Source organism: Electrophorus electricus, chromosome 5 (genome assembly GCF_013358815.1).
Source record: "Electrophorus electricus isolate fEleEle1 chromosome 5, fEleEle1.pri, whole genome shotgun sequence".
Taxonomy (NCBI): Eukaryota; Metazoa; Chordata; class Actinopteri; order Gymnotiformes; family Gymnotidae; genus Electrophorus; species Electrophorus electricus.
The window spans coordinates 12,259,724-12,377,889 of NC_049539.1; the positions used below are offsets into that span (position 1 = coordinate 12,259,724).

At 41.4% G+C, this 118,166-nt stretch overlaps 3 protein-coding genes across 8 annotated transcripts; all 3 read right to left on the bottom strand.

Annotated features, from left to right (window-relative positions):
• Positions 1 to 4,310: 4,310 nt before the first annotated feature.
• On the bottom strand, positions 4,311 to 7,141 carry cd79a (CD79a molecule, immunoglobulin-associated alpha). The gene is made up of 5 exons (XM_027001164.2): positions 7,046 to 7,141; positions 5,632 to 5,985; positions 5,219 to 5,334; positions 5,010 to 5,066; positions 4,311 to 4,729 (listed from the first exon to the last, which is right to left on the bottom strand). Exons 1-5 carry the CDS (start codon positions 7,083 to 7,085, stop codon positions 4,610 to 4,612), a joined length of 687 nt encoding a protein of 228 aa, XP_026856965.2. The 5' UTR covers positions 7,086 to 7,141; the 3' UTR covers positions 4,311 to 4,609.
• Positions 7,142 to 7,326: 185 nt separating this feature from the next.
• On the bottom strand, positions 7,327 to 45,354 carry arhgef1b (Rho guanine nucleotide exchange factor (GEF) 1b). Of its 6 annotated transcripts, XM_027001100.2 has the most exons (34): positions 45,213 to 45,354; positions 45,034 to 45,114; positions 37,282 to 37,346; positions 32,484 to 32,561; positions 32,252 to 32,365; positions 30,199 to 30,297; positions 29,101 to 29,143; positions 27,956 to 28,061; positions 27,336 to 27,476; positions 23,955 to 23,984; positions 21,593 to 21,692; positions 21,069 to 21,150; positions 19,985 to 20,017; positions 19,194 to 19,400; positions 18,359 to 18,500; positions 17,412 to 17,423; positions 16,331 to 16,486; positions 15,500 to 15,690; positions 14,783 to 14,929; positions 14,616 to 14,698; positions 14,342 to 14,467; positions 13,926 to 14,040; positions 13,653 to 13,753; positions 13,212 to 13,286; positions 12,762 to 12,837; positions 12,260 to 12,427; positions 12,073 to 12,160; positions 11,609 to 11,725; positions 11,402 to 11,457; positions 11,173 to 11,316; positions 10,931 to 11,044; positions 10,561 to 10,715; positions 10,099 to 10,200; positions 7,327 to 9,939 (listed from the first exon to the last, which is right to left on the bottom strand). In XM_027001100.2, the coding sequence occupies exons 3-33, from the start codon at positions 37,306 to 37,308 to the stop codon at positions 10,126 to 10,128; spliced, it is 3,201 nt and encodes a 1,066-aa protein (XP_026856901.2). In that variant the 5' UTR covers positions 37,309 to 37,346; positions 45,034 to 45,114; positions 45,213 to 45,354; the 3' UTR covers positions 7,327 to 9,939; positions 10,099 to 10,125. The 6 variants fall into 6 exon arrangements, with proteins under 6 accessions (XP_026856901.2, XP_026856903.2, XP_026856902.2 ...); XM_027001102.2 differs by lacking the exon at positions 17,412 to 17,423; XM_027001101.2 differs by lacking the exons at positions 45,034 to 45,114; positions 45,213 to 45,354 and adding an exon at positions 39,162 to 39,258.
• Positions 45,355 to 52,505: 7,151 nt separating this feature from the next.
• Positions 52,506 to 113,137, bottom strand: erfl1 (Ets2 repressor factor like 1). The gene is made up of 8 exons (XM_035526481.1): positions 113,048 to 113,137; positions 98,227 to 98,310; positions 88,261 to 88,407; positions 60,769 to 60,845; positions 60,264 to 60,498; positions 56,086 to 56,272; positions 54,638 to 54,773; positions 52,506 to 53,329 (listed from the first exon to the last, which is right to left on the bottom strand). The coding sequence occupies exons 4-8, from the start codon at positions 60,830 to 60,832 to the stop codon at positions 52,506 to 52,508; spliced, it is 1,446 nt and encodes a 481-aa protein (XP_035382374.1). The 5' UTR covers positions 60,833 to 60,845; positions 88,261 to 88,407; positions 98,227 to 98,310; positions 113,048 to 113,137.
• Between the last annotated feature and the right edge of the window lie 5,029 nt (positions 113,138 to 118,166).

Sequence of the window (118,166 nt, forward strand, 5' to 3'; positions counted from 1 at the left end):
ATATATTTGGTATTGAATTTCTGCCTTACTTATGTAAGCGGCACATAATTTAAAAGGTCTACATATATACGGTAGCAAAAATCCTGAGCATCGGATTCGCTGGGATAAACAGAATATGCCCATGGCATTATTGAAAAACAGCTATTAGCTAGGAAAGAGTACAACCATTCTTTCCCATCTAGTGAAGAGTCCGACTACTCGCATAGCTTTTGGGGTTTACCCATGTGTATATAATTCCTCTCTCAATCTGCCTGGGGGTTTGAGGGTGCGGCACAGTATTTTTGCTGTTCCTAGGATTGCATTCTTCTAGAACGAGATTGATGCAATTTCCTTGAATCTGTTGGAGCCACTCCTCCATCTTACAAGTCACAGCTCCAAGTACCCCCATCACCACTGGGACAACTCTGGCATTAATCTTTCACATATATTTCTAGTTTCAGATCCTGGTATTTCCATATTCTTTTATATTTCTTCCTTTAGATGTTGGCATCACTTGGGACTCCAACATACATTACTTCTGTTTTCTGGATCTTATGCATCACGAGTGGTTGGGTCAACACTACTTGTTTATGTGTCTGAAGCTGGGGGTCCCAAAGGATCTTAGCCTAGTTGTTTTTCTCCATTCTCTGCAGTTCCTCCCATGTGGCCTTGGGTGTGTCCAGCTCATATGCCTTGTGCATGTTCCTGTATATGATCCCTGCCAGAGAGGGCACTGTTTCAAACAAGGTTCTTCTTGGTCATTTCAGAAATTGAGGTTATGGAATCACTGAGGAAAATGGGTAGAGTAGTAATAACCTATGAGACATGCAAGTCCAGAGTCACAGAATCCTACAGTACTACTCCCATGCACACTGTCACACACCCAAAACAAGAGCACCGCATGAGAGCCATGCAGTTGGGAACATTGTAGAGGTATGCAAATAAATGCAGTTCACAGGTAATGATTTATTTTGGGTGACTGACGACACCTCTAACGCAAGTGCGCCTAACGCTGCCCATCCCCAATATCACCCATGTCGAGAATGGGTGGAGCCATGGCACCACCACACCTGATGCTCCCCAGCTGGCAACTTTCGCGTGCAAGACGTCGGTTTTCACTCTTGCTGTAAAATCAAGATGGGCTGCCCAAGGGGTTTCTTGTTGTTGTTCAACTAAATGCAGATTTAAAAAAAAAAAAAAAAAAGACCTAAAATTCTTTTGGGAAGCAAAGGATCTCAGAATGATCTTTGGCAGGGTCATGTTTCAGCAAATGCACTCACTCCAATTCCATAATCCAGCCTGCATGTAAAGGCAGGTCATGATGATGATGACGATTATTATTATTATTATTATTATTATTATTATTATATAATAATAATAATAATAATGTCCTTATCAGTCTTAAAGTGAGTAATGCAATGTTCTTCTCAAATCACATTTGAAAAGGAATTCAAATTAAGACTTGGAGAAAAAGCAAGTAAATTCCAAGTGTTTTACATGATGGAGCACAATGATCACAGAGTAATAAAACATTCTATAAATCTGTTTTGTTTTTTTATATTTTATGTTGGAACTCTAATGGAAACCTAGTCATGAGATTCCTAGACCTACATAACCAACATGCCCAGTCTTAGATTAATACCTACAAATGTGGTTGGCTGCAAAGAGGATTTGGCAAAAAACATTATGCCCAAACCTTGGACCTCTATCCCTACCTCTGCAAAGTTTCAACCTGTGACCCTACCTCAGTACATTTTACACCCTTCACATGTGATGTTGCTAGGGTAGCTGGATCATGGCCATCCAGTTGCCCTGTCAGCGACATATTCAGAGCCCCTCCCACACACTTCAAGCTTTAAGACACATACATGTAAAATCACAATTCAGAGTGAATTCAGTGAGATCTGAAAAGCAAAAAGATGCTTGAGTTGTAAGCTACAAATGAATAGAATATTGAACGTTGGGCTTTCCATTCCATTTTCTTCTACTTGATAGGTTAAAGAGGCACAATTTTAACCGGCAAAGCTGAAAAGTTAAGGCTGGCGTTTCTCATGTTTACAAATGGAACCATTCATCTATCATGTATAAAACCATTAAGTCTATGGGAACTGTAAAAAGATTGCATTCCTGTCACATATTTGTGCCATGTCACATAAATCTAACTGATCTAGCATCTTATAAATGTTTTGGAGTTGGGATTTTTGATATAATTTGATCTTAAAATTCCTAAACTAAAATGCACAATTTATGTCTACAGTTTCATGACCTGATTCCCAAAAAGAAACACTGCAGACAATTTTTCCACTCAAGCTCAAGTATCTGCCGAGTAGGTGAAAGGGGATGGTGAGGCAGTTTATCAGTTTGTGGCCCCATACTAGTGCACACAATGGTAAAGAGGAAGCACAAAACAATGGACAGCAGCCCCCACGTCATCAGCCAGCTTCCTCTTACCACACTAAACATGCCTGACAGCCACAGCACCACAGACCAGATCAGTGTTGCTACAGTTCAGGTCACTTCACTGGAGGCACCTTTTCAGGGACATTTACATTTATAGCATTTAGCTGATGCTTTTATCCAAAGCAATTTACAATTATGACCAAGTACAACTTGAGTAATCAAGGGTTAAGGGCCTTGCTCAGTGGCAACTTGACAGTGCTTGAACTGGCAACCTTCTGATTACTAGTTAAGTACCTTAATCACTGAGCTACCACAGACCACATTCATGAGTGTATCCCTTTTCTGTGTGTGTGGTGGGTTGGAGGTGACGGCACTTGACTCCAACACGAAAACATACTGCAAAAAACTCCAGCCACAAAAACAAGGGTGCCACCACAAATGCTCCTGCCATCTCAAAAATGTGTGGGTTTTGCCCACAATGTTTCAGTCTGAGGTAAAACAGGACAGACTAAATTCAGTAAGCTGAAGCTCAACAGCCATTTTTGTGGGACCTGGGAGAACTAGGGGTTGGTTGATGTACAGAGAGAGGCATTTCCAACAGTATGCCACCAGTGTGAAAGCTCTTGTGCATGCCGTCTTGCTGGATCAGGACAAGGTTAGCTTGGTCTTTTATTGCAATTTACACAGTGTTTATGTCATTTTTTTTCTTATGAAATAATTACTATGTTCTACAAGGAAACTAAAGAATACCAAAGTTGTACAGCCTATTCTTTTCTATTCACATTTACACATGCAGGCTACTTGACCTTAGCCCAACTACAAGCATTATGAGGATTACAAAAACACATTCATTGTGGGTGACTAGGATTAGATTTCAAAAACACCATGCATTATGAGCCAGGTCCTCACACTAAATACTGTTACGAAAATGCCGAGAGTCTAGCTTTCTAAAATAGGAGTATGCTTCTGAAACACGAAACCCCTACTCACATTTTTCAGTTCAGGGGTTTCAGTGTGAAATTTTTGGTGATATCAACCAAATGTGTCTCGAAATGTGCATTGAAGTTAGCAGAGGAGTAACAAATGTCGATAACAGCGAGGAACCATGGTTGCTTATACATCTCCATACACTTCACGCTGTCGGTTGACAGTTGGTCTCGTGTCTAAAGAACGTAAAGCGAGGTTTGAAAAACGACTCCTGCATGCCTGAATGTACGGTAGCATAGCAACAAGCTCATAGCCATAAGTTGACTATGCACATATCAGATAGCTAGCAAGATACATTAGGTTAGATACATTAGAGTGATGCCTCACCACAAAGGCTTTCCCTCAGTTATTTAGTTTTGTCTAGACGTTAAATGCAAACACTTCGACACCTTTCCAAGTTGTGATATGCTACGTCAACTTCTGGTGCCTAATCTTAATTGAGAGTTCATAAACACTAAAGAACAGAACAACCATTTTACCTGGCAAGGTCAATCACCACACGTCATTCGTTGCAAAAAGGGAAAACTGGAAAATATACCTATAGGCTCGCTTTTATGTTTTGATGATCGCTTTCCATTTGCATCCTTTTCAAGAACACCGCTTCCAGACTTCTCCCACGACGCCATTTTTAAAGTGAATCATCACTGACCCCTCTGTTCCTGCCAGGTTATACCTGTTAGTGATTTTTTTTTTTTTTGCACACCTACGTTCAAAAATTCTGACCAATCACAGATTAATAAATTCGCCTATATATTTTTTTTCTCTTCTCCCCTCAAAGGGGAGTTCGTGCCCCCGAACTATGGTTGTAGACATGACGCTTTGACAGCTAACTAAACTTAGTTAATAAATAGTACTCTAGGTCCGCTTTGTGGTGATTTTAAGTATAGCGGGTTTTTGGTTTTGCGTATGTGTGTATGTTTAAGTACGTTCCTGGTTCCTGGTGCTGAAGAATACTGACAACAGATTTTTATTATATTCATCCAGCCTAATTTAAGCAATGATGTTTCCAGAGCATATCATAAATCATATCAATGCAACAAATGACACAAATGCAAAAACACTAAATTGTAGCTAACTAAGTCCCCTTCATGGTACTCCACAGAGACTAGCTATATTATTTGCATCTTTTGCTTTATACAGTTAAAATAGCATTCCACATTTCCACCCTTTGCTTGGTGGTAATTGTTTTTCAGAATGACCATCTTAAGAATCTTCCCCCATCCACTCCCCCCAAACTCTCCTGTCATGGTTTCTCCAGCTGGATATCCTCTCCCACAGTAGTGACCACATCTTGGTATGGTCCCTGCACCTGAGAACGCTGAATCTGATGGTATGTGGAATTGCAGTCGTCGAGGTTTAAACCCTGTAGATATAAAGGGTTATTCTTAATAAGCCTTATATTAAAATCACCAGCTATAGCAGTGGAATAGCGCCGCCTATTGTTCATGTAACCTGCTCTAATCCAGAGTATCTCAAAACATTGCATTGCAACCTCTGGGACCCGATATTACACTGCACATCACCTACAGAATGATGTTATGAACATGCAACAAAGCTGATAAAGCAAATGCAGTTTAAAAGTGAATAAAAGCCTAATGCACACAGGAGCACTCGGGATCAGGGTATGGAAAGATAAGTCACACCTCATAAATATTTTCTTCTTTGCCTTTCCTTTTCTCCAGCTCATCCAGACCCTTTGACTGTAAAAGTAGTGAAAGGTTAAAAGTTAAATAATTAATTAATTAATGCTTTATCATTAACAAATTACTGACTGTCACTCAGTGAATGTCAGAGTGCACTGTTCTCAGCTCAAGTGAGTTCAGTTTCTACATGTCTCGTGTAGCTGGCTGACCTTGCAGAGGAGCAGGGTTCCTGGGAGCAGCACACACAGCAGCAGCAGAACCCCTTCAGCCGTGATGATACTGTTCTTCGCCTGCTCACTGATGTTCAAGGTCTTACTCATAGGCTCTGATGAGGGACACATTAGATCAGGCTTTATCTCAGTGGACATGGTGGGACAAAGAACGTTCATGCTGATCACAGTTAATTGAAGGTCTTTTCATGTAATGAAGAGTTCCATAAGGGAAATTACAATTTATTATTTATAGTTATGATTATAATATGATATTATTTCTCTTCTATGGCATTATGCTTATTTGTAAAGTGTTAAGACCAACACTGTAGTGTTGTTTTTCATTTAAAAGATTTGTCAATTAGGCATTTATGTTGCAGAAAGCAGAGACCTTTAAACCACTTCCTACTCACTGAACACTTGCAGGTAGGTGCCGGGTGTATAGAGAAAAGTGTCTTTTGTGCCTGCTGTTTGATTTATGGCACACAAATACAGGCCAGTATCAGTCACCATAATGTTTTTTAGCTTCAAAGACATACAGTGGACATCCATTTTAGATGTAATTTCTGTAATTTCCACTCTTTCTGAAGTGTTGACCCGAATGACATAGCTGTGGTTGTGGGAGATCATAACGCAGAGGTTCCATGCCACAGTGAGCTTGACCGAATACTTGTAACAACATGTCAGATCGGCAGTATCAGAGACAGACACCTGTAAGGAGGGCTGGTCTGGCTGCAGGATTACTTCCTCGCTTGCTTCAGTAGAAGCTAAAAGAAAATGCAACATCCATAGGCCACAGTTACAGCTAACAGGGATTAAATGCAGTTAACAGTTCAACATGATAAGATATTGAACAAATTTGATCTATGATGCTGAGAACTGATTTATTTCATCTGTGATTATGTAATCTGACTTCATCTGTGATAATGTTCTGTTACATAGCTATCCAACTCAATAAGGTTTCTGTTGAAATGTGAAAAACAAATTAGCATAGCAGCTCTCCTATCACATTCAAAAAAGATCTTTAAGAAGCTCTACTGAAAGAACAGGCCAAAAAGCAAGAGAATAAGCCAAAGGTTTGGACAAACGCTTCGAAATAATAGTGAAGACATCAAAACTATTAAATAACAAACACTTGTGAAAAGACATAATCATATAAATGAGATACTTCTAAGTGACCTATTTAAATCAGTGGCTTTAATGGCATCTTTGCATTCCCCACATTCTCCCAGGCAGTTTCCTGATGTAGAGACCTAGGACATTTCTCCAACTCATTTTAGATAAAATCTCTTTTAAGATTTTGCTAAGTATTCATTCTGTCAGGTGTGTCCAACCCTTTGACTGGTGTTATATATAGAGGCTGAGATATGATAACAATTATATGAGACTATGTGCCATCTGCTGAAGGAAATGAGCTCCAGTGGAGCATGACGGCTCATACAGCCAACTCAAAACACATAACCTTCTTAAGATGCCACTGATCTGTGAGAATATAAACTATTCACTAGCTATGAATCAATTAGCCTTGGAAAAATAATCCTCCCTTTTATGACTCGTGTTGATTATTATAGCACTATATTCCTGTTTGTATTGGTAAAAAGCATCAGTGAAATTAAAGACATCATTGTAATGAACCCAACCAGCCTGTCTATTGGTCTGTTTTTCTATAGCACTCCATTCTTGTGTGTACTTTTAAGAAAAAAAGAAAAAAAAAAGAAAAAAAAAAAACTAAATTCAATTGAACACCATTGTAAACAAATCATTTTCCCCATGATTCTAAAGAACAGGAAATCTAATCAAAACATTTTAATGCATGGGCATACTTACCTACCAAGAGAAAAAGGAAAAATAAAATTCCGACCTCCATCTTCTATGATAGTTCTTATTCAGATGCAAAGAAAATGCCCACCTAATGGTCTTAACTCAATGCTCACAGCTTAGTAATAAAGCATTTATTTCCGGCCCCTCCCACCTCCCTTTTCCCCACCCACTGTTGCTCTTGGTCTTCCTCTCACCCAGAGATCTCCTCCTCCTCACTCTACTTTACACTTTTGTAGGAGGTAAGACTTCACTACATTAAATCAGTTTTGAAATTAAAGGCAAAATGCTTTATTTTAAAATCATTTATTTAAAAAGGAAAGGAGAAATAAGTCATAATAAAAACAGTACCACACTTCCTTTAAAATATCTTACATAAAATTGAAGCCAAAAAATACACAGAATAGTTCCTGCATAATCATTTCTAAAAGACTAACAGCAGAGGTGTTCCCTGTGTTACTGGCGTGACCGTAACCCCGGAAACGGCACAGCTGGGGCACCAAAAACAACACCAGCACTAATGGTGGTCATGGTAAGTTAAGTTTCTACGGGCCCCAAGCTACTTGTTCACAAATGCTTTGTAGGTACATTACAGAAGAATATAAGTTCATTTACGTCCAAGTTTGAGAAAGGAATGAAAGTGTGGTAGGGGAGTGTGGGCTGAACATCAACGCCAATAAGAAAGGCAGCGCAAAAATACCACCACGCCCTGTAAGATGAAGAACTGAAACGGCTCGCGATAAAGGAGAAGTGGCAGTAGATTGATTTGACAAACATTTCCATAAGCCGCCCTGCATTATAAACAGATTTATACATACAAAAATACCAATATGTGCATGTCTCGTTGTGCTAAACATCATAAAGCACATGGTGAAGTGAGAGAAAAAGCTGCACTAAAACCCATTTATCTCTGAAACATGCCATTCCTAGAGAGAAATACTGCACTTAAAAAGTGCAAAGCCAGAGATAGGGCTGTCGCCCTCTTTTCATGTTACCAGCCTGTACAAGTTCTTTCTCTCTCTTCCATCATTAGCAATGCATAGTACATAAGGAAACAAATATGAAAACAAAACAAATTGGAAAGGATCACTGCCCCCACTGCCATTTTCCCCCCCACAAAGGGTAAAATACTTGATAGTGGCGCATGAGTGGATGAAGGTGGAACCACTCTAAACCAGCAATAACACCTACTGTTTGGACTAAACAAGCAACATGATTACTACTCAGAGCATAATGTCACCTGCTGTTATAAATTTAAACATATTTGGTACTGGAATAATCATTTAAACGAATGCTTGATGCATGAAAGAGCTATAGGCCTGGCAACGCAATCACCCGCTCATAGGTGGTCATAAAGATAATAACAGTACTAGTGAAAATTCCTGCTCTCAAATTCTGATGTTTGCGTTACATACAGAAACAAATCCGATTCCTCTGTGTTCCTGTAAACGACTACAACCTGGAAGATAGCAGAGAAGGCATGATGGCCCATTTACAGGAAGAATACACAGAGGGAAGAACTTAAACAAGCCACATTATTTAGTTCAAGATGGCTCTAGGATACTTGATACTTGATCGTGCTCGTACAATCATATTATTTATTCATTTTTCACTGGCTAATGTAAAGACAGTAGCGATCAGGGTTTGAGAGCAGGTGGAAGAGGGATTTAAGGTCCTGTTGGTCTCAGCATGTACATGTACATATTCTCTATTACAGCCAGTGATCTGCATATAAAAAACAACAGCATGCTGAATATTTTCATACAGGATTATCTGATCTGCTGATATACACTTAGCTCTTTGGTTTTGCTTATAGATATAAATGCTGATTTTGCAGAATTGCTCTGTAAAATGAGACAACTTAAAAAACAAAATAACTACAACACATTCCTGAAATTAAGGAACATATGAGCTAAACAAATATTACTACAAATGAAAGACTATATATCCTTTAATCTGATAGAATATGTATAACCAGTAAAAGACATAAGAAATAAGCCCTCTGTTATCATTGTCTACCCAGAATATTCTCAAGGCGGCCAGGAAGCCACAGCTCTACTAATACTGTCTCAAACTCAATCACGTACACACCTGCTGGAGAAAAGACAGAACTTCAATGATCACCTGATCACTACCCACGGTGCACACATAACTGCCCTGATGGCAACTAAACACCATCTTGAAAACACCACATACACTTTCCATATTGTTTAAGAGATGAATCATGATGGTACTCATGTACAATATGGGGTCTACATCAAAGGAATCCAGCCACGTTGACTCTGCTTTCACTTACAGAACCCATCTCTCCCATCCATGTTCTTCCCTACAGCTCTTCTCAAATATGTCCTCTTCTTCTTCCACTTCTCCTTCCTCTTGCTCTTCTAGCACTTGGCCTTCAAAGTGAGACGAGCTCGCTGTTCAATCCACATGGCAGATGCATCACACTCACGTTCTTTCTGTCTAGGCTGCATTCAGTGAGGTATGAAATCGGCGTGAAATGCACACAACATGTTCTTCTCTGTGTGAACAGATAATCCTTTTGCCACTACACCACTTCAGACAATCTTAAAGGTGTCATGTTCATACACTGGGGCAGACACATGTCTATGACTGCGTGAATGAGCATCATATTAGCATAACTCTCATATCTGCGGCCTTTTTAAAATCACATTTTGACCACTTCATTCACCCCACTAAACTAACACACATGCAGAATTCTATACTTTAAGCCAGCCTTTTACCACAGGCATGTTTGAGGCTTACAGTCAGTATTAAGGCAAGGGTTGGGGGTGGGGAGTGGGGGTTTGGGGTGTAGCATAGACAGCAGAAAAATCAGGGAAGCCCAGGCAACATAAAGGAATTCGCCAAAACAAACTCCCACACCTCACTCCTGCAGTGACCTGCATAGACAAAAACACCTGATTTTCACACAGAATAGGTTATATAAATGAACGCATATACGGCATGTGAAGTAACCTGTCTTTTTGTAAACACACACTCCTGGTGTCACTGTAGCTTCAGTGCTGTAATGTGTCTTTGTGGTGCATTAGCTGTTATACCTGGTGATCAGCAGGTGGGGATATTGTTCAGTTGTATTTGCCACTTTGAATGATGAACTTGGCGAGTACTTCCTGCAGTCGATGATAGTCCTCCTCTATGTTCTACAGACAGTGCGCAACAATTATGCTTCCACAGAAATTCCCTCACCTACTCTTTCCTTTATTTCTTCATAGACAAAATGATCCAACTCCAATTTATTAGTGCTTAAAGGAGCTATAAGTCATCGTTACCACCAAAAAGTCTTTTTTTTCTATAAAGTGCAGATAAAGAATGACAAAGAATCAAATGAACCAGATTAAGCTCTGCAGAGCAGGTCCCCTGCTTGGAGGCAGCCGTGTTTAAGACAGATTTAGTACAGAATCTCTAAAACATCCAGGCCACTAGATGTCAGTATAATGACCATTTCATAATCTGAAAAATTATTGGAAAATTGACTTAAAATCTACAATAACTGTTCCCACCTGTAGTCTTTTTAGTTTGTCCTCCAGACTGTACAGTCTGTTACGAAGCTCGTCCATGCGCTCAAAGGAAAGCGCTAGAGGAGCTGCAATCCCTTGTTCTTCCTCTCCTCTCACCTCCTCACCATCCAGCCGCTCATGTGTGCTCTGCACTTCCACTGGGCACCGGGGGGAAAAAGCATCATCAGTAACAAAAACGTGTTAGAAAATACACCACACAATCTGATATTCGACAATACAGCACACAATATTATGTTCCAGAATATTTACACAACAGAGGTTGGAGATTCAAATGACATCTTTATATTCCCACTGTATTTTCAACTGATTTCCAAAGGATACATGCTTACAGTGTGCAAAGTGTTGGTGATACCTAGTGATTGACCATCAGTCTCCTGTGTCACCAAAGTTGCTCCATCCTCGCCGTCAGCCTGGGCATTGTCAGACGGACTAATTCCCCATACCAGGAGCCTCTTCATGGCCACCACTGTAAGAGCAGCATGACATAGTTGTGCAGGAGTCCTGGGTGTGGTACTGCTGTCCACACATGCTACACACATCACCTTCATGGGTGTGTGGTAGAGTTATGTGAAGAAAAAGATCAACCGCACTGACCTTCATCCAAAGCCTCATTGGCAAGTTTCTCTGGTGGGGCATTGCTGTGGCCAAGGGGATCAAATCTATTGGCTGCAAGGTAGTCAATCAGCACAGGCAGAGAGTGCCTCCCCTTTTCATCTGTAAGGCTGTCTTTGTCTCGAGCTGTAAAAACACACACACAACGGTTTAAACAAGAATTTGGATTCTTACCAGGCTTAAAAGCTTAAAGAAGAATGTGGATTCTTACAAGTGTTTTTTAGAGGGTCTGTTCCATTTTCAGTAGGACTGAGAGGGGGGTTCAGTCTGAAGAGATGAAGTGAGAGAGATGAACATATCAGTTGGCTGGACTTGTACACAGAAGTTGAAGAAGTTAATGGTAGGCTTATGAGAGGCTAAGTGACCATACTTTGGGACATGAGGGGCTAAATGACATCATACTCTGGAACAAACTTACGAGGCACTATATGACATCATGCTGCTTGCTGGTACGCTGCCATGCCTCTTCCTATCCAGGGTAGAGCCTCCATTCTTCTTCAGCTCATCCACTGCTGACTTTATCATGTCTGTCCAACTAGAAGGCACACAGTCATGATTTACAGCTCTTTTGACCAATTACAGTCTGAATGGTAATTAGTCCTTAGCAACTTCACTCCTCAGTATTAATCTCATTAAATGGAAATGTCCAGTTCTGGATTTTGCAGTCATTTGGAGTTAAATGTACAGTTAATGTAACTGATTGGCCTCTTTGATGTCATAAAGATAAAGGTGGGGTAAAAATCAGAGGCACCTGCACCTGCCACTGAATCCCAGTGTTCCATGACCTAAATAAACAACCAGCAATTACAAAAGGCAGGGATGCAGTTTGGATTTGAGGTTCGGAGTTGACTCCCTTTGAATGTTCGTTTTGCATAGACTTACATTTTCTTGTCTGCCACAGTCTGGGACACGAGCTCATAGATCTGCGCACCACTATCCCAGGTGAAGATTACATAGAAGGCCTTGCGATCTGACAGCGAGGGCAAAGAGGATCAATAATACTCTACAGAGCCAGAAAAACATATATACGTATGTGCACAGACACATGTGCCCATGCACAAACACTGACCTGTGGCCACATCTCGGAGGAAGGCGGAGTCCAGTTTGATGATGGGACTGAGCATCTGTTTGCTCTCCTGCGTAGTGATGAAGCTCTTACTCTGACACTTTAACAGCATCTTGTCATCCTGCTTCTGCAGCAGAACCAGCAAATCTCCCAGCAGCACACCTTGCACCTCTAGACAGACAGACAGACAGACACACACACACACACACACACACACACACACACACACACACACGCGCGCACATGCGTGTGCACACATTAAATAAATACACTCATATACATGAATGAAGGGTACCTCACACTCACACAAACCACAGACATAATGTGCTCTTGCAGATTAAAAACTTGGACATTAAACAATTGTTTTTTTCATTTAACATCTGTTTGCACAATGAATGCTGCAAAAAGTACAGAGTTGATGAGGGACACAAATCCCACATGTCTGAAAGTGGCGGGAGAAGAACAGAGCACCGGTGGACTATGAGGATGAGGAGAGTGCGCTTACCTATAGCTTTCTCCTTAGTTACTCTCCAGGTCAGTGGCCCCTCATAATTCATTTTCCTGGAAGTCATGTCAAAACTCTGAAACAGAGAGTCACAGGCCACTGGAGACCAATGCAATAATACTATGTGAGCAAACAAAGACATGCGACACAGCCGCTTACAGTGCCACACACTCTCTTAGTCAAATTCATTTCACATTTAACTGTATAATGCGTTTCACAATATGTGCTATTCACAAGACAGATTTACATCTCTACAGAGAATAAGGGTCCAGGCCTCTAATGCGCAAGCCAAAGTGGCAGTGGCAAGGAAAAACTCTCAGAGCAAGAGGAAGAAACCTTGAGAGGAACCAAGACTCAGAATGGGAACCCATATACTGATCGTCCTCTGATCAAAAGCAGATGGCAAACTAATAACGTAGAATGATCTTACAGCGAGGCGCAGCCTCGTACCTTGTACTCCATGTAAAGGTCATTGCTGGGTTTCAGTCCTGATGTGTCAAGCCTGCGCTGGTAGTCTTTTAAAGTCTGAAAACAAAGATGAGCATCATGGTGCCAGGCACAGACAGGAGACATGGGAGGTGCTAGTGTGTGTGTGTATGTATGTGCACAGGTATTAAAGCAGTGTGTGCATGTATGTGACAGGAATTACAGTAGTGGGTGAGTGAGTGTGTGTGTGTGTGTGTGTGTGTGTGTGTGTGTGTGTGTGAACACTTGTTTGTGGTATTACAGCATTGTGTAGAGTCAGCTGGTCAGTACCCATTTGCAGGCCAGATTAAGGGCTCTGACATTACTTCAGTTTCCATTTTTGTATTTTTTCTGGTTTTGATTCTGCTTTACTTTAAAACCTTTTTTTCACTGAAATTCATACATTTTGTAGAATATGCTCCTCACCAGTAAATTCTCCATGTGCTTCACCTCTTCATTGACATGGTTGAGGATTTTACGGCAGCATTCAGCTGCCTGCTGGATGTTCTCTCGCTCTGCATTGTCCTCTGGAATAAGAAGCAAACAGTAGGTCAGGCTCAGCATCACTGGGTCAGGCTCTGTACACACTCAAACGCAACCTTACATGCCCGCCCACACACAAACACACACACACACACACACACACACACACACACTCACACACACACACACACACACACACACACACGTGAAACAAACCTGTGCTCTTGGCAATGTTCTCCAGAAGCAGTGGGTACTTTGTGAGTCTTTGCATTTCGATTGGAATGATATCCTTCAACTGCAGTCTCCTGCACTGGGGCTTACTCTCTGCCTCCTACACGCGCGCGCGCACACACACACACACACACACACACACACTCATGATCGGCCTGAATAATTATACTGAATTGAATTTGTTATTCAGAATAATAATTTTGATTGCAAATTTCTGGTTAATTTTATTAAACTGTTTACTTTAATCTGATTGATTAAACTATTATACACAATTGTGAGGTCTGTTGAAGGAGTCCATGGAGGTTCTGGAATGCTCTGTGTGTGTGTGTGTGTGTGTGTGTGTGTGTGTGTGTGTGTGTGTGTGTGTGTGTGTGTGTCTCTGGAGGGGGTGGGGGGTATACCAATATAAACATGTTGAAGCGTGGGTCTTTCCTCTGCCTGCTCTTGATCTGGTCCAAGGCCCAGGACTGGTGACTGCAGAATCGAGCTGTGAGCTTCTGGAACCATTCACCCTCAGATCCATTAAACTGGAGAGAATGCAGCATGCTGTTACGCTTGCCAGCCCCAGACGAGTCTCCAGGTAAATAAACTACGATGCATATTACGTTAAACACTACACTGGAAATAACAGCTCAGCATGGTCCACAACCCATGTAAACATAACGCATTACTCACTATGTTGAGCAGGGGAGTGCTGATCATTTTGACCACGTAGCCATCATCCTGACGGAGCTTCTTCAGGTTCTCATAGAAAGCATCTGGGAGAAAAATTAACACAATGAACTCCAGACAACTATGACGTTGTTTCGGCCTGTCAACCTGAGAGTTGGGGAAGGACTCACAGTGCATCTCTATGATATCGTCCAGGTTGGGGAAGATGGCGGACACTTCGTTTGTGTTCATGATCTCCTCCCGCTCCAGTGGACGGGAGAAGACGGTCTGGAGCACGCTCAGCATGCGCACGTGGGCGTGCTCTGTGGCAAATAGCTCTGGACACAGTATCAATGGTAGAGAGTCGGAGACAGACGAGGAGGGGTAGAAAGGGAGAGAATGACAGACGAGGCATGGCAGTCAGCATTAGAACTAAAGCAATTGCTGTCCTAGCAACATGATTGTAGTTTTTGCCAAACTCACTAACCAGCTGAGATAAAACAAAAAAAATATCTCTAAAATGTCAGACAATGCTCACAAGCACAGTTTTCACTAAGATTTGAGCATTCTGAATTTACCTGCATGCACTTTGTGTAGTTAACTAAATTGTTTTAAAACGTTACAGCTAGAGAATCTAGTATTTACCAGTTTTCTGGTCTTACTGGTCTTCAACAATTACTATAGATTCTTTAAAAACAAAACAGCTTTATTGTCACTCTGTGAGAGCAATGAAATTTATCACCGTTTTCATTGTTTTTTCACAGTGAAACTAAAGCTGTTCTAAACATTCATTTAGAAAAGACTCATGAGGCTGGCAGACTTGTCATTAACGTAGGTTATCCAAAAGCACAAACCACAGGGCTTACGGAGATACAGATATGAACAACGCACATTGCTCCTGCACTTACCATTGATGACTTCCTGTCTCTTAGTCTCCTTCTTGCTGAGTTTATTTAGAACTTCGCTGGGCGCCAGCTCTCTCCAGTTGGGCGGGTCCTGCTCAAGTTCCAAGAGGCGGGGCTCCACCTCCTCCTGCTGAGGTAAGGGGCCGTAGTCGGGGCCTGTGGGACTGTCGGTTGGAGGCAGAGATGTATCCACACTGTAGACCGCAAAAGGAATAACAGAAGAGGAAAAAGTATTTAAAATAGCATGCTAAAATCCACTGAAATGGAAACGGAAGAATCAAGGCACCAAGTCATTTATGCCCTTTGGTCTTTGTGACCAATTAGCTTGTTTATGCTAATTTCTTCACCACCATTCAGTAAATGGTTGATAACTGTGAGATCTGAAAATTGATCAGTCCGATAAATGACTTATCAGGTCATTTGTGATCACTGAATCACAAATGACCTGATTAGTCACTGAATCCCTGCTGTGCTGCTTCCTCCCAGTGGCTGTTTTTAACGCAGATGTTTATGAAGGCGTGTGTGTATGTGTGCGTATACCGTTAATACTGAGTTAATGACCGATTACGAAAGGTAAGTATGGTGGCAGGTAAATTAGTAAATGTGTATTAGTACATGCGTATCCATTTGTTGTGTTAGTAAATGCATATTTGTTGTGTGTATGAGGCACGTGATTATTATAATAAGGCAGCTGAGTTTGAAATCTGTGCATGTGTTACAGTGTGATACAATGTTCATGCTTTAAGGTCAACGTTTGTGTGTAAATATGTTTGTAAATGAGTGGGTTACAGTGTTGATTATTTTAGGTCAGTGTGCGTTTTCATGCAGTCTTACAAGACGGAGTGATGGGGGGAGGGCGAAGGGGGATGGGAGGTGGCAGCTGGTTGTAGGTCCACGTCACTACGGGAACGAAACTGTTTGGCACGGGCAGAACCACCACGGTGAGAGTGACGGCGCTCCACACACAGACTCTCACTGCGTCGCACACTCCTGAACATACACCAGTGAGGAGAGAGATGGAGAGAGGAGGAGATGAAGAGAAGACCAGAAGAGTGGAGGGGTGGAAGGGTGGAGAGAGGGGTGGAGAGGATGAGAACAATAGAGAGGGATGGAGGAGAGGAAAGGGGTGGAGCGAGGAGGAGAGGAAAGGGGTGGAGAGGGGTGAAGAGGAGAAGAAAAAGAGGAGTGGAGGGAGAAAAGATGAGGTCAGACAGCAGGGGAGAACAGTAAACCGGAGAAGACGATGATGATGATGAAATCAGATATGAAAAACAGACATGAAGCATTGATACATGATGGAAAAATACAGAGAGGACAGCGAAATGATGAAGAGAGGGTGGAATGGGTTTGACAGAAAATGTGATCAGACCAGCAATTTCCCCAGAGTCTCTCCCAACTTCATAATTCTGCTCCCACTCCTTTGGGGAAGCCCTCTTAGCTAAAAACAATAAGCAGTTCTCTGTGTACAATCAGCAACTGAAGAATTAGCTTTAGCACTCTGGCTCCCATGTTATGAAATATTAAATGAGCTTCCAATCTTCCAACCGACATGACTCGTCGTCCTAGCTGAACATAGCTAAAGCCCGAGAACCAGGACTCATCCCAGAAGTGCTCGTGTTTACGAGGTCTAGTAAGTGCACTAATAATGGGACCTAAAGGGTCAGAAATGTCACGTGCTCAGAAACTTGCTTATCGAATCCACATAAAAGCTTCAAATTGGGCCAGAAGGATCTTATAACACAAAAAGTATAAAGTATAACATGTTTTAAAGGCATTTTAAAGTACATGTAAATGATGAATGTGATGAATGTGCAAGTTCTATTCAACCATAAGATATGTATATTAGTGGCAGTATGTGCAATCAGTGGCAGGGTGGAGCTGGTAGAATATCCATGTCTCGGTCGCGAAGACCCACCTTATCTTGCGTCTGTAAAATATGGGACAGTGTAGAATTACAGGACTAGCAAAAACAGCTCGCGTAGACAATATCACAACCAACACTTTACCAAACCCTGAATGACTACAGCGCAACCTCCCGAGACTCAGTAAAAATCCTGAAACCGAAGACAGCCAAGCCACACAAAGCAACAACAAAGTAACTAGACGCAAAAGGCCACAGAGAAGCAACTCACTGAACGAGTCACTCAAACGGTGCGCACACACACAAACACACAAGCATGTTGAGGGAGGACAACTCGCTGAACGAATCACACAAACACGTGTAGGCAGAGAAGGCACAGAGCGCCCAGCTTTCTGCACAATCCAAAGAGTTGTGCACTCACACGAGGAGAAAAGTCTTAAGCAGCAGTATAATGCTACTGATTTTTGCCTCGTCACGCCCCACACAGACTCAACGTAAGCATCGCTACTGTAAAGGAAAAGCACAGGATGAACAAATGGTCCAGATAACTGTTATAATAAACTGTTTATTTGTTGTTGTCCACAGGGAGGAGAGCTAGCAGCAGCAGAGACAGCACAGGGCAGGTATGCAGCACTGATGGAGTTTTACCACGCTCCCTCAGTCACGGCAGGTATGCGGCACTGATGGAGTTTTACCACGCTCCCTCAGTCATGACAGGTATGCAGCACTGATGGAGTTTTACCACGCTCCCTCAGTTACAACAGGTACACAGCACTGAAGGAGTTTTATCACACTCCTTCAGTCACGGCAGGTATGCAGCATTTAAGGAGTTTTACCAAGCTCCCTCAGTCACAGCATAGTCCAATACTTCAACCTCCTCTTAAACTGAACTAAACTCTAACAGCTTGTCTACTTAATATTTTCTTTATTCTTTAGTTTATATTCTACATACAACACATGCCAGGAGGCTTAGTTCTATTTGTCAAGTCTCCTGCCCTCACCTGTCTTTGTCATGGCTTTCCTCCAGAGGGGTGTCACTGGGAGAAGAGTTCTCCCAGACAGTGACACCCAAAGTGGGGCACGCTGGTGATACATCACCCCCGTCTGACACAGTCTGGGTGTCTGATCGACTGCTGGGCAACCCTGAAGGATTAAAGACATTTGTAAATATTCATAAATAAATATAACACAGTCTCTGTATTTTAGGCTCAGGAGTGTAAATTTAGACAAACGATTATCCTCTCCAGAAATGTGATAAACAATATTATCACACAGCCAATTCACACTGCATGTACCACCCCAAATGAACAATACAAGGCCCTTCATCATTTCAGCAACATGACTCTCTCCCCACCACAATTTTTCTCTCTATTTTAGTCATACCCAATTCCCAACCCTCACATGATAGCTGCCAATCAGGGAGAGCAAGAGAGCTGTCATGGGCCTCTGCTGAGGTACATTCAGCCAATCAACGCACCTTTACAAGCTGTGGCTCATGCATTGTCAGGGGTGTTCTGAGTGTAACACACTCAGAGGACAGCGCTGTCTGCCTCCTTCTGATGCATGACCCCACAGACACTCATGATTGGCTATTGTTGCTTTTTTGCTGCCTGAAAAACCTGGGTTCTGGTTTCTTCCCTAATTCTTCACTATAACCCATTCTATGTCTAACATTAACACTCATTTAAATTATCACAGTATTCGATAATATCGTTTACCGGACCACGGCTAGAGTGTCTACACACCATCCTTGCAGCATCCTAGATCGTCAGTTAGCCTTGTCCTCCTTTTCCAGTCCGAAGTATCAGATAGCCAGGCTGTGTATGTATCTCCTACCTGTGTCGGTGTGGGGGGTGTCTGGGGTGGATGTGGCTATGCTGCCATGGGCTGCCTCACTCGTCTCCGGAACCTGGGTGGGGCTGGGGCCAGGCGGCACCACCTTCCGGCTCTGGGAGGGCAGGGACATGCCCTCCGTGCCTGGGCCGCGGCCGGCAGCGGCAATGCCTGAGCCTTTGCGCTCGTGGTTGCTCTTATCCCTGTCACCTGAGACACAGACAGGGCCCGAACCACAGGAGGAGTGAGCTATACAGTTATTCCAAGTCCATTCTCAGAATAAATCACCACTCCGTTTTTGCATGCAGATCTCGTGCAAAAGGGGACAAATGGAGATGGAATGAGAGGGGGACCGAGAGACGGGTAGGATTTACCGGTGGAGGAAATAAGAAGAGATGTAATCAGGTGATTGTTCAGGAAGCATTAGTCATTTTCACGGGGGGGTTTAGTACTACAAATCTTAACTCCATCAAAATGTAGCCCCATAGGGACTGATGCAGTGTTATATCTATTTATGTCTAATGAGAGGGGTTTTTGAAGTTTTATTTATGTCCATTCCTTCTTGTTATGTGTTATTTAAAATATATAAACACGCACACACACACACAAATATGTATATGTAACCCACCACCCTTGGTGAGTCTGATGTGGGACATGCGGACATGCAACGATTGAGATTAGTAACAGGTAAGTCTATTGAAAAAAAGGGCCGACCATCTAAAACAGGAAGCTACAAAACAGAAGCAGACCATCTAAAACAGGGTAAACTACAGTATGAAAGCAGACCAGGATACCTTCACTCTCCATCTTATTCGGTTTGAGCTCATCTGCAAAAGGAAAAATATTCCTTAAAATCCAACATTCGCCATCATCACGTGATTAATGACAATCATGACAACAGCAAGCGGACACAACCATGATCATGACAGCTGAAGGAGGGACAATTAACGATGATCATGACAGCTTAGAGTTGGACCTTTTAATGATGAGCAGGACAGCTGGGAGCGGGATACGGTCCCGCTGGGACAAATGCTCCACCCAAATTTGATTTAATTTTCTTTTTTAAGGCCATGACCCTTCTGTGGTCAAAACTGGTGATCTCATTGCCGTGAGAAAACATTTTAGAACAAGGAACATTAGCAGCGGATATTGCTACTAAAAGTTCAGACTGTAATAAACTGAACATGAGACAAAAAAGAAAAATGGTGGAAGACTTCTCATGTAGCTCAGTGAGCTCTGGGACTCTAGAAGCACCCTGCCTGCCACCTTACTGGCAGAATACATCCTTGCCCATCCCCCTCTCCATACACAGCAATTCAAGCCATTCAGGGACAGTCTGAGAGTTAAATGTACTAAGCTGTGATAGGATATTGCATGGAGACTGGAGCTGTCTGCGTGGCACAGAGAAAGCGTGCTGGCCCCACCCTCCCAGACCCTCACTCGTTGGCCCCCACCCTCCAAGACCCTCACTCATTGGCCTTCATCCTCCCAGACCCTCACTCGTTGGCCCCCACCCTCCAAGACCCTCACTCATTGGCCTTCATCCTCCCAGACCCTCACTCGTTGGCCCTCACCCATTGGCCCCACCCTCCCAGACCCTCACTCATTGGCCCTCTCTCTCACAGACCCTCACACGTTGGCCCCCACCCACCTAGACTCTCAGTTGTTGGCCCTCACCTGTTGGCCCCACCCTCCCAGTCCCTCACAAGTTAGCCCTCACGTTCCCAGACCCCCACCATTATCAGCAGGAATATACTTCTCCCAGCTGAATATTTCAATACATGTTACTGTACGGGTCATGTGCAGTCTATGCTGACCATGTGCAGGCTGTCCTGCCTGTATATGAATGTATGTGAGATGTGAGTGGAGGTTACATACTGCCACTGCCCGTCAACCAGACCGTCGCCTCTGATAAAATATTGCGCACTTTAGTGTGTTTGGGCTCCTCTTTCTTGGGAGGCTAAAGAGCACACACAGAAAAGAGAATTACCCTCTCAGAGTTTATATAAAATACAAGACTGCATTTTCAGGACCGGCACAGTTACACTAATCTGGCACAGAGTGGAGCAATTGGACTGAATCAGACTGAATACATAATCAGCAGGTGTAGTCATGCGTGCTACCACAATATACAATCAGATTAACTCCTCTAAATCCCTTTACAAATCAAGCATGAGCAACATAATGCAGTGCCCATTCCTCATGGCAGCAAATGCATAGCAAACAAACATGTAGTCAGGGAAGTAGAGTCACAACAAAATGTCACTTATTATTATGGTTCACTATGATGTGAATAAAATTAATATTTACATAATTTAGCTATGATGAATTATTAAATTATTAAAAATTCTAGAATTTTCCAGAGAGTGCTATCTGCCAGCAGGCCTGTAGGCTGGTTGTACCCTTCTCCTGAAGAACCCTCTGGACTTCTTGCTGTCTGGAGCCCTGCTCTTCACCCCCAGCTGTTTCATGTAGAAAGCTACTGCACTGAAGATGGCAGAACTACAGAAAGAAAAGAACATTCTGTTAAGGCTTTCAGTGTATATTGTTAGCTTCAGGCTTCAGAGGAAGACCATATTCAGCTCAAATGTTTCCACTGTCCTCACTCATTCATTTATTACTGCATTAATTTTTTCATTGCAAAGAAATGAGTGTGGATTGTGTGGACTAATGGAATGACTGTGAACTTTGGATTAATGAAATGAGTGTGAAATGGGGACTAATGAAATGAGTGAACTATGGTCCACTTGAAATGAGAGTGAGGACTAATGAAATAAGTGTGAACTGTGCTTGTGTTGATTTGGTAGAAGTGATGAGGTAAAGATCTGCAAGGTCTCAGAGAAGACAGAAAAGCAAAGCAAAGCAAAGCAAAGCAAAGAGAGGTAGAGACAGAGTGAGGTGGAGAGAGAGAGCGAAGGACAGAGAGAGGGAGAGATTTCGAGAGAGGACAGACAGAGAAAGTGAATATGAGGCGGCGTTAGATGAGGTCATAAAGAGAAAAGAGGGGGAGACAGAGAGAAAGAGAGAGAGAGACAGAGAGAAGGGAGGAGACTATAAGAGAGAAGGGGGGACAGGGAGGGCAAAAAATGAGAAAGAAAATGAGAAAGTAAGAGATGGTGGGAGGGAATGGGAGGTCAGAGAGTGTATACGCACTAACTGAGAGGCAGAATTAAGACATGAGCGTGTATACGCACTAACTGAGAGGCAGAATTAAGACATGAGCGTGTATACGCACTAACTGAGAGGCAGAATTAAGACATGAGCGTGTATACGCACTAACTGAGAGGCAGAATTAAGACATGAGCGTGTATACGCACTAACTGAGAGGCAGAATTAAGAGATGAGCGTGTATACGCACTAACTGAGAGGCAGAATTAAGACATGAGCGTGTATACGCACTAACTGAGAGGCAGAATTAAGACATGAGCGTGTATACGCACTAACTGAGAGGCAGAATTAAGACATGAGCGTGTATACGCACTAACTGAGAGGCAGAATTAAGACATGAGCGTGTATACGCACTAACTGGGAGGCAGAATTAAGACATGAGCGTGTATACGCACTAACTGAGAGGCAGAATTAAGACATGAGCGTGTATACGCACTAACTGAGAGGCAGAATTAAGACATGAGCGTGTATACGCACTAACTGAGAGGCAGAATTAAGAGATGAGCGTGTATACGCACTAACTGAGAGGCAGAATTAAGAGATGAGCGTGTATACGCACTAACTGAGAGGCAGAATTAAGAGATGAGCGTGTATACGCACTAACTGAGAGGCAGAATTAAGACATGAGCGTGTATACGCACTAACTGAGAGGCAGAATTAAGACATGAGCGTGTATACGCACTAACTGAGAGGCAGAATTAAGACATGAGCGTGTATACGCACTAACTGAGAGGCAGAATTAAGACATGAGCGTGTATACGCACTAACTGAGAGGCAGAATTAAGACATGAGCGTGTATACGCACTAACTGAGAGGCAGAATTAAGACATGAGCGTGTATACGCACTAACTGAGAGGCAGAATTAAGACATGAGCGTGTATACGCACTAACTGAGAGGCAGAATTAAGACATGAGCGTGTATACGCACTAACTGAGAGGCAGAATTAAGACATGAGCGTGTATACGCACTAACTGAGAGGCAGAATTAAGACATGAGCGTGTATACGCACTAACTGAGAGGCAGAATTAAGACATGAGCGTGTATACGCACTAACTGAGAGGCAGAATTAAGACATGAGCGTGTATACGCACTAACTGAGAGGCAGAATTAAGACATGAGCGTGTATACGCACTAACTGAGAGGCAGAATTAAGACATGAGCGTGTATACGCACTAACTGAGAGGCAGAATTAAGACATGAGCGTGTATACGCACTAACTGAGAGGCAGAATGAAGTTTTTGAGCTCCAGAATCTGATGTGCAATCAATTGTTATGAATGCTGACTGCAAGGGCTCATTTAAAGCCAATATGCGCAATGAAACATTGACAACATGATATAGTTTCTTTCAGCTTTACTTCGGCTAATGCAGAAAAACAAAAGGGGTTTTCACTCTATCAACAAAGTTGAGACAGTTAAGAAGCAACTTAATTCACATTCATAAGGAGATCTAAAAAAAAAAAAGCATATGTTGTAAAATGTTGCAACATTCTCGCTTGACTGCAGCTAAGGACATAAGAACGTACATTTATGCATGAAGGAAAAGGACAAACAAAAGAAAATAACGGAAAAGGAACAGAAAGGCGACAGAACTCACCATTTATCGTCATCCGCAACGATGGAGGGGCTGCAAATGAAAACAAAAAAACGTTTCATTTAAAGGCATTGCGATAAAAGCTGGAACGCAAAACCACTGCCAACTCTGTCACATCTCTTACCGTTTAAGTAACATTGTTCCTCTCTCGCTCTCGGATGCTTAATGCTGCTTTAGGACGATGAAATCTGAAATGACTGCGCTCCTGATACAACCTCAAACTGACTGTAATGATATTGTGCTCAGAGCTGAAACTAATGAACATATTCTAAATTTGCAAACCAAATGAAAAAAACAAAACAAAACAAACCCTAAAAGATCTAGAGTTGCATCAAAAGGCCGATAAGCAACCAACACTTAGAAAAATCAACAACTCTGAAAGAATAAAAACAAATTTTTGAAAACTACATGCAAACTGTCTTGCTTTTCTGTCAAACGTGTCTGTAAAGTTGAATCTTTCTGCAGATGCACTGGTGCGATCTCCCAGCCGGATCCAAATGAGACAAACAAAGCCCTACATCAGCGGATGCGGCTATTTAACTGTGTTTTTGACTGATGCAACAAGCTTGCAAGAAAATGGAAATCAGATCCTTAGGCTTTTTCTATGAACATAAATGATTGGTGGGGCTTGATAGGGAATCCCCACAGCCTGGCCAATGAAAAGCATGTTCCTCTTCGAAGATTTTGGCTGTGGCCTTCACTCTGTGTGTGTGTGTGTGTGTGTGTGCGTGTGTGTGTGTGCGTGTGTGTGTGTGCGTGCGTGTGCGTGCGCGTATCTGTGTGGGTGGTGGGAGGCGGAGGCATGTGTGTGACAGTCGAAAGCACAGCTGAGAAAGAGTACAGTGTTTGTGAGAGCATGTGAGCAGGGTGCACTGAGAAACCGGCCACAGAAGTAAAAGGCTACATTGTTTTCTCTGAGCACCCAAGCGCACGTTTCAAAGGGCTTTTTAAGCTCCAGCCATCTGTCAGTTTTCATGGACCATACAGCAGAGGCCTGTTCGGACGGGGAGCGTATGCACTGACCTCTTCCCTTTAGATGCAACTGCAACATGCTGCGCACTAGATCTGAGTTCACTGCCCACTGAAGCACTCTGCCCAGACATTCTGCTCTTGCTTTTTTACCTCCCTCCCCTTCCCACTGCTGACTGGCACACAGCCAGAGAGGGGAGACTTCCTGCCAGCGTGGCACTGCTAGTGAACTCCTACTGACTGCTCTCTCTACTGCTTCCTCTCCTCCATGACTTCTTGCGTGCCTGCCAGGAGCTCTGCTCTCAGCTCTTTTGTTACATTTTTTTTTCCAATGAACTTTGCGGAAAACGCTCACACGAGTCGGGCTGGTGGATTTGGCTTTTAGTTTGGTTCTGGTGGGTAGGCTGTTTGGGTGATTGCAGTAGGGTTTTTCAGAGGAAAAGTCAGCATTTTGCATCGTAGTGCCATCAAATATGTGAAAATCCAAAAGGGTCTGACCTCTAAAATCCAAAAGGGTCGGATCCTTAAGTATGCTTTATTCTACAATCACGCAAAAAAGAAAAAAAAGAAAAAGAAAACTGATGTACCGATTAATACAACAGTCATGCTGCTTAACTGTTGTATTCTGCTGTTCAAGTAAAACCAGGACAAAACATGTGTGTTTTTGGATTTGGCCATGACCGAAGAAAAACAACAACAACAAACTTTTGTTTAGCCATTGTCTTCAGGTAATTATCCTTCAGATACAGAGTTGTAAAGTACAATGGCATTCAGATGATGTGATTAAGCCCAGAGGGACTCTCCGGAAGGAAGCTTTGCTTTTAGTCAAGGAGGAAGTCAGTACTGTACACACCACTATTGTACTGACTAGAGAAAAGGTAACTAGGCCAGCATTCAGGGCATCTAGTGCCCACAACATGTGTGGAAGACACTATAGTGATAGAGTACAGTCCCATGCAGCTGCCTTCAAGGACAGCAGTCATTTACTACTGGACTACAGAAAATCATGATTTCAGTGGTTGACTAAAACTTTAATAATAATTTTCTGTATTTTTTGAATCAGTTTAGATTTAGTTATTGTCATTTAAACGTTTATTATTGGGGATTTTTAAAGGAAGGTGTGGGACGTGCCAAAAGTGTATTCACAGGCAACATGCCACGCAGGACGCCTTAACTCATGCCACGCGGCACGCCTTAACTGTAAGAGTCTTACTCTGCCAGCCTGTAGATGGCAGAGTTGTGTCCATGCTCATTAAAACCGTGAGCTTCACTTCACACTCTCCCTCACTGTCACTTAGCAATGAAGATGGAGATGAAACAAAGGGGGTGAAGTGTGGCTGAAACAGGCCTGCCCACGAAAATGGTCAAGAAAAACAGTAACGCAAATTGCAAGCACTTTTTAGAAGGAAAACTAAACAGGCTCAAGTTGATTGTCTGCAGTGGAGCTTTGCATGCTTGGCTGCGAGTCCCATTCAGTGTTTTGTACACAGACGTCCTCGCCGCTCATTATATCTGAAATGTCCCGACATTTCACAATGTGTCACCGTTCCATCCTGAAAAGCACCAAGGTACATGGGCAGCGGGAATTTTGACCAGAAGAGGACACGGGACATTGACATAGGGCTGGAAGATGATTTACAATGCATGACACAGGGAAGCCCTGGCCTCGCGTTGTTTGAAGGAAGAGATGTATTCTGCATTACGCCAAAAAATGTAAAACCAGCTCGAGGTTGTTACTGTTTGAAGAAAAATGGGTGTCCAAGCATTAATCCAGAATGCTGCACAAAAAAAGTCAGCTGACATCCTTTTTTCCTAACAGTGTGCAAACTTTATTCCTCTACAGCTTGATGAATTTTCACTCTTCCAGTTCTTTAAAAAATGTAACCGTTTATGTAGCATGATAGGGCAGCAGTTACATGGTCAAAGGGGACACAGGAACGACGCTGCTTCAGAATCACTGGTCTACAAAACATCTTCGCAAAACTACAACAGGGTACTTAATGAGCAGTATGCTGAAAGGACTTCATGATATGGCTCAGTACTGGGGTTCTCTGTTCAAAAAGCACAGTGCAGTCAAGCCCATGTTCCATTCAGTTTGATTCATAATTCCTTCACAGTCTCTGACACGGACCTTGCCATGGGTGACATCACAGAAGTCCAAAGTCATGTCTGTATCCTATCAGTGCTCCCATCAGTAGACTGTGGTGAGATTGTTTCAGCAGGATTGCCTCATGACTGTCTATGGCTCAGATATACAACTGTCTAAAAGTTGGTTGTCTTTTGTACAACGCCTAAGAGTGCCTTTAAAATCACCCCAGAGAGTATTATGACATTAGGTTGTCTCCGTAATCGAGGCAGACGTCTTTGAGCCACAGCATTGGCAGAGTTGGGTAAGGAAGCAGGGAACAGACTCACTTGGTTTCAGACAGCTTCTCCAGAAGCATCTCAGCCACAGCCTTCTCCTTCATCTCCCTGGGGACGCGGTCGGTGGGGTAGTGATTCTCCACCTCGGTCAGCTCATGCTCGTTAGGGGTCATTCCCATCATCCTCTTCTGCCTAACAAGGTATACGATTGGACAAAAGGCAAGTGAAGCTATGCATACTGGTGAGCTTGTGCACATGCATGTCGATGAACTGCATCAAGCAGGAGGCGAGAGGGAACAGTAGGGTGAAATAAATTGTCACAGAGGTTCTGAACAAGCCTTGGTATCCTTCAACATGTCAAAAGATAATTACATTTATGGCATTTGGCACTCTTATCCCAAGCGACTTACAAAAGTGCTTTGTCATTTACTCATAGAATGTGCTCTAGCCAGTACAGCAGGTTCAAGATACCATTGAACTAGAATGCTCTTGATATACAGGGATCAATGCTGATGCCTAGAAGTGTAAAACACATAAGATCTATAATTAAAAGTTGTAATGCAATTTTCTGCATGTCTGCAGGCAGATGTGCGTGTGATTGTGTATGACTGAGTATGTGTATTTTTGGGTGTCCTTGTTGTGCTGAATGGAAGAAGGTGGCTATGTCGTACCTGAAGTCTATGAGTTGCCGGTGGACCTCTGGAGCCTGCATATTCTGGATGTCCTGAGCATAGCGCTTCTGGAGGTCCTCAGGGATCAGGTCCAGGCGAGTGCGATCTGGAACACATGGAGAATACCACTACAAACACATACTGTGGGAAGACTTTTACACACCATGCTCATTGCCCTGGGAGACAACTGCCAAGGTAGTGCCAAAAGAAATATGTTTGGTGTGTTAATCATTTAACTGGCAGTTGTAACTATAATTACATTTTTATCCAATTAAGCTCTAATGACAAACTCCAGAGACAGCAGTAGTTCCCCAGATATACAGCGTTCATGTATGACATCAGTCCCTTTGCCTCCCTCTAGATAAGAATGCAAGTCAGCTCCGCCCACAAAATGCTTGAACTCAAAATGAACAACAATAACCAGCACATCCTCAATTTAGTGTTCACACAAAGAAACCAAATCTCACATGCTCAGGGTCAGACTAGCATACCGTGCTACAGGACTAGGCAATTATATTGTGGATTGATTGAATGGCTGACTGGTACAGTTGTGGCATTCCAGGAATTCATTTTTTCAAGAATTTCTTAGTAATTTTGGACTCTTCTGACTGTATTGTATTGTCATTTCTGCAACGCGATTTGTTAATTGTCCTGACTGCATCATCCATGATGTTAAATGTTTAACCATTTAAAGCTTTTAGTACAAAGTTTGTAACTGATTATGAAATTTTTCAACACACAACAAAGTTCAAAAGCTCCTTCTGAGTATTAGTGCTGTGATCAGTGGCTGTAGAAGTTGGATCCGCAATGTGCAGTTTTCTTAGCTGGTGTTAAATGAAATGCAACCTTAACTACCTCCACCTATTTCCCACGGTGGCAACCCTAAAGGCCTAGAAATGTTTGAGGAAATAAACTGTACACCACTGGATGATTAGCAACTGTACGCCACTGTAACATCATTAGTAGCAAAAATCTGTTACACATTAACCATTTCAGATAATAGATGGAAATTAACATGTAAACTATAACAGCTCTACAACATAATATTAATAACTTCAGTAATTCATATAAATATGAGAGAAGTGTGTGATATGTTTTGTTATAGTAATAGTAAAAGATGAAAATGAAAGATGGAGACAGCTTACCTAACTCGTATGATACATTGGCTGGTACAGAGACTCGGAGGATCTAAAAGAGAAAAGACAAATGCACAAAAGCAAAATACAATCACCAAGGTTCCCCCAATTTCTGTGATGTACCAGGTTGCAGTACCATGATTTCATCACTAGATGGACCACCAACTTCAAGATTATCACTCCAGTCAATAACATAAATCAGATTTGTTGTAGCTAAATTCCCTGAGTCACAAAAATCACTTCCTAACACAGCTTCCTGATCAAATAGAAGGGATGGAAATAATACTGCTCTAGTGGACAGATGAGGGAAAAGATACTGCTCTACAGAACTGGACTAGATATAATACTGCTCTAGAGCCCAGAGGTAGATTTAATACTGCACTGGAGCCCAGAGGTAGATTTAATACTGCACTGGAGCCCAGAGGTAGATTTAATACTGCACTGGCGCACAGATGTAGATTTAATACTGCACTGGCGCACAGATGTAGATTTAATACTGCACTGGAGCCCAGAGGTAGATTTAATACTGCACTGGAGCACAGATGTAGATTTAATACTGCTCTAGAGCCCAGAGGTAGATTTAATACTGCACTGGAGCCCAGAGGTAGATTTAATACTGCACTGGAGCCCAGAGGTAGATTTAATACTGCACTGGAGCACAGATGTAGATTTAATACTGCACTGGAGCACAGAGGTAGATTTAATACTGCACTGGAGCACAGATGTAGATTTAATACTGCACTGGAGCACAGAGGTAGATTTAATACGCACTGGCGCACAGAAGTAGATTTAATACTGTTCTAGAGCAAAAAACAAAGTGAAAGGGGGTGTGTGTCAGCAAGGTCATTCCCATGACCCAAGCAGGAAGGACAGGCTCAGACGGCGGCCTGGTAATGAACAAAAAAAGAAGCAGAACAAGAAAGAAATCGACAGCAGGAGCCAGGTCACATACTGAAACAGAAACGAGAGAACAGAAGACTGGAAAATTTAGGAAAAGACAAACAGTGTGACAGACAAACTAAAGTGACAAACTGTCTAAAATGACCAGACATGACAAGTAATTTAAACAGTAAACAGGCAGGTCAGTCATCTGCATGCACCACTCACTGCTCCTTTGTCCAAGAAGTTGTTGTAGAACTCCAAAAACTGCTTCTTGGTCTCTTTGGCAGTGAGGTTCCTGATGATTTCAGCATGCAGGTAGCACAACTGTGAATTCCGAGAGAGACAGTCCAATGAATGGACAGACAGATAAATTACAAAATAATACTTGTATCATTTTTCAAACAAGTGTTTTGCAGAAAGATTGATGTCCCTTTTCCACAGTAGCTGAACAGTTCACCTTTCACAAGAATGGCTAGAGCCAAAAGATTCCTAAAGCTTAGAAGCTCCATGCTCCAGTGGAACACAGGTACTGAAGATGTCCCAAAACCACTCCCACAACCTTGTTCCACCTACCACCCTGCTCACCCTACCATAGTACCAAGGTTTCAGGGGTCTGACAGTAGACCAATGAAACCTGATCACAACTAAGGTGAAAGGGCTGCAGTTAGGGTGAAGGATGCCTGTAGTTCCAAGCTTTTGGTGTCGCCAACAATTACGTAAATCCACCCTACCCGCCATAAAAAAGGGAAAATGCAGACATGTGCAGTTCAGCTTATCAACCATAAGAGGGCATAAGCCAATTCATTAGAAAATGCGAGCTACTCTATGGAATCAGGTTCTGAGATTGCATCAATCAACTGATCTCTCCGCTACTTTTTTCATAATCACTGAAGGGGGCCTGCAAGGTTTTAAAGTTCAAAAGTTAATTTAGTCCCCCCCCCCCATCCTCTATTCAGTAAACCACTTCTCTGAGTCTTCTGTTCACTGTTCAGTGGCTTTCCAACAGTTTACCCTGGTTAACCTGATTAACCAACTAGGTTGAGGTAATTACATAGCTGGAGGTTAAAGCACATTTCATATGAAAAATACAAATTTAATAAAGTGCAAGTCCACAAAAGGTTACAGTGTGTTCGGGAAGTACACAGATGTCAAGGGTGTGTTCTGCTCAGGGAGTACAGAGATGTCAAGGGTGTGTTCTGTTCAGGGAGTACAGTTCACGGATTACAGTTCAGGGAGTTGAGGGTGTGTTGGATTCAGGGAATAATACCTGTGAAGGGTCACACTGGCTGCATACAAAATAAAGACAGAGAGGCTCATGCTTCATAACTTATCTTCTACAATAACCTATACCGTATAACAACTCATGCTCTATAATAACACAAACTCCGTAATAACGCATGCTCTATAATAACTCAATAAACCATGCTTTGCCCATGGATGACAATCCTGTTCAATTAAAACTTCAAATAGATAGTTGATTGCAAGTTGCAAGTTGAACCGCAAGTTGAAGACATTATGCTACTGCCACCTGCTGGTAGGGCCTTTGTTTACAGGTAAACCACCCTACTGCAAATATTCTCGCATGTCTTATGATATAATATACTCTTGAAAACCCAAATGCCATTATTAAAGGCTGCCACTGACCAGTATATTTTTAATTATTCATTCATGGTGGCAGTCCTTAGGATGGTGCTGAATCAATACAATACATAAAATCCTACTTCAAACATGTTAATAAACATGCCAAACTTACCTTCTAGATAAGAAATGATAAACTTACACACCTTATTGTAAAGAACATATTGACAGAATCGCAGATAACAAGCCAAATAAACTAATTAGCTAAATTAACTAGCTAAAGGCTTTACTGTGTCTCTGTTTAATACAGATGTGCTTTTCAGTGGTCCTCTTAACCAGATATAATGCTTAAAATCAGATAATAGAAAAAATTAACCTTCCACTATTGCCAATTTCACTGGACAAGCCCCTTCAAAAAAGAAATCAATGTCAATACAAAGATTATCCCATAATACAGTATTCTGCTACTATACTTTGTACAACTACATTGAGATCTCTTTCAAAAAGGTTTCGTATCAGCAGCTTTTAAGTCAGACAGAAAGGTGACATTATTGTGATATTTATAAGAGATTGGGCTTGAGACTCAAAAAGGGAACTAAAACTGTATGTTTATCAAAAGCATCACAGAACACACAGGCATATTCATGCATGCATACTCCTGCACACACACACACACACACACACACACACACACACTTACCACAGGAGCACAGTCAAACTGCAGTATGACGTGATGTAGGAACACCAGCAGATGGGTGGGTCTGGCCTTCAACAGCTCCATGCTGGTAAAGTGAATACACTGATCATCAATCGTCTGAAACAGTCAAAGAGTGGCGGAGCACTAGGAGTCAACAATGATAGGTCGTCTTTTTGCTGACCAACAAGAAGTGTATATAAACAGTCTCAGTGCATTAAGCAGGACAGTGGCTCACCGGGTCCAGGTCATTTTCAAAGTCCTCATCCTCTGCTCCTATTATGTTCTTAACCATATGAGCTCCTGCCGGCCCCCACTGTGTGTGAGAGAGAGAGGAAGTGAGACAGAGAAAGAGAGAGGGAGTGAGAGAGAAGCTCACTAAACTCCACCATGTTTGTCTGCTTAAAACAATAACTTAATTATCTATTATAGTAATGTGGTTTTTACATTATTATTTATTAGTGTGTTTTTATGTTAATATTACTTATTTCCATATGCTTATTTCTGTATTTTATTATTTTTTTTATTTTATTGTGCTTTGGCAACATTTTTCTTCATCAAGCCAATAAGGATTAAATAAATTGAGACTGAGAGAGAAAATGCAAGAGAGAGCAAGTGCAAGAGCAAGACAGAGAGAGAATGAACGAGAGAACGTTAGAGAGAGAGAGAGAGAGAGAGAGAGAGAGAGAGAGTGGAAGAGTGAGAGTAAGAAAGTGAAATTTTGGCTTAATACAGCTTAAAGTGCCTAGAAACGTGTTTTCCAAACTGTCCTGAAGAACAAAGGCTGAATGCTTCATATACATTTTTCCACATCATTTTCACATACATTTGTGATTCTAAGCCAGGCCTTATTTGTGTTGCACATGGATAATTCAGAGAGCTTTAAACAGACATTGAGGTTATGTCTAATGAGGTTTAAACTAAACTAAGATTTGTGACCAGACCGTTGCTCATGGTCACATTGTTTAGTGGTCTTGTAGGCTGTTGTTAAGAAGAGAATGGAGCGCCCTCATGTCACATACTCGTTTCCAAACTTTACCCAGTCGTCTTCATCTGTGAACCTACTCTGGCTCAGGGTTATAGGTCAGAGGCCTGACTCCCTCTCAATATCCACCCTGAGCAAACACATTATCATCCTGATTACAATTACAATTCTGTAATTAAGATTTTTTGCCTATTTGCATCTGTTTACAAAACTAAGTAAAACAAAAAATTGGTTTAAATTGGCTATTGATCCGAACCTTTACATATGAATAAGGACAAGAATGAATAATCCTGCTATGAACTGGCTAAGTCACATAAAGGCTTTCTAATTTTAATTCATAACTTGTGCACCAAGTTCTAGATTTCCAAGAAAGATTTAGACTGTAAATTTTAACTGTAAATGTGGATTAAAGACAGCCACAAGACAAGACAGCCTTCCTCTATTAAACAAGACTGCTGTGAGTTCAGTACACAAAAGCTTAATGCTGGTCTCTAATCATCAGCTGATTCATCAAATCCCTGTTGTGTCACAAAGTTCCAAATAGTGTCCAGGGAAAATCCTTAACATTCCAAAAGAAAGATTCAAGAACAAGAAATATTGGATTTCTGGATTTGACAAGTTTCAGAGTGTAAACAGCCTGGCATTCCTGACAACTTGAAGGACAAACTAGATACGTAAACCTAAATCTAGATAAACTGATAAACCTACACTAGATGAACTAGATAAATTATACTCGATAAACTTGATAGCTCCCCTCGAAGCTCCTGAAAAAGCAACCAAGATTTAAATGGATTTCATATTTTGTAAATATAACTGAAATAACAAATTGTTTTTCTTTTCCTGTCAAAGCAATTCAACATTGATTCCAACACCGTAAATTCTCCAAGAACTCCAATATCCTATCTATGAAATCCACTGACAAGTATAATTTGAAACACATTCATCAAACAGTTCTTGAGACACTTGGTAATTTTTAACAGACAGGTGTTTTAAGCAAATCAGCTAAAGGAAAGGCATTTTATGGTCATGTCTGGTTCCAATTTTACAGTTCTTGACTTAAAAGGGTGGTGCATTTGATTGGCATTGTAGTCTATTTAAACTAAGCCTGACTGTCTTTACCCAAAATCCTTAACACATGAGAAACTGACATGGATCTGGAGCATAATTTCTAGAACACCTCCAGAAATGTCACTGGAATACTGTGAAGTATTTTATGAATTAATTTCATTATAAAACTTCAGCATAAAAACATTTCAAAACACATTGTTAGTTTTGTTTTTCAAGCTGAAGTTTTATCATAAAAAGTCTACCAGATTCTGCAAGCTAACAGGCCAAACTATGCAATTACTTGTTTGGGGTAAAGAACAGGGACTTTGTGCAGCAGATTCAGGACTTCAAGATGAAGTTGAACACTTTGAGGTTGAATACTTTCCACTAGGATCATCCTAAATAATTCTTAAATTCAGAAAACAAGCCCAGATGCTGAATCTTATACATTTCAAAAAATGTCAAGTTGGCTCAATCCATGACACAGGTAGAAGACAGTTACAGCTGTTCTATTGACATTTTATGAACAAAAAGATTGGAAAATCAAGTTTGTTGTCCTTACCAAGAAAGCCATTCTAACTATTTCAAAATTTGACTACAAACTGTAAATCCACTGGCTTTTTAATTGATAAGTCTAACAACAAAACTATGAGGCTTATTATCAACAGACATATACTGCATGTTATACAAGAGTTACAATACAAGTAATCAGACTGAATAAGAGAAACGCTAAACGTGCTTTAATTACATGCAACTATTTATACTACTGATATGCTTGCAACTTTTTTTGCCAGAGAATGTGTTAATTTAACTAGGTAATAAATAACATACTATTTATGATGGAAATGTTTTTTTGGTGGAGTAAATTGGAAATACTGAAAACTTTTGTTTTACACAAGGTTTTGTGGTTTGTTTATTTATTTAAACTATTTAATAAAACTAATAAAACACTTATCACATAGTATTGTTATTTAGAATACATTATTCAGAACAGTATATTCATGTTCATTTGCTTAATTTCACTGATAAAAAGTGTTTTAATGTTTACAGCTGTTATGCTGTTCCGTCACTCCAGTAGGTAAATAAACTCTAGGGAAGACAGTGTCCATCACTGGGGCCTCTCCCCTTTCTGTGGGCCAATCTTATGCCCTTAATCCTAACCCTCATCCTAATCCCTAACTATAACCCTAATCCTGAGCCTTTAAAATGACTGATCTAGGAAAAAAATAAAGAAACCTAAAATGTCATATTGTCACAAATTAGCCTGTACTGAGCCTGAGTAAACATAATACTATAATACTATAGGATTAACATGATTTTTCTCCCAAATTCTAATTTCTCTGGCAGACAACATCACAGAATGTTTCTGCAAAGCAGTTAAAAGATGCTGTTCAGCCATTACCTAGTGGTAAAGAGTAGTGTGCCATCACAGGTGCCTCTCTCACTGTGTTTATGGCTGTACCATTCCTGGGAGGACTGTCTGGTAAGATGAGTGATTCATGGATCTCTGAGGGACAGTCCACCAAGGGGCAAGGAGATTAGGTTGTGGAACATTATGGCTCACAGCACAGAGACTAAGTCAAGAGCCAGCTGTGTGAGAGGTGCGGCCCCCGCTCTTCCGGCTGTCAAGGCACATTCCTGAATTTATTGTGTGTCAACATGTGCTTAAACATGGACAGACGTCACGCTTCGGCAGGTGTGTGCATTTCAAAGACAGGGATATAACTGTTATCTGTTATGAAGCCATTGGCAGAAATCATAAAAATGCCAATGGAATGCCCTGCACACATGGTAAGAACTGGAGATAAAGTATCAACAATTACTGAACAGGGAGAATACTAAATGTACCTCATGGTTGGTGAACAGAGAGAGTACTATTGTGCCTCTGGGTAGGTGAACAGACAGAGTACTAATGTTCCTCGAACTTAGTTAACAGGGAGAGTACTTATGTGCCTTGGAGTTGTTGAACAAAGAGAGTACTGATGTGCCTTGGGGTTGGTGAATAGAGTGAGTACTAATGTGCATCGGGGTTGGTGAACAGAGAGAGTGCTAATGTGCCATGGTGTTGGTGAACAGAGACAGTGCTAATGTGCCATGGTGTTGGTGAACAGGGAAAGTGCTCATGTGCCATGGTGTTGGTGAACAGGGAAAGTGCTCATGTGCCATGGTGTTGGTGAACAGGGAAAGTGCTCATGTGCCATGGTGTTGGTGAACAGGGAAAGTGCTCATGTGCCATGGTGTTGGTGAACAGGAAGAGTGCTAATGTACCATGGTGTTGGTGAACAGGAAGAGAGCTAATGTGCCATGGTGTTGGTGAACAGAGAGAATGCTAATGTGCCATGGTGTTGGTGAACAGAGAGAATGCTAATGTGCCATGGTGTTGGTGAACAGAGAGAATGCTAATGTACCATGGTGTTGGTGAACAGGGAGAGTGCTAATGTGTCTCAGGAGGTGCCACCGTTCTGCCTTCAGTTATGCTTAAAACTAGAAGGTTTTCTCTTATCACGGTTCCTTTCTTTCTTCATATATGATAATCATTTCCTGTTTTTTTTTTTATACATATCCTGAAGCACACATCGGTTGCTGATCTTAATATTACACACAATCTTCATACAGCTCCTGTACTGACACATAGCACTTTGATCAAATGTCTAATTCCATTTCTAATCCTGATACTAGAGAGATAAACCAGACTCAAGACAAAGTGAAATCTAATCATTTAACATGTCCGTAAGCCGATACGACTAACCACAGATTTGGAATAAGCTTCTATTTTAAAAAATCATTATGGTGGCCAAGTTTCTCCAGAGGTTTAAAATTAATTGTAAATACATAGATGGTCTTTGTTATGCACTACTATTGCACAAACGTGTGTTCTGCAAATGGAAGTATTGTGACTTTATCTAAATCTAATATCAACAATAAGCAAGAAAACATTATTGACTGCAGCTACAAGACATCAACTTTGCACTAATAATAATAAAAACCCCTCCAGTATCCTCACCCCATCATGGGCGTCTTCGCAATCCATGCTGTTTTGGGTGAAGCCAATGTGCGTCAATCAAGTTCCTGTAAAGGCATCAAATGGACATAAAAGGGGTTAAAACATTCCCACTTTAACAAAAACCAGCTAAACCAGTGGTGCTATCAATACTGGTGGAGCTATCTAGAGCCGTGGAGCAGTCTCTCTCTCACAGGTATGCCAGCACACATCTAGGGAGAAAACGTTGGGCTCTAGGACAGAGATGAACAATCAACAACAGATCGAACAGTAACGATAGGCCAGAGTAAGATAATGAACACAAAGCTTAGTATTGCTAAGTCATCAGAGCCATGGGTCTCAGCAGAAAAGGACTTCACTTGCTGCAAAGCTGTTTTTAACATGCTCTTTGGCTTCAGCTGTGACCTGTTTACTGATACAACAGAACATCACGTACTGGAAAAATTCAATGTTAGACAGGTAGAACTTCTAGTAGGACCATTTAGTTCATATCAAAATATCAACATCCAATAACAGCTACATAAACAAATAAAAATATAAACAAATAGCAAAAACATTACTTATGTAATTTTGCACCTAGCATGATTATAACATATTGCAATATACGTTTAGTTGGTTTTTGAAATGGGTCAAAAACAACTGGTCAAGTTCTTGGGTTCTTTCCCTTTCACTGCCATAACCTAGTCATTTCTAGATAATATCATATTACCGGGCTAGAGCATCATAACGAGAAGCGAATATAACTGCTCAGTTGCACTTTGCATCAAGGGAAAAATCCCATTAGAGGGATCACAGTTACGCTACTATTGTAGCCTTACACATCACCAGCTTAAATCAGTGTTTCTGTTTCTGCCTTGAGAAATTAAATGTTCATTTGATATGTCAAGGGATCACAGCTGGAAAAGGACAACTGTTGAACTAGCTCTCTGCTGCGCACTAGGAGAGTACAATAGAACTGCGAGAGCGACAGCAGCTGGTAAACTTCTGCGCGTACTGTACTCCTCGAAACCTTCTCTGCAGCTGCCTGACGCAGTCTTTACAGTGCTTTACAGTGAGAAACAGTGATTGCACAGGCCAGTGATCACTAATGGCAGTGTGTTTATCACACACTTTAATCAGTCCCCTAGCCCTGTCTCTAGGGACCCCAAGTCCACACTGTACACTCAGGACTGCCTCTACAGATGCCTGAGTGGGGGCGGGAGCATGGAAGAGAGGGAAGAGAGAGAGAGAGAGAGAGAGAGAGAGTGACAGCAAGTGAGAGAATGGGAGCAAGACAGAGTCAGAGAATGAAAGTGAGAGAGCGCAAAAGAGAGGGGAAATGGGTGTAATTTCCGATCTGTCATTTCCTGTCGATCTGTCGGCAAAAGCTTTGTCCACACTGGCAAAAGACAAAAGACACAAGCACACATGACAGATCTAACCAGATGAAATGCCCTGAAGGTTGTGATAGGTTTGATGACATACATGGTCAATAGCACCCAGAGTGAACTCAGATGTTGTAATTTAAGGGTTTGGGGTGGGGGTGATGCAGCAAGTGTTCCATCTACCTCCAGTTATGCTAATCTTTGTCACCGAGAGGAAGCTATACCACAAACACCACAAAAGGGAGCCAATGTGAACAGAAACTTCAAATTAACTCAATATGGGAGAACTACTGTGACACGATAAAAAGGAACAATGAGAAAGTCTTGAGAATACCAATAAGTTAAACCTAGATCAAGAGAGAGGGAGAAACCATGTTCTTAAAAAAAACTATAATCACAAACAAGAAATAAGAGTTAAACAAACATGAAGGATTCGAAGAGAATGGAGCTTACTCAAGCTGAAAAAATGAGCAACTTCATCTCAGCGTTAATAGGTGACAATACAGAGACTCAACTCACTTTCTCTTTGCCCCAGCTCTCCTTCCATGAGGTAATGAGCATGATATACAAAAGTTCAGTTTGTGCCAAAGCTGCGGCAGAAGCCGGTGAGACACAGCAGGCTGTGGCGTGGCACACAGCTGCAGTACGGGCTGAGCAGGCGGCCAGAGGGGAGCACAACAGTGAGGATTGCTCAGAAGAGCCAAGAGGCTTATGGGTAATGGAGTCAATGGAGTCAAGTCTTCCCCTTTAATAGGACAGCACGATGGTTCTTTGGTTCGGTCACCGTGGATTGTAAGGTATTTTAATACTGCAGAAGATAGAGATCAGGCCGTCTCTTACAGCTGGCCACACTAATGCGGATAAGACACAATTGTTAGGTAGTTGTGTGGGTGTGTGTGTGTGTGCGTGTGTGCGTGCCTGTGTGTTTGTGCACGTATGACAAAGCCAAAAAGGGAGTCTGTAAAAGGAAAAGACACAATGACTGAAAACAGTACTGATAGTAAAGTGTACTTGAGAATTAAAGAAAGAGACTCTTGGCCCAGGTGCACTCGTAAGTTGCACTCAGGATTTCAGCAATTTTAACATTATTTTATATCTAATATTTGCTGTAAAAAATGGATTTTTTTCTATTTGCAAAAGTTTATATTGGGATTTGCTCATATTAAAGTATATCTAACAAAATTATTTCATTTATAGCAGGGTTTAAGGAGGCAATATGGCTCAGAAAGCGCTGTGTATGGTGGTGTGTCTAAGGTCACTCTCCACTGCCCCATGCAGGCACTGCCTAGATTCTGATTGCCAGACTCCAAAGGCACACAAGTTGCTCACAATCATCCAACTATGCATTAAGTACAATATGGTTTCTATTTTGTCTCTTCAGTGCACTAGTTATCCAGTTCCTGAAGGCTCCAGACAAGTCCAATGATCTCTGCAGCGTATGCCATGAATTTCTACTCCTGCACACTTATACACCACATCCTGGCCTCAAATGTCATTAATCTGTCCAAATACATCAAGTACATTTGCGCAACATAAATATGGCAATATATAAGTAGACTTACCAAACTACGTCATTTGCAATTAGCGAAAGTATAAGATTGCACAATATAGCCAACATTAATTATCCGAGCAGATTAACGGCACTATGGTACCAACATATGCACATTAAGATCCAAGTGCAAGCAAAGCCTTTGTACTAATGCAACCAGTGCTAAATTTCACAAAGGATTCTACTCAGGAGTATACATAGTACACATCTGTTTTTGCAAAACTGTTAACACCCGGTGCTTTCGCTCCCAATCTCACAACACATTTCCTTGCAATGAGGCAAACCATAGATCATACTTTGACATTTATATTTTGATGGAGGCAGTATAATGTATGACATTTACATTCAGCACTAGCCTACGCAGGCTACTGTAACATTTACCACTAGCCCACGCAGGCTACTGTAACATTTACCACTAGCCCACGCAGGCTACTGTAACATTTACCATTTGCACACGCAGGCTACTGTAACATTTACCATTTGCACATGCAGGCTACTGTAACATTCAGCACTCATTCCACTGACTACACCTGATTCCTTCTGTTACAGAAATTGTAACAGAATTAATGAAAAAAAGTCAAATTAAAGTGATTTTTTCTTTTACTATTCCTATCTGAGCTTTCTCAATGTATAATCAACTGATGACTGTCCAAACTAATTTCCAATTTAATATATATTGTCATTATGTTTACAGTTTAGTTTTTGTCTGCATTTCAAATTCATTTGTACTTATTTAACATTTTAATAATTTAAAAATAAAATCTAAAATACAATAAACATAGAGAGTTATTGAACTCTTAATTACATCAGTGACCATCAGGAAAAAAATCAGTAATTGTAACACTATAATACCATTTATGTAAATAATTCTAACATATGCTAATATATGTAGCAACAATATCTGCGTATATATTGTCAGGACCATTTACTTAGACAATAGTAACAGTATTTACATATGTAATAGTAATAACACGGACGTACATTATGTAATACATACTTTATATAACTGGACTGCAAACAGAAGCGGCTTTTCATTTCTTCTGCAGTGCCTCCTCCGCATGACTGCCCTCTCTCTCAGCTGGCACTGTTACATCCTGCCATTAGCTACATTGCACCTTGTCTGGCTCCGAGAGTCTGGCTGGGATCTCGTCTCCAGCCCCTGCAGAAGACAGGCCAGGAGGGGCCTCCTGTTCGGTCAGCGTCCAGTTCTGCAGTGGAACTGTATGTCCTTTATCTTCAAGGGCTGTATGCACGCATTTCATATGGTGGCATAATCATCATGTAATAGTATATATACCCATCCACCATTGTATTAATCCATGAACGAGCACGTGACAGCAGTAACAGTAACAGTAATCAGTAACAGCAGCATTTTGGATGGTCGCGACAAAAACAATCCTGGAATGGGACGGCTCTCTTGAGAGACGGGCTGAGCTCACTCCAAAATTTGTAAATATGCCTGCATCAGTTAATGCAGCCTGGAAAACTAGTAATTTTTGCCAGCTTCCCTCTGATACTCAACACACCACCCTCTTTTTAAAAGCTTAGAAATTGAAGCAAATTATTATAAACCCTAGAACATTCCCTAGAAACTCAAGAAAGGATCTTTCAGGTTCACTGAGAAAAGGAGGGGTTATCACCATCCACACCCAAACCTTCAGCCCACTAAGCAGGGTCCCAAAGGTTTTGCCAGTCTATTGGAATGCCCAATACTTTTCCTGTTCCCTTTGGCTCCATACAAGAGCAAGCAGAGTCCGTCAGGAGCAGCCGGACAGAGCCCCAGCCACACAGAGAGCAGGATCTCCCACAGCCTCTCCAGCAAAAACAGGAGCCTGGAAGCCAGGCAGTAATTACACAGCCTGAAACACAGAGGTCTTTGACTGCACACAGACCTGGTCTGTGTGTTCGCCACACAGCCACACCTCACATTACACTGTATGTGCGTGTGCGCGTGTGTGTGTACATGCGTGTTCTTGGTGGTGACTTCTAGTGAATGGTCTTGTTGATGTCTGACCCATGTGTGTAGGAAAAACTGTGTGTAGAAAGAGAAAGTGTTTAAAAAAAGAGTGACAGACATGCAGTTCTGTGTTGAGCAGCAGAACATATTTTGCGGACAGCAGAAAGAGTTGAAGGCAGGATGTTTTGCAAGCATTACATCATGTCCCATTTCTGTCCAGTGGCAGAACTCTGGAGAGGCCAGGAGCAACAGGAAGCACAAGCATTCTGTCCAATCCACAGCTGCCACACAATTAGCCACACCCCCCACCAGTTGGGGACAAGCTGTGCTTGTTGCCCAAGGGCAATACAGCAGGCTGAGCCATCTGCCCCACTTCAACCTAGTGTCAAAACAGTGAGATAGCCAGGATACTTTCAGTGGCTTGTTTGTGCACTCTGTTTTGTAAAGCTCTGACCACACCCTCGCTGCACAGGTGACTGCACACACACAAACACACAGGCCCGCACACAGGCCCATGCACAGGCCCATGCACAGGATCACGCACAGCTCTAGCTGTTAAAGACAGCAGCAGAGCCTTTAAAACTAAGCCTCCGTCTTTTATCAGTCACCAAGTCACACTGCACTTTGAGATTAAATCAAACAGATCAAAACCGTGATGGAAAACACTTGAGTCTGCACTGACCTCCATAGCTTTTCAAATCCAGCATCACTAAAGCAACAAGCCCTTACTGTGGCAACATTTCTGAATTGGATTAAAAAAAGATTAAGGTCTTATATTCTATATATATAGGCAATTTAGTCTTTAAAAATTATGAGATAGTCTCACAAACCCACACGCAAACTTATATAAACAACACCTAAAGTAACTGCTGGACGATACAGAGAGACCCTATGTGTGTTAGGATTGTTGTACTGCTGTGTAAGCGAAGCCTGAACTGTGGCACAGGATCTATGTGCAGCTAGACTGGGGTCTTATGTATATTTGCCAAAAAGGAACACAGGCTTCCCCAGTGTCATGCACAAACGTGAACCCACTCCAAAGGTTATAGGCTAGCACACAGTTGGAGCAGGTCTGACATTCTAATATTGCAGTCACCTAGTTCTCCTGTGCTGAATAAGGAAACAACACTGTCTCTTGGAAGGTACTCCATCTGCTTTAAGTATGGAGTCCGTGAACAGCAGGACTCACTGAGCTGAGTCTCATGCCCAGGTCCCTTGGTGGCTCAGTGGTGGTCAATGCGGTGCATGGTGTGCAACACACACAGCTTGGCGAGTGACATCACAGTGAGCCACTCCTACATGGGCCCAGGAGCAGTCATCCACATTCACATGCACTTGCACAACTGCACTGGAAACTCAGTGGAACTCAGCAAGACATGCTCGCCAAACATGTTCCTTCTGAGGCCTTGGATATCACGGACAGTCATGTGCGGTTGTGCTTGCCTCTGAATGAAAGAAAGAAAAAGGACTTCAAAGCCTTGTGACTTAAAATAAATGCTTGATTTTGAATAGAATAGTGGGAAAAGCACAGGAGAAGTGCTGGATTCTGCGCCAGGCCCCCCACAGCTGAGTACAATGGAGGGTGGCCAATAACATGACCAGAGTTTCCACCATGGAAAAACAGGCAGTGTAGAACGAACCAAACTCCATCTGAATAACTACTGGAGGAGTCATTTGATGAGGATTTGAACTATGCCCACTGCTCCAGAAACACCTGTCCAAGCTGTGAACCCTGTCTCACACTGCACATACGTCCCATGTTGCAGCCTGGGGCTGGGTGCAATTACGCAGCATCCAGCCTGCAACCAAACGGACGTGTGCAAAAATGAGACCAAAAGGAGAGAGATCTTAGAACAAATGCATGCAAAACTGTGAGCCAGCGAGAAGAGATCGTAACGCATGTGTAGCATTTAAGAACGAAAAGAAAATATTACAACAAAAGAAGGAGTTGGTAGCTTTCGGCCAGACAAGACTGTACATGCCTCTGTATGTATGTATGTATGTGTGTGTGTGTGTGTGTGTGTGTGCGCGCGCGCACGCATGTCTGCGTGCATGTTTGGGTTTAAGTGACTGACTCAGGAAGAGATAAAAACTTGGAAGGAGGGAAGAAGAGGGTAGAAAAGGAGAAGCAGAACAGGAAAAGGAAATGTCACGGTCTCCCATTCACACACTTCAGATGGAGTCCACCCAAATGTCAACTTAAGGAGCACCTCCTCCAAACCCAAATCCCTGACCACTCATTTCATAGCAATCTAAACAATTGCACATTGACTCCAGACAATTACATTTCAATCAATCAGCAAATTTCTAAAGCTGCTGCCGTTTAGTACCTGAAGATTACCACTGCTGGAGAGAACCCGACTGTCTCTGCATGCCGTAACCAGCGAAAAGCAAAGTAAACCCAAGTTACAACGTTGTTTATGCTTTTTAAGCGAACACAGGTATCCATTTTTATTTCAATTAAGTAGTGCTTATTTCTGATATAAATCGGTCTCATAAAAACCTTGTAATATGGTAGTAATGTTTTGTTTGTCGCAACGATGTTATGTTCTTGTTATCTCGTGTTATTTACAAATAAACGGCACTGATCTCTCTCATCTGATAATTTCGTATCATATCTTGGTTACAAAAACACGACTGAGTTAGCAATAGTATTATGCCCATTGCCGATAAAAGATGGGAGCAGAAACACAGAAATACGCATCTTTTTAAAAGTACATTGTAGCTACATTCCTCTCGGCAATCGCTTGCTAACTGCTCCAGCTAAACAACCAAAGCCTTATGACAGCACATTAGTCTCGCAAAACAAAATGATAAAACTTAGCATTCTTAAAAACGGTACTTCATCTTATAGTGCATATTAAACTGTATGTTGATAAACTTACCTTAAGTTGTGAAACGAAGTGACAAACAGACGCCAATTTAGATGTACTTCTCGAAAGTTGTGGTAGATCTACGGAAAAACACTACGCGGAAGTCAAGAACGTTAACATGTGTCTACTTAGGAAAAGGCACTCGGATACTATCATTTCAAACATGCAGTAGTTTATTCCACCCAACTTACATGTAGTCTCTACTTTAAAATGTTCATAATTCCCCCTTTCTGATTTTTTTCCCCGAATATGTTTTGCAAACATAAACCTTCGGTACTCTTCCTGTTCGATTCGCACCAGGAGAGACTGACTATTCTGAAACCGAGAGCGCTTTGATCTGGCTAACTTAGTTCCGCAGTGTTACAAAAAATGCCTTCCCCTCCATTCAGAGACTAAGGTCAGACGACACACAGGCCCCTCGCTGGCTACCCGCGCGTCCAAGAGACCACGGCAGTGTGGAAGTCGTGTTAGTTTGTAACGTAAGTTTCTAGGATGGGGGTGTGTTATTATTATACGAATTTAACTGTGCTGGAGAAAGAAGAATAATAGACTATTTCCAGCAAACGGTGTGGGATGTGTGTAACCACCGTCATGTAGAAAATACGCTTTAATGGATCAGACTATTTTCATGACACACACACAGTCGAGAGAGATAGAGAGAGAGAGAGAGAGAGAGAGAGATAGAGAGAGAGAGAGAGATTCAAAACTGTAGTAAACAGACTGTTTCAAGCAAAGTGCATCAGCTTGCACAGCTGATGAAGGCCCTCTCTCTGAAACATTCTGAAACTGTGTACTTTACTACAACTTTATATATATATATATATATATATATATATATATATATATATATATATATATATATATATATATATATATATATATATATATGCTAGCTGTCCACAGATTCATACTAGTGCACATTTTTATTGTACATAAATAGGGAAGAAAGAATTGTTATTGTGCTGTGTAAAAAATAAATAAATAAAAAATAAATAACTAATTCCGTATTGAACATGCAAAATGCTATTGCTATTTATTGATACATCCAGATCAATGATCAAACTTTGGCGACAGGCAAAGGCATGGATAGCAAGGACCAAACAAATTAAGTGTTGGAAGCTCCCTGAGTACTGAAGCTAGCCTGGAGCATGGTCTCAACACACTTCGAGTGGACTGCAAGCAAAGCAGCACAGTCAAACAAATCCATGAAGCCACCATGAAGAATCTCGGAAAACCAAAGCATTGATAAACAGGTCTAGTGGTGGAACGGCGAGGTACAGATGGCTATAAAGGAGACCAAGGTGGCCAAGAAGACCTGGCTATGATTAGATCTGGACTCTGACCACCAGCACTACAAAACTCTGAAATCAGCTGCTAAGGCTAAAGCCTAAAGATTATCATAGCCTGTATGAACATTCTGACACCTCCAAAAGTAGAAATAAGATCTACCACCTAGCAAGCTCCCACCACTGCTCCACTCAAGCTACTGATCACGTTGAGTACACCAGGGTCAAGGATGGCCAAATCCTATAGGAACTGACCAAAATTCTACAAAGCTGGAGCAAGTATTTCTTAAGGATAAGTCACTGGAACAGTCCCACCCATCACTGCATTTTACAAGAGGTTGAATGTCGAACTAAAAAGATGAAAAATGGCAAGGCATACCAAGGCATGCCGATGACATACCTGTCGTGGTGTGGAATGTCGATGTGCTGCATCTCCATCTGAGTGGATGTACATTAGGGATCGGCCCTGTGAATGGCAATGGCCAAGGAGGACATCCAATGTACCCTACTGTACGCAAATAATGTACTGATCACCGTTGAGACGTGCCAGACACTCAAGCAGATAACCCAGTAATGGAAGTCAAGGCTAGAGGAGAATGGACTCTGCTTCACCATCAGTAAGACATAGTAACTGGAATGCGGCATTCAGATGGATGGGACAATAAGAGTTGATGACCAGGATATCCCAAAAGGTACCAAATTCAAATATCTTGGATCACTCCTCTTCTCCAGTGTCGATACCATCGCTGACAGAAGACAGAACTCACCAGGACATCACCCCTCTAAGGGTCAAACCAAGGTCAGTGGCAGTGACAAAGCCTGCTGAGATGTTTCAACACATTTGGTTTCAGGAGACATTTGCTGCTGATGACACAGATGACACATTCTGACATTTAAACAAAGTGAGCCAAATGATCACTTTTTTGATCATCTATTTTTCAATCCTTCATTTACAAATTGTGTTATTTATCAGTTGTGTTGTGTTATCAATGAATTGTGTTATTTATGAATTCTAGTTTTGTTTTGTTTTTTTATAGTATTCTCTCTCATATTACCATATTGCATTTCCTTGATTATACATTAACAGTTGACTCCATCTACTGGAGGTTTCTAATACAGACTGTTGCCACTCCAGTGCTTTTACTCCCATGGGCAAAAAAAGGAACAAATCCATAATTGCATAATATTTAGTTGTCTCAGCAAAAAATGATTTGAAAATATTGCACACCCAGACATGTATTAGTTTGAATTTTATATCAAAACATTAAAATCTCTTCATAATTTTATCTTTGGGTGCACGAAGACTACAGAAGTGAATTGTCCTCTTTCCAGCTTTTTATCCATCCAGTTCACTGCAGCAATGAGCAGTGATGAGCAAATGGTGGCACAGGTGTCAGGAGAGCATTGTTTTAGTTCTTCTTTATTTGTTGTAAGGTCCATTAAATCTAATATTGTGTTTGACAAATATTTTGACCCATGTGGGCATATGACAGCAGTATTGGCTCTTGAGGACCAACTACCACAGATTTGTCTTCACAGAATGCATGCAAAAGATAAAACTCTATTTGTTAAAAAGATCACGTGCACAATGCTGCGCTGCTCATAGCGGATCATTACTCACACAGTCCAGAACATGTTGATGTAATTATTAGTCCACTGATGCTGCAGGTCAAGTTTGGCAAAAATGAAGAGATGAGTAGGAGTGAGTGGCTTCTCCATCTCTCAAAACGACCTGGATTCATTCCTGAGGGGCATAAAGTGCATGTATAGATCTCCATCAACATCTGCCCCTCCCCCAAACCCGAATCTAAGCAATATCATCATAATTTGCCATCACTAGTGGAAAAATATTTCTAAAAACAAGTGATCACAAACGAAACACTCACCATCCAGTTGCAGTTATGGTATATAAACTGTTTGTAGGTGTGTAATTACAGACTGTAGCCCATCTGTTCCTACAGACTGTTGCCCCTTCATCACTGGGCAGTTTCTGATTAAGGACCAGTGCGTGGCACAATTGACTGGGTGTTATGCAAGCCATTATCAACACAGTGACACTGACATAGTGGCATAGTAATATGAGTGTATCAACACTAATATGGGCATATAAGGAGTTTTTATACCTGTTGTGAGTGGCACTGCTAGGATAAAAAAAAGTACAGGTGTAATTGGTTTTACACTTCTTACTAATTCTCAAGGAGACCATGCACACTGAGAACTTAATCATGCCTTTAATCTGTCTAGCCAATGTGTTGTAAAAAAGGTCATACTGAAGCTTTTGAAAACCAGAAGGAGGAGACAATGAGAGAGGCACTCTAACTCTCAGAGATCTCCTGTGCTCCTGCCCCCTCTCTGGTGTGAGTGTGAAGGTAACGACCAGACAACTCTCTCTGCTCTACTGTAGGCTAGGCTCTCCTGCCGCCATCAGCAAAAAGAATGAAGTCATGCTCACAGATGCCTTGCCGGGGTCCGTTCCACCCTCCGATTCCAAGAAGCTGCAGCTCCGATGGGGGTCAAGACCTGTCACGGCTGGGAGGGGACATGTAGCACAGGGAAACCACCCCGCCTTTCCTTCCGCACACACGGCCTTTAGCAGACAGGAGGCAGCCGCTACGGTCTGGAAGCTGTTGTATGTCTCTGGTGTAACCTTGTTTCTGAAGAGGCCATTGGAGTCTTGTGAGGAAAGAGTTGGTGTAACCTTGTTTTTGATAAGTCTAGGGGTATCCTTTTTGAGCAGAGGGTTGGTGTAACTGTTTCTGATGAGTCTAGAAGAGTCCTTTCTGAGGAGAGAGTTGGTGTAACCTTGTTTCTGATGAATCTGGAGGTGTCTTTTTTGAGGATGGGGTTGTCTTAACTGTTTCTGATGAGTTTAGAAGAGTCTCTCCTGAGGAGAGGATTGGTGTAACTGTTTCTGATGACTCTAGAGGAGACCTTTGTGAAGAATGGGTTGGTGTAATTGTTTCTGATTAATCTAGATGTGTCCATTCTGAGAAGTGGGTGGGTGTAACTCTGAACACAGTAGGCTGAGGTTATGCTATTCAGAAGCAAAGAAGAGTGTCTCACATCTTAGTGCACGAGATCTTAAAAATAAAACCTAGTCAGAGCTCTTTGCCTTCTAATTGACTATGACCTTATTCAGAATACTGCTACAAGAGACAAAGAGAACAGAGCACAGTTCTCCACTTCTAATATCTCTAAACCGGCTTCCAGTTAGTTATACAATATTTTGCTACTACTCTACAAATCACTAAATGACAGAGAATAGGCCCACAAAACTTTTCTGATATTCTTAAAGAGTATAAACCAGTAGATCTTTTTAGGACACTGGTCAGCTACTAGAGACTAGAATTCGAATTAAACACTTAAAGACAGTTCGTTTCTGTAGCTCACTTAGTAATGCTTGTACAGAAAAGGTATAGTAGCACACATACTGTGATAGTGAGAAATATATGTAAGTTGCTCTAGATAAGAGCATCTGCCAAATGTGTAAGTGCAATATTAAGAATTTAAGAACAGTAAGAAGCAGTATTAAGATTTCCTTAAAATCAGAGGGTTGTCTTCAAATTAGAGGGGCGTGTTGTTGCACCAGGGGAGAAAGTGCACACTTGCCAATACTTTCAATCACTGTCTATATACTTCAGCAAGCCCATTATACCAGTCTTTCAGTGAATTTATGTTAATGTGGCCATTTATCAAACATTCTGAAAATGTGGCAGCTGTACTAAATCTATTATGTCTAACACATTATCTGAACATCTACACCAAAAGCATCATAGTGTTAAAATCGCCTTAAATGAGAGAGACAATGTTTAGTGTGATACTTGTGCTACCATTTAACAATGATGTTTGTGTTACGGTGCTTTTGGGATACCCGGTCCTGTTCTCTAAACAAAATAATGGCGTTTTCATCTTTAGCTGTAGTGTTACTTCTCTGTGATGTTATTACATCTGATATGAAACCCAGTCTTGTACACAAGACTTCAGTGACAAATCTGAACTCTCACATCTCAGAATAACTTTTATTGCTTTTGAAGATATTATTTTAGCTCTTTTTTCATCTTGTTCAATTTCCAAATTTACAATAAAACAAACAAAAAATATACTGCAAAGAAAATGCTGTTTTTGTTTTTTGTTTTTCAATGTGTACACACAAATACACAAAAGAAAATCTATGTACATTGGTAGTTTTATATAATACACTGATGTAACAAAGTTATTTTGTCTAAATTGTGGATATATTATTGTGTTTGTTATCTGAGGAAATATTTGCAGTGAAGTTATGTCCCATTTTATTTAGACCTTACCTTAATCAGTAATTGTTGTGGCATTTTGTTATATAAACTATCCTTAAAAAGATTTTAGATTTTTTTGTTATTCTCCAGTTGTGAGAACTGTAACTATCAAAAACAAACATTCAAACAGTCAAAGTATTTGACTGATTTCTCCCAAAGTGTGCAAAACCCAATATCACTCACATTTGACTCATTACAGTAAACTATCACTCAGTGAATCTGAGAATATAAACTATTAAACATGACTGGCAGCAGGTTAATCTGGCATCGCAGTATCATTCTGAGGAATGAGCAAAGGGCATGACCAGATGGTGTTGCGAAAATGTTACACATTTTCATCTCAAACCCATCCACATAAAACCCCCCAGAAAACAAGTGCTTTCTTTTTTATACTTCTGAAACACTATATCCCACAGCTGACTGTTTTCATTTTTAAATACAGAATTAAATCACACCAATACATCAATCTCATATAATAGTAATAATAGCAATTGAATGTAATATACACAAAATATATACAAGGAAATATAGGTGTGAATTTAAGCACTTCCTTCCTCAGTCTCTCATAGCCTGTCTCAATGAATTTTATAGTTGTTTTAAATAAGACATTTTAGCACAGAATAAATATAAGTCTACAAGTGAACAAATAGGTAAAAGCAAACCAATGAAATATATAGCCCAGCACAATAAACATATTATGCAACAATGTGCAACAGGGGAATACCATTCGTTGAAAAGACAATTTAAGAAAGTTGCATTCAAATGCAACCACTGTGTCTGCAGGAGTGATATCTCACCACCAGATGGCAATGTTTGACAACGTTTCTATTGCCAGCTTTTCAGTGCAGAGCAACTTATCGCAAGTAGATGCGTTATTGCAACACAACTAATTTTCTAATAAAATATTTCCACAAAATTACATTTATTGCAGTTTATATTATGCAGCTCAAATCTTGTATTGAACAGATAAACAGTGAACATATGAGTAGGGAAAGTTGTGCAATATAAACTCTGTCCAAATACTCCTGTCAGTACAATGGAAGTCAATTACTCTGAGTGAATATATAACCTAGACTACATAACGTGAAAACAGCAGTAACTGCAGAACTCATTAATTAATTCAGTGTAACAAAAACAACATACTTCATATTTCATATGTAAAACCCAGTTCACTGCTGTTTTTGTTTGTGCTGAATGTCTTAACACAGTCAATAGAGGGAGTAAAAGTTTACATTTACAAGTATGTAAACAATTAATGAAAGTACATTACATTTTTAAAAGTTACTAGCTTACGAACTTATTAGTTAACATGTCAGTAGTTATCTTTTAACATCAAAGGACCTTAGTAATTATTTCTTAAACAATGTCTTTAAAACGGGTTCTCAGTGGAAATTTGCATCTACAATTTGTTCACACTAAAGCCAGGATGAAAAAGTTGAAAACAGTTTTATAGCTGAAAAAACTGTAAGTTAATAATTAGATTTTAGTGATTTCACACATAAACTGGTCCTTACTCTGCATATGCAGTTTAAAATGTTTGCATTTCAAACAGAAAATTAATCAAATTCCAATTAAGCAATAAATCAAATTTTCAGAATATAAAAAAGTTCAATTAAGGGCAATAAAGATAATTAAAAACTTATACATGCTGGACTGCAAATGTAAAAGTTTCCACATGGTATTGTAAATGAATTTGTAAAATAATTTCCCAGTGTTTCAACACCAAGCCAGACAAAATATGCAGAACAGGTCATAAGAGCAAAAGGGAAAAAAAAAAACGAGAAGCAATATTTTCTTTTAAAAAATGCAAACAAAAATAAGGCAAAAATATTCCACATGAGGAAAAGGAGGACAGAAAGATTCAGAGAGTGCTTGATGGAGCCAGAATGCAAAGAAACAGAGCCCATTAACTATGAGAGAGTTTGAGAGTGTCTGTTTCTCTATGCTGGTCAACCAGAGTGAGGGACGGAGACATGGGTGGAGGGAGGGAGGGAGGTGGAGGAGACAAGGGCACCAGGCTTTTGAGAGGATGGGGTGATACAGGTGGAGGAAGAGAGGAGAGCGGTGGTAGGGTTCCCCCCAGGCCTCCGGTCTTGGCTTCTAGTATGTGAGGTCGCCCTCCCAGCCTGTGTTCTTTCGCCGAGGGGAAGTCCAGCTCGTGCTCATTCTCCGAGCTGCAGTCGCTCAGGTCAGTGATCTCCAGCTCCGAGTCCGACTCCGGGTCCTGTTTCAGACCAGTGCGGCGGTCAGCTGGGCTCTGCCTGCCTCCCACACTGCTCAACCCCAGCCCTCCAAGACCCAGGCCCAGGCTGAGCCCTGCACCTGGGAGCCCGGGGTGGGCCTCGGCCCTCTCCCTCTCAGCCACCCCCGGGCCCACGCCACCCGACTCAGTCCGGCCATGCAGCAAGCCGCCATGGTAGGGAGGGAGGCAGAGACGTGCAGGGGGGATGCCCGCTGAGCCATTGGATCCTCCGGTTTGGGCCCGCTCCGCTCCGCCTGTGTCTCCAGGTGGCAGCAGAGAGGAGAAGGGGTGCGGCAGCTGGGACAGGCTGGACTGAAGTGGGTTGGGATAGAAGTGGGAGGGGTAAAGAGAGCTTGGGGGCAGTTTGGGGCAGTTGTTTAGGGAGAAAGCCCCAGGGAGATAAGGGTTGAAGCCCCAAGAGTAGTCAAATGGAGGATTGCGAGGGTAAGCACCCAGCATGGACTGGGGTTTGGAATAACAGGGGGTGGCTATAAAGAAAAGAAATGGAAAAATGGATTTAGCAAAATATAGACATCAAAAATATGTTCTACATATGTAATTTGTACATTTAAAAAATAATCAAAAGTTGAACAAATAACTTCTATTATCATAGTTACACAAAATAAAAAATAGAAATCACTTTACGCAACAGAATTGAACCTCTTTGTTGACTGGTTTGCTAATGTTTATATGTTTCTTTGTTCTCAAAACTTGGTGTTTAGTTTATGAAAACAAATCCTTCCTGACATTGCTCCCTCTTCTCAAATCTTCCTGAAATCGTACGTCTTCATCGAACTCTCTGACCATCTCTTCCCTTATACATTCCTCATTCTTTTTCTCTCGATCTCTCTGTCTCTCTAACTCTCACTTTCTCTCTGTCTCTCTCTCTCTTCTTCTTCTTCTCTCTCTCTCTCTCTCTCTCTCTCTCACTCCATATCACTGTTATTTACTATGCAGGCCTAATTTGACAGTGCTGCAGTCTCTCTGTGTGCTGGGCCAGGAGTAGCTAGGAGACACATGAATATTGAATCAGTCAGGCAGTCCTCACTTGCTTATGAAAACACAGTAATGGGCGCCCACAGGCCACAAACTGAAGCCTGCACCCTCAATTAGGGCCTTCCTGCCTGGGAAGGGATTAGGACAGGGGGGACACATGGGAGTGAGATCAGGGTGAGAAGGGGAGGAGGGAGGAATTGGACCTGAGGACAAACAAAGTAAGGGAGGGCCTCACACACACCAAACAAACACACACACACTACAACAACACACAAACACACAAAAATACACACACACTTGGCCACACAAACACACATTCTGATGCACTGATACCATAATACACATATGGAGGAAAGACAAAGGAGTGGTAGTCAAGTGTTTCAACACACACACTAATAGAGCGCTTTATGTCTTTTTACGGAGAAAGTGCTGAAGCATATCCATCAATATGCAAATGTGCACAGTAATATGCAAATATACACAGTAATATGCAAATGGTAACGAACACTCACAAAAATAAAGTGAATGCATGGATCCAATCACCTCTCATGCTGCTAAGTAACTGAAACACAAGACTGGATCTCTGTCTCAGTGTGGATTTTTATTTCACACATTACTCTTTGGGCATCAACAGCCTGGTGAGATCCCTCTGACCACTTTAACCACGGAGACTGACAGATAAATCCCCTCTCTCAGTTCTCCGTCCATGCGTTTCCTGTTTCTAAAAACATTCCTTCTGGCCCCGCCCACTTTCCGCAGTCGGTGACCCACGTTCTCGTTCGGGTCGCGTCGCGTCTCACCTGGGCTGAGGAAAGGGAAGGTGTCCAGTCTGAGTTTGTCGGCCTCTGGTCCTGGAGCTGTTGCGGTGCTTCCACGCTCGAACAGCGCGCTCCCCCGGCCGGACTCAGGCAGTCGCGGGAATAACGACTGCAGGGCCTGAGACAATTCCAGGGATGTAGAGAAAAAGTTGGAATGATAGGAAAAAGTGAGGACAGGAGAGAGGCAATGAAGAGAAAGAGAAAGAAGCCACGACACAGAGAGAACGTGGAAAAGAGTTTAGATTTAGTTTCATCGATTTATGCAGTTCTGTATATGTTAATAGAGTACATGTTAAAAACACGGAAAACGGGTGAAAAGAGATTTTTTTTTCCAATACTGCACAAAAAGTGGAAGGAAAGTTGGAAAGTTGTTTGACTGTTGTAAAATGTGAAGCAGGTTAGTGTAGCACTTTCAAATATCAAGGATGAAGGTAAATCACGGAAACGGAGAGGTCTTTGTGTCTGAGGCACGGAAAGCGGGACAGCCCACTGTGCGGTGAGCAGGAACTTCTATTAGGTTTCACGTTTGTGTGTCACAGTGTGATCTTGATGTTCTAACAAGCCTGCATTAATTATGTTGAACTGCTCTGGTATTCTCCTTCTCAAATTTCGTACGTTCTTTCATTTTCAGTTAATGCCAGCAATGAATACAGCAGCCCAGGTGAGAATGAGCGGAAGGGGATAAATGTGTCTTTTCGTTTAAGACCCCTTAACACCCGCCTTGACATTTCTCTCTTCTTTCTGCTTCACCTTGGCATAATCTGACCCCCCCACCCCCACCCCCACCCCCACCCCCATCTGTCTTTAACTAAATACAGAACTTTCTCACATGGTAACTATTCAGACTTGGTACATGAAAAAAAAAAACAGCTACAGATTTCATTGACAAAGTTTTTGAAATAAGGTAATGCTACTGGAATACTGCTGACGGGCATGTAAAAAAGGAGATGTATTCAACTGTTTCTGAGTCTAGGTTTTAGACTATAGACTTTTTAAATCATTTTTTAAGATCTTTTTTTTTATCATGAAAAACAATAAAACAGACTAACACTGACATTTTTGTTTTTACCCTCACTGTGTCCTTTCACGGCAGTGGTAGACCAATAGCAAGGTTCTGTTTTAGTTAACATGGATCTTAGATGGTAAGAGTAAAACAGAACAGTAAGGAATAGAAGCATGATTAGTGGATGTTGAGTTTGTATTCATTTCTCTCTAACAATCCTTAAGCCACATTCTGCACTCCATGTCTATTTTTCAGTTTATTTTATGATGTATTTATACTTTTTGAGACATATGTTGCATCTTAAAATTCCGAGTATGTCACAGAATATGTGGATAGTGTTTCTTTTGATAAAATCCCCTCTCTCGTTTTTCTGCAAGGAACATGTGGAAAGGGGCATGTTTTTCCTCATGCACCCATTCCTTCGTACCTCGGGGGTGACGGGGTTGCAGTCCGGAGTGGCGGCCCCGCCGCTGAAGTGGTTGGGGGTTAGCAGAAATGGTGAGCTTGCCATATCCAGCAGGGGGTAGTTAACCAGAACAACCTTACTGAAGTTAAACTTATAGGTGAAACGCTTCCCTTTGGTTTTGTGCAAAATGCGCTTGTTGTAGTAGTACCTGCAGAGGGGCACGGCAGAGGGAGCAGAGAAAGACAGGAGAAGGGAAGTCAACCACAAAGATCAGGGACACACAGAACCAGGAAACAGGGCAGTAAACGTAGGAAGACTGATTTTTTTGCAACACTTTTTTCGCATTAAGATTGTATCCATACATTTGTGTTATAATCATTGTTGCACTTGCAAAATACACTAAATGTTGTAATTTAATTATTTATGAAGAGGTCTAATTCTTTCCTTCATAAACAGTTTTTACAATGAGTGAACGACACTGAAACTCCAGCACCATGTATGAGAGCAGGAGGCTTTGTATTAAGACACGTACACCTGTCCATGTGCAACCGCTGTGGCATTTCAGCATTTCAAAATCTGCCTGGGTTCAAAGGCTGGAGATAATAATAAAAATAGTATATAAACATTTCTTCTTGTGTTTACTTGAGTTTAAACATGTACACAGCACTGAGAATGCTGAAGTTTACATGCTGTTATAAAAGCCATTATAAGCAGCTGTAAGAATCATGCTAAACCACATTCTTTAATAAGATGATTTGAACATTTTAGCTCTTTTAGGTAACTGAGCCATTCTCTGACCAGGACGTAGTGCCTCCACTATCTCCATTCACACGAATAACAGACATCATTATAGCAGAGCAGTTATCACAGTTTCCTTTCCCCTGTACAGCTCTGGAGGGAGAAGCAGTGTGGCCTATGTGATATATCCACATATATATCCTTATGAGTCTTTACTCTCAGCTACTTACATGCACATTAGTGAGGTCCGACCATGATCAGCTATGCACACTCAAATTTCAAACACTATACGCTTGGCTTCCTTCTGCTCAGTTTAGCAGTTCAACACTGTTGAACTCTGTACCCATAATGCAGTACCCATAATGCAACCCGCCTCACCAGTGATTTGCATGCTTTTGCTTTGTATGGCAATTGTGCATTGCCCCTTAATTGAGCAATTAAGAAAGGCTAATCAAAAAGGCCAATTATGGCCCACACCAATTCATAACAATTAGCAGGGAGCGACAGCGCCTATTAAAGAGAAGGTGGGGGAGGGGGTGGGTGGTAGCAAGGCTGAAAGATGGAGGAGTGTGGGAAACGATTTGCATAAGCAAGAAGAAGATTAGTGAGTGTGGTTAGCACACAAAGGACCATTCATATGACAAGGGCCAATACTTCAAATCCTCAAAAAGTTTCGTGCCTTGCGGGCATTGAAAGCAGAGATGATGTATGTTTGATGATGTAAAGATCAATCTGAGACTCAATTTCAAAATCCGAATTGACAAATATTGTGTTAGAGCCTCATGCCAGAGTTATTTGGACAAATAAAGATGCCACAAAATTGAAAGTATTGACCTTCCTTGGAGGGGAAACAGTTTTCAAAATGTCCCCAAACAAAAATCTTTCTTCTGAAGATAAGGAATAACAAATTAGCTGCAGTGAAGCTGTTGAAAATGTTTCAATTTCCTGCCTTACAACTAAAATGATAAACAGAAAAACCTTTGGATTAGGATATTAAAACAGTATAGACATTCTGTTCTGTATATTCAACAAAGCAGAAACCACACAGCATACACCCAGTTTATTCAAAACGTCCGTGATAGGGAGGCTTAAGTGGTTATGTATCAGGGTTAAAGGTGAAAAGGTGAAAAGGTGAATAAGGCAAAAGCAGAGTGTCACCTTTTACTGAGTTTGCCTGTTCTGTTTGGATTATCAGAACTCAAACGGGTGATATTAGCCGGCTTCTTTAAGCTTCTCCCTCAGACATTTACATCTGTTGACATGGACATTGCTCCAAGCGATTTATTTCAAGATATTTCAGACTGTTTAGCTTTTCTTATATTGCTCTGAAGTTTTTACTTTAGTTCATGCACATATCAAAGTCCAAAGCATGAGCATGCTTGTGAGTGAGCTCAGTCTAGTTAACATCTGTACACAAACCATAAGAACATCTAAGTACCACTCACAAAATATTTTTAACACAAAATATCCAAAATGATAAATGATAATGATAAATAATAACTTTATTGGAATTTCACCTGTATCACATTGAAAAGATTAAACATACATAAAACAATCTGAATACAAAACATTAAACAAGAGCAAAAAAAATAGTAAAACAAAAAACAGTAGAAACGATAAGAATGATGATAATAATAAAGCAAGGTGTAGTAATATTTAGAAAAGGTAGTTGTGAGGGGACAAAGTGAACTAAAATGGTCGTGCCCATACTCAGTCTTCCCCAAGCATGCACAGTGAAAGCAGAAGGGACTGAGAGTAGACTCTTGGGTATAACCAGTGTCAAGACCTTCTTAATGTACTCTCACCTACATAAGCTTTGTCTTCCGTACATAAGCTTTGTCTTCCCTACATAAGCTTTGTCTTCCTCTGAAATAGTAGCAAACCAGTCCAAGACTTTTCCACAGTGGCTTGTTTAGATTTAAAAACTATACTGCTGTTAATAGAATGACATATTGCTTTTATATCAAGGAGTACAAGAAGTGAAACATGATTTCGGCATTATGACCCAATCAGACTTTCTTCATGAATGCTATTTCTGCTTTCACAAACATTCCATAATAAAGGAAAATGGGAAATATACAGTTTTTAAGAAAAGAATATTTGAAATTCATATCTACATCATAATTTTGGATAGAGGTTTTATAATGGCTGATTTAAATATATCTGGAAAGAAGAGCAGTTAATAATGCTTATATCATGTTTCCATCTAAGTAATGAATGAAGCTGCCACAAATAAATATGTGAAAGTATGGACAGTGTGTGAAAAAGTTAGGCAAGTTCTATTTAGTCTTGTTTTATCTTTTCTAAACATTTTTCTCTCCATTGTGCTGGCCAAAATCCTGGTTATGTGCAATACTAAATCACTGGATTGGACAGACCAAAAAACCCCCGTGAGGATCTGGTGGAGATGTTTTGTTCTTTTTTGCTCCTCACACCAAAGCCCAACTGAGTCTCTGCCAGTCTAGTCCATGAGTCAGTCCATGTTTTACTCAGTCCCAGCCTTTAGGTGCACATGCAGCAGGCATTCTGTGTTCTTCATGGCTTGGGTTAGGCATGTTAAGAGCTGGGACAGAGACAAAATGTGGATTACCTGTTGGTCCCCAAGGATAAAGATGGGAAACACTGGCCTCATTTAATCATGATGGCAGAAATGCAGAAATAGCTGATCAATCATATAGCTTTGTGTTCACAATTGCATTATTTATACAGCCAATTAATTTCCTTCTAGTTTATCACAATAATTTTTTATCTCAATTGTAAAATGTAAAATTTAGTAAAAAAAAAAACTTTACTAAAGGTTTTTACTAAAAAAAGGCAGGGGTGGAAACTTAGCTGGTGATGACATCTGCCACATGTCTGAAGAGTTAGTTTGGGCTGATTACAGAGCACATGTGGAACGTTAAGTGTGAGATTATTTTATGATGTTTATTCTTCTTCATGTTGACAGCACTAGTTTATTTTTGTGGGCGTACAATCACAGGATTTTGTCAGGTCTCCAATGACTGTACTTTTATTTTCCTCTTTAAAAATGAAGCAAAATCCACATGATGTGAGGAAGTTACACCAGTGACTCAGTTAAGCCAAAAGGTTTAACATTCATCCAATAACAGGAATGAATAAAATAGGTTTGCCTACACTATCATGAACCATATTTAGGAAACAACTTCTGGCTTTAACACCCTGTGACTTAATTTATTCAGAGATGACTGAAATATTTTAGGACCAACTACATCTTATGCTGATCTTACCCAGCTATTTAAAGTTAATAACCATATACTGACAAACACTTAGAAATACTCAGAAATAATAGTTGGCATAGTTTAAATTTGCCTCATCTTCAACATTTTAAATTTGAATCAAACTGCTTGATAATGCAGCAACATTAACATCTGTGGTGTTGGTGTCTACATAGTGAATGTATAAATAGGGCAGTGGTAAAAGCACCCAGTTAACGGACCCACCTCAGCGCTCGGCTAAGCTTGTCGTAGTTCATATGAGGCTTGCATTTGCGGATTCCCCACAGTCTGGCCACTTCATCGGGGTCTTTGATGACAAACTCGCCGTAGTCACCCTGCCAAGCTATCACTCCTTGGTACTCTTCCTTCTGCAGGAGCTCCAGGATGAAGTGCCAGAGCTGGATCTGCCGCGAACCAGGGCTCGACTCCGGCTTGTAGGCCCAGTCTGGGAAGGCGAAGCCTGGGGCAGGAGGCAGGACAGTTGGAGGATGTGGGTGAGGCCTGCTGCATTACAGTGCTAGCTAGACTAGACATAGTAAGAGGCTGGCTGTGTCAGGAAATCCAGAAACAGCACAACAGCATTATCTGTGATGCGAACAGGGGGAATAGCAAGTATAACTGTCAACTTCAGAAGTTTCCTGAATTAGTAGTATTCATGATACAGATCTTGGTACAATTGTCTTCATCTAGAACATTGTCTTCTTGACATTTGATATGTTCATATGCTCACCTGGTGTCCAGAGAGCAGGGACAGGTGGAGTGAGCAGTAGCTCACTAACACAGTTACAGTCCATGCCTCCACTGCACCTGTACACACACACACACACACACACACACACACACACACAGATATAACTGAGGTATAAGATAAACACACTCAGACCAAAAGATGTGAGCAACAGTAGAGCAGACGGCTTCAGCACTGTCCCAGAGGGTATCAGCACAGAACTGTCTCATAGGGTATCAGCACAGAACTGTCTCAGAGGGTATGACATTTCAGCAGTAACAGATGGTCACCATATAAATATCCATTCCACAGCTAGGGCACTAGCTGGGGGCTCTTTCATATGTAGGCTTTACTGTGTTCACTGCCTTTAAATAGCCAATATCTGCAATAGCCAAGTGTAAGATCCCTGAGAACTTTTCACTTTTCACAAGAGAAACAGTGAAAAGCACATCTTGCAGGTCTAGTAGCTATGAAGTTATGGTGTTATTATCCATACAGATGTTCAGAGATGTTTAACATACACATACAGGACATACAAAGGAACATGTTTTATGCTGAATTGGGGTTATAGAATGAACAAATTAGAATAGATCTAATATAAAGAAAATGTCTAACTATGTAATACTGCAACTGTCTAACTATGTAATACTGCAACTGATATTGGCAAATTAATCTAACAAAATCACATTTGAAGTGTACTAAGAGGGTTAATCAATTAAAGTTAAAACTAAAACATTCTAGCAGACAGTAGCACAGACAGTGCCACTATGCACATATAATTCTGAAGCAGGATATTACGAATCATTAAAAGCATAAAGTTTTATCTAGTAGGAGAAGAGCTCCATAACTCAATACACACCTATCTCTCCGTGCAACAGCACTACATAGCTGCAGAAATTCAATCTTACTTTGGACATCACAATTTCATAAAGGTTGTTTTACAAAGCTAGGGTGGAAGAAAAAATGTCAGTACATGGTATCTTTAATGCCGGTCTCTCTCCCACTCTCCCTCTCGCCTCTCTCTTCTCTCCTACACTATTTAATTATGCTCTGTGAATTTTGGATCTTCCCTGCAGCATTGAAATGGAACGTGAATTATTAAGGTGTGTTTGTATAAATTATTATTGCTAACTCCAGGCACTTCTCTCTTTCACTCACTAACCCACACGCTCACACACACACACGTGCGCACACACACTCACTCTCTATCCGCTCTTTTGCCTTTAGTCCTTGGACTGTCCACTCTCTCCCTCTTCTCTGTTTCTTCTTCATCTTGCTCTTTTTTTCTTTCTTGGAATTCATCTCCTATTCCCTCTTTATCCTTTGACATAAATTCTTTCCTTCTCCTTGCAGCCAGCTAATGCTAATTAGCTCCAGGTGACCCATGAAAGAATGGTTAAAAAGGGGATTTAAAAAAAAAATCTTTGTTACACAGCCCAGAGAGTTGTGGGATGGAATTTATTTGTGTTGCAGGTCCCTCCTAACCCAACAGTGACACTGACCTATGTAAAAACTCCAAAAACAGACATCACATACACCAGTAGAGCACCCACACACTCACACATCACTGTAGCACCCACAGACTCATAAACATACCACTGTAGTACCAATACCAGTGTAGCACACTCATCCTTACACACACACCACTACTATGTCAGTATCACTCCTAGGTTAGGAAAAGTCTACCACCCAAAATAAGATCAAACCCACAGTGGACCTGTGATAAGAATGGGGTTGGGGATTGCTGAGATATTATGCATGCTACCAGATGTACTACAGCCTGTGATCTAACTTCATATACTGATGACTGCAACTAGTGGAGTGGATTGAATTAAGTTATCATTTAAATGAACAACTGCCTTTTCTAAAAGAAGGTTGTGAGATGGTAAATTATGAAATTATGATGAGATTGTTTAGACTCAGTTATAGTAGTAAACATTAATTTAACTAATGTTTATATCAGCCTAACTTTGCCCAGGTCATTCTTAGCTCTCTCAGTAAAATCCTACACAGACCTCTATTAAATTTTTTGCTATGAGTGTCTGCCCATATTTCTATTGCTTTTAATGCTATCCATCTTTCCTCTGTCTTCTAACCTACTTACTAGTGCTAATGCTTAACTCTCTACTGTTAGTCCTGGAAACACGATGAACTGCACAAGATAGTCTTAATGATCTACATCACATATATAGGACAGGGGAGTTTTACCCAGAAATCTCCAGGCCTTTTATACTTTTATCAACATGTAACCAGGCCAGGTGGTGTGCATCTTGAGTGCGCAACCAGGTGCTGTGCATCCTGAGGCTAAACTCACTAACTTCACACTGGTGTTCCCTTGTCTTAGTGACAGTATTAATACTGCTATGTCTACATCCTGGATAAAGTTCTTAATCCATTCGATAGTTTATCATGAGGATTAAAATTATTCCTCAACCACCTACTGCCATGGTCTTCTGGCATCTGCCTGTTTTTCTGCATTTGCTCTCCATGTTCTTGTTCCTTAACAACATACCAAATGGCTGATTTTCACCCTGCTCTTGTTCTGGATGTGGTTCTGACTTATTCTCAATTTTCAGTTTCACGATGGCATGCTTGCTTGACACAGAGACTTCATCGTGATACTTTAGTTTCAAAAGCCACTTCCAGAATCATCTTAGCACTTCTAAAATCAGCTCTACATATCTGGCCAAGAAACCACTGAGCAGCCACCTGTCCAATTACACACAGTCCCTCAAATAAGCATTAAAGGACTGTGGACCCAGTGCTGATGAAATCCCCTTGTATTAAAGCTGACATTCTGCAAGTTAGTGTCATAGTGACTGTTTCTTTGTGAATTCAGTGCTCAGGAGTATAGAGCCAAAACTATGACAATTCAGGACATGTGTACTTACAGTGAATGCTGGTATCAAGCCTCTACATTTTGACCATGATGAGTTTATCACTATATACTTTATAGTTATTGGACTGGTATTACTGAGAGATCACTAAGACTGGGGTCTTGTTCAGGGGCAAAGGTCAAGACCAAGACTGCTTGTCAAGACCAAGACAACAACATCAAGACTTCAGCTCTGCTACTCATACATTTATTTATTCTCTCTCTCTCTCTCACTCAGTAATTTTCCGTTTGATTTCGGAGGTAATGCATTTTTTACAAATCAAAGAGGAAGCCAGTCTACACCCCCCCACACCCCCCTCACCAGCTCTCTCCTATCCCCCTCCCCCCACCTCCCCCAGGCAGGTGAGGAGATAAAGGCGCCTCCATCATTTCCTTGTTAGTTTTGATTTGGGCAGCATGGGGCTTTCAAGTTCCTCCCATCACCCCCAGAAACATTATAACTAGCAGCCCAGGGAATACATCTCCTCACCCACTCCTCAATATGGAGGCACACTGATGCAGAGAGTGCACGCTGCATGCATGCACGCACACATACAAACATCCAAGGCTGCGCGTACAGGCACCGAAATGTACAAAAGTGTCATGCATGACAAACGTTCAGAAAAACATTCGGCATGAGCAATAGGCTAACTACATACTCTCACGTAATGAGACAATTGATAGCCTATAGAAGGCTAACTATACTCTCATACCGTTGAGACACGCAATAACATATAGAAAGCTAACTACATACTCTCACACTGAGGAGACGAGCACACGTACATGCAAACAAAGAGATACAGAGTAACTTGAATTTGGTGAGTACAGTAATGTAGGAAACTGTCTATAGCAGTATGTTTAAGGAATTAGATTAATCAATCTCAGCAGAAAGTTAACAACCTCCGGTAGCAATGAGGAATGTATCATGAGAAAATCCCAAAAAGCAAAATGCAAAAGATGATTAAATGTACTTTATTTTATGATTATTTTAATGATTCTGGTAACATGGAAAATATACAAACATAGCCATGACCTGCTGGTATGGTGCAAAAAAGTTCCCCAAATGAAACATATGTGCTATTCAGTTACCTTTCATTAGCTATCACACTCCATACACACAGAAATCTTAAAAATTCAGAAGGGAAATTTGCATGAGACCGAAAAAGCATGCAGTTATCATAGTGCTTATTCTTGAATTGCTGACATAAACTTTTAAATACTTTTCTGGCAATTATTCACACAGAGCATTTCTGTTGTGTAGTCATTTAATCATACCCCATCCTTATTTGACACCTTGCCTGGCAACTGTCACACACTTTGTCTTTGTGTCAGATATTAATACACAAACATAATAAACTAGTTATGCACTGATAGTTCTGAGCTGTGGTTTCTCAGCTTCATCAGTATGAGTTGGAAATCTGAACTTTAATCATACCTAACGTGATCAATGGAACTGAAATGAACTGGTACAAGGTCTGGGCCTTCATAGACTTCCAATAAAAGAGAAACGGTGAGGAAGTGGATTTGTTGGGGAACAACATACTACGAATGGAGAGGCACCAGTTGACCAACAGAGAGACTGACACACAGGGATGAAGAGGCTGGGGATATGACACGTGGGTGACACTTTGTCTCCAGCAGTGTGGCGAGATGGATGTGGAACAAGAGTTCTGAGTGAAAACATGAAAACTCAAGGACTGTGATGGGACTGGCTTCGCACACCCTCTCCTCCCGTAACATGAAACGCACTCTCAATATGTGTCTCATCTTCATGCTTTGGGTTGCCAAAGAGAAAGCGACTATAGACTCTCCATGCACCCTCTCTATCTGCAGTCCATCAAAACACTCTCTCTTTTCCCCACGCTTTCTTTTTCCTGTTTTCTCTCTCACTCTTCCTTTCTATATATCCCTTCCCCACTCTTGTCTGCTCTGACACTCCTCTGCACAGCCTCAGGGTCAGAGAACAGAGGGACTGCCTTGTGTGGTGTGCGGTGTTTGTTAGGAGGGATGGAGAGAAGGAGGAGTAGGGAGAGGCGATTTGTGGAAACACAACATGCCTGACGAAATGGGAAAGGAGTCACCCAGAACATCAACATTAGTAGTCTCGTAAAAGAAGAAACTGAAGACCTATCAAATTTCACATCTATCTCAACCTATGAGGCTATATCACATTTGTCTCTTTTAACAGAAAGAAATCTAGTGAAAATGCTGGCCAGAGTGAGTATGTTAAGACAAATAAGAGACAAATAACCCTAGCCTATCAAACCTTTATAAACTAGCAGCCCCATGATACCCATCCAAACATACCCACAGTCATTGCATTCAGCCTCAGTAAAGTTTTATGAAAATTAGTAATTAAATTTTAAGCTACAAAGGGCAAGTGAAAGTGAAGTTTCGCAGAGGACGCGAAGACTGGAGAAACTTGGTGAAAAGATGGTGCAGAGCTCAACTTAAAGAGGCGGTGATGGGCGCGAGTAAGCACGCGCTATCAGTAGCCTATCTTACAGAACATCGGCCTTAAGATATAAGGGAAAAAAGGGGGAAAGAGGAAGAAAAAGTATCAATCGATAGGGTTAAATTATTCATCGTCATTAATTATCGATCGCTCTCCGCTGCCGGCTCGTCCGCCTCGCGCCAGAGTTGAAAGCAGGGAAAGCGCGCTTTATTAAAACCGGCTCGAGCCTCATTGTTTCATGTCCCGCGGCAAAGAAAAAGCTCGAGCTTGGTTCTACCAGCGCCAGAGAAAAACACACACACACACGTACGCACGCACACACACACACACACACACACACATCACCACCCCCTTGCGCCCCCCCCCTCTCCGCTCTCCCTTTCCGCGCGGGAGAGCTTTGGGGAGTCTCGTTCGGTGTTCACGGGGCGGCTGTGTCTCGCATGGATCGATGTGGGATCAATGGCTCGCGCTGACTAATAGCCAGAGAGCGCCTTTGATCTCGCGACTGAGAGATCAAAACCTGCGCGAGAGGGAAGAGAGAGGGGAAAGAAAAAGGACCAGAAACTGCGCCGGCGAGCGGACCCTTAAACTTTACACGCACACACGGTCTTGTCGTGATGTGACATTACATTACATTAATCGCGACTTAGGTAATTTACTTAGACTAAAACTCGTCCATTTCTTTCTCATCAACCCACAGTCCAATAAAAATGTGTTCAGTAACACGTCTTACTTGGTGCATTTTAGGCCTACTGTTCTGGATTCTCCCAGATTTAACATATCAGTCTGTATGATCAATAACTGGCGAGGTCCAAATAAAAATGTCATAAGTGAAAATAATTTAAAAACAAAAGTAAATTTTATAGTATTGCACTAAACTTAGTATTACCAGATTAGATTAGAGATCTCTAAATCCTTTAAATAAAACTTTTATGTAATAAAACCAATCTTTGCATAGGAGCACTGGGGTGAGTGCCCAGTGGGTCACAGCATTTGGGTCAGTGTCTTGTGTCACACCTCAGACAGTTTACAATCATCACTACTGTGAGGTCAACACTGGTTTTTCCTGTTTCAACTGCATCCAAAACTCTGGTCTGTGGCCATTCAGATACCTTTTTAAATGCAAGTTTGCAAATGAGCTTTCACTTATGAATAATTAGCTCCATGTACCTTATTAGTCCTTTTCAATTTTCTCTCCAATGTGGACCAAAGTCTGCACCACTTTAAATACTTTTCCACTCTGTGCTTTGAAGAAAGACCTCAGCAGGCTTCTGCAATGCCCATCTGTTCAGTGGAGCACACCAGAGTGTTTTGGCTTGGGTTCATACCATAGAGAGATACAAGTACAGAGTACACGGGTGAACACTTAAGCGCTGTCCGACTGAAGAGAAAGGCTCACCAGTTTTCCAATTTTCTGCCAGCAAACATATATGGTTATATCTCATCCCAACTCATACCACTGGTCTGGACCAAGCGCGTTACTGAGCTTTGCCAAGGGAGGGCAAATGTTCTTATTTATCTGGAATGAAAAAAATGGAATGATTACAGCATCGCACAGAGAGAGAGAGAGAGAGAGAGAGAGAGAGAGAGAGAGAGAGAGAGAGAGAGAGAGAGAGAGAGAGAAAGGCAGAGGGAGAAAGGTAGCAAGACACAGAGAGAGACAGAGAGAAACAGAGCAAGAAAACGATACAGAGAAAGAAACAGAGAGGTAGAAAAGGAACGTTACTAATTTTGATAAGATGGTGAGTGAGAGACGTTGGAGATTGTTGCTTCTGTTTCTATTTTTCTATTTCCTCACTCAGTTACATGTCACACATATGAATCAAGAGGATGCGGGAAAGGAGCGGTGCTCACTCCTGGCAAAGCACATCCATGGCTCGAGTTGCTCCGCTCTTCATCCATTACTCCTCTTTATCCCCCTTTCTCTTTATCCCTCCACCCTCCGGCCAGTGAGTTACTCTCTCTATCACTCTCACTTCCCGATTTAACCACTCAAGAAGTCACCACCGACTCGATCAATAACTCATACATAAACCCTGTTATAATCGCTCCATGCACACGTCTGTCTGCCCCTGCCAGTGTTCCTCTACACCTCCTCCTAAGCTTCCTACACCGCACGTGCATTTGAACATCACACTGCACACATGCAGACTTCTCAGCTTCCTGCGTTTCCTCTTTAGCCCTCTTACACATTTTTTTTGTACAAATTTCTATGCATTCATTTAAAAGGCTGTTTGTAATATGTAAGCGCTCTCCAGGTCTCACTGTGCTTCTCTTCACATTACCAACTATATACCTCCAACTTTCCAATTCTGACTGAAGCAAGAGTTAGACAACTTTGACAAGTTTGTGGCACTTTGAATTTGAGGAAGGTAAAATTAATTCTGAACATCTTGTCCACCCAAAATGTTCAGAACTGTCTGCACATCTTTATAATATAATCAATGAAATGATGGCCTATGTGTGAAATTAAGAAAATGATAGCTAATGTGTCAGTCAAAGTCATTTGCGTTGGGAAGGAATATAGCTATTTCATTTCATTTCTTAGCACGAAATAATGCTATATTATTTTCCTAGACATTCAGGGTGTTCCTTATTATTACTCAGACGGCTTCTGCACAAGCATATACCATCACAAATAATAACAATACACACTGAAACAGTACACACACATAGGCACACGCGCGGACACACATACACACATATAAGCACACACACACAGGATTTGAAGATTACAGCAGAGCCTTTCTTGCTCTCTTCTCTCCGGCCTCTATCTCCATGTCTCCCGTTCAAAGTCTTTGATTCGGTGGAGCGGTTTGATCTGAGCGCGAGTGAGTTTTGTAAACACATTTTTCGCGATCATATAGCCATGGGCGAGGGGAGAGAAGCCCGCATAAATGAAGAGGAGAGACAGGCATCGCGTTGCAGAGGGGTGGGGGTGGGTGGGGGGGGGGGGCGTCTAATGAGCAGCTCTTGTGGAATGACAGGAACACGGACAGACCAAACCTCTAACGCAAACAAGGAATAAGACTTTCCCCTTGGATAAGTTGATGAAATATAACGTAACATTGGATAGCTCTCCACAGAAGCGTGGCTGGCTACGGTGTGTCTAAAGCGACATTTCCCGTCACTGAGCACCATACGACAGCATGGCAGTTTGGAAAGAGGCGGAGAGGAAGACGGGGCGAGAGAGACAGGGATAATGTTGTAGTGTGGGCACAAGCAGATTACGGTGGGAGCAAATAAAGAGAACAGCGGCGGAAAACAGATTCGGCGCGAGCTGAACTAATAAACGTGCGCGCTTCTATTCTCTTCTCGCTCTCACTACTTCTCAGCGGCGTCTGGGGTTCCTAATTCGTTTAACTTCGATTGGTACAGCAGTAATAGGGCTAACCCGGTGCCTCTATCGCCTCCTCTCCGCGGAACGCGCCGAACAGAAGACCTTTACACTGATTCTGATAGTGAGATGTATAGACGATGCGCTTTAGGGTATTCAAACAGATTTCAGTGGATAGGCCCACTCCGCTCTAAATTACACGATATTTACCATTTCAATGTTTCAGTATGAATACCTACACAACCAGCGAAGAAACACCGTTGTAATATTATACTAATATTGTTTTAATTGACATTGCATGACAGACCAGTTAGGTGTCGTGTAATCCCGTGCGCCCTAGCCCCATAAATAAGGCTGAAACAGAAAAAGATCTTCATGTGTTACAGTGGTGGCACAGTTTATTAAAATGCCTTTATGCATTTCCAAAGGGTTCGGTGCCCCTTGAGCTGGTAAGTGTGTAAGTGTGTTTGTGGTTGCAAAGGACATTTATAGTTTGATGAAGCATCTAAAACTAAGCATCTAAATGTTATGGCACAGACAATATTTTTGAAAAGAAAATACCAGTCCCGAACTTTGTACACATTTGCGAACCTGGACAAAAATATTTGTTTTCATTTATATCCCTTGAATTTCTCTGTACTGTTTTCTGGCCCGTGTTATGGCGAATACCTGGAAGCGGTGGCGATGTGATGCGCGAGTGCATGTGCTAAGCGCATGTGGCGTAACGATGCTGGCGAACGTGTGTGTGCGTGCGTGCGTGCGTGTGTGTGTGTGTGTGTGTGTGTGTGTGTGTGTGTGTGTGTGTGTGTGTGTGTGTGCGCGCGCGCGAGAGAGAGAGAGAGAGAGCGTTCGCGAGCTCTTTTTTCTTTCCATTCTATCCTTCTCTGTTGTCTGGGGAATTGTTCTCAACGTTCACAAACAGATTGCAAATACCCGCCGGCCTCACACTATCGATTTCTAATTAGAATTGAGGATAATCGTTGGAGAGAGAGATGAAAAAGGAAAGAGGATTGGCCAGATGAGGTAAATAAATAAATAAATAAATAAATAAGTACAGTAAATCTGCATTAATTCAGTAAATACAATATAAACACAGGAAAAGTGATTTAAAAAATCAGAGCAATCTACGCAGCTCAAAAGGTAACTGAATGCCGCGGAATGGCCGTGTTGTCTAGTGTTTCACAAATCAAATTAACTCTGTCATTAATTTAAAACGTTATTAAGCTTTATTGTATTAAACAGCTCCCAAAATCATAACTAGAAATATCTTGACTTTTCCAATCTCTTAATTATAGAATCCGGATTGAAATTAGTTTGTAACACATATATTAGTTATTAAATCTTTGACGGCAATGACAACCGAGACACTGTATAAATCTGGCATATATGCTAACTGTTTTGTGCTTATGTATTAATCACGTCTGATTCTATAGATTCGTGTGATTCTATAGAAAATGTGTCTTAGAATTATTCTTAGACCGGTCAGTCTTTATTGTGACTGCTTACTTGTTGTATAGCATAATTTATACCAATTCATACCAAAAATAACGAATAACACCCTGGTGTGTACTATTTTTTCTTTATAAACTTACTAAGCTGCAGCCAGTGTTTTTTAAACTAAATTTACTCAAAAACTTGAATTTCCCCTTTACGAATTCTCACCTTTAATCTCGGTCTCTCCACCTTTTGACAGTGTGTGATATGGGTTAGGCTGGGCTCAGGTAACTAATTTTGTCTCATCAAGTTTTCTTCACGCAGCCAATGCGTCGCGTGGCATCGGTCAGGCCTTTGTGTCATCCATTCTGTTTACCCCCCCCCCCCCCCCCCGTATATCTTCTCAAGCTCGGGCCTACTCTAATCGCTCTCTCTCTCTCCCTCTCTCTCTCCTCAAGCATATGCTAATAACTCAGGCGAATCTACATCCACTTAACCCTCCTCTCCTTTTGGCTTCCCTCCCTCCCTTTCACGCGCTCTCTGCCATAATGATGGTGATTAAGTGTAGAATTACTCTAAGGGCTAAAACAGTGACTGCCCTGACCCGGATTCAACACACGCTATCAATCTTTCAGCCGCTCGCCGTGGCTATCCTATCTTACACACCACTGCTTGTGTCGCCCTCTGTCTCTAACTTTATCTCGCTTGATATCTCTGTCTATCGCTCTCATCCCCTTCATCCTTTTATCTTCCCTATACGTTCACAGTGTAGGCTATTTCTCAGGTTACCTGACCGTTATCTTGGTTTTAAATTCAGTACCAAGCTGGTATGCTCCAGTGGACCACAATTTATCTTCAGCTAGTTGTCCACACACTCTTTTTTGTCTTTGAAAAAGACACTACGAATAAAGGTGAAACGTATTTCCAAAATTACAGAATCCAAAAAAGTTTATATGCGCACGTGGACGGATTCAGCGCCCCCTCTCTCTCTCTCTCTCTCTCTCTCTCTCTCTCTCTCTCTCTCTCTCTCTCTCTCTCTCTCTTTCTCGCCACACACACACGCACGCGCGCGCACACACACACACAACATTTGTATGAAGATTAGTATGAACATCGTTTTTTCGTTTATTTGAAGTCTTTTGTACGTCTTATTAATACCACTGACTTCTGATAAGGTAAATGTCTGATAAGGTAGATTTCCTTTTCTGTTCGTGTCTTCGCCACATAATTTTATTTTATTATTATTATTATTATTATTGTTATTGTTATTGTTGTTGTTGTTGTTGTTATTACTGCTATAATAATAGCAATGGACTTGGTCTTTTGTCAACGGCAGTAACTTTGTTATTGTCATGTTTTTGCAAATTTTGCACATTTTATGTAATAAAAAAAATAAAAAATAAAAAATAATAATAATAATAATAATAATAATAATAATAATAAAATATTGCAAATAAACCAATAACCAGCTTATTATTATTATTATTATTATTATTAGCAGTCTAATACTATTGGTAGGGATGCTGTACTGATTTTCACGTTATAGTAATAACAGCGGGTTTCTTTATTCTTAATAAATCAGAGATTAATTTCTAGGAGCATATATTTATTTTTCCGTGTGAATGCATCAACCTAATTTTTTTTAATCTCAGTTCATTTTTCGCTGCGAGTGTCATCGCCTTTCTAAAATAATTAGCATATGACTCAATTCAAACGAAACGAAGTTTCAAAACGATTCGAGTGATTTCGTACCCATCATCTTTGACATAACCTGAATCCACAGTGATTCTGGTCGGAAAGCCTTTATGTTTCTGTATATCCCTTTTAGGTAAAGATTTCCTTGTTTCATATTTACCCAAGCCATCAAGATACAGATTAACAAAATTATGTGATTTTAAAAACCCTTTAGCTGTAACTAGAAAAACTGTAACACGCACGGGTCAATAATAAGGCCCATAACAGGTCCATAAATAAATCCGTGTTATCATTTTGTTTTAAAAAACCATCATCAAAGTTACATAAACTTCACCAGATGGAATTCAACAATGGGTCTACATTTTGGGGTTAATCGACCTAAGTGCCTTAAACATACTGTATGGTCTATCCAGAAAGCGTTAGCCTGGAGCAAGCCGAAACTATTACCAAGCAAACGACTTTTCACGACCTGTGAGGTTTACAAGTATGAAAGATGTGGTATAACTCTATCTCAGCTGTTGTAGTATATTGTATTCGACTACTTTAAACTATGTAAAACACTTTCAGTGGTAGCTGGGTTTAAGGTCTTGTGTGGAGTTGAGAAGTTTAAAACCCCCAGATCCCGTTAGGAGCGAAGAGACTCGAGGGCTCCCATACAAATTGCCATTGACAAAGCAAGGGAGGAAAACAGGGATAACCCTCACTAACTGCGTATCCACCCGAAACGAGCCCTTAACACGAGCCAGTTATCCTTCAGGCGCGCCCAAGGTGAGTCTCTTTACACTTCAGAGAGGCCGCTTTCCTGACCGGCACCCCGTAGGTCCCAAACGAAATTGTACTCAGATACGTCCTCCTCATTCTTGTGTGTTTGGGCATACTTGTCGTTGTCGTTAAAGATAAAGGATTATCTCTGATGTGGACGATTTTAGACTTCGTGTACCGTTTCCTTCTCAGCTGGACTAAAGGCCAGCGGCCAAACTATTGGTGTCAATTTCATCAGGTGTGGTGACGTTTCTCTACTATAGTTTATAAATCTCAGTATTAACATTTTAAGTCTCTTAAGCCCTCCATACACGCTCCCCCCCCCCCCCCCCAAAAAAAAAGAGACTAAGATAGGATTGTAATTATATAGAAAACATAAAAATAATTATTTACTAAATAGAATTAAAACCACGTGCGATTAGTCTCGTGCATGGGTGTCTCTGCAGATGCTCTCTGCGCCATAACGCTATGAGGTTTTGCTAAATGGACATTAGGCTAACCTTCACTGTCCATTGCAAAATTCCAAACAGTGTTCAACTCGATCCCGTCTCCCTCACCACCCTTATTTCAATGTGCCTTTGTCTCCAGCCAAACTCAAGATCTTATTTCCACTTTTATAAAACCCCTCAACCCCTCCAACATGGGCCCACCACTGTGCGTGTCAAATTGAATCTCCACCTAGGCGCCTACTGCACCCGCTGTGTCCGTGCATAACACGCCATTCGCGCGAGGAGTGTGCGATGACGGATTACTGAATTAGGCGAATAATGGCACCTGACACTTCTGTTACCGCTCCCTGACTTACCACAGCCAGCGCCGCTGCGCTGGTAAATAAACACCAGAGACGAGGAAACACCGAAGAGACAGACTGGGGCGGAAAGGGAGAGCGGGGGCTGGATGAAGACGGAGAATGGGTGCATACGTGTATAAAGATTGGAAGAGGGGAAAGACAGAAAGACAGAAAGATGAAAGATATCACCATTGAGACAGGCTGAGAGATGGAGAGACGCTTCTCTGAGAGTTCTGCTGTGTTTAGAAATATCCGAAAAGGACTTACCTCCGGTGTCGAAAGCAATCAATAAACTGATATTTCGACGTAACATCAGAGTGCCTTCAATTGCATGCCATTGTGGGCTAGACCTTAAGCACGAACCCAGCTGAGCACCTACATGGCCATCGGTTATAAAGGTTGCCCTTATATATCAAATATGCAGCGCGAATTCCGAACATAAGTTCTGTTCCTGAGGCAGAGCTCATGAGTGAAGTCAGACATTGTACATCTTTAGACACTGGGGTCTTCAAGGACTTCTGTAAACCAACCAACAATTCAAGTAGTTGCTGTGTTATATGTACTCAACGTCACATATTAAAGATTTGATAACTGCAACATTACGAGCCAAGCAACTGTATTATATAGTTCACGTACCCCGAGCTATTTAGCACACTAATTTGCAATCGCGAGCTAACATGACAAAACACAAATGGAGACCGATCTGCAGGTGTTTGAGCCGTATTCATAAAGGCATTTTTTGGAAAGAAACTGCAGGCTAAACCTGACCCCTTTGCAGCGAGACGAAATAGGACACATGAATCGACTTCGCTGTAAGGCCTATGTTCGACTGGACCGCGAGAGAAATCGGAAAGGTTTAGAAAGGTATTCTGAACATACATTCTTAACAGATGTGTCTTATCTATAAAGTATTCATCTTCATCCTTATTTCATCCTTTCGAAAAAGTGTATATCAACAGTTCTCTTGGGATTGGACTGGACTGGCGTGGGATTTGGATTTTTCCACGTTAAATACGGTTTAACTCAACAAGTGCTGGGAGTAAACGCTAAATGTTTCGTGTTGTTTTGACGGAGATGTACGGAACAGAGCTACAGATGAACAAATACTATCGTATGGTATCGGGATATTATCATGTGAAAATTATTTAAATACATTTATTATCTATTTAAATAAATGATCAATATCACCCTTGATCTCTTAACTCTTATGATGTAAAAAACGGTGCTATAACGAACCTGGCAGTCTTACCGACTAATATTAAGGACTCGCTGCCTTTAATCTCGTGTGAAGCCTACCTTAATCTACTGTCTGTTTCTTCCGGGGGAAGAAATGTAAATGTAATGTTTTTTTAATGGTTGAGAAGCAAGCAGTCTTTCTCAAGAGCACCGCTGATTTAGGAGAAACCGAAAAGTAGTGTGAGTAAATACTGTCTCCGCCTCTGGTTCAGCAGTGTAAATAGCACTTATGAGACTTCCGTGTGTTTAAAGTAGGATTCTGCACCCGAAGTACGATTTAGACCTAGCCTCCATCGTCAAAAGTGAGAATTGTTTGTTTTTGTTTATTTGGTTTTTGTCTATCTGTTGTTAGATCTGGCCACACTCCATAAATTAGCATAAAACTGCACATTTTTACAACTTTCCTTTGTGATCTGTTGCTTACAAATGAGGAATTATTAAAGCTTAGCATATCTCCTCGGCAGTTAAAGGTACAAATGTGCTTTTTTACACCCAGGGAACATTAAGTAAGCATAAGAAACAGGCTGAGAATTAGTTATCAGATTTAACACCATAACTCAATCCAAGTCCTTACCTCTGGCCTATTTCTAAAAAAAAGTAATAAAAATAAACAAATATCTAGATAATGTTCATGATAATATCTTTTTGCAATTTGAGGGAACTTTCCATTTCTCAAAGGCATGTTTTTACAACACTTAATATTTTTTGAAACATCTTTACACTGCTATAGTCTCACAACCATATATCGTGGTTTTATGATGTAAGCCTTCCAGTACATGCAGTACATCTCTGTCATGCAGTCAAAAATATTGCCACATCTAATTATGCACTAACAAACCATGCCAGCCTCGTTAGATCAAAGCCCTCCAGAAACCACTCACTGTTCCAGCAAAAATATGTTTCCTTATGTGTCTCACAATCCACAAGCCAATATATAAACATGGTAGGGAATAGTTGACCCAGCTTTAGGACATTAACCATCTAGCAAATTACCTACTGTCATCTTTGTTTTCCATAGTTTGTAGACCCGAATAAATAAATCTTAGATGATTTTACTGGATTTCATATGATTAATATTTCTTCTCAACAGTAATCAATTAATGAATGTTTCAAGCAATGTTTTTTTTTCCATTATGAGATCTTATCATTTTAATGGTAATTGTACAATGACCGAGATTCTAAAATTGCATAATTCTAGGGGAAAAAACCCCCTATAATCTAAGAAAAGCCACACTGGTATGACAGATAACGCACTGCATTATATCGATGTACTCCATGTGGTCTTCATTTTAGAATCAGTGCCTATAGCTTACATCTTATACAGGCCATATGAGTGAACTTGTTTGTGTGCAAAACAGTCTTATATGCAGGTTAGTAGTATTGTTAAGAAATTCCACAGAAGAGCTTTAATCCCATGATAGAAGATATAACTGTGCCAGCCTACGTGCAGTGCCAACTCAGCTTCTGCAGTTCTTACCGCACACTGACACCTTCTTCTGTCTGCACTATTTCCTCCCCAGCAGAGCAGTGGTGTAACAGTCCTCTTTAATTAAACCTTTGTGCCTCTCTATATTGACTAAAAGTAGGTTACTCTAGAAGCAGCATTGCTTCTATTAGCATTGCTTCTGGATATACTTGAATACACTTCTCAAGATGCTAGCTATGATCCTCTAGATTTACAATCAAGAGTTTCAAAGACTCAGCATCACAGCTTTGCCTTCTTCTGAGTAAACTAAAAGGGGCTGAATATATCCTGCTTTTATGCCTGAAGTTCATCTTAAAAACCAAGATATGTAGGGTCAGTTTACTGGACAAAGCCATACTCGACTATATTGGAATATTTTTTTACACTAGGCTAAAGGTTAATCTGGGTTTAGGAAAGTGGTCCTTTGAGGCTATTACAATATAAACAAAATTAAATATTCTCAAGCAGGTTTATGACCAAACAATAAAAAAGGTTCTACTGAATGAGGCTATTGTACCAACATATTAATTCTCATTGTCCACAAATGGAGTTAACAACATGTTTATATAAGCCCCTGAAATATCCTTCCTTGGATATTCTGAAAAATCTCGAAAACTGTTCCCATCTAATCTCATATCAAGTACTTTAGTCTAGATACCAAGTATCTCTACAAAACTAATTCAGTCAGTTGGCTCCTGAGAATGCACAAATCCTTCTAAAGTACTAACTTCACACTAGGTCATGAAAGTACAGCAAACACAGCAATGCAAATTCAAAGCAACAGTGGATTTAATGCCTTAAAATCAAACTATTCAAAGAAAAAAAATCAAGATTAAGATGGAACTCATTGCTCCATACTAAATCTCTCCAGATGCAGGATGTGAGAGCAAAGCCCAATCCTCCATCCTGAATCTCTCCAGATCCGTCAGAGTCCTTGGTGCTCATTCGTGGTGTCTCCTCTTACCAGTCTGCAGTGTTTCAGTGGCTTCAGGTCAGGGGACTGGGATGGACAAAACAAAAGCTTGATTCTGTGGTTAGTGAACCATTTTTGTGTGGATTTGAAGGTTTGCTTTGGATCATTGTCCTGCTGGAAAGACAATTTTAACCTCCTGGCAGAGGGAGACAGATTCTGATCTGATATCTCCTGGTGTTTAATGGAGCTCATCATTCTGTGTATACTGACAAGATTTCTGAGGACGTAGGAAAGAAAACTGCCCTACAACAGATCCTGCACCATACAGATCCAGCACTACACAGATTCAGATCCACCATACAGGTCCAGCACCATACAGATCCATATTTCACATGGGAGAATGGGATCTTATAAACCCACTGCTGGTAATTGATCTCAATCACCTCAATTTTTTATCTCCTCTGACCATAGAAACCAGTTCCAATCAAAGAGCCAGTGAGCCAGTCACTTATAATTGTAGTTTGATGGTAGCAGAGGCTTCCTTATGGAAAAGTTTCCAAATAGTTTGTTTGCATGGAGGTAGGACTAATTGGAGCCTTAGAAGTTTGGTATCTCCAGGATGCACCTGTGATCCTTGGATAAGATTCTGTATCTTGAATCTTACTGTGTATGCAGACAGAATACACTCAAGATATCTTCTGTGTAGGTTCATAATTTCTTCAGTAATTTTATTTCTGACCTAAAAGTATTTGTAGATATGTAGCTATTTTTGTCTTTTTTTAAGATTAATATTGTTTTGCCGTTTCATTTGTTTTCTCTGTTGGTCTCAATGTTGATGGAGGACTAGGGAATTTTGGCCTGTATGTCACCCCAAATGTATACACTTTTTAGGTAATATTTATAAACCAATTGTTTAAAAAAAGAACATCACTTAAGCATTCCTTAAGCTCCAGGAGTGCCAAAAAGGCAATATAAGCCATTCATAGATTTTTAGGTACATGTATACATTTTAGAAGAATTTCTGCCAATAAGTGTGGCACATTTTTTATATATATATATATATATATATATATATATATATATATATATATATATATATGTTTTTACCTCACAGAGAAGTTAGCTTTCTCTCAAACTGTGAACACACGCTCAATCTGTGCAAGAAAAAATATAGTCTTTCATAGCCTTTCATAACCAGTTTTGCTTATTTTTATCAGAGTGCCAATATTTCTGGAGGGCGCTGCATGTAGTATTGATAACGCTGCTGGATTTCACAGCAGAAGGTTTGAAACAGCATTAAGAGATCACAAAATAGCACTTGCTGTCATTAAAGTATTTTACACTACTCTTTTCATGTATCTGGGACAATCATTGTACTTAGACCTTGATCTTCAAATTAAAGAGATAAAAACAGTATGTGTTTGAAACAGGCAGATTGTGAGTGAAAAAAGCCTCTGTGCTTCCTCTCCCACACTTTGTTTACCAAACCATAATGATTCATTACAAATGCAAGTAGTTTTGCCCATCTTGCTTCATGTGATAGCTGCTTTATTTTCCTTTCTCGTGTAACAAATGCAGAATATATATATATATATATATATATATATATTTGACTGAGATTTGTGTGATGAGATTTTGCATAAAACAAAAAATCTGTCAGATGATTTAATAAATCCAAGTAGCAACAGTTTATCACTGTGCATTTTTTAAAATCTTATTAAACGTATGGGGCAAACTGACTATCATAAAGTGTTATTATATTATCTATATTACCACTGAAACAGTGTCTGTCCAATAATGTCTGTCTGTCTTTCTGCTTTTCTGTCTCTCTCTATCTCCCTCACTAAGTGTTAGGCTTAGGCTTTAGTGAGTGCGGGCTTATGCACAAAACTAAGTCCTAAAAAACATAAGAAAACCGTGTGCGTGCGAGAGAGAGAGAGAGAGAGAGAGAGAGAGAGCGAAAGAGAGAGAGAGAGAGAGAGAGAGAGAGAAAGAGAGAGAGAATAGGGAGACAGAAAGAAATATTGACAAAGCCTAGATATACACATAAGTCATCCTCCCTGGCCTGCCTGCCCCTCGTATTTTATAGCTCCACTCTTTGCTGGCGGAACAAGGTGACAGGCACTTTCCTTCAACAGAAAATATGGTCCTTCTTTGTCTCTCTTGCTCTTTTCCATCTCTCCTGCTCTCTGTCCCCCCTCCCAACATATCACTGGGTCAGCCCTTATTCCTTTTTTCTCCCCTTACCCCCCCCCCCCCTCCTTTTTACCCCTTTCCTTTTATTGTTGTCTTCTGTTCTCTTGCCATGTTTCTTGTATTTTGAGGTTTATCTTTATGTCACTTGCCCTTAAATCCACCTCATTTTCTTTCCTGGATCCATACCCATCACCGTGCTGTGTCTATGTAGCATTCCTCTCTCTAAACATGCCATTTCCTGCATTCTGTCCTCATTCTGTATCATGTTCACCATTTATCTTTCTCCCATCCCTCCTTCCCCTCCATCTTATCCGCCCAGTCCGCTCGCCGTTTCCTTTTGACCTCGCGGCCAGCCGCTAGTACCATTCTGTCCGTGTCCTTCTAACGTATCATTCGCACGTTCTCGCTAAATCACGTGTCACGTGACCCGTAAAAGTTTATTTTTCACGTAAGAGCATTTCGCCGCGGATTTCCACATTGCTCTCCCGCCGAGGTGTGTAACATCGCGAGCATTTTTTCTCTGTTCTTATTCCCATTCGTGCACTCGCTCTCATTCTCGTCTGCTCGGTCCTTACCGTTTCTCTCGCACGCGCTCTACATTCCAGCCACCCCTCCCGCCTACTTCCGCAACCCGAGCACAGAGCCCCACGTGTCGGAATCAATTAAGAGTGAGCGTCGGCGCGGCCGCTCCTTCACGGAGGTAAATATTAAACTGCACGGAGCAGCGGACTGAGAGAAAGAGAGAGAGAGAGAGAGAGAGAGAGAGAGAGAGAGAGAGAGAGAACCCTCCGTCCCTAATCCACCGCATCGATCAGCTGGGGATGAGGGTAATATATTATTTTGACAAGATACGATCCTCCGACGCGCACCACTGTCCCTGGCGATCGATTTCTTTTTTTCTCTCCTTTTTTTTCTTTTTCTTACCCCCCCCCCCCCCCCGGGACACCGCACGCGAGCCTCGTTTTGTTGTTACGTGCTCTGTGTGCGCGCGCGGCAGTGAGCGTATGAGCGTGCGGACAGCCGTAGTTCAGGAAGTGTCTGGAGAAATAATCTTCCGCGTTTCCGGCACTAACCTCAGAATCTCAGAATGTTTTACCCTTTTTTTTCTTAATTAAACGGGAGTGACTAAGAATTGCAGTGCAGACACTGGGCCTATTTCATTTCAGACATGATCTTCTCTTCACTGGTGGCATCAGATGGCTCATCCACTCATCCTCTCACCCACTCATCCACTCATCCTCTCATCCACTCATCCTCTCACCCACTCATCCTCTCATCCACTCTTCCTCTCACTCACTCATCCACTCACCCACTCATCCTCTCACCCACTCATCCTCTCATCCACTCATCCTCTCCTCCAGTCATGTTTCAGATTTGCCATCTCCCTGTCCCACTACGTGCATGGGACCATATGCAGCATGGTGCAGTCTGGTAGTGTTATAGTAGCATTAGCATTAGCATTAGCTGCCCTGATGTGCTGTGTGCATGAGAATCTCCAATCTGCTGTAAATGCACGATGCCATAGGACACATGGAATCAGCTTTTAGTCTCAAACACGCACAGCTCAACTTGGTTTTTATATGCTGATATGCACACGCAAGTACACACACACACAAAGACACACGCACACACACACACTCACACACACACACAGATACACATACACACACACACACACACCACTGCCTCCATCCCATTTTTATTCTGCCATTTTCTGCTGCTTTGGTCACAGAGTGTGGCGCGGTAATGCGGTCTGTCCACCGTGTGGCACCCTGCAGTGGGGGTGAACAGCGTGGCCTGTGAGGCAGGACCGGCAGAGGGGGGACACGTGGGGTCAAGGTGAGCTCTAATACACTATTGATCCGCCACAATTGAAAACCTGATGGAAATTGTGCCCCCACCCTCCCCCCACCACCACTCCAGTATTTTCTGCACCCCCTTGTCCCTCCCAGCCTGTGTCCTTTGTCTTCCTCTTATGTCTCTTTTATGTCTCCCCTGTGTAGGTCTTCTTTAGCGTATCCCCCTTTGTGCAAATTATATCCTACTTAAAGGTTGCCTTTGAGGCATCACTCTGCTTCTACTCTTTTCTTCTTGCTTTCCCCCTCGCTTTCCCTCTCGCTGTCTGTCTTCCCTCTCTCTTTCCTTCTTTTTCCCTCTCTTTCCCTCGCACTTTCCCTTTCTCTTCCCCCTCTTTCCTCTCATTTTCTCTTTCCATCTCACTTTCAGTCTCTTTCCCTCATTTCCCCACTCTTTTCCTCTCTTCTTCCCTCTTTCCCTCTATCCCTTTCTTTTTCCCTCTCACTTTCCCTCTTTCCCTTTCTCTTTCCCTCTCACTTTCCCTCTTTCCCTCTCCATGCTCCTACCACTCCAGCATGCGTCGTGTCTCTGCCTCCTTCTAGACTCCCGATGTTCTTTTCCACTCAGAGCCATTTCATATTGATCGAGGCAGACACAGCTGAAGAGTGTGAGTGGACTTGCGAGTCAGAGGCGCGTGCGGGCAGTAAGTGAGGAGCCGGTGGGACGGTATATTAAACGCCACCTCAGCTGTGGCCCCAGGACAGTGCTCTTAGCTCCCGGCAGGAGGAGCCAGTCGATAGTAACTCATCCTGGGTAACAATAAACTACTCTCCACTACGGCAGCACTTGTGTGTTTTCTCACAGTTGGCTACAATGAGCATTGAGGACGTGACTTGTTCCTTTCACACTCATCTACAGTATTAACATCACTCACTATACTTTCACATGACTGAGACCCATTTATATGTTTTTTGACATACAGCTAATGTTCAACCAGTGAACCTCTACCAGGCAGCCAGTGTTCAACCAATGAACTTCCAAGCAGGGTGACTATTATTATTATTATTATTATTATTATTATTTACATTTATATATCACCTTTCTCAGACTCAGGGTCGCTTTACAGATATCAGCTTTTTTACACTCACACGCTGAGCTGACTAGGCAGGCTATGAACAAATACATTCATAATTAGTAACTAAGGCCTGTAGTGGTAATTTGCGCAGAATTGAACAAGTTGCAGGAGAGGAAGAGGAGACAGAAGGAGAGGAAGAGAAATCGTGGCTGGGAGGCCATACTCATGCAATCTCAAATGAAAATCTCAAACACTAGCTGAAATTCACCACACATATTTTGAGAGAAGCAGATTAACTAAATGAAAGCATTCAAGAAGTGTGTGTCGTTTGATTTTTTTCTCAATGTTGGAGAAATTTAAGACCAAAAGGAATGAGACCAAGGTAAAGGATGATGAAGATCACAAACACCTCACATGATTAGCCTAACAGACTAAAAAAGACATTTGGGCAACACTAGTCAACCGTCATGGTTTGTGCATAAAATCAGGTCAGAGTATGAAAAAACAGGCAGTAAAGAATCAGTATTTATGGCTGGGCTTTGTGTAGCGTTACTGCTGAATAATGCTGAACTAGCTGTTATGATACTGCTGTTATGATGCTGGACGTGCTGTTGTGTTACTGCTGGGCTTGTTGTACTGTTACTCCTGTGCTATGCTCGACTGTTATGTAATGCTCCTCTGTTTCATTATTTATCCCTCTGGAAATCCATATCAGCATGTGACCAGTAAATAAATACATCAAATAATTGCAAAGTCTATGTATTTTGTCCAGTCTTCAGTCTGAACAAGAGCACTGTGCTCACAGAAATTTTATATATATATATATATATATATATATATATATATATATATATATATATATATATATATAGAGAGAGAGAGAGAGAGAGAGAGAGAGAGAGAGAGAGAGAGAGAGAGAGAGAGAGATAGAGAGAGATATTCAAAATTGTAGTAAAGTAAGTACACAGAATGTTTCGAACAGAGGTCCTTCACCAGCTGTGCAAGCTGATCTCTACATCTCTTACTACAGTACTTAGACATGTTGGTAATTTTATATCATGGCGAAGTGTCATTTAAAGAGATTTAAAGAGAATATGCTTTTGGTTGGATTTCTTGACTCTGCCACGGAATTGGGTGTTTCCTGCAAAATCGTTGTTTGTTTTGGGGTTTGTTTTTTTAGTTTTGACAATAAGGAATGTGTAGTGTGTATGTGCATGTGTGCCTGTGTGTGCGTGGCTGGTACGTGTGCGTGCGTGTGTGTGCGTGTGTGTGTGCATGTGTTTTGGTGTGTGTGTGGGGGTGGGTGTTTGATATATGTTCTTTTATGTACATGTCAATCAGTGTAGTTATCACTACCACAATCTCCCAGTACAATCAAATGCAGTATACACTCACTGAGAACTGGTGTCTCCCTGTGCTCCGTGATACACATCTAAAACATCAGCGAACAAACAGATGCAGGATGCAAGAGGAGGGCTGGTGGCTGCAGAGGTAGAGTAGATGGAGGAGGTAGAGAAAACAGAGAAGATAGAGGAGGTAGAGAAAACAGGAGAGAAGATAGAGGAGGTAGAGAAAACAGGAGAGAAGATAGAGGAGGTAGAGAAAACAGTAGATAGAGGAGGTAGAGAAAACAGGAGAGAAGATAGAGGAGGTAGAGAAAACAGGAGAGAAGATAGAGGAGGTAGAGAAAACAAGAGAAGATAGAGGAGGTAGAAAAAATGAGAGAAGATAGAGGAGGTACAGAAAACAAGAGAGAAGATAGAGGAGGTAGAGAAAACGAGAGAAGATAGAAGAGGTAGAGAAAACAGGAGAGAAGATAGAGGAGGTAGAGAAAACAGTAGATAGAGGAGGTAGAGAAAACAGGAGAGAAGATAGGAGGTAGAGAAAACAGGAGAGAAGATAGAGGAGGTAGAGAAAACAGGAGAGAAGATAGAGGAGGTAGAGAAAACAAGAGAGAAGATAGAGGAGGTAGAAAAAACAGGAGAGAAGATAGAGGAGGTACAGAAAATGAGAGAAGATAGAGGAGGTAGAAAAAACAGTAGATAGAGGAGGTAGAGAAAACAGGAGAGAAGATAGAGGAGGTACAGAAAACGAGTAGATAGAGGAGGTAGAGAAAACAAGAGAAGATAGAGGAGAGAGAAGTTAAATGAGGTAGAGGGGATAGAAGTGATAGAGGAGGTAGAGAAGACAAGATAGGGAAGCTACAGAAGATAAGGGAGGTAGAGAGAATACAAGAGTTGGAGAAGATGAGAGCAAGTAGAATATAGAGGCGGTAGAGTAGATAGATTAAATACTGGAGGTGGAGATGATAGAGGAGGTAAATAAGATCTGGATCCACAGTGAAACTGAACTGGATCTACATCTCATTCTGAACTCTTGTTAACTGGATTCATGACTAGGTTTGTATTAAATTAACTCTAATTATTGACTACTGTTCACATAGTTGTTACTGTTCACACACATAGTGACATGGTGTGAATGTACCCAGAAGCTAATAATTTACACTTTTTTCAGTAGTGCACAATACTTCTGTTCACTTCCTTTCTCACTCCATTTCTTTCATTCTCACTCTCTCTCACTCACTCTCTTCTCACTCTCTTCTCTCTCTCTCTCTCTCTCTCTCTCTCTCTCTCTCTCTCTCTCTCTCTCTCTCTCTCTGTGGGAAGGGATCAGTCCTACCTTAATTGCCCTTAGATCGGATTAATGACTGGCCAGGGACATGTTGGCTTAATCTCTGCTCTTGTAAGGATTCCCTACATCCTGGCGGTGTCTGTTTCTTTCAAACTTGTCTCCATCCATCTTCACAGCTCTTTTTCTCTTCCACTCTCTCCTGCACTTTCTCCCTCTCTCCCTTCTTTCTCTCCCTCGCTCCCTTCTTTCTCTAGTTCTTCAGTTTTAGTACTAAAGGCCCCCAGTACTTCTTGTTCTGTCATAGTAATGCATGAGCGCTGAGACCTCATGTGCACGTGTGCACGTTTGTTTGCCTGTGCATGTATTTGCATGTGTGCATTGGTATGTGTTTGTGTGAGGGGGAGTTTACATATGTATGTGCATGTGTGTGTGTGTGTGTGTTGGGGGGGGGGGGGGGTGTTGCAGTGAGCCATGGCCAGACATAGAATGTTGTATTAGCACACGTCAATGGGAGTATGTCATTGCCTCCTAAGTGCTTAGTAGAGTGCAATAGTAGAGACCTCCTGTCATGGCATTGCTGCTAATGTCAATTGAATTACATTTAGCTGCTATTTAGTAGAACAGACAGAAAATGCATGCCAGTCTGCACACTGCCTGCCTTAGCCCCTTTCTTGGCTTTGTGTGTGTGTCTGTGTGTTAGTCATACCTCTGTCTTGTTTTTTTCTGGTAGTGTTACAGATATCTGCAGTCCCATCATTCAAACTTACATTTAAAACAAGAATATAGGGTAGTTTTCTTTAGGTGGTTGCCAGTTAACATATACATTACCACAACAAATTATAATCTTATTTATACTTTTTTCAACACAGCAGTGACACTGACATGGTAGTAGTGTAGTAGTGGGTGCTCTACTTGTGTGTGTGTGTGTGTGTGGGGGGGGGGTGCTCCAGTAGTGACTGTGAGGCACAGCAGTTGCTGGAGTTTTTACACAGCTCACTGTCACTGCTGGGTTAGGAGTGGACAGCTAACTATAAACACCCATTCCACAGCAGCCTGGTGGTCAGAAACAGACTGCTGATGAAGCTCTGGCAGCGCATGGGCCCTGGTCTTAATAAAGCACATGTACTACACCGCTATAAATTCGTCTTCCTCAGGCTAGTGCTCTCAAACAGCCTTAAGCAAGGTAGATTAATGAACTACTGCTTATAACACTTTCATTAAAATTCAGAAAAGGAAAAATGTCAAATGGAGGTGATCAACCAAGACACATTTGGTGTCCAAATTTTGCTTCTTTCATTCTGCTTCTTTAGTGAAGGTACAAAGGTTAATGTAGCTAACCAGTAATGAAAGCTTATGACCACCTGACAAGCATTGTGCACTTTGATTGGTTGTGATGTTTCCCTGAAGCGACATCGGCCCATGACCACACAGTAGTCCTCTTCTTAAATCACCATTTTGTCTCTGCTTTCACTGTATCGCTCTTTCTCCCCAGTTCCCTCCTGTCCCTCTCTCTCTCTCTCTCTCTCTCTCTCTCTGGTCGCTGTAGCTGCAGTCAGGATTAAACATTATATCAGCCTCCCTCTCTACAAAACGTTGTGTGGGTGATAAGAGTCGCTGGGATTTGTCAAATTGGGCCCCATTGACTATCTGACCTTTTCCTACTCCCTGTCCCTCTAGCCGCGTGGCAAACAAGCCAGATGGAGAGATAGCAATGTGGGTGTGCACACGCGCACAGGCAGTCATGTTGTGCATGTTGCTGTAGTTACTAGATGTGCAAAATAGATGACAGCGAGATAGAGGGAGAGAAAGCAGCAGAGAACAGCGGGGGGGGGGGGGGGGGGGGGGGTGAAAAAGGCAGAAAATAGTCTTCATGTCCACATACTGCCAAATGAATATAAAGCTTTTGTAATGAGAGCTGGAATCCTCTAGTAATCATTTTCGTATGCATGTCAAGTTGATCTGATGCAAGTCTGAATAGCAGGTTTTTTATTCCCATGTTTCATAGATTTAGTCTGAAAATGGAGAGAAAAAACAGACAGTGACTCCATGTGAGTGGAAATAAAACACAGGAAGTGACCGCATGTGAGTGGTGAGAAAACAGGAAGTGATGACATGTGAGTAGAGAGAAAACACAGGAAGTGATTACATGTGAATGGAGAGAAAACACAGGAAGTGATTACATGTGAATGGAGGGAAAACAGGAAGTGATTACATTTGAATGGAGAGAAAACACAGGAAGTGATTACATGTGAATGGAGAGAAAACAGGAAGTGATTACATGTGAATCGAGAGACTGCATGTGAACAGAGAAAAACAGTGACTACATGACAATGGGGAGAAAACAAGAAGTGACAATGTCAATAGAGCACATACACAGGTAAAGAATATATGTTAGTAGAGAGAAAACACAGGAAGTGATTACATTTGGATGGAAAGAAAACACAGGAAGTGGTTACATGTGATCACATGTTCCCTTGTTTTTCAGCTACTTCAAAAAAAAACAAAAAACGAAAAGGTCCATCGGGGTCTAATGATAGCTTTTATATAAAGACTTTTAAAGAATTTTAAAGAAAATAATTATTTTGTTGGCTATTTTAATTAATCATTTATGACATTTCTAGTAGCGTCCACACGTTTGATAGGGTAAGTGTGAGTTATCCATCTTTATATGAAATTAAATGAAACGCGTCAAGGAGGCCAGTAGGTTATCACGTGAAAAGATGTCTTGTCTTGGACATAGAAACTGAACCGTGAGCGTTGTTGACTCGACCATAAGACCTAGAAAGATTAATTACGATAGGTGTTTGAGGGCTACGAGAGTTTAAGTCACTTACCGGAACTCCCGAGCGGCGTCCCTTCAGACGCAAATTTCGGGCCGAAGCCCGAACGCGAGACCTTCCTGAACTGAACAAAGAATCGTTGGAGCTTTGATCCGATGGGAATTCAAAGCAAGTTCTCTCGTGCACAATGCGAAGAGTTTGCTGTAATAAAAATAAAATAAACACAAAAATCTGCCTTCATTTTATACTTTGCTTTGTAACTGACAAAAACAGTAATCAGTTGGGCACTCGATTTTGCGATCTCTCGCTCTCTCTCTCTCTCACACACACACACACACACACACACACACATTATATATATATATATATATATATATATATATATATATATATATATATATATATATATATATATATATATATATATATATATATATATATATATATCTCCAGGGAGAACTGGAGATGGAAGTGCGTCTTTCATAATGAGAGCATCAGGCTGTTTAGTCGTTACCGTGAGACCCCCGGGTGCCACCGGGTTGACAGCGGTGAACCAAGTCGAGGCACCATAGACGGTGAGCGCGTGGTGCTTTTACCCCCACATGTGAATAGCTGTGTCTGGTATCGAACTCCTTGTAGTTAGACTACTGAGTGGAAGTCAGTCCTTGACCTTCACAGCTTTTTATTCTGATTTACTTTATTCAGATTAGGGTGTTCATTTTGGTTTCATGCGATTTTGTAGTTTGTGTGAGTAGCAATGTCATATTAAATTCCAACACAGTTTGAAACATTTTGTCTTATAGGTAATAACTAATCATCTGCATCAAGCAGTGCAAATCAGAATGTCAATAATGCGTGCGTCTGTGTAAGCGCCTGATATATCAATGAATATTATTTTAAATGATAGCCGTTGATATTTTATAACAGAGACGTAAATGCAGTGAACTACCAAATTACTTTCACACAGCATACTAACTGTGCAGGGAGCACTGAAAATAAGACAAAAATAATTTTATGCGTTACTTTTAAAAGAATGAGGACGTTTTTATTTTTATATTATTTCAACACGGAGAAAATAATGTAGCCAACCAGCACTTACTAGTTTTTTGTTTGTTACTTTCTGTCTTTCTTTCTTTTTTACTGTCTTTAGGAGCATAGTTGGGAATGAAATCTAAAATGTTGGACTACGTCTATTAAGAGCATTAAGTAATAACTAAGCAGAAATATAGGCTACGCATTAGTAATGGTGCGATTACGAGAAATCCAATCAGAATAATATCATCTGTACATACAATTAGTCTATCCAAGACGTTTATCCCATTAGTTTATCAAAGACGTATATTTTACGTGGAATTTTACATATGCGTCCAATGCATCTGTTTTCATTTAAATGTGCTTACTTGTTTAATATTTCATGTACAGTTTATTATTATTATTATTATTATTATTATTATTATTATTATTATTATTATTATTATGTGTAGTTTAGAATTTTTTATTATGATTTAATGTGATTAGACTAATACCGAAAATATATGAGCAGAATATCCTCAGTGCGCTGGAAAAGCTTATTAAAGCAATTTTCCAGAAATTGTTGGATTACATGGGTTCACATATTATTCATTAAATGCTTAAGATGTTATTATTGTTGTTGTTGTCATTATTAGTAGGCTATTATTATTATCGTTGTCATTACTATGCTAATGCTCTCTGATGGAAGATCTGGTATTTCTGTCCAAGCCTTGTTCGACAGTTGCGTATAGAGTGTGAATTCTGGACTGCGCGAGGTGGTGGGAGGGGAGGGGAGCGGAGTGATATGAGTAGAGATTTCCCCAAACGCCACTTAACGTCGGAAATATTTCCACCAAATATTGACAGAGGGAGAGACGCAGGAGGGAGTCACAAAGCAATGTCACAAGTAGGTGTGTAAGAGAATTAACAGATATTCTGGATATTGTCCAAATCACAGACTGGGTAAACTCGTGGTAAATTAAGTTATAATAATACAAAAATTAAATGTCACGTGAAAGAGACAACGCCGTGGTACGAGCGTTATAAGTTTTTAGATTTCGAACAAATATATGTGAAAATGATACCTTCCCAATACCAGAATAAGTTTTGTCTTGTCTTATATAAACGTCTTTAATAGTGTTTCTCAATGAAAAGGTTTATATCCGATTATGGTAGAATTTATTCGTATTAATTGCCAAAAGAAAGTGTACCAGAAAACCGAAATAGGCCTAAAAATGTTATATTACTTCCTTGCATAATTCTAATTTAACTTCCAGATTTAACTTCTTTCAGGATTTTCTTGCACTTCTCACATATATATTTTTTCGCGTGCAGGTTTCTAACAAGACATAATTTTCACGCAAATAATCACTGGTTTATACCCAATCTACTGTCACTCTTTACTAAACTAACAACCAGCAGGCCATTTTAAAGAAGTCACAAAAATAAAATACAGCCTAAATGGATGAAGATTTGTTAAATTACCACATAGTCAGACGTCTTTATCTAAAAGTACTTGTCCTCATTTAAAGTTTAAATGTTGAAACCAGACCTCTATAAGAAAAAAAATGGCTACTACAGATGAATCCAAGCGTAGCGAAGTCTCGAAATACGAGGAGACTTCGGGACTTACAAATGTGGTATGTTGTGAATAATTTACCACACGCAAACAACTTTTCTGTTAGTTTAGATACATCTAGCTATTGGAAGATCAGAATATCTGATGTGGTTAGAGCTGCGTGCCCATCTATTGATTTATAAACACTTGTAATCAAAAACATAGCGGCGCAAATAATTGATGAGGTGCTCCCATGGCGCACATGGATATGCATTCAGAACTGGAACTTTTCAGCACTAGAATTTCGGCATGTTTACGTAAATATTGGTCTTGCACTCTTACATCAAACTTTTTACGTTAGAATCTTCCACTGATGACCGGCTTAGATAGTGACCAAATAAACCAACTCTATTCCGTGAATAAAAAACCCAAACGCTCCTGTCTATAGATTTAATATTAGTCTACATATGTTTGGTTTTCTCCTCTTTTGCTTCTTTTATTTACAGCTAGGCCTGTATTTCAGTCTGCAATTGGCTGTAACTTTCACTCAAGATGTAGCTAGTAAAAATGGTTTGAACAGAATTCAAAGAAATTCTGCTAGCTTTCAATATCCCGTGAATGGAATAGCCTATAACAGATGATATTAGCCTACTCGCCCTCGCCTGGTTGGACTAGTTGCCATTAGGAAGTGCGAGGGAAATGAATGTATAAGGCCAGATCGAAGGGATGCACACAGTCCATTAAACGTCTCTAGTTACCGTGTGAGTGACTGTCTAATTGACTGATTGATAGTGTGGTGTATAGGTGTGGGCTTAGAGACACTTAACGGCTGATCTGGACAGGCACGAGCAGCAGGTCGCACGGGAAAGTCTTTCACAGTGCAAACTAATGTTTTACAACGTTTTTTGTTTTTTTGCACAGAACAAAGGCTTTCATTATATATTGCTCTAAATATTTAAACTCCATGTTGATATACAGGCAGAAATAAAAAATAAAAAAAACTTTGCGTCATCTTAAAGAATTTCCAGGATTCTTTAAACATTGTCCACGAAACACAGCCTACCAATAACAACAACCTGCATCAATAATCATAAACTTCAACAATAACAACAATATGCCAAATCTATATAGGTTCCAATATTACAAAATCAATCTATATTCTAAAGAAAACTTCCTTCGACACAAGTTCCGAGAAATAAAACACCATCCTCTGATACTTTAACAACGCAGTGTAGTCACTGACATACCTCAACTTCTCTTGCTCAGTTGTTCCGTACGCTCCAATCGACCGAAGCGTAAGCAATTTAAACCGTGCGTGCGCTCACTTTTCCGTTGTACGGGGTGCCTGGAGCCGGGGACCGTGGAAGCACCTCTACACCAGTAACCACGAAGTGAGAAAGAGAGAGGGAGGGTATAGAGGAGGTGTGCATCTCTCCCTGTGTAAGTAGTTAATTAGTAAATCCCCATTCGCTGTGCCTCGGGTCGGTTTGTTTTCCCCGGTCGACAAGCCGAGAGGAAAGAGAATTTGAAGTAGGATTCAACCCGTTTCCGCTCCTCTGTCTCGTATATGAGCTTTGTGTGTGTGTGTGTGTGTGTGTGTGTGTGTGTGTGTGAGTTGTGTCGTGTCCTCTTCTCCTTTTCTTTCTCTCACTCTCTCTCTCTCTCTCTCTCTCTCTCTCTCTCTCTCTCTCTCTCTCTCATTCTTTTCACCATAGGAGAAAACCATTTTCTCCTAAACCTTCACACACACTTTCCTCTGTCCTTTTCATTTAACTCATCTTCGCTATTTTTGTCATTTGTAGTATGTAACCGAAATGCCTATTGTTTCTTTCAGTTAAAGAAAGACAAGTTTCCATGTAAGCAAAGCTCCCGGTCTAAAAACTTTGGACTTTTGGATCTCTTGCAAAAGAACGTATTTGGCATCTGACAAACATCCTTCACAGGGCTTTTGTAATGGTTTTCTAACTTGGATGATGAATACTTTCTACCTGGGCAGTGAATATTTTCTACTCTAAACTTAACCACAACTCTTGAAAATAAGACATTTTTAAAAGAGTGCAGTGCAGTAATCTGACATTGACTCACTGCATGAAAACTAATATGCAGGCTTCTCTTTTTCTCACTATGTGAACTTGATTCACTTTCCGCTCAGTAACCAAACTGGTAACGGCCCTGTCCTCCACATCACTACCACTCGCGTTCTCACACTATGATCTGCCTGCACGCTTAAACATGATGCTTAACACAAACACTCATCTTAAACAAATGTCCATAATACATAGTATCTAGATTATTTTCCACCAAGGTAATTTGTAAATTTGCAGGTAAATTGAAAAAACTGTGTGGATGTATATTGCAAAAGGACACTCAGTTTCACAGACAATAAACCTGGGGATCTTTAAAAACCAGCGATGAGAACTCCACAACGTCTGCAAGCCTTCACAAACATTGACTCTTTCTAACAAACTTTAAGCACTTAATTGATCCTCACTCAGCTACTTAATAATCAATTAGGTAAACGTACTGAACTCACTGGTGTGTGGAAACAGGGGGCTGATGGGAGCTGAGAGAAACTGAAGAACAGGAGAAAGATGGATGGTCAAAGGATGGAAGACTCAAAAATATCACCAGGCACAGAGATGGGAACCACATGGAGCAGAAATGCACATACTCTCCCCTTTATCGCCCCCTAGTGTCCAAATGGACGTAAACGGGCTTTAATTCCATGTTTGTTCGGTTAATCCATTGAGGTAGTCCATCCTCCCACCCCGTGGATCAGGGGTTCCCTAATCCCAGTCTTGAGATAATACTGTACTTCCTCTAATCGCACACCTGAGTGTACTCAATCAGGGCTGGGAGTTTGCACAAATAAAGATATCAGCACACATCAGATGTCGGTAGTCAAAAATATTTTGAAGAAAAATGATTTTTTGCAAATATTTTTTGAGATTGTGAGAGTGGGAATTATTAACTGAGACTAACATGTAGAATGTGATAGTATGTGTCAATTCATTATCATAGTGTTATTTGATAGGAATTATTACTTTACGTATCTATAGGCCTGAGATTATGTATTGTACCCACAGAAATCTCAGTGATTTCTTATCCATTTGAGGTGTCTGCTGTTTGTATACTAAACAATACATAGAACTTTGTAATTACATGCTTGACTGTTGCAACTTGCACATCACTAAATACACTATATTAATAATACAAACTAAAATCATCCATCTTATTAATATATAACTAACTAATTGCACATGTTGCAGATATTCAAACTGCATTAACTTCAGCATGAATAATAATAGCCAAATAAATTATTTTCTTATTATCTCCTTCAGAATAATTATAATCTCTCTCTCTTACTCTCTCTCTCTCCCTCTCTCTCTTTGTTTGTGTGTGTGTGCTCGTGTTGTTTATGTGTCAAAGAGAGTGAGAAGGTGAAAGAGAATGAAACAGAAAGAAAATGTGAAAAGAGGGGAAATGACACCTAGATTACATGTGAACATTTCATTACAGATGGTTAGCAGCTCACATTTCTTTGTTCTTGGTTCTATACCTGTGACCCAAAGGCATTTTTATTGCCTCAGTGATTGGGCACTGCAGTGTAGGTCTCTAATCTCAACTCATGATATATATATGTGTGTGTGTGTGTGTGTGTGTGTGGGAGAGAGAAAATTGTTTAATCTTACTTTTTTATCCATGCCAGCAAATTCACAATCAGATTATTTTAGGACATTTTTTAATAGTAGCCAAAATTTCACTTTTCATACTTCTTCCTTTAATCGGACATGTACAATGAAAGCAGGTGAGTTAAGATGAGTCCATGCCACACATGAAAGGAATCAGCCGAGACAAAGAGCGTGAAGAGAAAAGAAAAACGAGTGGAGAGGATGAGCTCCACTGAGGCAGGGGAGCACACGGGCTGGAAGGAGAAAGGGATGGAGAAAGATGGAGAGAAAGGATGGAGAGATGGGGAAAGAAGAGAAAGGAGAAAGAGAGGGATGGGGAAAGATGGAGAGAAAGCAAACGCAAAGAGGCAGAGAGAGGAAGAGAGCGTGTGTACATATTAATGTGTGTGAGTGGGAGAGAGAAGAGAGACAGAGAGGGAGAAGTAGAGCCAGACAGAGAGACAGAGAGAGAGACACAGAGAGAGACAGACAGAGAAACAGCAAGAGAGAAACAGACAGAGAGACAGAAAGAGAGAGACAGAGAGAGAGAGAGAGAGGGAGATAGAGAAACAGAGACAGAGAGAGAGACAGAGAGAGAGACAGAGAAAGACTGACATACAGTGAGACAGAGAGAGAGACAGACAGAGAAACAGCGAGAGAGAGAGAGACAGAGAGACAGACAGAGAAACAGCAAGAGAGACAGACAGAGAGAGAGACAGAGAAAGAGTGACATCCAGCGAGACATAGAGAGAGACAGAGAGAGAGAGACAGACAGGGAAACAGCGAGAGAGAGACAGACAGAGAAACAGTGAGAGAGAGAGAGAGAGAGAGACAGAGAAACAACGAGAGGGAAACCGACAGCGAGACAGAGAGAGTGAGAGGTGGAACGAGCAGTGAGAATGCAAGAGAGCAAAGGGAGAAGTGGGAAATGGAGAGCAAAAGAGAGGTAAAGAGAGCGAGAAAGAGCTCCAGTCCCCAGTCTTAATCTGAGCAGGTCTGATCAATAGCCCATTTCCCATTGTTGCCAGAGCTCTTCGATCGCTACACCACCGAATTAACACACCCACTTTAATCTGAGGGGGAGAGGGGCCCCGTGGGGGCAGGGGGGCAACATGGTCTGGGCTGGGGGGTTGAAAGGGGGGCAGGGGTAGCAGCTGTGCAGGCATCCTCAAATGAAATCAAATCTAATTGTTATCACTGTTGGGCTTGGTGTTATTACTACCACTGTTTACAATTATCTCTAAGCGACTGGTCTTGCCTCTGTTGGTCTCTCACTCCAACAGTAAAGCATAAAGTAAACTGTACACAAATAAGCAAATTGGAGGCGTTGTACTGGTCATGAAAGTAAGGAGTGTTGAGGCTATATGTTTAGTTAGATGAGACTGTTATAAACCTATAAGGCTGTTTTTCAATAGAGTATGAGTAATAGGAAACTTGAAGCATTAATGGACTGTACTTTACTGTACTATACTGCACTATACTGAACTATACAAAGTTTATTTAAAATATTCAGTCATTTACCATAGCCCTAACTATAGTGTGCATGCTAACTAAATATTCTAAATATTGTTATTCAGATTACACCTGCATGACAAATCCACATGACAATCTCACTACTAGCATAATCAGCTCCACCCAAGTGCCATAATGATACAGTTATCATATTTTCATTTGTCTAACTAGATTTCCTTCCAAAAAATTAAAAAAAAATTTAATCTATGCCTGCCTTGATTTCTGGATTCCAAAATAGTATATCTACCGATATTTTGCACTTTCTCTCTCAGTTAGCTTTAGGTAACTGTGCTGGATGTTGCAACATGCTGTGCTTCACAGAGTGTTGTGAAGGAGAGCTGGTCTGCATTTGCTGTGTCAAATTACTCCCTCGTCTCTGTTCCCCAACATCACCAACCCATGACCCTGGCTCACCAGAATCTGTTCTTTCTACTTGCCCATGTCACTTTATTTCATATCACAGTAATTTTCTCATTAGTGCAGAGATTTAATTGTGGGTAATTAAGCATGCCCCTGCAGTGACTGGAGCACAGTGCAGCTAACTGCGGCTAACTGCAGATAAACGAACTTCAGTTCAGCTGTGAAATACGAGGTTAAGTGAGGGCAGCGTGAGAGCATAGCGGCTGGAGTTGGCTGCTAAAAAAACACAAACTTAACATAGGAATTCATTCAGATGTAACCAGAGGATCTTTCATTATTGTTGTTTTTCGTCTACTGACAACAGAACAAAAAGCCCACTCAGACTAAATCTCAAAAAAAAAACGATTGCTGAAAACAAAATATAAACTCATAATCCTGGTGCTGATCAAGAAACTTAGCAGCAAGTCCAAATTTCAGTTACTAAATACACTACATTTGCCTACATTTACATTACACTGCATTTATCCTATTAAATACACTACATATATGCTATTAGGAATCTTTCCTCAGACCAGTTGCTAAGCAGTGCTTAGCACATGCGTTCCAGAGAGCAGGACCTAGTTGGTGCTTTTAAATCCCAGAGTCAACTTGGATTCCAAGAAAGCTGACTGAACACACACACACACACACACACACACACACACAGGAGGCTACTGAAGAAGCCCTTATGCCCTTTTCTGCATTAGTCCTTTCATTCAAGCCTTCTGGAAGTCCATAAAGATCCATGAGAGCCATAAGGAAGATGGGCAATGATGTAGTCATTGACTTTAGACTCCTGTTGTCTGCACAGTGGTTGGGGGAGAGGGTATAATTAGGCCCAGCGTTTATCAGCATTTGACCCTCAGTGGAGCACTGCTTCTTGCAGCAGTGAAGCCTGTTATAGCCCCTATAAACAGTGGCTTGTGTGTCTAGCAGAAATGGACACACGGCGAAATACAGATGTATATCAGAGCCTATAGATGTCAGAACACACAATGAAATTAGTGGTGTTCACTAAATTAATGTAAAGTCCGTTATTTTCTTACAAATTTGAATTTTGATCAGTTTAATGTAGGAGGAGTTCACTGAACATTTGATGGATTTATGGATGAAGTGTATAATGTGTCATATCTTTACGATGTATGGGAGTGTATTTCATATTCACTGCCTTTATAAATGATAAATAATTCTTATTGAGGCCTACTTAATGACTGAAGTACAGGCCCATCTCCCAAGAAAAAACCATATGTGGGTGATGCAATGCTCTATGGTACTTTTCTGACCAGTCTACCGGGGACAGATTTTTTGGGGTTTAATGTTAAAGATGAAGTAAGCACATGGATGGTAAGTCCATCCATCCTTTTATCCATCCAACCAAGCATGCAACCCAAACTTTCACTCACAAGTCCAGTACAAAGAGACCGTCAAGTGTGGTAACCCTTAAAAGGCAAACCATTCTAAAGAAACTTTTATGCCAGACTTCGATGAACACTTTCTTCCACAGTCATTAACTACAAACAAACAAAGCGATTAATGTAAAAACAAGCACGCCATGTGTCACCCTCCAGTTCCACTTCCCTTCACTTTACTCACGCGCCGCCACGTGCCCTCAAGGTACGAGATAGTTCTGTAACAATGTGGCACCTTTTTTTTTCTTTATCGCAACCCAGAGTAATTCCGTAAAGCTGCCTCGTGGAAAAACATTGTAACAAACAAAAACACAGCAAACCAGATGCTTTGCATACACCATTGTTCAGACAATATGTGCTAAACTTTTACTCTAACGTTGAAGAAATTCTATCTTTATACGGCGGTGTCAAAGTCTCCGTTTAAACTCAAGCGCGGACGAAGTGAAGTAGAGGCGCTCACCTGACGCTGCGTCCTCACATGGACTTGTCTCGGCGTGAAGCACTTGGATTTCCGGAGTCCCTTGGTCTGCACCCAAAACACCGACTGGAAACCATAGAAAATCAACTGACACACAAGTTGAATTCGTCTCCTTTTTCAGTATGATTCATGCTACGCTTTTAAAAAAAAAAAAAAAAAATCTTTTTAGCACTGCTGGAAGCACTATCAAACCGCCGAACAAGAAATAAGACCAAAAAAAAAGAAAATTAGGACAAAACTAATGCTACGCAATTAAAATAAAATGACCAGAACGAGTCCTTTAGACTCGGTATCTTTGAGAATGAAATAAAACGTCGCCCACACCACAGATTTCAGCAGTCCCCCGCAAGTCCGTCAGCAATGAGTTCTGGATGGGACGCGAGGGGTGAGCTCACACTCAACTGCACATCACAAGTCATGCACGAAAGCGCAAGGAGCGGTTGGAGCACGCCGGCAAGGAGAGGAGGAGAATAGGAGAGAGGGGGGACATGTCGGTGAGGACCGAGAAGTGGAGAGAGGTGAAAGGGGGTTGGAGGAGAGAAAGAGAGGAGTGCCGCGGTATGGGGTACCCCCTGAAGCAGACTGTGTGCAGGCTACTCAAGTTTCAATCTATTCGGCGAAGCTGCGAGGTGCTCTTACTACACCTGATCTTGTGCCAGTGTCGGAAAATTGACCAGCGACTGAGAGCAAAAGAGGAATCCGCCACGGAAAATATATGTAGACGGTTGGCAGATTGCGGATCGATCAGGTTATAATTTTGTCCAAAGTCAGAGAAAATAAAGTTCATGGAGGAATGAAATTTGAAAACAGATGGCGAATCCCTTCGCACTAAATAAGATTCGATCTCTTGGAATGGAGTGTAGATAATATTTGGTTGGACGTTTGATGGAAAATGACGGATTTTTCATTTTGGACAGGTGGGGGTAGATACAGGTTGGGTGGGGCTAGGCGGGGGTAGTGAGGGGTGCGCGTGCTTGAGGGAGACACAATGTGTCTAAAGACGAAAACTTGAGAGAAACGAGAGAGAATCTTTTTTTCCACTGTCCCTACCCCTACCTCCTCTCTATTTCTACCTCAAACTGTCTAAATACCCCCCAACCAACATTTCTAGTCCTCTTCTAAAACGGAGAGGGGGAGTGAGGGAGAAAGAGAAAACAAGAATACCAAATAAATGAGAAATTTTCGTACAGGCACCGCTTCCGCGCGTTCCATGCTAGCAATAACAATTAAATATCGACCGCTTTCCCCGGCCGGAGAGAACCTGAGATACTCAGAGACTGCCAAGTACCGAGACCCCCGCTCACACCCCACACCCCCCCACTGCTTCTGCGTCTCCCTCACACATCTACCTTCCCTTCTTTCTCCATTCCTCTCTCTGCTCTTTCACATGTAATCCGAATCCATCTTAATTCATCTATTCATGGACTCCATCTTCCTCTTCATCTAAGTTATTTGATTGTTATTTTGATCTTTGCAATAATGAAAACATTACGCCCATCTTTTTTTTTTCTTAGACAACAGTCTTACACATTCAGGGCTCCAATGTTCGCCTACAAATAAATGCCCAGATACCATGAAAGACTGCGAATTTGAAGTCGGTATCTCTATCTTACTCAATATGAACAGAACAACCTTTTTAGCATTCTGAGACTAAAACCACGTCATGAACGTTTAGTCTGCACTTGTACATGTCTCATAGATGAGTTCATTCCGTAGAAGTCCAGTCCATAGTTTGGCTAGAGATTATAACTGAATAATGGAAGGCCGTAATTAGATTAAGTGGACATATATGATCAATTGAAAGATTCGTCTTGGTTCAATTTAAACTAAATATCTTGCAAGATCAACAGATATAATTTTAGTGATGAAATCGCTTATATAGTTTATCACATGACTGAATACTGTCCAATTCTCTCTCTCGCTCTCTCTCTCTCTCTCTCTCTCTCTCTCACCAGATGACAGTTACACTGTTACATTTTACAGAGAAGAACTGTCCAACTCAAACTGTAGTTTCCGTGCAAGTTGTAACTAAGATGATAAAAACCAGCGCTATCACTTTTAGCGTACGGTAAGGCTTCATTAGGCCTAGTGTTGACTATGCTCATCAAGCAATGTCCAGATCTTACCTGGCAGGGGAACCTTTTATGATTGACAAGTGTGTTTGATAATAGGCCTGAGGTCGAGATGACATGTCGAGGGAGATTGAAGCCAAAAGATAACTTTTCAAACGAACAGCACAACTATCAAAAGTTTCTCCATCACCGTCATTGCCTTTTCACTTGCTTTTTCCCGCCTCACAACTTCTTTCTCCTCGCACCCAAACCATTCGATTTCTATTTACTTCCCCCCACCGTTCTGCCCCTTGTTCGTTCGCTCTCCTCATCCGATCTCCCAATTTTCACACCTCCCGCTTTCAACGCACGCTATTAAACCCCATTCTTCCTCCCTCTTGCCCTGGTGGCCCCGCTCTCTCCTTCAATCTCATCACCCCACTCCCCTTCCCATCGTTCTCTCCCCATCCATCTCGTTTACTCATCGTTTGTATTTAATTAGTTAATGCATTAATTATTTACGCCCCAGTAGCCTACCTGCAGTATTAACATACCTTTCCTACTAACCGCCCTCGACGCGTCGCGCCGTCAGCTGCGAGGGCTATTTCCGTGGACACCGCCCTCCCTTTTTTCCTCTTTACCCCATACCTCTTTTTCACTTTATTTCTTGGTCTTCCACTCTTTGCCCCCTGCCTATTTCCCCCCAAGTCATCTCTCCCGCGTCTATCTTTCTTCCCCCATACACTCTCTCCTTTTCTCACAGTGCCGTGTAGTCGCCTCCATCGGCTAGTCTCTCTCCCCGGCGTTGGAATTATGAAAAATGCGCCCATCGACAGAGCGCCTCAGCTTCGATTAGCCGAGATGGGACATGACAGGCCGCGATCAATACTTATACCGTCCTATAACGTGTCAACTAATGAATCAATCTCGGCTAAATTTTCCATTTTTCAAAAGCCGACGCGAGAGACTGGAATATCCTCTTTTGTAAAGATATTATTATCGATTTCGTCGGCAATTTGACATCGGGGGTAGTTAATTCCACTCTAGAATAAAATTGAAAACACTTGAGATTGAAGTGAGAGAGGCAGAGAGAGGGAGGGGGAGTCAGGGCTGAGCGGGAGGGGAGGGGAGAGACGGTTGTTGACTTGATAAAAGAGGATAGGAAGATAGAAGGAAGAGGAAAGGGAAAAGAAGGAAAGACAGGCCTACCAGGAGTGCAAAAGAAAGATACTGGGCTATCTATCTATCTATCTATCTATCTATCTATCTATCTATCTATCTATCTATCTATCTATCTATCTATCTATCTATCTATCTATCTATCTATCTATCTATCTATCTATCTATCTATCTATCTGTGCAAAATAGTAAACATGACTTTGTGTGTGTTGAAGAGTCCAGTGTGCACTATTTTTTGTTTACTTCTCTTAGGCTGAGTCAGTGGTTCCTGCGGGAAGGTTGCACTTCCCTAAGTTTCTGCTATTAGATTAGATGACACAGAAGAATGGCCAGGCATTTCTGTAGGCCATCTGACACAGCCCACCAACAAGGACACTGTGAAAGGTTATTTGGGTATGACAGTTTATGTTTCACAGAAGTATGTATAGCAAATGTGTCGTTGTGTTAGCATATGATTATATCACTGTGCATCGACGTACTGTTGGCCTGTTTGCATTCAGCATGGATTGTAAGGGCTAGTGTTCTAGTGGGTTAGGATGTATGTGCATGCAAGAGATGAGAAACAGTAAAACAGAGGGATAGGAAGAGATAGAAGGATTAAGAGAGAAGGGAAAAGAGAGGACAATATGAGAGAGAGAGAAAGAGCGAGAGAGAGAGAGAGAGAGAGAGAGAGAGAGAGTCAGCATGTGTGTCAGAGTGAAATATAGATGGAGGAGACCAGTGTGTGTGTGGGTCAGGAAGGTGCAGTGTAACTGTCGACAATCACAGCCTTATTTACCTGTCAAAAACACTATCATCCCACATAGCCTCAGCAAAGCAATTTCTGCTGTCACTCCCTCCTCTTTCTCTCTTTCTCTGCCTCCAATTACAAGCTAGAGGGTTATTTCTCTCCTGGACAAAAACACTGCCTCCCCCCCCCTTCCGATTGCCCTCTTTTTCACTCCCTCTCCTGCCCTTACTCCCTCGTCCTGCCTTAGCCAAGAGTTGCAGAGTGGAAATGAACAAGCTGTAAACACACACCACTTAGTTCTGTTTGTGAGCGTGTGTGTGTGTGTGTGTGTGTGTGTGTGTAAGTTCACATGTGTACAAGGTAGTAGATGGAGAACTCAACACTACGTGGAAAATGGAGCGATCGACTATGTCTGTGCCAGTGGCTTCGTACAGAAAATGTTAAGGGGACACAACAGTGTTGCCCAATTAGAAGAACATGTTCATCCAACAACAACAACAACCAACTCACTTGTTCACCCAGTAGAAAGGGTTAACTGCCCATCAAGGACTGTTTCATGATTCCATTCCACATTCCACACAAACTGCATTTACTCGAATGATTTATGGAATCAACTGCCCTATGCACAATATTTCAGTTTTGTGGTAATATAAACCTACATATACAAACATATAAACAGAACATTTTGATAAGAAATATTTAGGGCCATATCTATATTTGGTTTAAATATGCAATCTGTTTTTCAGTGCACAAATCTTTGAATAAACTCAACAGATTGAGTGCATCGTTGCGTGTTCACCAGCAACTTATGGGTAATAGTTACTAAAAATCATCTTTCAGACAGTTTTGATTCTCTTATTTCTGAAGGTTTCTTCAACAAACGTTACCTTAAACAAAAGCTTCAGAAATACTGAATAGACATTCTGCCCATAAATAGGTTTAACAGTGGGTGTACATTTTTAAATTCTATGATTTTCTGGCCAGACTTAGAAACCCTACACTTCCAGCATCCTACAGTAAGACTCACAAATCAGTTGATTGTTTATTAGGGAGTTCCCCACATGTTCTACTGGCGGGTCAGGTTTTACTGAGGCGGTGAGATGTTAACTAGCATGAGGTAAAATGCTAAGCGATGTTGGGGTATGGATACAGAGCAGCAAAGAGCAGTGAGTGGCAGTGTGACAGATAACAGCTCCAGCAGCCATTGCATTGCCTCACTGATATGTCAGTAAGGCCTGTTACATGGGTAACATGTGGCTCTCGTAAGCTGTCACTCAGTCCGTGTCACAAACACACACACACACACACACACACACACACACACATGCACACGCACACGCACACACACACACACAATACACACACACACACACACACACACGTGATCAGGCTGGCTGAGTCACACCACGCCATCTACCTCTTGGATTAGCCATAGATTGTCTAATTCCAAACAAATAAGTGTGTTAACAAAACTGACCACCATAAAGAGGTTTGCTAAGAGGCCTCAGCTCGAATTCTGAACATGTGCTGACACTGAGAATACAACAGCTGTTAAAAACCTCTAGTGTTTTACTGTAGACATCACATGTAATACTAAAGGCTAGTTGTCATGTTTATTCTGCGTACTTGGTACCATGGGAGGATAGAGAGAATTCTCCCATGAACCTGTGTGGGGGGTTTTGCTAGCTAGATAGCATGTCTCGTTGTGTACCGCTGAGAGTTGACAGCTAGCAAATTTGGAATCTGATCATAAGAGCTTTCAAACACTTGCTAGAGATGGTATAGTGAAAGGTCTATGTAATGGCTAGAGCAATGACAAATAACAATAGCAATACAAAGGGGAGAAACGTTTTCATATGTACAGTTTTGATATTTAAGTTTGTGCTTATATGAAACTATCCTATTAACATTTATCTTCATGTTTAATAAAATGTAGAATTTTCTAAATGTCAGGTCTATATTTCCAATATTTTGGCATTTATTTTGAAAATAAATTCTCTACATATCTGGCTTTAGAATTGCAGGGTTAGACTGGCAAAACCTTTGTAGTCATTCTAACATCCTGAGAAAGCACATCACGTCCTCTCTTCCTGACTGCTCTTGTGTCAAGCATGTCATATGATTTAACAGTCTGAGCACAGAATGAGATTAATGAGAGCAGATGTGTACCTGACAAAAAACATTATGGGAGAAAATAAATTGTCACATCAAAGGAAGAACCATTGTAACACAACTGCATGTGCGTATCAAAAGCAACGTGAGATCCACTGCCTGAACGCTCATTTATGGAGTTTTAGGAAATATTTCCCATTTAAGCCTACTCATTTGCCTAAGCATCTGTGTCTCTTCACATTTCCTCACAAATATAACACTAGGTCTGAAATCAAGCAAGTTTTTATTTGCGCATTAAAGCAGACTCTCCGAAGATCTCACTGGTTTTCAGGCATTACTGATAAAGCAACAAGAGATGACAGACAGGCCCAATGAATGAGTCTGCAGCAGTCAGAGAATAATGCTGCAGAGTAGGCGAACGCAGTCTGCTCCAGAGACCCAGAGGAAGACCCAGAGGAAGAGGAAAAGGATGCAGACAGCGAAAGGGCCAAGAGCTGCCCAAACAGGACAGGCGGTGGGAAGAGAACGGAGAACGTGGAGATAAGGCCTGCTAGGACACGGCATGGAGAAAGAGAGTTTGGCTTAAAAGGGAAGATGAAAGTGAAAAGTATTAGGGAGTTAGGGAGGGTTTGGGCAAAAGGAAGGAGAGAGAGATGTATAGAGAGCAAGTGAAAGAGTAATGGCGAATTGAGTGTGTGTGTGTGTGTGTGTGTGTAAGTGTTAATGCGCTGCACTCTGGATTAGTGCAGGTGGCTCGGGCAGTTGAGCAGAACCAGCCAGCCCTCACAAACCAATCAGGCCTTCATTAGGCCAGGCGGGGGGATCGATGCTCAGCCCACATCAATTAAACAGGGCCCATCTACCCAGCACTCGCATATATACCATCTCCAACACACACAAACACACACACACACACATACACCATCTACACTAAGATTTTTTTTTTTTTTGTAATAGGACACATATAAACATACATACCATACTCACACCACAGCACATTTGTCAATAAGCAAATGTTATTTCTTTATCTTTTAAACAGACACATATAGTTATGTTTATGATTATATTTAGCGCATCATGGCCCGTAGTGAACACATTAAGACGTGAATGTGTTTATGTCCAAATCCACACTGCTATAGGCCTCACACTCACAACATCGATTACACACGATTACACTCACCCTGGCGCACAGAAAGTCTTGAACACACAATTACACGCGCTCCGGACACACTTTTATTAACACTCAATTACACCCGCGCATAAATCACCAACGAAGCGCGCACGGCACCATGACCGCAAGAGCGCGCACGGATCGTTAGCCTCTGATAGGCACTGTGTGTGTGTGTGTGTGTGTGTGTGTGTGTGTGTGTGTGTGTGTGTGTGTGTGTGTGTGTGTGTGTGATGGGGGGGGGGGGGGGGGGGGGGAGGAGAGAAAGAAAATCCTATAATAGACGAGTCTGTTTTTGACGATTACTGGGCCGCGATTCCTGCCCCGTTGCATCACCTGTGTGCGGTCGCATTGACACGTCAGTCTGCGCGAGCTAACGCGTTGTGACAGCGCTTAGATTATAATATCTGGCCTGTATTACTGGGCATTAGCGCTATTACCGGGCCCCTCCCTCGCTTAGCCAGTTCAGGTGGACCATTCTGAAAAAAAGAAACGAGGAAACTGATAAAATGTTTTAGCTGGCTATATAAAAACTGAAAAAAATATATTAGAATAATAACAAAACCTCGAGCCATTTTGTAACACGATAAACTGGGAATTGGGATGAAGATTCACTGAATTTCACATAACGAGCAGTTATGTTAGAAATTGTCACTGACAAAAATTATCGGTTGAAAGTGTTTACAAGGCGTATGGAAAACCTGGGTGCGTGGAAGACCCCTTAGATGATTGCGCCTTCGTGAGAGATATTTTTAAAGCATACGTGCAATTATAATGACTCTGGGTGGGGTCTGGTTAAGATGTTTATCGCAACTAAAATAATGAAAAGCGGGAAGCACCCTGAACAATTTGGATGATTTAGTGTTTGTACACCGACACGCTTGGCGTGGTATTGCTTTTTCACAGTCCTCATTTATTTCGCAAAGAAAACACTTATATCTGCGCCTTGTTGTTTTAATTAGGGAAATTAATAAGTAAGAATAGATTAATATTGGCTCATCTAACCGCAGTCACGTCGGTCCCCAGGCCTGTACGGTGAGGATATATTTGCAAAGCGTAATTAACGCTTAATAAGTAAGTGATTAATTATGATTAGCGAAGCCCTCGGTAGTCTCACGATCAAATTCAATGTGTTTACTCGTTCGTGCGCCTCAATCCGTCTCTGTCTGCGCGCGCGATCATCTCAGCCTCTATCTACATATCCGGCCACGAACCAGCGCGGAGCGTTCATATCTCCATTTGCGCGTAAGGCCGATTTGTTCTGGTCGTGGTGTAAGGCTGTTTCGTCTGTCTGTCCATAACCGATCCATTAGTGGCGGCGCGTATAAACGGCTTACTGCGCACAGACGTCATGTGATTAGGGGATCATTTATTTTTCTGGATGTCTTTATTTCCAGTGTGCGTGCGCGTGCGTGTTCTTGTGTGTAATTGAGAGAGAGAGAGAGAGAGAGAGAGAGAGGGAGAGAGAGAGAGAGAGAGAGAGAGAGAGAGAGAGAGAGAGAGAGAGAGAGAGTGTGCATGTGTGTGCTGGGGCCGGGCTTTGTCACCCCATCAGGATAATGAAATGTGGCTTTAAATTGTTTATCATTCGAGGAAGCACGAGGTCAATAACAGAAACCTGGCGCCAAGGGCTCTGTTTCCCCACACCACATTCTAGAATCTAGTATCAGGTGAAATGATGACATCACAGCGGCAGTGGACATCTCCTCTGGCAGAATGCGTGTAGACTGTGTTCAGGGACAAATTGGGAATGGGATAGTCAGTCAGGATAGTCATTGGGAATGGGATAGTCAGTCAGCCTCCAAAACTCTCTACGGTGATCTGTTCTGGTAGAGTGGCCATTTGACTGGAATACCAGCAACACCTGAAGATGACAGTGGTTACTTTGGAGACACTTTCTACAAAGAGAGGTTTGGTGGTTCATTTTCCCGACCTCTCACACTTTGCTCTCTCTCACTCACACAATGTTCATTGCCCAGAAAAATAATTTCTTGGTCATTTCAGCCCTTTTGTGAGTGGCAATCAATTTCTCTTCTTTTCGCAGTGGTTGGAGAGGGTGAGCGTAGAAGTTTGACCTCCTCTAAAAGATCTATCAATTCATCCGTCCTGCAATCTGTCTATTTATGTTTTGATTGCTTTGGTTTTCTGTGCCCGTTGATGTGAGAGCATCTAGAGCTTCGTGGAGATTCATCTGGTCATCAGTCCATCATCTTGTGTGTTTTGTGCAATTATCCAGCTGCAATTTAAAATGGGTTGAAGATGGGAAGGGGAAGAGGAACCGAAGAGGAACCATGGTTGAAAAAACGCAAAACTGAACCTGTAGGGGTTACGTTTAGAGGGAAAGTTTAACAAAACATTTAATTTAAACAATGTCCTGCTTCCTCTTTGACACACAAGACAAGCCTGGTGTCCAAATTGTGCTTCCTTAGGTGTACACTGAAGCTACAAGTGAGGGAAACATATCCCCTAATTACCCTCATGCAAACCTCACACTAAAGTCATCACACAGTGGCCATGAAACATTTATTTCTATAGCACACAGGAAAGTTAAGAGTACTCACTTGCCCGAAACTGTATTGAATTGTTACGATTATGTTATGTCCATGTAAGATTATGTTATGTCCATGTTAGGTTATGTCCATGTAAATTATGTCCATGTTAGATTATGTTATGTCCATGTTATCTTTAGGAAAAATGATTGCCTCTGCTAATCTGAGATACCTTAAATACATGTACATATACTATAAATATGATACCATATATCAGTAATAAACAGATTACCAGGAAAATCAGTAATCAGTTTGTTTTCTCGGCAATTCTAACTTTGAGTTTAAGTTTGTTGACTGAAAGGCCTGCCAGTCAGGCACTATATTCTCAGCCACTGTAGTTTTATGTTGGATGTGTCTCATACTGTGGAGCCCTCAGGTTACTCACACAGCTTTAGTAGATACTAGTCTCACACAATGCATGTGTAGTTACTGTACTGATATATTTCCATTTAAGTAACTGGCATTACTAAAATTTAATATTCACATCAAAATAATTTTGTTATGTTTTTTAATAGTAATTTACTTACTCTGTCTGGTATTGGTACACAAAAGGATTGTGGAAACAATAGTAATCATTTTTACATAATCGTTTTTAAATGAGTCAAAATAATTTTCATTAATTGCTTGCTGTCACTTTAATAAATTTTTTCATCAACCATTAATTCAGTTTGATGTAGTGTTTGGGTACACCTGCTAAAAGAAGCCAGAATGCCTGATTCTGAGATGATTCTGAGGTGATTCTGAAGTGATTCTGGGATGATTATGAGGTGAACATTTTGAATGAATGACAATCAAATGAACCTTTTAGATAAACATAAGAATTATAAACAAACATAAGAATTATAAACAAATCATTGCAAATTATTTGGACCCATTTAAAGCAGCTTAAAGAAATCATTATTCTGAATGTTGTATTTGTCTAAAAGCCTTTTGTATATTTTCTCTAGATCAACCTTTTGCATTATTTTATGCTGGTTCCATCCGAGTGCTTATTGGCTACATCAGCTGTATTAAAAGCTTTATTAACAACTATATTATTTAAACCACATGACTGATTAGCATGTTATGGGCAATTAGTGTTTTAATTTAACCAAAAAATCCTATAAAGCTATCACACTGAAACAGTGAAAGTTTTACTACACAGTTTTTAAACTAATAATTCACTCCCTTAATGCAGACTGGGATAACAAAAGAGTTTTTCCTGTAAATGACAGTAATAGTGCAGGTCTTGCCTCTTCATACCCTTCAACAGGAAACATTTGGGAGGTGTTTGTATCTTTTTTTCCAGTTATTCTTAATGTTGATGTTGGTCACATGAGAATAACGACACAGTCAGATTGCAGGTACAAGCACACAGTGATTTACTGATAATAATGAACAATACAAACCACATTGCAAAATCTGACAGAAGGGTCCAAGCAGAACCAGACCAGTAACCAGAACCAGAAACCAGAACCCAGAAACCAAAACAGGAATCCAGAATTTAGAACCAGAAACCATAATTCAGTCTTATAACACAAGGGTGCAAGCAGAGCAGGACAGCCAGTGTGCTCAGAGTTAGAGCAGAACCTCCCAGCTACTGGCCAGGTGATGGTACTTACAGCCATTGGCATTACATTTAACCACACTGGGGGATCGTCAGCTTGCTTGCTTTGCTTTCCTTCTTCCTGAGCCGGCACAGGCCACATCCACACGCAACTCCCCATTTCTCCTCAGCCCAGCTCCCCCTCTTTTCTTTCCACGCTATTCTCCCCATCTCTCTTTCATCCTAACTCCTCTCATCTTTCACCATCTGTCCCGCCATTCTCTTCTCTCGTTCCTTTCCACCAGTTTTGTCTCTCTTATTCATCCTCCACACACACACACACTCACACACACTCACACACACACACACACACACACACACACACACACACTCACACACACGTTCTGTCCCTTCCAATATCCTTCTTGCTTTTGCTTCCCCTTTCCTGGCTTGCAGGACAACATTATATATTCCAGCCGAATGCTTTGCATGATTTGGGGAGTAGATGAAGCCATAGCGCTCCCTCCCTCCAGCTCTCCCCTCCCCTTACTCTTCTCGCCTTGTTGTTTAATGTTTCAATTTGGAGGAAGCAAACATTCAATCAGACAGATTAACTGTTTAATGCATGTCATCAGTCAAACTGTCTACAAGAGGAGCCCCTTTCACCTCACCCCCCCCCCCAACCCTCCACCTCTCGCTCTCACACACACACACACACACACACACACACACACTTGCAGTGGTGTTCTGAGGCTCTGTCCTTCTCACACAGGCTTCTCTCATACTTGAGCTCTTCCTGCCTGGGGCAGGACAGCGAGCCTCAGCACTGCCGTGGCTGGCTAGCTCCAGTCTCTCTGCTGTACATAAACACCCAGCCTGACATCACACAGGTCAATACAGCCACCGGCAGTGTGATGTAGAAGATAGAAGTGGGTATACGTTTGATCCAGCTTACAGATATAATGGACTGCCTATATTACAAGACTTCTCAGATCTGTGCCAGTATGGAGAATTCCCAACCACAAATTTGCACCGTCGGTTAAATTCTGGTTCACTGCTGTTCAAATATTCAGGAAACTCTTTCGCAATCTGTGGCCACGTCTGTGTGTGTGTGTGTGTGTGTGTGTGTGTGTGTGTGTGTGTGTGTGTGTAAAAAACAGACATATTTACTCTCTCTCTCACACACACACACACAGGGAGCACATGCCAGTGGATAGGGAAATCAAAGTGACAGAAGGTAGAGAGAAGAGGGACTGAGAGATTAGAGGAAATGAAAAGAGTAAAAAGGAAAGCCAAAGAGCGGGAATGAGAGGTGGAGCGTGGAGGAGGTGGAGCGTGGAGGAGGTGGAGCGGACTGCAAAACAGGGAACGAGACAGAAAGAAGGAGAGAGGGAAGCAGAGAGAGAGGGAAAGGGAGGGAGAGAGGGAGGCCAGATGACCAAACATGCTGCCAAAAACACATTTCAAAAGTCAATACGATACGTCAAGCATGCCATACTGATCACTAGTACATTTTATATTTCATAATTAAATTTTATCAAGTGTGCCATCCAACCAACATTGTATATTAAATCAGCAGAGTTTATTCCACCATAGGACTGCAGAAACGACCTGCTGTCTCCAGATTACACATGTATATATTAGGCATGCATACATTTAAAAACACATCAGCACAGTATCTCTCTCCATGTGTGTTGTCTCTCTCCCTTCTCACTCGCTCTGCCTTCCTGTCTCTCTCCTCCACCATGTCTCTCCCTAGCGCTCGTGGGGTCTGGATGACCACAGTGCTCAGGGTGTTTAAGCCAGGTAAGCATTGACAGCCAGCTCAAATGCCCTGCAGCCCAGCAGTCAATGTGCAGGGAGAGAAAGGAGACAGAGGTCAGAGGTCAGTGACAAGAAAGACATGTGCTGGGGGTAGACCGCGGTGGGCAGGTGATAGAACATTCTGTGGAAAAGGGTCATTATCAATTAGTATCCTATTGTTTGGTGCTCTAAACTGACGGACTTTTACTTCTATATCGATTAACCAAGATGAAAAATCTTGTGAAGAATAAGAAGTGGGAGTGTTACAAGATATCCATGCAAATTTTAGTAGAATTATATTCTCAGTCTGACTTCCCAAGTAGGTTACCATGAAATAATTATACCTATGAATTATTATTACTATTACTATGATTATGAATTACTTTTACCCACACTGCCCAATAATAAATTATTCTGAAATCAGTGGTCACAGATTGTATCCACCTTGGAGACTTTGCATTATGTATGTGTGAGCACAGAACATAAAACACCAACAAAAAAAAAAACAAAACAAGAAAATCTCTATCATACCCACATATGGTCAGAACAAGATGAATTATTTGATAAATGTGTTCTGAGGACAGACACACACACACATACAGAGAGAGAGAGAGAGAGAGAGAGAGGGACTTGACACCGAGGGAATGTCAGGATGTATTTAATCCCTGCGGTAAGTTAACACCCTGCTCCGCTCTCTGTCCCTCTCTCTCACTCCCTCTCTGTTGCTTATCAGTGCTTTCTCCCTAATCATTTCCTTCCTCCTGGTCCTCTACTCTTTCTAATGGAATTACACTGTATTCATCTCACCCTCCTCACCTCGTACAGGGCACTTCATCATCTTACTCAGGGTTTGGGTCACTTCTCCCTCTGGGGAATCCCTTGCCTTTACTTTGTCCCTACAGCTAGTCTCGCTTTTCTTTTCCCTTTGCAGGTAGACCTACTGTAGATCCATTTGTTCTCTCTCTATGGGATAATCACAGTTTACAATCTCTGACTACACACCATAGTCACAACACAGCCCATAATTCTCATTAATCCATTTGACTAAATTGCACAGTGCTCTTGTGTGCTTAATTAGAGCTGTGTTCCGTTGTCAGACCGAAGAAAGTTGTGGTGTTTGAAACAGAAAGAGGTGGTACAGGCAGCCCAACAGACCTCCAAGGCTTTTAGCTGTGCCAACTGCATCTTGTTCAAAAGGTTGTTGACTTGTCTCTCTGCCACCTCACATAGTAACTCGTTCTCCCACCTCCTTCTCCTCAACGTTGCTTCATGGCAGATTGCCTCTTTAATTAAGTGCTGAAGATTGCTGTTAATTATGACACTTCTCAAAGGTCTCCTCTGAAATTTCTACATTCTACATTGTTTAGTTCGTTTTATTTCCTTCTGTGTAAATCTTGCCATGAATCTTATTAATAGTATCTTAAAAGGTTGTCAATAATAATCTAAATATGTTTGTGTTTGCTTGCAAAAAGTGATCTTAAAATACTTGAAGCACTTCTCTGGAATTTTTTTTTTATTCTGTGCTCCAAACGTTGTTACAAAAACTGTGAAACATGTCCGGAGGAACTTAAAGAGGAACTGATTTCATAGAGCAATGAAAGATGCCGTGTACTGAGACTAAGAACAGAAGCAGAAGCTGCATTCGGTCCAAAAGATAAAGAAGAGGAACATAACGTGTTTTCTTACCTTCTGTTACTTCGCAGGAAAGGTGGGAAGAATAAGAAGGCAAATAAATAAAACGAAGCGTGTTCACAGCAGCGGCCTCATTGGCTGACAAACACCTTTCCCCCGAAAATTTGTGAATTCAGCTTCCTGCCCTGCGTGCAGCGTACTGCCGGAAACAGATGGTTGCCGGAATTGTCCTCAAGCGAAGTTCTAAAACTGTTTGCCAAGAATGTGGTTAATGAGCAAAGCGGGCATTGAATAGATTCGTGCTGTTTAGCATTATTTGAAAAAAAAACCTCACTAGAGTTGCCCTGGTGTCAAGCGAAAAAATGACTAATTAAATATATATAAGTACAAGGACAAGGTGATCTAAAATTCTGGCTAAACAATGACATCAGTTGCACATGTAATGCAAAATATATGAGTAAAATAAAAAGAAAGCTACCAGCGGTGTGTATTGAAAGAAACAGGGCACCATGCAAGGCTCTGTCTGTGGTCCTGAAACCACCCGGAACGCCAGTGGGTGGTAACAAAATCACCCAGTGTGGCCAGTTTAAAAACGCGGCTTCTGTTTTTCTGCTTTATTTGAATGTATTAAATGTTATATGACAATATTCGAAGTGGATGGAGATGTAAGTAAGTTATACTGGGAACTCTGGCAATTAAAAACAGGAATATTTATGGACTCTGTACCGTCCATATATTTCAATTGACCCCTAGCAATATGCTGCTTGTTCTACCATGATACCAACACTCGATACTTTGATCTGAACCATGCAACCCTGACAAGCAGACCTTTTGTTAAAGAGCACAAGGGGCAAATCTGAATGACCCGGCATAACCTTGACTACCTATGCCACGGCCTTGGGTTTGGATCACGGCGCGCCGGACACGTTGCCTTCCCGCGAGAAATCCCTTGATCATTTCATCAAACGTCGTCCCACAGCGCACGTACCAAGTGCTCGTGCTCTGCCTTTTTTTTACTACATAATTAGATTTTCCAACCGGTTGTAGGGAATTACACCTACGTCTATAAATGCACGCAACCATATCTAATGCCCTACCCAAAGTCAAACTTTAAATCTAACTACATATGATTATAACCATATATAGACTTGGCCAACCAAGCTGAAAATATTAAATATTCATAAACATGCATGCCCGCTAGCTACCTGGGGGTGGAATGGAATATTTGGAACCTTAATGTTCATCTTCTCAACTTGGGAATTCGTGTGTTTCGTGTGCATGCCAGCGAGAGAGCAGGACGAAACTACGCAGAAAGGCGGGCTTTTAAAAGGCCAAGCATAAGGCTGGAGAAGTTTACACGCGGGCTATCAAGCGCCTGCTTATTTTATCAGTGGAATAACTGTGAGCCCTGCCGCGAGGCCGGGATGGCACGAAATGCGACGCATCAACGGAACACCTGTTACTGGTCTTTCACTCTCAAACGTAAGCGCGACGACGTCGATACGGCAATGGTGCCATCAATTAAGCCTACATGGATAGCTGCATGAACGACTCAGCGCGCCCTGATGAGCATGGTATGGAGTTAGCTACCAAAACTTAAAGCACATGATTTAGTGCCTTGCTAAATCATCAGCTAGCTGAGTGAAAACTGTTCCTACTGCCTGTCGTGTATATTCTGATGTGCAGTCGTCTACGCTAGTAAACTACTTGTAATAGCTACATATAGAAGACAAACAGACAATAAGATGACAATTGATAAAGAAAAAAATATGATGTAGGGGTAAAATTGACGTTTGAAACTCATAGACTTTAAGATCACACAAGTAGACCCCACACATATACAGAGAGGGAGAGAGAGAGACTACCTCTCCCCCACCTCCTCTAAACACCACCGCTACTCGCTTTCTCCGCTGGAAAAAAACGGCAAGGAACCGCGACGCGCAGGGCCGCACATAGCTGATCAATATTCGATTTAGTTGCTAATTTAGGGCCTTTCTATAGCTGTCATCCCGTGATGTATGAGTCCTAACCCGAGGTCGCCGTGGAAAAGAAGAAGAAGGGGAAAAAGAAAAAAAAATCAAACACCAGTCAACTTTTCACTTAACAATAGACCGGCTTGAATATTATTTATGGGCGAAAGCGCCACTTTATGGGTGAATTGGTCGTATCGCTGAATGATGAACCGAGTTTGTAGGCCTAAGTGCACAACACGATCGTAAATAGACACATATGTGCGAAAACATGTAAACAGCTAACTGGATAGGACACACTGCAAGGGAAGTAACGTTAGGCTGATTTCTAAAAATAAATAAATAAAAGTGACGTGAGCATAGTAGATATCTGCTTTATTAATTTCGTTACTCTAATGTGAATTAAAGAGATCGCAAACTGCAGTCCGAATAAGACATGTACAGACGCCGATGTAAAATACGCAAGCACGCCAGTTTACGTATGCCAGCGTTAACGTGCAGGCACATATGGCGGGAGACTGTAAAGCCACATCGGAGATCAAGAGCACGCAAGACCTGCGCTACCCGCGCGCGGGCGCGCGCGCATACAGACGGCCGCACGCGCGCATTCACGTCGCTTTACGTTGCTTATTTCGCCCCGTAGTGTCTTCCCAATCGATCACTGTTCTCAGGATGTTATCAATAATTTGAAAGCTTGATTAACTTCAGTGTTTCCATAACAATTCTCCGCGTTCATACCCTCTCGAATTTTTAATTAACACTTGCTTAATTAGTTCGAGATCGTTTAGGACTGAGATGCTTCGTGGGGGCGGGGGGATTAACATAAAATCTGGGCTGATAAATTGATATATTATCAGGAAAGAAATGTTGTAGGAATTTCTTAGCGGAACGAATCATAAACAGACATCCATCAAAAGAAATCGTTCAAGACAATGTAGACTATAATAAAGAATGCGCAGTTATTTAATTATTTTATGCCTTTGCTGCAATTTAAATTTTGTGCACAGAAATGATTAGGACACAGTTGCAGGGCATAATTTTTCTCCTCTTGACTGCGATTAATATATAATCAGCCAAACACAGATAATTAACAAATGGTTAAAGTATTAGCATCCATTGCTGCTGATACTAATAATTGTTGTCTATTATGGATATTATAGTTGCTAGAGAGACCTTCACATTAGACTAGCTGTGAGTGTGTATGGAGGCCAGGCCGAGCTACATAGACATATGGAGATATTAAACTTGAAATGTGATTAAACCTTTTTAAACATGCTTGTTATTGGTTGGGCACATTATGACATGTAGAAGTCTCCTGACATGTTCTAATGAGCATAGAGACCAGTGTATAAACTAATAGCAAATTAATGGCATGTCGTGTCTTTTATACCAACGGACACTTGTAATATGCTTGTCTGTATCAGTTAACTCTGATGATAACTATTTTAGATTAGGCAATATTTTTAAAGTATGTCATCTGATGTACTCCTAGACATTCATGAGAATGACATGACAATTTTTCTTCAAATGTTCGAAAACCTCCCTATCGAGAAATGTATATAAAACCTTTCTGAACTAAGTAATCCATCAGTTATGTAGATAACCAGTTAGTCTGTTTCTCAGTTATTGACATCACAGCAGCAGTGTTTGGTCTGAGGCTGGTTACTGCAACATCCAACCAAAATCTATGTGTACCAAAATCTACCTCAGTGCTTCATATATGGCAGTAGGGCTCGCCTGGCCTCCTGAATCCATCTGAATTGAAAGGAAGGTGTGGTAAGTATCTGTAGGGAATAAAAGGTCACAGTGCGCTCAGCTCCATACTCTATGCGGTATGCACCTCTCCCTCACAGTAGTGGCAAGCTTGTAAACCAGATAAGATCAGACGTATATCTCTGTGTACTAAAGACTATTGTCTCAGAGGGTGCTGTGATCAGAGTGCAGCGAGAGGGATATTACACCCATGTGTTACACAATGAAGTTGCATAGAAAAAGGGGTGAGCTGAGGGCTGATTAAGACCAGCACCGGTGCCCCTTTGTTACAGATATTCCCAGGCTAACACCTGGAATTGCATATCCCAGTATTCCAGTCACTGACTAAGCATCTGCTGTGGCATTGGCCTCCTACACAGCAGAGGTCTGGTGACAGCCAGGCATTCTGTGGCCCTTTGAGGTGGTTTCACACTATATTCAAGTCCTCTAGTCCATATAAGACAAGCTTAAAGGGGCCAGCTGGGTCCCTGCTTTATTTGTATAATGATTTGACAGAGTTAATCTTTCAGTCACCAAAATCTATTTGGATTCCCTTAGAGGAATCAGGGCAGCACATGCCACACATTCTAATGTGTTTATTATTATCTCTTATTATCAGATATACTGTAAATATACAGAATATCTTATTATATATTCACCATGAAAATTTCAAACTGTGTCATGACAGCTTCGTTCAGGTTACATCCTGAATACTGCACACTGCTTGTGATACACCCTTTTGGACAAAGAAAGGATTACATCATGAGGTATGTCATTCCAAAGATCCTATAATTGCATATGTTGAAAGTCTGTGGTGAAACATTATTTCTCTTAATTTGTTGATAGGAAAATCACAAGATTTGACTTGATCACAAGATTTAACTTGATCGCAAGTGTTTAACTAGAATCCTGTTTATTTCCACAATGATTCTGAACTGTAACTTTATATGAACTGAATGAATAGAGGTGATTTACTTGCGTGTGGTCTTTGGTTAATGACAATCAGACGCATGGGCATGTCAAAACTTAATGTTTCATTATTGCCTGATTCTATGTAATGCCTCTGTTTTGCATTCTAATGTGGTATGGACCAGATGCTAGCATAATTGAATGTTAACAAGGGAGCGATGAAGAGAAGGGGCGGAGCTTTTACAGGGAGGACGGATCAGATTGACTGAGCCATGCTACACTTCTCTCCCACTGGCTGTCAAACGGACTGTCCATCAAGGAAAGCTGGAGACAAGAAAGATCATGAAGAAAAGATGCATTTAAATGAGTTCATCAGATTAAACAGAGTTATACCCTGGGGACTAATCAGAGATAACTTAATAAATTGTTCATCATAATAGAAACAATATAACAAAAACTGTTGGGGGAGGTATTGGAAACTAAGCCCTTAACCTACAAAGCACTTGATAATGCAGCAAGCCAACATCATCTCTTTAGCTTTT

What these genes read in the sequence shown, in the direction of transcription:
- arhgef1b (XM_027001100.2), bottom strand. Translation starts at nt 37,308, where the DNA reads ATGGATTGCGAAGACGCCCATGATGGG. An exon ending in ATGATGTCATATAGTGCCTC is followed by an intron (nt 11,458 to 11,608) that starts GTAAGTTTGTTC and finishes TCATCTCTTCAG; the next exon opens with ACTGAACCCCCCTCTCAGTC. An exon ending in AGACCCTCTAAAAAACACTT is followed by an intron (nt 11,317 to 11,401) that starts GTAAGAATCCAC and finishes GTGTTTTTACAG; the next exon opens with CTCGAGACAAAGACAGCCTT.
- cd79a (XM_027001164.2), bottom strand. Translation starts at nt 7,085, where the DNA reads ATGGAGGTCGGAATTTTATTTTTCCTTTTTCTCTTGGTAG. An exon ending in GAACCCTGCTCCTCTGCAAG is followed by an intron (nt 5,067 to 5,218) that starts GTCAGCCAGCTA and finishes CTACTTTTACAG; the next exon opens with TCAAAGGGTCTGGATGAGCT. An exon ending in AAGAAGAAAATATTTATGAG is followed by an intron (nt 4,730 to 5,009) that starts GTGTGACTTATC and finishes TTATATCTACAG; the next exon opens with GGTTTAAACCTCGACGACTG.
- erfl1 (XM_035526481.1), bottom strand. Translation starts at nt 60,832, where the DNA reads ATGGACTGTAACTGTGTTAGTGAGCTACTGCTCACTCCACCTGTCCCT. An exon ending in CCCTGCTCTCTGGACACCAG is followed by an intron (nt 60,499 to 60,768) that starts GTGAGCATATGA and finishes CTCCTGCCCCAG; the next exon opens with GCTTCGCCTTCCCAGACTGG. An exon ending in AAGCTTAGCCGAGCGCTGAG is followed by an intron (nt 56,273 to 60,263) that starts GTGGGTCCGTTA and finishes GCCCCTCTGCAG; the next exon opens with GTACTACTACAACAAGCGCA.